The sequence below is a fragment of the Callithrix jacchus genome, chromosome 3 (assembly GCF_049354715.1).
Source record: "Callithrix jacchus isolate 240 chromosome 3, calJac240_pri, whole genome shotgun sequence".
NCBI classification, from domain to species: Eukaryota; Metazoa; Chordata; class Mammalia; order Primates; family Cebidae; genus Callithrix; species Callithrix jacchus.
The window spans coordinates 79,593,157-79,737,335 of NC_133504.1; the positions used below are offsets into that span (position 1 = coordinate 79,593,157).

The 144,179-nt window shown below is 34.6% G+C and overlaps 2 long non-coding RNA genes across 5 annotated transcripts; both read left to right on the forward strand.

Moving 5' to 3' along the window:
- Positions 1-14,688: 14,688 nt before the first annotated feature.
- On the forward strand, positions 14,689-95,657 carry LOC108590926 (uncharacterized). 4 transcript variants are annotated; one of them, XR_008480114.2, is made up of 6 exons: positions 14,689-14,902; positions 16,419-16,537; positions 26,309-26,361; positions 27,396-27,477; positions 74,050-74,199; positions 95,037-95,657. It is a non-coding gene; the product is annotated as an uncharacterized LOC108590926 (long non-coding RNA). The 4 variants fall into 4 exon arrangements; XR_004740712.3 differs by lacking the exon at positions 95,037-95,657 and adding an exon at positions 84,004-89,869; XR_004740711.3 differs by lacking the exon at positions 95,037-95,657 and adding an exon at positions 85,398-89,869.
- Positions 95,658-96,099: 442 nt separating this feature from the next.
- LOC118152216 (uncharacterized) lies at positions 96,100-113,275 on the forward strand. The gene is made up of 3 exons (XR_004740714.3): positions 96,100-96,569; positions 111,027-111,204; positions 112,806-113,275. It is a non-coding gene; the product is annotated as an uncharacterized LOC118152216 (long non-coding RNA).
- The last annotated feature ends 30,904 nt before the right edge of the window (positions 113,276-144,179 follow it).

The window sequence follows — 144,179 nt, forward strand, 5'->3', positions numbered from 1 at the left end:
ATAGCTGTGACTCATGTTTGGCCACTTTACACAATTACATAAGTCTTGTTTTGGAATGCTTTGTTCATTTTTTTTTTGTACTTTAAGTTCTGAGTTACGTGTGCAGATCTTGCAGAATTGTTGTATAGGTACACACATGCCATAGTGGTTTGCTGTCTCCATCCCGCCATCACCTATATCAGGCATTTCTCCCAGTGTTATCCTCCCCAACCTCTCCAACCCTGCTATCTCTCCCCTAGTCCCCTACCCCCCCAACATACTCCAGTGTGTGATGTTCCCCTCTTTGTGCCCATTGTTCATTTAAAAAATTTTTTTTCATTATTTTTTGTTGGCTAAGTAAATTAAAAAGACCTGTCTTCCAGCTGTAAAATTATTTCTTCTGCTTGGTGTAGTCTATTCTTAAAGCTTTGAACTATAATTTTAAATTACTTTCATAAATTTTTTTAAAGAAGTTGTATTTTTTTTTTTAAAAATAATTATCTCTTTAGTTAAATTTGTATGCATAAACTGGATTGTTTTTCTGATTTCTTTGTGTTGGCTTTTATCTTTCCCTTGGATCTCATTGAGCTTCCTTACAATTCATATTTTGAATTATTTATCTGCCATTTCAGGATTTTCATTTGGATTAGAGTTCATTGATAGAGAGCTAGTATTATCCTTTGGGGAATATCAAAACATCTGCTATGCTTTTTATGTTTGTTTATTTTTTTCACCTGGAGAAGGTGTCACTTCTTATTTTTGAATTGGCTTTTGCTCAAATGGAGCTCTTTTCTTCCTTTGCAGATGTGATTGTACATATATTGGATAGAATCTTTTGGCTTTGGCTTTTAGCTGGCTAAGGCTTTGTATAAATTCCTTGGTTATAGATAATCTTAGTGTGGCAGTTTTCTCAAGTTCTGAGGTTTTTTTGTAGGTTGTAGTAGCAGCGTGTCGAGTGTTGTGAGTAGGCTTACTGCCTCTTACAGATAAGGTGAGGTGGGGGTGCTGGGAAGATTATCTTGTTCTCCAGCACTGTGCACTTCTGTTAGCAATTTTATTAGGTTGTGCATTTTGACATCCAGGCCAGTAGGTGACACTGCAGGTAAGAACCAGCTAAGTGTTGTGTAATTGTGTCAGCTGAGGTTGTGATAGGCTGTGCAGATTCATCTTCCAGCCATGAGTTGGTAATTGCAAGAGAGAGAAAGCTGCAGTGATCCCAGTGGGATTTATGCCTGGCTTTTGTTAACCAGAAGTACTCAGATGTCAGGGCAGTGGGTGAGGCCACGGAACTCTCAGCAGTCCCCATTCCATGCTCTGACACCAAGACAGGTGGAGAGGGCACGGCTAGGCACAACTGGGTTGGGCAAGCCTGTGTCCAGGCTTTCCAATGTCAGGAGCAAGTGCTGACCCTGAATGGTTAGGAAACAACTTTCAGGTCTCTGGGGCAACTTTCCAGGGTGGGTAAGAGGCACTTTTATTGCACTCAAGAGGCTGCTTTGGGGGAGATGGCTTGCCAAGAAACCACAGCCCACCAGGTGAAAGTGGGACCCACACAAGCCTCCAACCCAGTGGGTTTCCCTTCAGTGTCTGGCTGCTGGCAGCAGACCAGAACAGCTAGCCCTGTCCCAAGCATTCTCCAATCAGAGCATGAAGCTATTCCAGACTGTTAGACTCCATGCCTGGGCAGAAAGTGCAGCTTTCAGGCTATATCTTTCCCAGCTTGGTCTTGTGAATGAAAGGGTGCCATGCTTCACTGTTGCATGAAAAAACCGTGCCACATTGTCTTCCCAGTTTTGATCATGGGAGATCCTCCCCTGGTTGAGATCAGATTGTAAATCTCATTCTCATATCCCAGGAAGCAGGGCCTGAATCCAGGATGAATGGGATTGGAGCAGTGAACTTATTGTCAGGCCCTCTTGACTCCAGCACTTGCTGTGACAGGGAGGGGCAGGCTGGTCCCAGGCCACTGGAGGAAGACTCAGGCAGGGCAACAACAGCTGCCTTGTGAATCTGCCACCAGAAAGGGTTGGCCCTTCTCCGTGGGAATGGCCAGATAGAAAGCTTTGGTGAGGCTGGCAGGCATGCAACACATGGTCCAAATATTCCTTGGTTCTGTAGCAGTCTGTGGCAGTGGCAGTGGAATTTGACCTTGGCATATATGAGAGTACCTGGCCTCTCCTCTCCCTCCCTGATTTGGCACCCAGCAATGGCAGCCTTAGGGCAGGATGCAGAGCCCTTGAGAATGTGCTACCAGAATGGCATTGCTGCAGCTTCCCATCACTCAGAAGCCTGTGAGACTCCACTTGAGTCTGAGCAGTGCTTCTGTGTCATCTCAAGGGAGCTCTCTATGCCTGCCTGGAGGCCAGCAAGGGTTGAAGAGCTCTCCTGTAGCTAGAATTGCAACAGTCCATGATGAGGATGTGGAGCCCCAAGGTTCTTTTACTTACCTCTTTCCTGGGTCAAGGAGCCGCTTCCAGCTCTCAGCAGTCCAGCTTAGCAGGCAGCCATGCTTCCCCTTTCCTCCCCTTTGGTGTCTCCTGTTGCTTCTCTGTTGAATTACAATGTTTTTTTCTCAGATGATCTATTTGTAGTGTGAATAACTACTCAATATTTTGGTTCCTCTGCATGAAAAAGATGTGTCTCAACTGCGTCAAGTCACCCATCTTGAACACTCATCCTTGAAGCATTTATTTTTAGATTGCATATCAATCTCACAAAACCTGTGATGATGATATCTATACACTGTGCAAAAAACATCAAATAGCAACAGATCAGGATGCCTAACTGTATAAAAATACATGCATTTACTAAAAATGGAGAAAGACTATGTACAGTCACAATTTATTTTTCAGGATTCTGAGTAATCTGAACTTTGATTCATGGGTAACATTGAATAACTTGTTTCTCCTTCAGGAAGAGAAGCAGAAACATGTACATGAGCTATGAGCTGACTATAGCCAACAATGCAGACATATTGTTCCCTTTTTCTGAGATCTAATGTTTTCCTGAAGTGCAACTTTCTGTTTTTTTCTTTTTTACCCAAAGACAAACATTTTCTCCAATGATTATGCTTCTCTGAAAGGAAAACCAGTTTATATCAGCAGTATGCTAGTAACTGGTAATAACAGAGCAAATATAACTTTAAGGAAAGAGACGGCCTTGATAATATTTATTTATTTTTGTTTACTTAGAAGAGTAATCATTTCTCATAAATTTGTCTCTTGCTTAGCCTAAACTCATAATTTACCTCCATGTGTTCTTACACATGGAGTGTGTACAAGAGTGTACTCCTCATATGGCTTGGAGAGAAACGTGTAGCAGAGCAAGGGCACCAGGCCAATACTAAAAACTCAATCAGTGGTCATGTGTGCTCCTTTTTCCTTTTACTTAGCGGCACAGTCAGTGTGATTTCTTCTTTGTAGCATATCAACATTGAAATGGATTCAGAAATAATTCTGTGGGTGATATTCGAAGGAAAATTTATTAGTATAATAATCAGGCAAAAATTAAAATCTAATGGATTTAGGTAGAGCCTGAGTTAACTATAAAGGAAAAAGGTAGATGATATAGTGTATATTTTTCAAAAACATATTTTTATCCTGCAAAATTAGAAGACTTTTTCTATTACTTTTTCCAAGATTGTGATTGAATTCTTATCAATAGTTGAATTAAATTCAGAAGAGAATGCTGAACTGAATTGGCTAAATTCAGTTTAGCTAATCTTGATGATTGAAACATTGTAAGTTCTGAAGCAATAAGCTGATGTAGATTTACTCATATAATCTAATGGAGTTTTATTTTGTTTTGTTTTGTTTTTTAAGACAGGGTCTTACTCTGCAGCGTAAGCTGAAGTTCAGGAGTTGAATTTTTGACAGACAGAATAGGTATATTGTGCCCATGGATTTAAAAAATGTCTTGATGAAAATGAGAGGTTCCGTTGACTGAAACTTAAATCTAATAATGGGAAGTAATTCCCATTATGAAATTTCCATTTCATTTTCAATTTAAATGATAAAGAGAAGTCAACTTAGTACAAAGTCAACAAGATGAGAAACCAACAAAGAAATGGATACTTGGGTCTACCTGCAAGCAAGGGGAATAATATGAACTCAACATATATCTGCCATTTTAAGATATACATGCAAAATTTTACATAATGTAAATTTACTAATAAATAGTTTCAAGACAAATACTCTAACAAAATATTAGTTAAGTTAGTATATATCTAGCTTTCAACTTTACCAGCTGCTATAAATTTATTTAAATATTCTTAAGTTTCATAACTTTAAAATGTTTTTGCTCTTATTTGTAACAATCAGCTCCTTACTGTGCTGTATATTTCAAATTATTATTTTGAAATTTTTTTATAATTATGCAACATGGTTTACCTTTTTATCTGTGAGGAAAAGAGAGAAAGGGACATAATTGTTATTATCTACAATCCTGGGAACTTGCGGCATTTAGATGGACCCTGTAGTGATGTAACTATTGAAGCTCTTTTTCCTGAAGCAGCACCTCAGGTGTGACCATGCTGCTACTGCCATGTCAGCTGTTGGATACTCTCCCCTAGTAATGAAGATGTGCTCTGTGGATATATGTTCAAAGCACAGAAAGGAGCTTGTCTTGTGAATCATTCTCCTGAACGTCTGCTCCTCTTGACAGACTCTCAGCCATATTTCAGCCTTCCAAATACATCTTAACCTATAACCTATAGTTTTGCTCTCTCTGAAGAAAAATCACAGTCCTGACATCTGATCAGTTTGGGGGGAGTTAGTTCTCATGGATAGCTTTTTCCAGGTGTCACTTTTACTCCTCAAAACACTGTGTTAAAGTTGCAAAGGTTTCTTGAAAATATAAAAAATATATGACGATGTGCTCAGAAGAATAACTAGGACATGAAAGTGCTTCAAAGGCACTATTAGTAGATCCCACCCCACCAGATTCAAAGGAAATGAAGGTTATAAAATGTTAAGTGATAAATTTGAGGGTCGGTCTGCAATGAGAAATTGTTTGTAAGTGAAATAATTATGTGGAAACTGGATGGAATCTTGTGCCACTGTGCCATATACTTTAATGTTATTAACTTAATTTGCATTTCTTAAAAGTTCACTGAAACTAACACAATCTCATTTTTATTAGTTTCTCTACTGTTTTTCTTGAGTCTTTCAAATACTTAATTTTTACTTGTTTTTTAATATTGCATTTTAAAGATGAGGAAATTGGGGCACAGAGATATAAAAGTACTTGAAATACAACTAGTCAGTAGAAGAGCTGGGATTTTAATACTAGCTGCAGCTCCAGAGACCATTCTTTTAATTACTGTGACAGTCTTTCCTGTTTGATATTTGACTGAACACCCTATGTAACTTTTATTTTATTGGTTTAATAATTTGCTGGCTGGGTGCTGTGGCTCATGCCTGTAATCCCAGCATTTTGGGAGGCAGAGGCGGGTGAATCACGAGGTCAGGATTTTTAGGACAGCCTGGTCAACATGGTGAAACCCCATCTCTACTGAAAATACAAAAAATTAGCTGGGTGTCATAGCAGGTGCCTGTAATCCCAGCTACCTGGGAGGCTGACGCAGGAGAATTGCTTGAACCTGGGAGGTGGCGGTTGCAGTGAGCTGAGACTGCAACTGCATTCCAGCCTGGGTGACAGAATGGGACTCTGTCTCAAAAAAAAAAAAAATTAGCTAATAGTAATTGCATATTTACTGTGCATTAGGCTATATTGTTGGTGATAAGGGTAAGCTGCCAATAAGGAGGATAAAGTCCTCAAGTGATTTTTCCCACATATGACTGTATAGTAAATATTATTTCTTTATAAACAAATTTTCTGTATTGTCTACAAGTCACAGCTAGAAGAAACAATTGAGACAATGGAACCAGCTATAACTGATAGAGAGAAATCTCTGCAAAGGGTTAGAAGGAGAGCTTCACAGTCCCTCTGGCATAAACCCTTCAGTACCCGTATTTCCAACTTAAATTGCTCTGACTGCATTTTGACTGTTTCATCTAGCTTTGTCTTTAGGTAGAGATGGGAATACTGTCTACCATTTCTTCTGTATGTATATTTTGTATATTTAAAGTTATTATATATTCTCATGTCTAATGTGCAAGTTGATTAAATTTAGTTACTTTGCTTTTTCTTATAAACTTTATTTCCTAACTCCTAAAATGTATTTTAACAACAGATATCTGTTTAATACTGATGTGGAAATATAATTTGTCTGACATAAAAATTCTTTTTAAAAATCAGTTGTTCACACTCAGAAATATATGAAACAAATTTATTATCTATTTTAATGTTGGATTCCTTCTGTATTAAAAATGTTTTGATATATTAGAGGAAGAAAATACTAGGATCATTTTATAAAAGGAACATGAATGAGTAACTAGATAGCTACAATACTGTAATTTTAAAGAAGCAGGGCAATGCTACATGGTACATTGAAGCATTTGTTTCATTCTTGTCCAATGTCAGGCAAAGTCATTGGCAACTGTAATTGTCAAGTTCTCAGTGGTAGCTCTGATGTCTTGCCAAGATGTTTCAGAAAAAACATCATATTTATTTAAATGTCCAAACCAAGGGCCTTAGTGTTACCTTAACTATGAAGATAAAGTTTAAAGCAAATCAAAACTTAAAAACCTCACAAAAATTAAAATTGTTTTATATATTTAATCAGAATTACTTATTATAGGAATGGGCAACTTATTTGGGGAGTGTGTTTATTACAATCATATTACTTCTTGTATAATAAATAGCCCATTTTAAAGTAATGCAGAACAAAGGCAACAACAAATAAAGTTTTACCTTTAAAAAAGACTATTGATTTTCTGAGAGCCCACTAGAAACAATGAAGTAAAAAGAGATCTTTGGCTGCCAGCTCTTCGGCGTCACTGCTAACAGAGTGACACAGTATTACAAGTGCCCTGAAAGAAAAGAAGTGATTAGAGACTTGATGGATGAGCCCCACAATTTATTTCTTAAAAGAAAAAGGTTCTCTCTCTTACAGCTAGAACCACATGAATTGCTCAAATCCAGATGTTCATATGAATTCTTTATTGAAATGACAATGAAAGTAATTGCAATGTTAAGATTGTCAACTTCTTTATATTTTTTTTAAATAACCCCTCTGGCAATCGAGACATACCGACATTAGTAACAAAGGGAAAGAAGAATTTTGTAAACAATATCCTTTAAAATTCTCCAAATGCAACATCATTGCATGGCAATTTTGCTGTGACTAATAAAGAATGGATTTTTTTGAGGTCCGTCAGGTAGTGTTTGAACAAATGTACCTTTCATACTCCTAAATTTGAAATAAGGAAAAAATCTCGATTGTTTTGCGGGGCTTTTCTCCTCATTTTCTACATTCTTTATTGCTATAAAAAAGGTATAGTTAAGCTTGGTTAGCTAATTTTATATGCATACAGTTGGAAAGGATGAGGATTATTATTAAGGCCTGTTTAGATATATATGGCTGTATAGGAATTTTAACTAAAATATAAATAAGATGTATGGAAAGGATGGTTAATATAAGAATGATATTGCCTAAAGAAATGATTGTTTTATAAAATCTTCTCTCTTTTTTTCTTTGTAATTTTACTTCAGGCATTAAAAAGGCAATTAAAGAGGAGATGGCCTATTAGAGTGACGACTGCAAATTATTCCTTGTGTTGAATACCTCTGTCAGTCTTTCAGGTTTGATAAATGTTTTTTTGAAATGCAAGTCTATAGCCTATGCTAAACCAAATAGCTCAAGAAGTAAGTTTTCTCTGGTGAGAGAGTAAGGTAACAGTATACTTGTTTTGTATTTTTTGGGGTATATATTAAGATTTTCTGTTTGAAGTTACGTCCTTCTTTGCTACATCTTGATTTGGCACATATAACTAGTATTAAATGTGTAGTTGTTTATGACCAAACTGTGGACTTCATTTATCTGAACTGTGGATAATTTCTAGGCTTGGAACACAGGTACTCTTAATTCACTATGAAAAACAAAATCTTATTTACAGAGAAAAAAATGAAAGGTTATGCTCTTTTTGTTGAATGAAAGGAAATAGAAACAATTTTATATGTAAAACCTGATTTGTGACAATTTTTAGTGTTTGAAAAGCTTTCTTATTGAAAATATAAAAATTTCCTCTATGTAATCTTCACATTAAAGAGCAAAAATTGGATGTGACACTGTCTTTATCTCCTTTTTCCATGCCCGTGACATAGAAAGTTAGGGGATTGACTTAGATTTCCTTTTCTTAACCTCTATCTTGATGGCCATAATCTTTATTCATATTTTCTTCCTTGTTTTGTCAAAAATCATTCTGTGTTATAAATTCAAAAATCTTTCTGTTTCCTTTGGGTAAGTTGTGCTAATTTACATCTTTATGAGAACTATAATTTGAAATTGTTCTTGACTCACTCTATGAAAAATATGCAATTTATTATAATATAATGAAATAAATGGTGATAAACTGTTTGACTCAGTAACATAGTTTCTGAAAAACTCAGTGGGTAAAAGATGCCTTCTGCTACCTTAAAGTACATCAGAATCAGGGCTGGGATTGAACTAAGCTAGTAAATCCTCTTGTTTTTTCCCTCACACACCCCATTCAATGTGTGATCAGGAAGGCCTCCATGTGTCGAGATAGATTTCGTTTCTCTCTTGGAAATTTTGGTTTGCTCTAATGATGCCCTAAACTCTTCTATTTTGATACCTATATCAGTCCATTGTCCCATTGCTAACAAAGACATATCTGAGTCTGGGAAATACAAAAAGAAAGTTGTTTAATGGACAAACAGTTCCACGTGGCTGGGGAGGCCTCACAATCATGGTGGAAGGTAAAAGGCATGACTCACATGGTGGCAGACAAGAGAAGAGAGCTTGTGCAGGGAAACTGCCCTTTATAAAACCATCAGATCTCCTGAGACTTAGTCACCATCATAAGAGTAGCATGGAAAAGACCCATCCCCATGATTCAGTTATTTCCCACCAAGTCACTTTCACAACATGTGGGAATTATGGGGGGTACAATTCAAGAAGCGATTTGGGAGAAGACACAGCCAAACCATATTATTCTGTCCCAACCTCTCCCAAATCTCATGGCCTCACATTTTAAAACCAATTATACCTTCCTCACAGTTCCCAAAATCTTAACTCATTTCAGCATTAACTCAAAAGTCCACAGTCCAAAGTCTCATCTGAGATAAGGCAAGTACCTTCCACCTATGAGCCTGTAAAATCAAAAGCAGATTAGTTACTTCCTAGATAGAATGAGGGTACAGGCATTGGGTAGAAAAAGCCATTCCAAATTGGAGAAACTGGCCAAAACAAAGGGACTAAAGGTCCCATGCAAATCCAAAATCCAGCAGGGCAGTCAAATCTTAAAGCTCCAAAATGATCTCCTTTGACTCCATGTCTCACATCCAGGTCACACTGATGCAAGAGATGGGATCCAATGGTCTTGGACAGCTCCATTCCTCTGACTTTGCAAGGTACAACTTCCTTCCCAGCTACTTTCATGGGCTGGCTTTACTAGGCACAGTCTGTTGGTGGATCTACCATTCTGGCATCTGGAGCTCTTCTCACAGCTCCACTAGGTAGTGCCCCAGTGGGGACTTTGTTGAGGGGCACCCATCCCAAATTTTCCTTCCACACTTCCCCAGCACAGGTTTCCATGAGCACCTCACTCCTGTAGCAAACTTCTGCCTGGACATCTAGGTGTTTCCATAAATCCTCTGAAGTCTAGGCAGAGGTTACCAAACATCAGTTCTTGACTTCTGTGCACTGCAGACTCAACAGCATGGGGAAGCTGCCAAGGCTAGGGGCTTGCACCCTCTGAAGCCAAGTCCTGAACTGCACCTTGGCCCCTTTTAGTCATGGCTGGAGTGGCTAGACTGCATACAACAGAGGGACTCTGAGTCTGGCCCATGAAACCATTTTTATTTTTCTTGTAGCCCTCTGGGACTGTGATGGGAGAGGCTGCCACACATTTCTCTGACATTCCCTGGAGACAGTCTCCCCACTGTGTTGGTGATTAACATACAACTCCTCATTACTTATGCAAATTTCTGTAGCTGGCTTGAATTTCTCCTCAAAAAATGAGATTTTCTTTTTTATCACATTGTCAGGCTGTAAGTTTTCCAAACTTTTAGGCTGTGTATCCCTTTTAAAACAATGCATTTAGCAGCACTCAAGTCACATCTTGAAAGCTCTGCTGCTTAGAAATTTCTTCTTTAGATACCCTAAATTATCTCTCTCATGTTGAAAGTTCCACAAATCCCTAGGGTAGGGGCAACATGCCACCAGTCTCTTTGCTAAAATATAATATGAGTCACCTTTGCTCCAGTTCCCAATAAGTTCCTCATCTCTATCTGAGACCACTTCAGCCTGGATTTCATTGTCCATATTATTAACAACATTTTGGTCAAAGTCATTTAACAAATCTCTAGGGAGTTCCAAACTTTTCCACATTTTCCTGTCTTCTGAGCCCTCCAAACTGTTCCAACTTCTGCCTGTTATCCAGTTCCAAAGTTGCTTCCACATTTTCAGGTATTTTTTAGAGCAGAACCCCACTCTTGGTACCAATTTACTGTGTTAGTCCATTTTCCTGCTGCTGATAAAGCCATATCTGAGACTGGGCAATTTATAAAAGAAAGAGGTTTAATGAACTCACAGTTCTACATGACTAGTGGGACCTCATAATCATGGTAGAAGGTGAAAGGCATGTCTCACATGGTGACAGAAAAGAGAAGAGACCTTGTGCAGAGAAACTTTCCTTAATAAAACCATCAGAACTCGTGATTCACTGTCATGAGAATAGAATAGTAAAGACCCCCATCATGATTCACTTATCTCCCACCAGGTCCCTCCCACCTGGGAATTATGGAACAACACCTAAGAATTATCAAGACAAGATTTAGGTGGGGACCCATCCAAACCATATCAATACTGAAGGAAAGGGCAGTAGGTATAGAGAGTTCTGTCACCTCTAGTGCTAGAAATTTGAGCAACCCTTCCAGTGTCTCCCCCTAGAGTCAATATTTGTGAAATGAGAGTGTTAGGCCCTTTAGGCATTTTTCCAGTTGAAAATGAAAAAATCTGTGACTCTGTGAGAGTCTTGTCTGCAACTCTATTAGTCATCATAAGAGAAAAATAAAATTATCACTGCAAGCACATGAGTTCTTCTGAATGGCTAGACCTAAAGTTGAATCTTTTTGATGATCCCTATGACTACAGTGAACTTAGCTTCATTAGATGGTCAGCTTCTAATATAACAAATGCCATAATAAACTCCAATTATGGCAAATTTCTGTAACTTGAAGAATATCATTCAAGTTTCTTTGAAACATTAAGCCCTTGTGTATTTGTTCTATTCATTGAATCGGTACTATTACTTCATCCAATGATTGAATTAAACTTGTTTTAAAATAGTGTTAATTGAAAGTTTGCAGAAAACGTATTTATGTATTTAAGTTCTACTTCTACATGTTCGTTAAATGACATTTGACATCCTCATCATGAAATATAATATTACTAATATTAAGTTTTAAAATATCACTTTGGTAGTATTATGGACGATAAAGTAAAAGACAGAACGTAGTGATTATATAACAGACAATTTTTATCACACAAGAAAGAAGCATTAGAATTCTGGAAGGAGGACTTGATGGGATTGACAAGAAAGGGAGATATGTGTGGAAATGTTAAGAGAGCAGAAGAGCCAAATTAGATCTGTCATGAGAGGAACATGACATATACAATGACTTTCTGATATTTGGCTTGATATACCAGATGAATTCTTATGCCCCAAATAAGATTTAAGATAGAAAGTATCTACTTTCGAGTTAGTTATACACTTGAAAAATACGTGTGCGTCTAATTGAATGTTTCATTAAAGAAAAATTGGTGTTTCTTATTTTTTTTTACTAGAAAATGAAATGCAGATATAGAAAACACACATATGTATAGCTCAATAAAATATTTTAGGGTGAACGCCCTTGTAACTACCATTCAAGTTGCTAAATAGAAATTTGCCAGCTACCCAGAGGTCTCCTCAGAATTCCTATACCATTTCCAACCTTCTTTCTCCTCCCCAAAGTAATCACTATCCTGACTATTTTAGTTACCACTTCACTACATTTCTTTTAATGTTACATATAAATGAGAATGCCTAGATAGCATAATTTAATAGTACTAAAATTTTGCTATTTTTAGACCTTTTATAGTCTGCCAAAAAACACTGAGTGTTTGACCTGTAGAGAATATCTCATAATCTGAATTTTATAGATAGCAAAATTATGTCTACATTATCTCTTTTTTGTGACATTGTCAGAAGTGGTTCTAATGCATCAATTCATTAACTCACTGGGGAATTTCCTCTATTATTATTAATTGAGGAATTAAATATCTCATATTTCTCTATTATTTATCTTAATTTGTTAATTAAATACTTTTATGAAGAGACACATCCCCTCTTGTACTTGGTTACTCAGTGGAAAATTCATATTGGAAAGGCATGATAAATGCTTGACTCTGTCCTTCTGTATATCTATATTCAAGAGAATTAATAGGTTTGTCTATTATCCTTCAACATTAACCAATAATGTTGTACTATTATGAAATAGTTTGTCTATCCCTGGATAATAAAAGCCTCTAGAAATTAGCTTTCGCATCATTTTGACATGATTATAATGGCCTTTAACGGCTTCCTTGATGTCTGATATGGTTTTTTACATTCCCTGCTCCAGTGCTGGAATCAGCCATATCCCCATATAGCCTCACCTTCTTTTAGTAATAGATGGTAATTTAAGACTACAGTCTGGGACTTAAGTATGCTAGGTAGTCAGCAAAATATAAAAATTAGCATTCCAATAGCATGATTCATATTGATAATTCTAGTTCATTGCAGGTTTTCTTTTTTTTTTCTTTTCATCTTAACCACTGTACATTCCATCTATATTTCTCCACCTTGGAAAACCCTTATTCTCTAGATCATAAGTGATGATAATTACTCACTTGTTTTATACAGCAGTAGACACACAATAATCTTATAACAATAATATAAATATTCTACTGCTAATATAATTAATAAAAACAGTGAAAGTAGTTTTTCATAAAAGATCTTACTTATTTCATCATTAAAAAATATCAGAACACATAGCTATTCAAACAATACCCTTTCCATGACAATCATCATTAATTTTATATCTATAAACGTCCATAAATTTAGTTCTCACCACTCATCCTTACAGTGATGTTTTCTAGTCATCTTAGTTGTCTGAAGTTCAGCCTTTAGTAAATTCCTTATGAATGGCTCAAGGGAACATACTTTTTAAATTCTTGCATATTGATAATAGTTTGAACTTTAAGTTCTTATGTATCGATAATACTTTGAACTCAGTTTTGCTGAGTTTAAAATCTTCATTTGTTTTCATTGCATATGTTGAATATATTACTCTGTTTTCTTTGAGGCTAAATGTCATTGTCAAAGAGACTAATGATAAACTAGTACTTTTTTCTTGATTAATTAATTAACTTAATATAAAAAAATCTCTGTTTCTTTGAAACTTCATATTTCGTGACATTGGTCAATGTGGAACCATATTCTTACATATGTGAAATAATTTTTTTTTGTTTGAGATGAAGTTTTTTTTTTTTTTTTTTTGCCCAGAATGGAGTGCAGTGGAATGATCTCAGCTCACTGCAACCTCTGCCTCTTGGGTTCAAGCAATTCTTTTGCCTCAGCCTCCCGAGTAGATGGGATTATAGGTGCGTGCCATCACACCCAGCTAATTTTGTATTTTTAGTTGAGATGGGGTGTCACCATGTTGGCCAGGCTAGTCTTGAACTCCTAGTCTCAGGTGATCCACTAGCCTCAGCCTCCCAAAGTGCTGGGATTAGAGGAGTGAGCCACCGCTCCCAACTGATATGCTCTTTTAATATGTAATTTATAACTCTTCTTTATATTAGGTAGTTTTTCTAAATTGAAATTTTTAGTGTCATTTTCTTTTTCTTTTATTCCTCTTTCATCCTTTGGGCTGTTACTGTCTATTGAAAATTCTTCTTTTGCCTATCTTCAATAGTTGTCACTTCCTAATTTTTTAAATCTCTTCTTTCATTTACTTCTGAATTTTAAAGCTTCTTCTTTTTTATCTTTTACCTTTTATTTATCTTAAGGTGTTTCCTATTGTGTTTATGTTTCTCTAATTTATTTCTGAAAAGTTGAATTTTTAAAAAAATTTCTCTTTCCTGAGTTCTCTTAATATACTTCTCGGGTTTTCTTTCATGTCATTCCTGAATTGTTTTTTTAATCTCTTAAGTAATTTTAATTTTACTTGAGTTCATTTTGAACTAGTAGATTATAGTTTGTCTATAAAATATCTTTTTTGTTATACTTTCATATAAAAACTTTGTATGGAATTTGACCTCAATGTTTTTATTTATTTTGATGTAAATTTTTTTTGTTTCTAAACTTCGTGAAGGTGGTGTGATTCTAGGAGATTTTCTAAATTTCTCTCAATTCCTTTTTTAGTTTTCATGTAATGTCAACACTGTAGTAGCTTGCTTTCTGATTTCCTGTTTTTTTCTCCACTTTTCTTTGAAACCCCACTTAACCTTTATCTCTATTGTAATTGCTTTGCTCAATTTTCATTTCACGTAGGGAGTTTATTTCACATAGTTTCTCTTATGCCTAGGAAACCTAACTCACTTGTTTTAAGATTTTCCACAGGCCAAACTGCACCAGCTTTTTCATGTTATCTTACGGTGGACTTCTCAACTCATTTCATACCAGATTTGGCAAAAACACTCTCAGTTCAGCTGCTGTCTTCAAATTGGAATGCTGTGACAAGACACCCTGTTGCTTTTTCTGGTTTCTCCTGCACAGAGGCTGCTGTCCTGTGGGTCTTGTGATTGTTGATGGTTGGTGCTCAATCATTTGTGTTTTGAAGTTTGTAGAAATATCTTGCCTTCTCAATTTGCTGTCAAAGTTGCTTATAATTTTGGGACATTTGATCTAGTTGTTTTGTGTGTTTCACTATCCAGTTGCTCTGTGTATGCTCATGAGATTCAAAAAGCATGTTGCCATAGCCATCCTCTCATAGTGTCCTCCCTCCCTTTCCTTTTTGATTGCATGAAACGGTGGGTAACAGAACTGACTCTGGAACTGGGGCTATCTGGGTTCAAATTCCAACTCTATTATTACATTATATGCAGTGTTACCTTGGCACACTTCTCAACATTAATATTGTGATTAGAATATAATTTATTGTTAAGATTAAATGAATTAATATTATTAAAGCACTTATAATTATGCCTGGTACATGGCCAGTGCAATAAATGTGTTTGCTAAATAAAGTGAGGTTTGATATATACTAGTCATTTAAAATTTGATTACTATACCATTGAAAAATATAGGAAAATACCATCAATAATATTCCGGTATTCTCTTGCTCAAAAAATTATAAAATTGGTTAGATACATAAGATTGTTTTGTATAAGGAAAAGACTATTGAATTAGTCAATGGACAGGTAAATAAACTAACTTACCAATAATTAAACACAAGAGGGTAAGATAGTATAATTATTTTAAAACAAAAAATTTACCATAATGTTATTGCAACAAAGAAACAAAGACCTAATTTTGTTACTTATGTTTTGAAGTATTAATCAGGAAGTAATTGTTAGTTTTCCTGATGTTAAGTAGATATTGACTTCCAGATAAGGCAATGAACTTTCAAGATGTTTTCTGTCTTCATGATTCCAGATGTCACATTTAATGTCTCCTTGACAGTTTCATCCTTAATATTCACTGTGCAGAAAATGTAATCAATAGTCGCCTATTTCCAGTGACCCACAGCAAATGGATGTAATTTTAAATAGGAACAGTTTAGGTTTGATGAAATGAAGAATTTTATGAATGTGAAAGAATTTTATGAATGTGAAAATTTGGAAATGAGCATATAGAATTGTTTTTCAGAGGCATTTAAAGAATAGGATGGTTATTCTAGAATATATTGATATCATTCTTTGATACTGATAATTTATAAGGAAAATAATAACAATCATATTTAGGAAAGAATTATTTGTTAAGAAAATAATATGATTAAATGTAATGATGATTATAATAATACATAAAGGTTAAATGATTATGAAGAACTAGGGGTAAACAAATATATACAATCCTATGGGAGATGTTAATGTAACACTTGAGAAAAAAGATATAAAACATTTTTTTAAAGGGACTTGCTTTATAAACATTCAAATTTGGAGCAAAGAGAACAAGTCAGATACATTAACAAGGAGTGTAAATGCCTTGTTAGAGAAAGCATATTGAGTCAATCCGAGTTAGTATGCTGGCTACTATGTTGTCTTTTGATTGGTTTCTCCATTATGGGCCTATCAAGGTTAATTTTGTGTGTGTTTTGACTTTCCACAGGTTATTGGTTTGCCTTTTCATCCACAGCAGAGCTCAAAATGAGCACAGCTTCCCCACAGAGCGAGTGCTATGAGCAATGTAGCAGTTCATCTGCTTCAAGGTCTTCTTCCCACTACCAGGTGTGTTACTCGACATGAGGCCAAGAGTGTGGGCTATTTTCACTGTGAAAAGACAGCAGCGAAATCTGAAATATTAGCATGTGGTATGAATATAAGTCACTTCTCACTGTGGTAGCATCCAGCTCTCCTCTGCATGATGTGCCTTTTTCAAGCTCAGAATAAATGGGTCATTTTTTAATTCTTCCTTTAAATCCCTTTCCTGGATTAAATTTTTCGAATGCAAAATTTGTTTAAGGCCAAAGTTAACCTACTAACTTCTGTTGCTTAGAATTCCAAAACATGGCCCATGGCATGGATAATAAAGAGTTATTAGAGTATGAATTAATCAAATAGAGCAGTTTAGTTCAGTTTACAAAATTGCTACTTTTAAATATTTATCCTAAATTTATCATGATGTTCAAAGGAATGGGATACCGCAGTACCAGGCTGTATCTATGAACTCTAATTTTACACTTTTATAATCTACTTGCTACCAACATGTAATATGATTGTGTGCTTCTAACAAATATTGATAAAATTGTGACATGAAAACTTTCCCTACATGAGGATTATATATTTGAGCAAATAATAAAAAATTAAATCAATCATTTGCCAGATATCAAAATATTTTACATTAATATTTTGAAACATTCCTTATTTTTAACATGTTGTTGGACACTTTATTATCAGTGGTTGACTTTAGTTTATTTTGCATGTGACTTAATTGAATAAATTACAGTGGACTCAAAGGCATTTGTTATTGTCCCTGCAAAGCCAGTCTAATTTCATTTTATGTTCTTCATTATTAGCATTACTGATCATTTCTCAATTTCTCCTTAGAATATTAACTAAGAAGATTTGCTGCTAATATTATGGCAATTGATTTTTAAAAGTGTTTCCTTTATAAAAAAATATAGCATTCATATTCTTTTTCTTTTGTCATTTAATTTTCATTGTTTGAACAAATGAATGTTATATCTTTTATGAGCACCAGGAAGTAAAGAATAATTTAATTTCTACTGAAGATAATTATTCAATTGGTTTCCTATCCTTTTATTTTTCACAATGAATTTTTCTCAATGGTAACTTTTCATAGCACTTTATAAAGTAAGCTTCAGCAAAAAATAGAGAATATATCAGAAAATTGTTTGGTTAAGAGAACATATATATTATTATATGAGTCTGTATATACACTTACATATACAATATACATATATAATATACACATTCACACATAATTTCAAAGGGAAAATTGTCATATATTTTATAGCAAGTTTCAGTTTATATGGTCTTAAATAATAATAAACCAAAAAGTATCGCAAACTTAAGATAATAGGTGTTTAAAATTCTTTACTGCATCAAAATAACTTTAGAAAAATTTTGGTATAAAATTGAGGTATGCAGGATAAGAAATTGATGGATAGGTGATTGGTTAATATAATTTATTAGTGTTTTCAAATAGACAAAAATTACATATAACTTTTAAGCTGAATTTCAAAGAAGGTAAAGATTTTTTTGTAATTCTCTAATACCAACATTCACTTACCCTTGTCCCTACCCTTTTTAGTATAACTTTTGGCATTTATTTTTTGATAATTTTTTTCCTCTGGGCACTTAACTAGGCCTCACTTCATCTGAACTACTCTTCCTGTTTCAGGACAGAGGTAAAATCTTCCTAAACAATGATCCAGTAAGTGAGAATTTCAAATCACTTCCCCCATTCCAGCTCACCTACCTGCATACTAAGACCACCACTTACCATTCAAAGTTTATTAGCATCTTCAGTTTTCCCTTTATTAAAATTGTATGTACTATAATAGCTGTGGGCAACATAAGTCAACATTCTTGGTGACTCATGCTGTATTAAGAGCAGTGCTACTAGTTTTATATACTGCATTTCTCAGATTCCTTTCAAATTCAAATTTGAAATTAACTTAGGTGATAAGAAAGGAAATTGATTGGCTTTCTGAGTAGAGCAGTCCACCTATGGATCAGGCACATCTGGATTCAGGGGTTCAAATCATGATATTGGTACTACCTTTTAATTTTCAATCTTTTTGTTGGGTTTCATTCCTCCAAAAGCTTTTTTCAGTATGTTGAAGAAATCAGATGCCAATAGTCACAGATTCAGATCCTCTCTGAAGTCACACTTAAAAATATTTAAATATAGAGATATAAAAATAAATATATATGAATTTTATAAATATAAATATAAGTGCAATTATACATATAAGCATAAACATAAAACTACCCATTTTAACTCTTTAAATACACGTAACAACCCAGTAAGAAAGGTGCTATATTTTTTTATCTCAATTTTAGATATGAGGAAACTGGAACACAAAGAAGTTTAAGTAATGTTCTCAAGGCTACTCTTTTCCATAGTGATGGAGCCAGGATCCCAATCTAAGGAGTCTGACATGAAGACCAATACTCTACATAGAAAGAAAGAGATGATCTGTGATTACTCAGCATTATTTACAATTATTTATGTCTCTGTGCCTGAACTGATCATTCGAGGCCCTGAAATAGAGCAATAAGTTACCAGAAAAGACCCATGGCAGATACACAAAAACAGCAGGTACTGTGAAATCACTGATCAAACTTTTACTTCCTCAGTGTCCAGTGGCCTCTCTAGGTTACCATGAGTCTGGGAGTGAGTGGAGCTGCTGCATTCATAGTCCCATCATATATAGGTGATAGATGAGTAATGTGTAATTTTTCCCAAGAAAAACAGTTTATTACTTTCAGCTGTTAAATACCCACAAACCTGTGGTGATTTTTAAATATGTCTACACATTCTTTGACATTACTCTCTTCAAAAGATTTTTCTCACCTAAATCATGAACTTCGTGATTCACATACAATAAGTAGAATGTGTTGAAAGTGAAAGTATATATGACTTTTGGATGGAGTTATACCAGGCATTGCAGTTTCTTCCTCACATACTCTGTCTTGGATCCCATGCTTTGAGGGAAACTAACAGCCAAGTTGTGAGAACACTCAAGCAACCTTGTAGAGATTCCTTGCCACAACCATGTGGCAAGGAATCGAGGCCTCCTGCCAACAATAACATGACTAGTCACTTATATTCTAAAGAGATTAAGGCAAGAAAAACTTTGTTTTACATCTCACCACATTCTTATAATTTTTGTTGTTCTTCAGTTCCTGGGTAGCTCTACATTTTTATCTGGTATCATTTTCCTTCTGCCTGAGGAACTTCCTTTAACATTTCTTACAGTTGAATTCTGATGGAAATGAAATCTTTACATTTGTGTTGATTTAAAAAGGCTTTCTGGCCAAGCATGGTGGCTCACGCCTGTAATACCACCACTTTGGTAGGCCAAGATGGGCACTTGAGGTCAGGAGTTCGAGACCAGCCTGGCCAACATGGCAAAACTCCTTCTCTACAAAAAATACAAAATTAGCCAGGCATGGTGATGCTTGCCGACAGACCCAGCTACTCAGGAGGCTGAGGCATGATAATTGCTTGAACCTGGGAGATAGAGTTCGCAGTGAGTGGAGATCATGCCACTGCAATCCAGCCTGGGTGACAAAGTGAGACTCTGTCTCAAAAATAAATAAATAAATAAATAAATAAATAAATAAATAAATAAAAGGCGTTCTTTTGCTTTCACTGTTCAAAAAGAGGCATTTTTTTTTTTTTTTTTTTTTGAGACAGACTTTCACTCTTGTTGCCCAGGCTGGAGTGCAATGGTGCTCTCTCAGCTCACTGCAACCTCCACTTCCTAGGTTCAAGTGGTTCTCCTGCCTTCGCCTCCAGAGTAGCTGGGATTATAGGCAGGCACCACCATGCCCAGCTAATTTTTTGTATTTTTAGTAGAGACGGGGTCTCTCCATGTTGGTCAGGCTGGTCTTGAACTACTAACCTCAGGCGATCCACCCACCTCAGCCACCCAAAGTGCTGGGATTATAAGTATGAGCCACTATACTTGGCGAAAGAAAGGCATTTTTAATTTTTATCCTGATTGGTGTTTGTTGAGCTTATAGGAGTTGTGGGCTTGTATTATTCATTGAATTTGGAAAATTTTTAGCTATTAAGTTTAAATATTTTCTTTTTACTCCTCTCACCTCTCCACCAACTGCATTCTTGGACCACAGTTATATGAACACTAGATCAGCATATTTCCATATATTATGTTAATTATTTTTGTAAATGGTTCAATATGGGTAATTTCAATTATTTTATCTTCAAATTCAGGGATCTTTTTTTTGCACTGCCTAATGTGTTGCTCATCCCATCTTGCATATTTTTCATTTATTACATTGTTATTCCATATCTAGTTCAATTTTGGGTCTTTCTTTTTAAAAAAAAATCTCATTTACCACTTCCTCATGATTGTTTTCCTCTACAATCCCTATCTTAAGGAGGAGCATATTTATATTAGATGTTTAACATCACTGTCTTCAGTTTTATCCAAGTATTTCTTGCTCCATTTTATTAATTGATTTGTCTCCTAATTGTAGATATAATCATTTTTTTAAGATGCTTGGTAATCTCTTACTATTGTTGGACACTGGGAATTTTCTGTTGTTGCATTTTGTTGATACTGACAATAAAATATTTTTGATATACATATTAGAACATATGTAAATATATGTATATGAATAGATATAGATCAAGAAAGAAATTCAAAAATTAGATCCATACTACATATATGGTCAATTGATTTACAATAAAGACAATAGGCAATTTAATGTGAAAGCCTAGTCTTCAACAAATTTTACTGGAACTGTAGGATATTCTTAAGGAAATAACAAATGTCAACCTTATTTCAAGTTGATCTACAAAAACAAAGTCAAAATAAATCACTTGCCCAAATATAAAGAGTAATGCTATAAAACTCCTGGAAGAAAATGTGAGAAAATATCTGTATGGCCTTGACCTGGACTTTCCCAAAAAGGAAACATTTTTCTCTTTGACAGATACCACCAACAAAATTAAAAAGCAAACCACAGATAAGAACAAGTATTAACAACATGCATATAGACAACTAGATGTTATCGAGAATATATACAAAATGTTTTTAAATTGCATTTTAGGTTTTGGGGTACATGTGAAGAACATGCAAGATTGTTGCATACGTATACAAATGGCAGTGTGATTTCCTGCCTTCCTCCCCATCACCTATATCTGGCATTTCTCCCCATGCTATCTCTCTCCAACTCTCTACCCACTACTGTCCCTCCCTTATCTCCCCTGGACAGACCCCAGTGTGTGATGCTCCCCTCCCTGTGTCATGTGTTCTCATTGTTCAACACCCGCCTATGAGTGAGAACATGTGGTGTTTGATTTTCTGTTCTTGTGTCAGTTTGCTGAGAATGATGGTTTCTAGGTTCATCCATGTCCCTACAAAGGACACAAACTCATCGTTTTTTATAGCTGCATATATTCCATGGTGTATATGTGCCACATTTTCCCTGTCCAATCTATCATTGATGGGCATTTTGGTTGGTTCCAGGTCTTTGCTATTGTAAACAGTGCTGCAACGAACATTCGTGTGCATGTGTCCTTATAGTAGAACAATTTATAATCCTTTGAATATATATCCAGTAATGGGATTGCTGGGTCAAATGGAATTTCTATTTCTAGATCCTTGAGGAATTGCCACACTGTCATCCACAATGATTGAACTAATTTACACTCCCACCAATAGTGTAAACGTGTTCCTATTTCTCCACATCCTCTCCAGCATCTGTTGTCTACAGATGTTTTAATGATTGTTATTCTAACTGGTGTGAGAGGATATCTCACTGTAGTTTTGATTTGCATTTCTCTAATGACCAGTTTTGCAGATGACATGATTGTATATTTAGAAGACCCCATCATCTCAGCCCCAAACCTCCTGAAACTGATAAGCAACTTCGGCAAAATCTCAGGATACAAAATCAATACAAAAATGACAAGCATTCCTATATACCAATTACAGATTAAAGAAAGCCAAATCAAGAATGAACTGTCATTCACAATTGCCACAAAGAGAATAAAATACCTAGGAATACAACTAACAAGGAATGTAAAGGACCTCTTCAAGGAGAACTATAAACCACTACTCAATGAAGTAAGAAAGGACAAAAACAGATGGAGAAACATTCCATGCTCATGGTTAGGAAGAATCAATATCATGAAAATGGCCATACTGCCCAAAGTAATTTACAGATTCAACGCTATCCCCATAAAGCTACCAATGACTTTCTTCACAGTACTGGAAAAAAACACCTTAAACTTCGTATGGAACCAATAGAGAGCCCGCATAGCCAAGTCTTTTTGCTTAGAATTCTAAGCAAAAAGAACAAAGCTGGAGGCATCAAACTACTGGACTTCAAACTATACTACAAGGCTACAGTAATCCAAACAGCATGGTACTGGTACTAAAACAGAGATATAGACCAATGGAACAGAATGGAGGCCTCAGAGGCAGCACCACACATCTACAACCATCTGATCTTTGACAAACCTGACAATAACAAGCAATAGAGAAAGGATTCCCTGTTTAATAAATAGTGTTGAGAAAACTGGCTAGCCATGTGCAGAAAGCAGAAACTGGACCCCTTCCTGACACCTTACACTAAAATTAACTCCAGATGGATTAAAGACTTAAATGTAAGACCCAACACCATTAATACCCTAGAAGGGAATCTAGGCAACACCATTCAGGACATAGGCATAGGCAAGGACTTCATGACCAAAACACCAAAAGCATTGGCAACAAAAGCCAAAATAGACAAATGGGACCTAATCAAACTCCACAGTGTCTGCACAGTAAAAGAAACAGTCACTAGAGTGAATCAGCAACCAACAGAATGAAAAATTTTTTTGCAGTTTACCCATCTGACAAAGGGCTGATATCCAGAATCTACAACAAACTGAAACAGATTTACAAGAAAAACAAACAAACAAGCCCATTCAAAAGTGGGCGAAGGATATGAACAGACACTTTACAAAAGAAGACATACATGAGGCCAAAAAACATATGAAAAAAATACAAAACTTTCACAACTTAAAAATAAGACAAATCCAATAAAATGAGCAAAGGATTTGAAAATACACTTTCTAAAGGAAAATATACTTTATAAATGATGAAAATGGTCAAATTATTAATCATCATGGAAATTCAAAATAAGTCACAATTAGATACATACATAATATAGTGGCAAAAATTAAAAAGTGATTAAAGTCAAAGGTAGCGAAAATGTAGAAATTTAAAAATCTACTACATTATGAATGATGATATAAATGGTCCAACCAAATGAAACAGTTTAACAGTTTCTAATAAAAGTAAACATATACCTACCATATAACCCATATGTGACAAATCTGTAGACACTATTCTACTCAAAGACATTTACCCCTAAAAAAAAATATGTCTACACAACTATTTGTTTACAAATGTTCACAGCAGCTTTTTTTTTAAACAATAGTCAAAAGTGGGAACAACCCAAATGTTCCTCAGCTGGTAAATAGCTAAAACTATTGTGATGTATTGCGATATATCCATACAATGAAATACCTCTCAGCAATAAAATGGAATAAACTACTCATACATAGGCCATCTATGATAATGGATCTTAAAATCATGTAAAATTGAAGTTGAAGACATCAAATAAAAATAAATTATGTTGTATAAACTTTATGTAAAATTTTAGAAATGAAAATTGATCTAGAGTGAAAAACTAGTTCATGGTTGTCTGGGAATAAATGGCATGAGGAATAGAAAGCCGAACTTCTTGGAGGAGATTTCTGTGTCTAGAATTTGGTGGTGATTTTAAAGGAATGTATGTCTGTTGCATTTGTCAAGGTTTAATGTTTAAGTATATAGAATTTATTATATAACATTTACTCTTTATTATATTTATTTAAAAAGAGATATATCTATGTAATAAATCAACAAAACTATGAACAATGGAAAATTACAAGAATAGTGGTGAAAAAAAATACCAAAAAAGAAAACAAGAAAATTACTTTGATCATCTATCAAAAATTATTTTTGAAAATAGAAACCATTCTGCTTTATACATAATGTAGATTTGCAAATTTACACAGAGATCTTCCATTGTCAATAATTTATAGGTATCTTTTCATTTTATATCAGCTTAGATATTAATTTTCTTTTTTCAACAAAGTAATAAGATAATTTGAAAAATTTCTAACCTCTGTTTAATGTGCCAACATGATAATGGGGTACTGCAGTTGGTTCACAGTAGATAATCATATTTTGTTGGCCTAGTCTAATCATTTTCTAGTTCGTATTGAAAGAAATAAATTTGCAGCATATATAAAACTGTGAATCTAGAAGAGAACACAGTGTATCCAGTTCATAAATTTGTGCACATATACGATAGCATTAAAGATGTAAAATACTATCGTGGATCCACCTTTTCTTAGATTATGACATATTTACAAATGGTAATTGTTTCTAAAGATGCCCTGTGAATAAATTACAGTCTGCATTTGCTCCACTGCCTAGAGGAAAAGATGCATCTAATTTATCTTGGTTTAGACTTAATTTTTTCTCTGTGAATTTCATTCTCTATGAACACCAAAGCAAATATGGAGAATTGATTTTCAACAGGATAGAATACATAGTCTGCAAACTTGGAAGTGATGTGAAGTACAAAACTGAATATTTTAGGAAAATCTTTGCGATGAAGTCACATTATCCATATGTCAGTAAATAAGATTTAGAAAAAAATCATGTAAATTCATGTAAATACTAAAGCATACTGTTGTAGTATTGAAATTGCTACAACAGGAATTCACAAATATATAATTATAGCTATAACTCTCTTCTTATCTACTGAGGCTTATGGTAGCATGCACATTTAGCCACTCCATTAAATTGCAAGTTGGATACAGATTTGCCACATATGGAATGGGAGTTTATGGGAAAAGAACATACTTGGTTTAGGAGAGAATATCTGTATGACTTCTACAAAGCAGTGATTCACAGAATTTTACAAAGGAACTCAGATGTTTGCTTTTTCAAAATTTCTACTATTCTCTCACTCCTTGCATTTCTAGAATGTTTTCTACATGACAAATATATTAATGCATCATCTGAATTAACACTCCATGTTGGAGAGTTTATGCAGCTAATATTTATTGAGTGTCTTCCATGTACAGACAATAAAAGATTTTTACATTCATTAACACTGATAGAGCTCTCACAGAAAATTACTTTACAACATAATAACTCATTTATTCTTCAAAAAGCCCTGTGGAATAGGTAGCATTAAAATCATTTCTCACATGATGAAATAGCTTGTAATTGGGCCGGTGGGGATTTAAGGTGAGGCGATCTGTTTTCAGTGACTTTGCTTTTTCACTTTACTTCCTCATGATAGGCTATGTGTTTATACATGTTTCTTTGTTTTTTATTTTTATTTTATCTAAGTTGAAAAACAAAAATTGTATAGATTTATGGTGTACAATGAAATGTTTCATCCTATGTATATATTATGGAATGACTAAATCAAACTAATTAACATATTTATCACCTCAGGTACTTTTTTTTTTTTTTGCCTGTGTTGAGAACATTTAAAATCTATTCTTAGCAATCAATTATGTAATGTGTCATTATTAACTATAGGCATCCTGCTGTATAGCAGACCCCAAAAACTTATTTCTCCTAAATGAAAATTCGCATCATTTGAATGACATCTCCCCATTCTGAGCCCCCACCAGCCCTTGATAACCACCATTCAATTATCTGCATTCCATTTTACATATTGTATATCATTAAATACTGACACTAATATTACATTTCCCAGAGACTACTGTGATACAATGACTAGAACACAGACAGAATATCAGCATTTGAGAGGTGAGTCTCCCCCTTATTGTGTGATATTATGCAAATTAATTCTAGTCTTAATCTCTTCCAGCTTATTTTCCTTATATATAACATGAGGAAAATAAATGCCTTGTCTTCCTTTGGGGGAAGTAAGAAAAGTTAAAGGAAATTGATTATTAAAATGCATTTGAAGTATCAGTTATATCTTACACATATCAGTTGTGCTAAATACATGCTTCTGTTAATGCGGGACAAAGTTCTTAAAATTGTAGGAATCTTATCTCAGAGATAATAGATTTTAAACTTGTTGCCAATGGAAAAATAAAGTTTTCTTTAAAATGAACTGTTGATATTAAGCTAGGCACAGTTTTACACCACTCACAGATAATTGTTTGAGTGGGAGGTAAGTGTCATTTTGGGAAGGGTGTGTGCAAATTCTAGATTTCATTTTGGAATTAATTGCTTAATTTGCCAGAGGACTATTCGACTCCAGCAATGTGAATTGGAGAAATCTAAATTATCCCAAATAGTCTTAGCATCAACGATAAGTAGAACAACTTCTTCTTATTTGGTTTTCCTCCTCCCTAATAGAAACAATAATATTGCCTTCCAAGCAGTGAACCATGAAGAACAGTAAAACACCTTAATTTGATAGCTCTGTCCCTTGTGTACGCTTTCATGTAAAATGCTTGAATGAGATAGAGTCAAGGGATTAATAGAGGAGGTAGATTCCATTTCTTTTAAGGATAGTGATAAAAATCTCAACATGTTAAATGTCTTATCTATAAAAACTGTGCTTAGTGATCAACCATTTTGCTTTTTCCTTCTCCTGAAATAAAAGATACATTCTCTTTTATATTTTATGTTTGCAGCTCTAACAGGAAAATGTTCATTACATCATCATATATCTGAATTGAAAAACACGTCTCCAAATTCTACATTTAATTTTTTGGTTAAGTTTTAAAAGAATCATGATGCAATGCATAGAATGCCTTTAACCAAACTGAATTTTCTGTGACGTTTTAATAGTTAAAAGTAACTCTTCATTTTTTATGCTATTAAAGGTGGGGTTCCAATGTTAAGAAGAGGGCATCTGAAATGGAGGCTAAGTTGTGATTTGGCTGCAAACAATAAGAAAAATCTGAGGTGAGTTAACTAAGGTTTCTTCCCTTGAAAAAAGTAGTAATTTACAAAAATTGATACATTGTTATTAAAACACAATAAAAATGGTACACAGTTAAAATGTTTGAAGTCATATATTAACTTAAAATAGCTACTATCTTTGCTATCAATGGAATATCTGTTACATATTTACTGAAATAATCAGAAGAAAAAAACTGAAAAAATACAGTCAAGATAGTAAAAATAATTTGAAATATGACAGTATGTTTAATAGAATAATTAAAGAGATTAATCCTTTTTTTAAAAAAAATATGATGCTCTTATCAAAAGTAAAATAAAATTCACTTTTATCTATATGGTATGCAGAATGATAGCCTTCCTTCCCAAAATACCATGCCTCTATTATCAGAATTTGAGATTATGTTACCTTAGGTGGCAAAGGGCATTTTGCAGATGTGAATAAATTAAGCATTTTGAGATGGGGAGGTTATGCTGGATTATTTCAATAGTTCCAAAGTCATTACAAGATTCCTTACAAGGGGAGGAGGAAGACAGGAGAGTGAGAAGAAGTATGGTAGCAGAGGCTGGAGTGATGCAACTGCTGACTTCAAAAAACACAGGAGCCTAGGTGATAAGAAAGCTAGAAAAGTCAAGGGACAGCTTTTCCCCTGGAGCCTACAGAAGGAACCAACCTTACCAACACTTTCATCGTAGTCCTGTAAGACTCATTTTGATATTCTGAACTCCAGAGCTACAAGAAAATAAATTTGTATTGTGTTAAACCGCTAAGTTTGTGGTAATTTGTTATAGCAGCAATTTAACAAAACACCTAGTATAATGCAAGAGGAGAGTGTAAGTTTATTCCTAGGCTATAAATTCATTGAATACTAAAATGATCTCAACATTAATTCTTCTATGAATCATAAAGATACTAATTTTCAACACTTATTGAAAGCAGATGACTTTAGGGGTTCAGTGATGAGTCTTAGCTCTCTTAGAATTATATAAACTGTTCCATTAAAATTCTTTGTTATTGGAAAAATGTGCCAATATAGCTAGCTTATAAGCAGCTAGTGTGCACCACTCTCATAGAGAGGAAACAGATCTTCCAGTGGATTGTTCAGGAGGCCATGTTGGGATTCATGAAGGGAGCAACAGAAACCCATGGAGTGCAGAAAGGAGCAAGGTGGGACAGCTGCCCAACCAGGATTGGCGCAGAACTAGAGAAGACTCCCTACTGTGGGGAAGGGGTGAGTGAGAGCTCATGGGAATCCACACTTCTGCCACAGATCTTTGCAATCCTGGACACAGGAGATCCTCCTTCATGCCCTTGACCTCTAGATGGACACAGACATCTGCCTGGAGCTTGGGCAAACCCACTGCTTAAGCTGAGGTGGGGCCCCATGGTTCTTGGATCCCTGGGCACCTGAGCAGCTGCTATGGTAACCCTGCCAACAAGAGAGGTCAGGCTCTCTCACAGGCCCCTAGGATAGAGGCTGCATTTGTGGCGTGAGAAGTAGATGGACTAAATGCCTCACCTCTGCTGCACACCAGGAAAGGCCCACTGGCCTGAGACCCCACTGCAGCTACTCTACCTCTGCCTAAGTACTCTTGCTGGTGGCAGCTCTGCATTTCTCTTGGATGGTGCTCTACATCCAAGTGGCCCCTGCCACCTGGCCTCTGCTGCTACTGCCCTCAGGCTGGGAAGAGAGCAAAGAGCCCTTGAACTGTCACAGGTCTCCAGCATACTGCAGTTGCCATACAGAAAGGTGGCCAGACTGTTTTCCACATGAATCCTGAGTCCCTGCCCCTGCTTCTCTTCATGAGGCAAGGCCTTCCGGCTTGGGCCCCAGTGCAGCTGGGTGGAGCTCCCAGAGACAACTAACAAACACTCTGTCACTGCCACAGCTGCACTACAGGCTCTGTATCCTCTAAGTCTAGGGAAGGAACAAAGAGCTGATTGTTTTGCTTGCACCTCCAGCACACTGCAGCTACCCTAAGGAGAGGAGACCAGACTGTGTTTTTGTGAGCCCCTGTGCCCTCACTCTTCACCAAGCAGAGCTCTGGCTTGGGCCCATAGAGCAGTCTCTGGACCCTTGGTTGATTAATTCAATTAGCCATGATTCCCATGTTCCTCTAGGCTGGAGACCCCAGAAGAAACTGACAAATATTCTGACATTGCCTCCTCAGTGGTCCCTACTCCTGCTGCCCCCAAGCTGGGGAGGCAACAAAAAGTTTGAGCTCCCCCCAAGGCTGTGGTGGTAGCTTGCAATTGCCAAGCTGAGGTTCGTGAACAGCAATTGAGCAGAAAATGAGCCAGCACTGTAAGAGCACTGGAAAAGTTGAGTCTCAGGCTTGTGTGGTCTGCTACGGGAGTGGAGCATGCCTTCCTCTCAGGGCTGGCCCTGAAAGTGCCTCTGCCTGAGGAAGCACCATGGCCCAAACACTTGACAAAATAAATGAATGTATAGTGCAAGTGATTGGAGGGGCTCCCTCAATGCCCAGGAGCTGACTTGGTAAGGGGATCTCCTCTCTTTCCACTGCACTGCAGAGCATGAATGCAAATGCTAGGAAATACAAAAAAGTCACGTGGCTTAATAAAAGGTGATCGACTGTCCATGACTCTTAAGCATCATCTACTGTATTGTAGCACAAACTACTACAACCAAAATACATTGCTAATATCTCTCACTATGAAGCAAATGGCAAGAATCAGCCAACAAGACCCTGCACAGTTCCTGGGCCATCTGAAAACACGCAGAAATGAAGCCAATTTTCTATTCTCAGCTTACATCTTACTTAAAGGAACACGAACCCTCCTATATGAGAAAAAATCAACCCAAGAACTCTGACAATTCAAAAAGCCAAAGTGGCCCAGGTGCAGTGGCTCACGCCTGTAATCCCAACGCTTAGGGAGACCAAGGCGGATGGATCATGAGGTCAGGAGATCGAGACCATGCTGGACAACATGGTGAAACCCTGTCTCTACTAAAAATACAAAAAAAAAAAATAGCTCGGCGTGGTGGCGCCCGCCTTTAGTCCCAGCTACTCAGGAGGCTGAGGCAGGAGAATTGCTTGAATGAAGGAGGTGGAGATTGCAGCGAGCAAAGATAGTGCCACTGCACTACAGCCTGGGTGACAGTGTGAGACTCCATCTCAAAAAAAAAAAAAAACAGCAAATGAGCCCACTAGCTCCCCAGAAATGGCTCTTAACCGGTCACAACGACTGAAATGACAGACGTAGAATTCAGGATCTGAATGATGAGGAAGCTCATTGAGATTCAGGAGGAAGGTGAAAACCAATCCAAGGAATCCAGTAAAATAATCCAAGAGTTGAAAGACAAAATAGTCATTTTTAGAAAGAATCAAAGTGAACGTCTAGGGCTGAAAAGTTCACTACAAGAATTTAATGATGCAATGGAAAATATTAACAGCAGAAAAGGCTACGCTGGGGAAAGGATCTCAGAACTTGAACACTAGATGTTTGAATCAAGTAAGTCAGAATTTTTTTTTTTTTAAAAAGAGAATTAAGAAAAATGAACAAACCTTTGAGAAATGTGGGACTATGTAAACAGATAAAATGTATGATTCATTGGCATTCTTGGGAGAGAATAGAGAATAAATAACTCAGGAAATATATTTATGGATATAGTTCAGAAAAATTTCCCTAAATATGGTAAATATGTTGACATGCAAATTTGAGAAATACAGAGAACCCTGGCTAGATACTAAGCAAGATGACCATGCTCAAGCACACAGTCATCAGATTCACAAAGCTCAACATAAAAAAGTAATTTTTAAAAAATTTCCATCTATTAAGTTCAGGCGTACACATGTAAAGGATGTGCAGGTTTATTACACAGGTAAACGTGTGCCATGGTGGTTTGCTGGACAGGTCACCCCATCACCTAGATATTAAGCCAAGTATCCATTAACTATTCTTCCTGATTCTTTCCCTAATCCCACCCCTGCCCTCTGAAAATCCCTAGTGTGTGTGTTTTTCCCCTCATGTGTCTATGCATTTTCATCATTTAGCTCCCATTTATCAGGGAGAACATGTGATATTCGGTTTTCTGTTTCTGTTTTAGTGTGCTAAGCATAATGGCCTCCAGCTCCGTTCATGTCCTTGCAAAGGACCATCTCATTTCCTTTTATGGCTACATAGTATTCTGCGAGGAATAAAAATAAAATTTAAAGGCAACTGGAGAGAAAGGTCAAGTCATGTATAGAGGGAATCCCATCATGTTAGCAGCAGACCTCTCAGCAGAAATATTACAAACCAGAGAGATTGAGAGCCTATTTTTAGCTTTCTTAAAGAAAAAAAATTCCAGCCAAGAATTTTGTATCTCACCAAACAAAACTTAGTAAGTGAAGGAGAAATAAAGTTATTCTCAGACAAGGAAACACAGAATTTCTTTTAAGATGAGCCTTACAAAAGATAGGTCCTTAGGAACTAACTACTAAACATGGAATTGAAAGAATAATACCTGCTATGACAGAAACACACCTAAGCGCATATTCCATAGGCACTATAAAGCAATTACACAATCAAGTCTACATAACAACACGAGGAAAGGATTAAAATCCCACATTTCAATACTAACCCTGAATGACATGGGTTAAATGTCCCAGTTTAAAGGCATGGTATGCCAAGTTGGATAAAAAGACTAGACCCAACCATACGCTGTCTTCAAGAGACTTTCTCACATGTAACAACATCCACAGACAGGTTAACAGTAAAGGGAAGGAGAAAGGTATACCATAAAAATAGAAAACAAAAGAGCAGGAGTAGCTATTCTTATATCAGGTAAAACAGATTTTAAGCCAATACAAACTAAGAAGAGCAAAGAAGGCCATTACATAATTATAAAGGGCACAATTCAACAAAAAGATTTAAAATACATGTACCCAACATTAGCATACCCACAATCATAAAACAAGTTCTTCTTGACCTATGAAGCGATTTAGACAACAAGATAATAATAGTGGGAGACTTCAACACCTGCTGACAGTATTAGATGGATCATCAGTGCAGAAGACTAAAAAGAAACTCCGACTTAAACACTACACTTGACCAATTGGATCTAATAGATACCTACAGAACACTCCACCCAACAATCACAGAATATACATTTTTCTCATCTGTGCATGGAACATATTCTAAGATCAACCACATGTTCAGTTATAATGCAAGACTAAATGAATTTTTAAAAAATGAAATTATACCAAGAGCACCTTTGGACCACAATGTATTAAAAATAAAAATCAATATGAAGACCATCTCTCAAAATGACACAAATACATGTTAATTAAAAAAAACCCCTGCTCCTGATAACTCCTGGGTGAATATTGAAATTAAGGCAGAAATTTAAAAAAAAAACTTTAAAATTAAAGTTTTTAAAATTAGAATTAAACTCAGATGAAGCTGAATGTCATAATCCTACATGACCTAATTCAGGAACATAAAACCAAATACCACATATTCTTACAAGCAGGAGCTAAACCTTGAGCACAGATGGATATAAACATAGGAACAATAGATACTGTGAATTACTAGAGTTGGGAGAGAAGGAGGAAGGTAAGGGTTGAAAAACTATCTATTGGGTATTTTGCTCCCTATCTGGGTTCGATGTATTCATATAACACATCTGTACATGTAACCTGTTTATTTAAAATAGAAGAAAAAATGCTTTATTACTAAATTAGATGTTAAGTTTGTATAAAACAAACCCAATTCAACTTCTACAGTAATGGAGATGTTAATAGTGCTTCATATGATCTAAACAACTGTGTTAACAGTTTTTTGGTAGGGAATATGTAGTCGTAATAAAGTCAAGAATTCTGTACATATAAGTTGTTTGTTCTTTAAAAAATATTTTTCCATTAAACTGGTCAAAAGCCAGAACATCTGGGCATCATACAGTGAGTTTTTGTTGGAAATTCTGAATTAGCAATGTGTAACTCAGTGAGATTTTACCATAATTGCCAATATTTTACTCATGTTATGTAGACTCACAGCTCTTAAATATTTTAAGTCTATTACTATATTCTAGTAGTGGCATGAAGCTTATGAGATATTTAATAAACATCTTGAAATCCATTTATACTAGCACATTTCAATGAAACTATTTCCAGTATAGTAGAACTTGATAGAATTGATTACATTGCTGGATGTAAATATCATTTCAGGTTGAAGTTAAACTTTGTATAAAGGATGAAAAACAAGTCTCTTGTCAAACTTTGCTCTTAAGGGTCATATTTTAAGATATAGTGTGTGTAATTTATTTTACAGGAAAATGAAAGCATATTATAGAACTACAATTGATATATGTTTGTGCACACAGTTAAAAAATTCATGACTATAAAGCCTCTTGGATTATTGGAATATGCATCTGAATCATTTTCTTATTAATACATTTTGACATATACAATTTCATATTAACTTGACATCTTGTTTATTGATTTATCTTTAAAGTTTTTGTGAGGTAAGAAACATACAAAACTTTATAATCCTTTAGTGCTATGGGTCTGAAAGTTTGTGTCCCTCTGCAAATTTATGTGTTAACACTTAATCCCCAAAACGATCATATTAAGAGTGACACCTTTGGGAAATGTTTAGCTTGTGAAGGTAGAGCTCCAGAGTGATGCCTTGCCCCTTCTGCCTTGTGAAGACACAGCAAGAAGGCACCATTTATGGAGCAGAACATACCTTCTTACCAGACACCAAATCTGCTGGCATCTTAATCTTGGACTTTACAGCCTCCAGAGCTGTGAGAAATAAATGTTTGTTGTTTAAAAATTACCCAGTCTAAGACATTTTGTTATAGTGGTCCAAATGGACTAAGATATTGAGTGACCATATTTGTATTTTTAAATAAAATAATTGCCTTAAATATAACTATATTTAGGTTTTTTTTAGAAGAAAATGTAGTTATATAGTTTTTAGAAACAAAATTGCTTTTCAGGCCAATTATCCTCAAATCAAGTTTGTTGTTTATTTTGTTTACCTGCCATATTTGGATCTAAGACACTGAGTAGATGGATGGCACCTAACATGTAAAGACGTATTATTTTCGTTTCTTTACCAAATAGAACCCAGAAATTTTTGGTATATCCTTTAATTTATTAAGTTGTCAGATTAAAGCCTATTTATATCATAAGTTATTTATCTTTCTGATGCACAGTTGAACTCATGGAGATAGAGAGTAGAATTATGGTTATCAGAGTCTGGGAAGCGTATGGGGGTGGGGTAAGAGGGGATGATTAATTTGTATGAATATATAGTTACAATGAATAAGGCACAATATTTGATAGCAAACAGGGTGACTATAGTCAACAATAATTTATTAGATGTTTTTAAATAACAAAAAGAGTGGAATTGGAATATTCTTAACAGAAAGAAATGACAAAATGCTTGTGATAATGAATATCCCCAATTATCCAAATGTGATTATTACACATGGTATTTCTTCATTAAAAAATCACATGTATCCCCATATAAATTCACCTACTCTGTGCCCATAATAATGAAAATAAAAAATACAGCAGCATAGAATGTCATGGGTATGCACCTTGGAAAGAAAGTGACCATTTACTGTTATAACTATGAATACAAATAACTCCCCAATTTCAGCTTTATTAGACATGTGGGAGCCAACTTAAAAACCTTAGGAAAGGTGCCTGATGCTGAATCTGTGTGTTAGATACTAACATAGGGCTTCCCAGCTTGTATGGCAGATCCACAATGCAGGAGAAGTATTAATTGTTATGTAACATATTTTTCAATAAATACTTTTTTTCATGGTTTTGTCATTTTCTGTGTATAATTTCTAGGGGGCACTACACAAAAGCTACTCTTTGACAAGGTAAAAATTAAGGCTGACAGGAGCAATTTGAAATTATTAATATTTTTACTGTTTTAGCAGCATTGAGTCAGAAAGTAACTAGATGACATGGTCTGGCTCTTTGTCCCAACCAAACCTCATCTCGAATTGTAATCCCACTTATCAAAAAAAGACCTGCTGGGAAGTGATTGAATCATGGGGTCAATTTCCCCCATGCTGTTTTCATGATATTGAGGAAATTCTCATGAGATCTGATGGTTTATAAGCAGCAGTTTCCCCTGCACTGGCCCCTCCCTCCTGCCACCTAGTGCAGAAGGTACTTGCTTTTCCCTCACCTTCTGCAATGATTGCAGGTTTCTTGAGTCCTTCTAGCCATGGGAAATTATGAGGAAATTAAACCTCCTTTCTTTATAAATTACTCAGTCTTGATTAATATCTTTATAAAGTATGAAAACTGATTAATACACTAGACTACATAAGAACTTCTGCTAGTCATGGTAGATATATTTATAAAATAACCTTCAAAGTTTCTTATACATTTTAAAAAATATTTCTTCAACAAATATTTATAAAACAGGGACGGTTTGAGGAGATGATAGTGCCATCTTCTCAATAAATATAAGTAAGAAACCTGACCTTTAGAGGATTATCCTCTAAGAAGAGAAATACACAATAAACACATAAGTCCAATATTATGTTAGAATGTGATAGGTGCTGCAGAAGGAAATGTTGGCCGATACCTGGTTTATAACAGTGCGTGGCTTTGATTGCCCAAGCCAATATTGTTAGGCTTTTTATGAGCTGATACCTGAGAAGGAGAGGTACAACAATCACTTTTGTATGTTTATTTATAAATATAATTATATATGTATGAATTTAATAAAAGAGAAAACTTATTTTCATTTGTTTTTTTGAAATAATTCATTTCATTAAGTAGTGCACTTTGTCTTTTCATTCATAAAAGGAGGATGATTTATTTTATTTTTATTTTTCCTTTTTTTTAATTGAACTTTAGGTTCTGATGTACATGTGCAGATCATGCAGTATTGTTGCATAGATAAATACATAGCAAGGTGGTTTGCTGCCTCCATCCCCCATCACCTATATCTTGCATTTATCCCCATGTTATCCCTCCCCAACCTCCCCCCACCTGCTGTCCCTCCTCTAGCCCTCCCCAACAGACCCCAGTGTATGATGCTTCACTCCCTGTGTTCATGTGTTCTCATTGTTCAACACCCGCCTATGAGTGAGAACATGTGGTGTTTCATTTTCTGTTCTTGTGTCAGTTTGCTGAGAATGATGGTTTCCAGATTCATCCATGTCCCTACAAAGGAACTCATCATTTTTTCTGACTGCATAGTATTCCATAGTGTATATGTGCTACATTTTCCTTGTCCAGTCTGTCGTCTATGGGCACTTGGGTTGGTTCCAGGTCTATGCTAACATTGTAAACAGTGACACAATGAACATACATGTGCATGTGTCTTTAAAATAGAATGATTTATAATCCTTTGGGAATATACCCAGTAATGGGATTGCTGGGTCAAATGGAATTTCTATTTCTAGATCCTTGCCACACTGTCTTGCACAATGGTTGAACTAATTTACACTCCCACCAACAGTGCTAAAGTGTTCCTATATCTTTACATCCTCTCCAGCATCTGTTGTCACCAGATTTTTTTTTTTTTTTTTTTTTTGAGACGGAGTTTCGCTCTTGCTACCTGGGCTGGAGTGCAATGGCACGATCTCAGCTTACCACAACCTCCGCCTCCTGCGTTCAGGCAATTCTCCTGCCTCAGCCTCCCGAGTAGCTGGGATTACAGGCACGCACCACCGTGCCCAGCTAATTTTCATATTTTTAGTAGAGACTGGGTTTCACCATGTTGACCAGGATGGTCTCGATCTTTTGACCTTGTGATCCACCCGCCTCGACCTCCCAAAGTGCTGGGATTACAGGCATGAGCCACCGCACCCGCACCAGATTTTTTAATGATGGCCATTCTGACTGGTGTGAGGTGGTATCTCAATGTGGTTTTGATTTGCATTTTTCTAATGATCAGTGATGATGAGCATTTTTTCATGTTTATTGGCCTCATATATGTCTATATATGTCTTCTTTTGAAAAGTGTCTGTTCATATCTTTTCCCACGTTTGAATGTTTTTTTTTTTTCTTGTAAATCTGCTTTAGTTCTTTGTAGATTCTGAATACTAGCCCTTTGTCCGATGGGTAGACTACAAACATTTTTTCACTTGTTAAAGCAAAAAATGGTCTAGAAGAAAAGAGATAGCTCCCTTAAACTGTGTTTACATGTAAAATTGACTTTTTTTGGTTTAAGAAAAGCTCTGTAAGTTGGCATTTGTGCACAACTTGTAAGCACTGTAGTCATATTATATCAAAAGATAATTTATTTTGAAACTGGTAAATATTAATTTATTTATATACTACTTTACACTAATCAATTAGCATACTGTGTAGCTGTAAGAATAATTTTCAGTTACATACAGATGCATAGGTGCCACTGTCCCTGAATGAATAATACTTGCAAGCTGGAGTTCATCATTAGCCATTCATTCCTACATGGGCTGTTGCATTACTCAGTGCTATTTTGCTCTGTTCACTTGTCTCTATTATTGATGAAGCGCTTCCTGATGCAGGGTTTAGAAAGTTCGCTGCTAGTTTAGTTCAGCGTATTTTACATATTAAGTGGCAGTTTCCCTTTCCCTTGCCCCTCTCTCCTGCCACCTAGTGAAGAAGGTACTTGATTTTCCCTCACTTGCCTCAATACTGATCAGAAAACAGAAAGTGTTTTTCTTTCATTACAACCTACAGCAAAAATAAAAACAAAACCCCCAAAATTCCAAAACTCCAAAACTCAAAATCAACACCAAAACAAACAGAAAATGGATAAAATGTCAGATAAAATTTTCAATTTTCTCAATTTCTTTAGTGACCTTTTTTTCTGTCATGATTTTGATGTCCCTTGGTTTTAATATGCCAGAAGCAAGTCACATTAAAGTATGATTTTGTCTTGTGGATTTAAGCCTTTGAAATAATTACTTTCTTATTCTTCTATTTCTTCTACTTTCTTATTCTTTGCCTTTCTACCATTTCAGAAATTAGATTTAAAATTAATTAACTTCTTTTCTAGGGCTGACAAACGAGGAATTTTAATAAGTACTATACATTCAGTTCTTATAATATCAAGACAAAAAGAAAAAGGATTACGTGAGTGACCAATTGTAAGATACATTTCCAACTTGAAGATAAAATATTTTTATAATTAAAAAAGTTATAGATAGCAATTTGGCTGCATCAGTACTTTTTTTCTAATACTTAGAAAAAATAAATGGAAATATGCTTCTTTTCTGTTGAAGAAATTACTTTTGTTCAGGAAGGAAACTTAGGTGGCAGCTTCCTAAGTAGGGCTGAATTATACAGAACTGAAATAATTGATTCAGTGTTTTTATTGTACAAGGCCACCCATGAGACATGTACATGCACTGCTAAATGAACTTCTGGCTGCAGGGATTTCAAAATCTTTAGGACCAAGCCGATTTTGTTGTTGTTGTTGCCGTGATCACATAGATCTCCTTAATACCAAGAAGGGAGTATTTGGCTTCATAATTGATTTTTAAATTGTTAATTCGTGTGTTGTTTTTCTCTGCAGACCTGTCATATTTATCATTTGGATAAGCCTCTTATATTGATGAGTCTCTGTTTTTTGGGGGGAACTGAATTGATTTAGAAAAATGCTAACCAGCATGTTGCTGGCTAAAAGTATGCTTTGGCTATTTAAAAAACTTTCATTGAGCTCCCACCTCTTGAGGCACAGTTTGGTACTGTGGGACAGATACAACATAATTTTAAATTATAGTCTTTGTTTTTTTAATGACCATATTAACATGCGTCCTTGAATAATATACAAAAACTCATAAAACAACAAATCTAGAATTTTCAGCAATTTATAATAAGATGAAAATCTGAGAGTAAAACTGGTCTGTGTATTAGGTGATGAGTACTTTAGGATCCAGAGGTTGAGTATTATGCTACTCTGAAGGAAGCGTTTGAAAGTGAGGAAAAGGGAGTAGTGTTGGAGCTGACCATAATGCCAAAATACCAATGATGCAGTAATATTTCCATAAGCATTAGTTCTTTGTTAAATATTAAAATGGTATTTTAAAAGTTTATACTAAACAGATAAAGATCATCTATATAATCTTATACCTTATGAAATTTATAAGAACTAAAAACCAATTTATAATCTATTTTTTTCTGTTAATCATCCAGGATGTTTATGGAAAGAATGTAAATACTGGTTAATAACTATATCCTAGAAAATTAATTTCACGACTAACAAGGGAACTTTTTAAAGATTGTTTATAAATACGTATTTCTTTTTAAATATTTGGACTTTGAAAGGAGAAATGCTCAATGGAAACTATATTAGAAAATAATACACAAATTAGAAAAAATCAACCAAAGAATATTCTGAAGAAATTCTGGAGAAACACATTTTACAATGTCCTATTATCAATTAATTAATTGCAATATCACTGCTTAACTATTTGATGTCAAGAGTTCATTTCATTTCATTTAGTAATACTACAAAGACTCATTTTAGTGCATACCAGTGTTTCCATCAGGACAGGACATAAAACCCTTCCCTGACATGTTACACATTTTTGTAAATTAAAAACACACACACACACAAACTGGCACATCTAAATGAAAATCATTTTCAGGGAATATAAATGTGGGTTCATTGACCAAGCCTTGAAACAACATCTACCCCTGCTAAGACTACCATTACTCTTACTGCTTAAGAAATAATTAGTCTCTCTTGGACAGTGTATTAGAAACCTGAGACTTTTAGGTCACTGTATTTCTACCAGATATGCCATTGTCACTGTGTGTTCATAAGGAAGGTCTATTTTATTTCTGTATGATAGTAATACAGAAATAGTAATACAATAATTTAAACAGTAATTCAAACTTTATGTTCCCAATCATGCAAAAGCTGAGGTAGAGAATGTAACTCTTTAATACACAATAGCCCCATGCTTATAAAGGAGAGTATCATATTTTACCCTTTTTTCTTTACTGCAAATCAAATGTAGTTCTTAAGATCTTCCTTCCATGAAGGATTATTTATGGCTGTTTTGTTTTCTCCCCTCCCTCTGTAGAGACACTGTGGAACTCTCTCTTCCTCCTTGTTTTACTTTCTCTTAAACCCCATACTCAGCTTCTCTTCTGCAATGAATTCCTTAGTTTTTCTGAGGACATTCAGAAGAAGACTGTGAAGCAGCAAACTCCGAGTATGTGCTTGAGACCAGGAATGTAAAATGAACACTTTAACAAGTGCATTTGCTATAAACCAAGCTCCTAGTTTCAACTTCAACAATCTCCAAGAGCTTCAGTAATGAAGGAATAGCTTGACATTTTCTTCGTGGGTATTTAGTGATTTCCAGAGCTGGAAAGTACAGGCTGTAGTGCTCTGCCTGCGAAACAACATCTCAGATAAAGAAACTAAAGATCAAGTAGAGTCAAGCAGAAATGAGATTCTTTTGTAAAAGTTTAGAAAAATAAGCCAAGATAGGTTGAGTAGGAGTCTATGAAGATGAACTTTGTAAACAATAACATTGAAATTTATAAAAGTTCAAAGGACTCAAATAAATAACATTGAAATTTATAAAAGTTCAAAGGACTCAAATAAATTACTCAAGAGATTTCAGCATCTGATGGGAATTATAGAACATTATCTGTAATTTAGCGAATAAATTCACATAATTTGAGAATGAAACATTAAATATAAAAGGTGGAATTTAAGTTTATTTGATTATTTAATCTTCAAAGCACCTGTGTCCAGAAGGACCCTATTTTCATAACATACTGGTTACGGTGAATTGGTCAAATATTTTTAGCCTTTTGGATCCTAATTTTAATATTTATAGACTAGGAGTTTTCTTAGTTTGGGCTACTAAAGCAAAATGCTATGGACTAAGTGGCTTATGAACAACAGGAATTTATTTCTTACAGCCCTGGAGGCTGGAATTCTGAGATCAGAGTGCCAGTATGGTTGACTTCCAGCGAGAGCCCTCTTTTGGGTCTCAGACTAATTTCTCATTGTATCTCACAAAGCGAAAAAATAAAAGAGTTGTCTGGAGTATCTTTTATGAGAGTGCTAATCCCATTCATGAGGGCTACACCCTCACGATCTAATTATCTCCCTAAGGCCCCACCTCCTAATACTATCACAGTGGGGGCTAGGACATTTAAAATGTAAATTTGGGGGAGACAAAAACATTTGATATTTAGTCCATAACATTCCACTCCTGTTTCCCCAAATGTTGTTTATCTTGCAGGCAATATATGTTTATTTCATCCCAACAAACTCAGAAGTCTTAACTTTCCCTGCATGAACTCTGGAGTCTAAAGTCTAAAGTGTCGTCTAAATATCACTGAAAGCAGATGTGGATGAGATTCAGGGTATAATTTATTTTGAGGCAAACATTATCTATAGCTGTGAACCGAAACAGTTATGTGCTTTCAAAATACAATGGTGGGACCTGTATTTTGATAGATATTCCCATTCCCAAGGGAAAAACAAGAAAATAAGCAAGGGGTGATCAGTCCCAAGTAGTCTACAACTTAACAGGGAAAACTCCATTAAACGTTAAGGCTTGAGAATACTTTTTGGCTCTATCCTTTGGACTGAATGGGGCAGTGGTTCCTTCTCTGAAGCTTTCTCTGACTTGGATTGTGGCTCTGTGACGCAGCCTCACTCCCTCATGAGTTTAGTACATGTTGTAGCTCTCTGTAGGTACCCATTCATGATGCATGAGCTGGAGACATCCTAGCCCACCTGAACCAGAGAGGAACTAGTTTGGCACCCCCTCCACTGACACAAGCTTTTACACTCTGAGCCTGTGGTGTGAACAGCAGCCTGGATGATATCCGAATCATCTTGGTCAAAGAGTCACTGTTCCCTTTTCTTTCTTGAAGAAGAGAGTGTCTTTCATTGTGATGGCTGTTTAGGTCATACTAATTTCCTTTTCAAATGGTCACTTGGCCACACTGTTAGTGTGAACACACTTTCTTATTTTTTTGCAATATAAATAGGCCAAGAAGTTTTCAAATCATTAACTTTTGTTTGTGTTTTGTGTGTGTGGTGTGTGTGTTTTGCTAAATAATTCTCACTTCAAATAATTTCACTTTGCTTGCATTTTACTATAAGCATCAGGAAGAACCAAGCCAGACCTTCAACACTTTGCTTAAAAATCTCCTCAACTATGTATTGTTTCATCACTTGCAAGTTCTAGCTCCCACAAAACATGATAACACAAACACAATTTACCAAGTTCTTGGCAAATTTATAAGAAGGATCACCTGTCTTCTAGTTTCCAATAACATGTTCCTGATTTCCATCTGAGACCTCATAAGAATAGTATTTATTGCCCAAATTTCTGCCAATAGTCTGCAATAGCCTGTTCATGATTACTTAGGATTATTTTTTTTGTCACCCAGGTTGGAGTGCAATGATTTACTTCGGCTTCAACCTCCTGATGAGATCCTCCTGTTTCCGCCTCCCAAGTAGCTGTGACTATAAGCACTACCACACCTAATATTTAAAAAAATTTTTTTTTGTAGAGATGAGGTCTCCCTATGGTACCTAGCCTAGTCTCAAGCTCCTGGGCTGAAGTGATCCTCCCACTTCAGCCTCCTAAATTGCTGTAATTACAGGTATGGGCCACTGCTTCCAGCTTACTTAGGTATTCTTTAGGAAGACAGAATTTCTCATGATAGCTCTTCTTTTCCCTCTCTGAGCTCTCAGAAAATCACCTTGAATAGTTTATTCAGGGTAGTCTAGGCTTTTTCTAGCATGCTTCTCAAAACTTTTCTAGCCTCTATGCACTACCTATTTCCAAAATTGCTTCTACATTTTTATGTATTTGCAACAGCAGCACCTTCACTTCTCAGTAAGAATTTCAGTGTGTGTCATTTAAGGCTGCTATTACAAAGCACTATAGACTGGGTGCTTATAAATAGCAAATGAAAATGTATTTCTCATTGTTCTGGAGGCTGGATGTCTGAGCTCAGGATGCCAGTCAGCGTGGTCAAGTCTGGTGAGGGCCCTCTACCAGGATGCAGACAGCTAACTTTTTGCAATACTCTCACATGGTGGAAAGTGGGCAAGAGAGCTCTCTGGGGTCTTATATAAAAGCACTAATCCCACTCACAAGGCCTCCATCTTCATGATCTAATTATACAAAGGACTTGCCTCCTAATGCCATCACATTAGGGGTTAGAAATTCAACATATAAATTTTGGGGTAACATTTAGTCCAAAAAGATGGTAATTACGGTACTAGTCTCAAATTACTTTCACAATGAATGACATTATTTTCATCAAAGGCTTAGAAAGTGCCTTGTGCGTAAGTGTTTTATATACATAACAAATAGTTTTATTATAACCCAAAACATGTTACATAGTAGCCATGATCTAAATAATTTTTACATATTTCATATTTGCAAATCAGTGATTGGCAGGAACTCATATAGTGCATTTATTTGTTTGATTTTGAGTGTTATGGTTATTTGAATAGATTTTCGACCTAAGCTTCCTAAATACATAGATTTTAGAGATTCATAGTCCTATGAAGTAAAATATATAAAATGTGGGCTGACAGTAGTTTCTCCAACCCCTATATGCCCTTCAAAATATTTTATGTCCTAGTTTGGTTTTCAGCATGAGATACATTTTTAAGAATTCAAGAAGAGTTGAAGGGAGACAAAGTATGTTATGATTTTGGCATCCTGTTTTTTAATTATGTCAAAGATGAGGGACAAGATCATAGAAATGGAAGGTCAAAGCAGGTTCTGTCATTAATTTCATTGCCTTTAAAACTAAAAAATTAAAGTTTAAAAAAAAATCAAAATTCCTGGAGGAACTCTATTTCCTAGGGGAACACTTTTACCATAAGCTTGGTTATTTACAAGATGGATATTTATAAGTCATAAAAGAATAGGGCTAAAATCTACAAGCCTCATATGAAGTCACAGGCTAAAATATAATAAATAAAACATCTCTCATTTCTGTTACTAGAAAGAATGCCTGAGTGAAGTACAGACCTGACAGTTGAGGATGCAAGAGATCCATTGGGTGCTACTTGAGAAAACAGTTGGGCTACATTCTGGTTCTCTCTGAAGTTTGCTTTTAGGCAAGTACCAGATGGATTGTGTTTTAGAAAAGATTTGTCTGGTACATTTCCTGATATTGTCCAGAGACAATGAGGCAACTAACTCATTTGCTTATGAGGTTTTTACTAAGGCAATCTAGAGATGGATTTTCTGATGGAAATAAAAAAGGGTTTTTATAATTTCTATATGGATGCTGGCAGCTCTGCCTTTTAAGAAATTAGTTCATTTTAATGACTGTATTTGGGGAGTAGATTATAGTGTATTTAATAAATTGGCATTGTGTTTAGAATGTGAAAATAAAAGAATGAAACAACAGCATCAGTTACAACCACATATTTATTGCCTGGAAAGTGATGGAGTCAAATGGCATTGATTTCTGGCATGATGTACTATGACCCTCATCCATCTGTTCAGGGACTGATGCAGTAATCAATGTAATCTTTTCCTGGGGAAGCCCAAGGCTTTTCCTGCATTTAGACATAGGGCTTCCAGATTGCTAATGTGATTAAAGAGTAATCAAGGTCTTTTCAGAAGCTTTATTTGCCAGCATACTTTAAAAAAGTTTTTCTCTTAAAAAGAGTTTTTTTGGTCAAATTTTGTTATTCAGCCTTTTCTTTATCTTTTGCAATTCAATTATGTGCAGTTCTATTGATTATATCCCTTAAAACTCTTAGCTGAGGTCAAGTAAAAACACATTTGCAGGCTGATTTAAAATCTACTACTAATACAATATGACTCTTCTTGAAATATCAATAAATATTTATGATACAATATCTCACAATTGTTAGAAAGTGTGTTTTGACCTCAGCTTTGGGCAACAGGGGCAATTGTATAGCCCTAAGAATAGTCCAGAATCGTATAGATTTTGTTATTGTTTCAAATGAATCTAAATCTATTGATTTTTTTTCTTGAAAATTAATAGAAAACTATTAATTTTCTAAAACACTGAAAAAGTTGCAACTGTTTTATTGTGCAAAAGTAATTTTATGTTTGCTAATGCAAAAGACCAAGAATGTGAAATGAAATTTGTACTTCAGTAGTGAAAGTAAATTAAAATACCTGTTTTTCACATAAACCTGAAAGAACTTTACTGGACTGAATAAAAAAAATTAAAGTCTGATTAAATATGGGAGAAAGTGGTGCTCACTTTCTCATATGGTAAGGTTGTAATACATTTTATTTTTAAGACCTAAGTCTTTATTAGGAACATGATTTTTGTTAATGCTGGGAGCAATAATTTCCCCAATGCCTATTGTTTCAGCTTTATTGAGGTATGATTGACCTAAAAATTATATACGGTATACAATGTGATATTTTAACATACATACACATTATGAAATGATTATCACCATCAATCTAATATATCCAGCTATCTTATTTTCTTAATTGTGAGACATTTAAGATTATTTAATAAAACAACAGAATCAGTTACAACCACATATTTTTTGTCTAGACAGTGATGGAGTCAAATGGCATTGATTTCTGGCATGATGTAAAAATTTCAAGTACACAATACTGTATTATTAACTGCTTCTACGAGTTCAACTTTCAACTATTTTAAATTCCACATAAGAGGGAAATCATGCTGTGTCTATTTTTGTACCCATCTTATTTCACTTAGCATAATGACTTTCAGGTTCATCCATTTTGTCAAAAATGACAAGATTTTATTCTTTATTAAGGCTGAATAGTATTCCATTGTGTATAATACCATATTTTCTTTACATATTAATCCATCCATAGATGCTTAGATTGATTTCATATCTTATCGCTTGTGTGTAATGCTGCAATAATGCGAGTGCTTGACATATTGGTTTTACATACATAAGTACTCAGTAGTGGGACTGCTGAATCAAATGATAGTTCCATTTTTATTTTGTTGAGGACTTTTCATACTACAGATGGCTATACCTGTTTCCATTTCCACCAACAGTGTAAAGGATTCCCTTTTCTCTATACCTTTGCCAAAACCTATGTTTTCTCTTTTTGATTACAGTCATTCCAACAGGTGTGAGATGATACCTCATTGTGGTTTTGATTTGCATTTCTCTGATGATTATTGATATTGAGCACTTTCTGTATACCTGTTGATCATTTGTATGTTTTCTTTTAAGAACTGTCTACTCAGGTCTTTAGCCTATTTTTAAATTGGGGTACTTATTTTCTTGTCATGTAGTTATTTGAGGTTTTATATCTTTTAAAGATCTTATCAGATGACGATTTGTAGATGTGTTCTCCCATGTTATAGGTTGTATACTCACTTCACTGATTATTTCTTTACTATGAAGAAGATTATTAGTTTCATTTAATCCCACTTGTTTATTTTTGGTCTTGTTGCCTGTGGTTTTGAGATCATATCCAAAACATTTCTGACTACATGAATGCCAAGAAGGTTATTGCTGTTTTCTTCTAGTACTTCTACAGTTTCAAGTCCAACATTTAAGTCCTTAATGCATTTTGAGTGGATTTTTGTATAGAGTGTAAAATAAGAATCCCAATTTATTGATATGAATGTGGATATTCAGTTTCCTCAGTATCATTTATTAAACAGACTGTTCATTCATCACTGTGAGTTTTTGGCAACTTCGTTGAAGATTCATAGAGCATAAACACATAAACTGTTTCTGGGCTTTCTATTCTATTCCATTGGTCTGTATGTCTATTTTATGTTAATACTTTAGGTCATACTGCTTTGATTACTATAATTTTGTCATATATTTTGAAATTAGTTTATGTGATGCCTCCATCTTTGTTCTTCTTGCTCAAGATTACTGTAGCTATTATGGGCTTTTTGTGGGTCTATATAAATTTTAGAATTTTGTCTATATATGTGAAGAAGATATTAAATATTGGTAGATATTTAAGCAAATCTATAGAACATTTTGGATGGTATGGATATTATTAGTTCTTCCCATATTTATATGTTAGATGTAATTTTACTACTTCCAATAAGTTTTGGTATGTTGCATTTTCATTTCATTTATCTCAAGATATTTTTAATTTCTCTTTTTTTTGATGCATTATTTGTCCAGGAGCACATTTTTAATTTCCACATATTTATGAGTTTTCCATATATCCTCTTGTTATTTATTTCTAGTTTCATACCACTGTGGTCAGAAAAGGTACTTGATATAATTTCAATATTTTTGAATTACTTACAACTTTTTGTAAATAAGTTTTGTGGCCTAACATATCATGTAAGTGTGCAGCATTCTGTGTGTACTTGAAAAGAATATGTGCTGCTGAAAGGAGGAATGTTCTGAATACATCTGTTGGGTCCATTTGTCTACAGTGCAGTTTAAGTATACTATTTTCATATTAGTTTTCTGTCTGGAGGATTTTTCTATGGTTAAAAGTATGGGAGTTAAGTCTTATATTATTATTGTGGTGCTATTTCTCCCTTTAGTTTTCTTAGTATTTGCTTTATATATATAGGTATTGTAAAGTTGGGTGCATGTACATTTACAAATTTTGTATGATTTTGATAAACTCACCACTTATCATTACATAGTGACCATCTTCATTTTAAGATAATTACACTACAACTCTATATGTTCCTTTGCAGAATGCTAGAACTTTGTGAAAATGTACTTTGTACTTAGCCATCTCTCTACAATGCTTCACTGAACTAACTAGGGTAATTAAAGACAAAACTTTTGGAATAGTTACTAACTCAAATCCATAGTTTGAACAAATTGAACACTTAAAAAAGGCTCTTAAGACAGAGGTAGGAACACCAACAAAAGTGGAGGATTTGAAACTTCCAGTTTCATCTCTGACATGTGAAGAGCTTGGAAGTAATTACTTTTATCCTTTCAACAAGAAAAGAAAGTAATACAAACTGAAAATTAACACATTTCTTAGATCCACAAGAGAGCTGAGATCACAATAGAAACTTCCCACACTGAAACACGAAAAGAATGAATCATCGTTATCATCATCATCATCATAAAACTGAACAGTACATCCAAAAACTGTGAGACAATATCTAAAGGTACAACATATGCATAGTTAGAATGCCAGAAGAAAAAAGAAGACAGAATAAGAATAAATATTTGAGATAATAATGGTCAAGAATACTCCCAAATTAATGAAGGACATCAAGCCATAGACCTAAAAGGCTCAGAAATCACCAGATAAGAAAAATAAAACAACAAAGGTTATTATACCAAAACCCAATTTTCCCAATCTCTCATTCCTTTTCTCAAAATAGGGTAAAATCTTTCTGTTTTCTTTTGGTACACAATTTTTCTGAGTGAATACGATGCTAGTGACTCGTCTCAAAACATGACTTGTGAAATTTTTTGCTTATGTTATAGGGCAGTTATAACCACTGTACTAATTCTGAAGGTACCATCTGCAAAAGTGGGATATTCATCACAGTAGTCTCACCAAAGCCATTAGAACAATGGCTGTTGCTGACTGGTCCTTTTCTCCTAAATTTTATCCAATGGGTGCTTGATTATTATTAGTCTTTTGAATCTAAGATCCCACTTTTTTGTAACATCCTTTCAGGGAAGTATGGGTTAAATTACTGTTTTATACTCTTTATGGGCAAGAAGCTTAGCAATGAAAAGGGATTAAAATATTTTGTGGCCAAGTATCATTTATCAATGCAAATTATGTCTGACTTATTTCTTTTAAAACACCACATTCAATAGCTAACAATATACAAAGTACAATCTTGACTTATTTTTCAAGGTGAGGATGTCATAAATCATATTCTGAAAGACTGTCTCTGTTTACTCTGCTTACACTTTCCTTTCCTTACCTTCTAAAACGGGATAATTAAAAATAGCTTTAAAACATATTTGAAACATTATAACATGATTTGTGAATATCTCCGCTTTTATACAGTGTTTCAGTAAAATAATGTATATCCATAAATCAAGCACTCCTATGAAGCATATCTGGCATATGAAAATCTTGCAGTTTTATATTCTTATGTAGCAAATCATCATGCTTATCATGAACAGTAGTTCATGACTAGTTTTTACTGAAATATGGGTTCTTAAGAAGAGGCATGTTCCAGAGATACTGAACATTTGTGGAATATAAACTTTACTTGGCAATTTTGGGGAATTGTATTTCCAAATGAATGACAATGCCCTCAAAATAGTTATTTCAGTAAGTTACAAAATTAAAATTATTCAGATAATAACAAAACTCTTAAAATACATATGTTATTTGAATTTTAAAATGTTTACATATTAAGAAATGCATTTATGAGATTTTCTCTGATAGCTGCATATAGTAATTTTTGGAGATTTTTCTATTATTTTCTTTTTGTTCCACTCTCCACCAGGGAATGTAAGATTTTATTAAGTATTTTTTAATTGGTTCATGGAACCATCAAATGTCAGTGTTGACAGAGACTTCAAAAGCAATCTTATCTGAAGTCCTCATTTCCTCATTTCAATGCTGAGAAAAGGAGGTTCACACTGATGAAAGTAGGTTCTGAGATTTTTACATTATTAAATTAACATTTATTTAAAATTAAGTTGATTTCTGAATTATTAGCAATAAGCCAAATGAAAAATTTCAGAGCATTTGTTGGCTATGAAAAACACTGAGATATCAAAAGGGAGAATGAGGTATGGGATTGCATTTTTCATTTTAAAAAGAACATAAGGAGAGATATGTAATAATAATTATTAAAAGATAAATTAAGATGGTGTATATTCTAGTCTGTTGATAGAAAACAACAGAAGAGCTAAAACTTCACCCTACTGGACTTCAAATTATCTCGCAGATCTCACATAGATCTCATGATTCCTTTGCTTCCTGTTAATACACATTTTATATTTCATTAATATGTTCTCAAAATAGTATAGTCTTCTATCTCTAAAGAACCATTCAGAGTTCATTTACTTTATCATTTTAAAATAAAAACTCACATAAGTAAGTTGAAACTCATATTAAGAGTGATACCACTTTAGGGCATATTAATGATCTTGCTTTTTCCATCTGTACACGTTGTGCTTTTTCTTTAAAACTCAATATCTATCTTTTGTGTGTGTGTGTGTGTGTGTGTGTGTAATTTTCATATTACTACACACTAAACATATCAAGATTATTTTCAACACCTAAATAACTTTAAGATTATACTAATAAATTCTAAAGTTCTTTTGAAGTAAATCTTGAATGAGCAACTGGAGTGGCACAGGTAGTTCTTAGAAGTTAAGGTCACAATTTTAGAATTTATAACTAAGATTTGCTTTGCTTATGCAGATATATTTTAAAGACAAATATCATAAATAAAAGTCAATTTTTAAAAAGTCAAGTGGTAGAAATGAACAGAAGGGGCAGAGAGAAAAACAGTGAGAACAAGCAATAGAGGAGAACAAAATCTGGTGGTTTAACTGGTTTACCTAAATACAAAGTGCCCTTGACTTTAATAGTGCCTCTGCGTTTGGAGTTGAGGTGTGTTAACAGGAGACCACTGTAGTGTGTTTCCTTAGAATTTCTGCCTTTTGAATCAATTGCCTGACGTGATTTTACATGAGTCACAATAAGTTAGATACAGGATGTAGTAAACAAGATATTACCAGCAATTTTTAAGTATATATTTAAATAACAGATACTAATGATTAAAAGAGAAACTGCTATTTATCACTGGAGCAAGCCAGGGAAATCATGTGGAGAGCCCAGCCTCCATTTTGGGTCACGGAGGTTTCACATCCTCTTTCAATGTACTCCTCCATCCTCCACAGAGGAAACACAAAACCAGAAAGACCACTGGCCTGGGATTGTCACTGTGCGAGCCTGGTAAGAAAGCTCAGGGAGTGATCATTCTCCTGTCTTGGAATGCAGAGATGTCAGTTAGACAGGAAGAATAATTATTAGTGATCTATTACACAGCATGCTGACTATAGTTAGTAATAATGGATTGTATAATTCAAAATTGCTAAAAGAGTAGATTTTAACCATTCTCATCACAAAAATATAAGGTGATAAATATGACTGTTTATTGTATTCATTTAATCTTTTCACAATGTATACATATATCAAAATATCATATTGTATTCCATGAATAGATATAGTATTTATAGACACATTAAAATTTTTAAAATGCTAACAAGATAATGTACAAGTCACATTCTTTTTTTTTGTTTTGAGAGAGAGAAAAAAAAGAATAAAAGAGAGAAAGAGGAAGAGAAAGGGGGATAGAGAACGGGAGTGTTGCTTTATTGCCCAGGCTAGAATGCAGTCTAAAAATGGGTATTGAAAACCTCTTTTATGCCAATAATTGTGCTTAACAATGGAGACAGGAAGGAATAAGGGAGGAAAATAGCAAACAAGCAGCCAAACAATATTTCATTTAAACCTGTGAAATGCTATGTAATTACCGAGGAGTGATTTACTTCCAATTATGTGGTCACTTTTAGAGTAGGTGTGATGTAGTACTGATAAGAATGTATGTTTTGTGTATTTGGGATGGAGAGTTATATAAATGTTTATTTAATTTACTTGTTCCGGGTCTGAGTTCAAGTCCTGGATATCTTTCTAATTTTCTGTCTCGTTGATCTGTCTAATATTGCCAATGTGATGTTAAAGTCTCTCACTATTATTGTGTGAGAGTCTAAGTCTCTTTATAAGTCATTAAGAACTTGTCTTATGTATCTTGGTGCTCCTGTATTGGGTGCATATATATTTAGGATCATTAGCTCTTCTTGTTGCATTGATCCTTTTACCATTATGTAATGTCCTTCTTTGCCTCTTTTGATCTTTGTTGCTTTAAAATCCATTTTATCAGAGCCAAAAATTGCAACTCCTGCTTTTTATTTATTTATTTTTGCTCTCCTTTTGCTTGGTAAATCTTCCTCCATCCCTTTGTTTTGAGTCTTTGTGTATCCTTGCATGTGAAATGGGTCTGGATGCAGCATACTGGTGGGTTTTGACTTTCCATCCAATCTGTCTGTGTCTTTTGATTGGGAGATTTAGTTGATTTAAATTTAGGATTAATAATAATATATGTGAGTTTAATACTGTCATTTGATCCTGGCTGGCTATTTTGCCCATTAGTTAATGTAAATTCTTCATTATGTTGATGCTCTTTACTTTTTGGTATATTTTTGGAAAGTCTGGTACTGGTTGTTCCTTTCTATGTATAATGCTTCTTTCAGAAGCTCTTGTAAAGCAGACCTGGTGGTGATGAAATCTCTAAGTACTTGCTTGTTTACAAAAGATTTTATTTTTCCTTTGCTTATGAAGCTTAGTTGGGCTGGATATGAAATTCTGGGCTGAAAGTTCTTTTCTTTAAGGATGTTGAATATTGGCCCCCACTCTCTTCTGGCTTGTAGGGTTTCTGCTGAGAGATCTGCTGTGAGTCTGATAGGCTTCCCTTTATGGGTAACGTGACCTTTCTCTCTGGCTGCCCTTAGCATTTTCTCCTTCATTTCAACCCTGTTGAATCTGATAATTATGTGCCTTGGGGTTGCTCTTCTTGAGGAATAGTTTTGTGGTGTTCTCTGTATTACCTGGAGTTGAATATTGTCCTGCCTTGCTAGGTTGGGAAAGTTTTCCTGAATAATATCCTGAAAAGTATTTTCCAGCTTGGATTCATTCTCTTTATCACATTCAGGTACACCTATCAAATGTAGATTAGCTCTTTTCACATAGTCCCATATTTCTTGGAGACTTTGCTCATTCCTTTTTATCCTTTTGTTTTCTCATCTTGTCTTCTCATTTTATTTCATTGAGTTGGTCTTCAACCTCTAATATCCTTTCTTCTGCTTGATCAATTTGACTATTAAAACTTGTGCCTACTTCATGAAGTTCTTGTATTGTGTTTTTCAGCTCCATTGATTCACTTATATTCCTCTCTAAATTGTCTATTCTTGTTAGCATTTCATCAAACCTTTTTTCAAGGTTCTTAGTTTCTTTGCATTGGGTTAGAACATATTCTTTTAGCTCACAGAAGTTTCTTATTATCCACTTTCTGAAGCCTGATTCTGACAATTCATCATACTCGTTCTCCATCAGGCCTTGTTTCCTTGCTGATGAGGAGCTATGATCCCCTGAAGGAGGAGAAGCATTCTGATTTTGGATGTTTTCAGCCTTTTTGCACTGGTTTCTTCCCATCTTGCGGATTTATCCACCTGTTGTCTTTGTAATTGCTGACTTTCAGATTGGGTCTCTGAGTGGACATCCAGATTGTTGGTGGTGATGTTATTTCTGATTCTTTGTTTTCCTTCAGCAGACACCCCTCCCCCACAGAGCTGGTCCTTCCTGGGTTCAGCTATGCTTGCTATGAAACTCTCAACCATCAGCGTTTCCAATTGCTGTTTTTTCGTGGGGGTGGGACCAGCCAAACCCAATCACCTGGCTCCCCACCTCGGAGCCCCCCTTTTTTCTTTTCCTAATTGAATGGTGGATTCTCTCCCAGCTGCCCCAGTCACCCACTGAAAGGGCGCCAGGATCTATGCAATTTCCCGTGTGGTAACTGCGCAGGCAGAAAGAACGGTGCTAAGATTCATGGCACTTTTCTGCCTGGGAATCTCCCAGTCTGGCTCCCTTCTTCAGTCCCCCTGCGAATCAGCTAAATGGGTGACTCTGCCTTCTTAGAGCTCCAAACACCAACTAAAAGGGCACCCAGTCCCACATACTCCACACTGAGAACCACCGCACAGGGACGTCAGCAAAACAGCTGCGCTGGCCAAAAGAGATGCTCTGGTGATCCGTGTGGCTCCTCCGCTGGGAATCTCCTGGTCCATAAGCAACAAAAATTCATCTGGAAGTCTGGCATCCACTCAGTCCCTTCACCTTCACTGGGAGCTGCAACCCTGAGCTGCTGCTAGATGGCCATCTTGGATCTCAGGATTTTGTATTCACAAGTCACATTCTTAGAAATATCTTTTAAACATGCATCAACAAACACTTCACTACATACATAACATCTATTCAATAAAATAACAACAAAGATAAAGTATTATAAGATAAAGAAGCATTTCAGATATGACACATATACACCATGGAATACTATGCAGCCATAAAAAACGATGAGTTCCTGTCCTTTGTAGGGACATGGATAAACCTGGAAACCAACATTCTCAGCAAACTGACACAAGGACAGAAAATCAAACACTGTGTATTCTCACTCTTAGGTGGGTGTTGAAAAATGAGAATACATGGACACAGGGAGGGGAACATCACACACTGGGGTCTGTCAGGGAGAAATAGGGGAGGGACAGTAGAGGATGGGGAGTTGGGGAGAGATAGCATGGGAAGAAATGCCAGATATACGTGATGGGAAGGAAGGCAGGAAATCACACTGCCATGTGTAAACCTATGCAACAATCTTGCATGTTCTTTACATGTACCCCAAAACCTAAAATGCAATTAAAAAAAAAGCATTTCAGAAAACAAATATCATTATTAGTGCCCTGAAATCTTCTAAGTAATTTTCTTTTACTCATTTTCTCTTTTTCTTTCTCTTTTCTTCTTTCTTTTTTTACTTTGTTGGAAAAGTCAAACTTTTAAAAAAATAATTAGGCATTTCAATTATATATTTTTTTCCAAAATTCTTTGTACAATTATATTAGTCTTTTTTCACACTGCTGATAAAGACATACCTGAGACTCAGTAATTTACGTAAGAGGTATAATGGACTTACAGGTCCACATGGCTGGGGGAGACCTCACAATTATGGCACAGGGCATCAAGACCCTAGATTGCACACAAAACAGAGACCATGGTCCTGGCCCATGAAACCATTTTTTTCTCCTAGGCTCTAGGCCTGTGATGGGTGGTGCTGCCATGAAGACCTCTGACATTCACTGGAGACATTTTCCCATTGTTTTGGTAATTAACATTTGACTCCTGATTACTTATGCAAATTTCTGCAGCCAGCTTGAATTTATCTTCCGAAGATGGGGTTTTCTTTTCTATTGCATTGTCAGGTTGCATTTTTTTTTTGAACTGTTATGCTCTGCTTTCCTTATAAAACTAATGCCTTTAACAGCACCCAAGTCACTTCTTGAATATTTTGCTACTTAGAAACTTCTTCCACCAAATACCTAAACCATCTTTCACAAGTTCAATGTTCCAGAAATCTCTAGGGCAGGGGCAAAATGCTAACAGCTTCCTTGCTAAAACATAGCAAGAGTCACCCTGGCTTCAGTTCCCAACAAATTCCTAATCTTCATCTAGGTTTGCTTCAGCCTGAATTTTATTGTCCATATCATTATCAGCATTTTGGTTAAAGCTGTTCAACAAGTCTCTAGTGAGTTCCAAACTTTCCCACATTTTCCTGTTTTCTTCTGAGCCATCCAAACTGCCTATTACCCATTTCCAAAGTTGCTTCCATATTTATGGGTATCTTTTCAGCAGCGCCGCACTCTACTGGTACCAATTTACTGTATTAGTCTGTTTTCATGCTGCTGATAAAGACATACCTGAGACTAGACAATTAACAAAAGAAAAAGGATTTCAGCCCAGAATTTCATATCCAGCCAAACTAAGCTTCACAACTGAAGGAAAAATACATTTTTTATGAACAAGCAGGTACTCAGAGATTTTATTACCACCAGGCCTGCTTTACAAGAGCTTCTGAAAGAAGCATTACACATAGAAAGGAACAACCAGTATTAGCCTTTCTAAAAATAAACCAAAAAGTAAAGAGCATCAACATAATGAATAATTTACATTAACAAATGGACAAAACAGCCAGCTAACATCAAATGGTAGTAATACTAAATTTAAATCGACTAATTCCCTTAATCAGCACAGCCAAAATCCAATGGTATGCTACATCCAGACCCATTTCACATGCAGGGATACACAAAGACTCAAAACAAAGGGATGGAGAAAGATTTACCAACCAAATGGAGAGCAAAAATAAATAAATTAATTAAAAAGCAGGAGTTGCAATTCTCGCCTCTAGTAAAATAGATTTTTTATTATCTATTTGGTAAAAGGATCAATGCAACAAGAAGAGCTAACAATCCTAAATATATATGCACCCAATAGAGAAACACCCAGATAAATAAGACCTATAAAGAGACTTAGACTCCCTAGACTCCCACACAATAATAGTGGGGGACTTCAACACCAATATTGGATAGATCAATGAGACAGAAAATTAATAAGGATATCCAAGACTTGAACTCAGATCCAGAACAAATAAACTTAATAAACATTTATAGAACTCTCCACTTTAAATACACAAAATATACATTCTTATCAGTATCACACCATACCTACTCATAGCCTTAAATGAAATATTGATTGGCCATTATTAAGCACAATTATTGGCATAAAAGAAGTTTTCAATACCCATTTTTAGAATAAAACAACATTCCTGTTCTCTCTCCCTCTTTTTCTTCCTCTGTCTTCCTCTCCTTCATTCCTTTTTTTATGCTTTCTTTCTCTGCTTCTTTCAAAAAATAAAGAAAGAAAGAAAGAAAAAGAAAAAAGAAAAAAAACACAAAACAAAAGAAAAAGGATTAATGGACTTACAGTTCCACATGGCTGGGGAGACCTCACAATCATTGTGGAAGGTGAAAGGCACATCTCACATGGCAGCAGGCAAGAGAAGAGAGCTTGTACAGAAAAACTCCATTTTTAAAACCATCAGATCTCTTGAGACTTATTCACTATCATAAAAACAACATGGAAAAGACCTGCTCCCATGATTCAATTATTTCCCCTACAACATATGGGAATTCAAGATGAGATTTGGGTGGGGACACAGCCAAACAGTATCAACAATGCCTTCTAGAATGAGTTCTGCCAAGTTTTATATATTGCAAATTAGTTGCACAGAGAAGTATTTTCAGAGGTAACATTTTTGTCATGCCTTTTAGCGAGCAATGTAAATAAAAATTATAAGAGTACTATCATTATATGATAATCATTTTCTTTTAACAAATTTGTTCTATACTAGACAGGAGGGTTTGAAGACTATTGTGAGTAATAAATTGATCTTTTATGTTGGTGTGTATCAGGTGGGATGCTTCTGGATCCAAATGATAAAATATCTGATACAAACTGCCTTAAAAATTAGGAAATATAAAAAGTTCAGATGTTATTTGGGCTTCAAGTTTGTTAGAGTCAGCAGTTCAGTTATCTCATTAAACACCCAGATTCCTCCATCCCTTCAGTTTACATTGTACAATATTAATTGCTTTTGTAAGATTCATCTCCATGCTTATAAAATGGCTATCCTAAGTCAAATGACTATATGTCTTCTCATGCACACATCTCATCTTTCACATCTATAGAATAAGATCCCCTTGTCTCCATATTCTAACTTAGCACAAGTCATTTGTCCATTGTTGGTAAAAACACTCAATGATAGATATGGGTTCTTAGTTACCAGCAAGGGTAATGGGTACTGTGACTGGCTTTACTAATTAGAAACCATTCTTGAATCTGGGGTCAATTCCCAGTCATATGATTGAATCCATGAAAAAAGGGTGTAACAAATATTAGAAACTTAAGTATGATAGATTTATTATTCTTATTCAGTAGCCTCCTTGCACAGATTAACACAAATAAGAGAATTTGAGAAAAACCTATTTTAAAAAGTAGGAATATGAATAAATGTGAAAACAAAAAGATTTGAAACCTCCATTATAAATAAATAAACACATAAACTTCTATTTCTTTAGTATGAAAAAAGAATAATGAGAATGAAATCTGTCCTTAAATTTCAGTTTAGGATTTTTTTTCTCAGCCTAAATAATTCCTTTTGGGGTAACTTTTTCAATCTCTTCAAACTTCATTGTTACAGAACCAATAGGTTCACATGTCTGCTATGCAGTAACAGACCAATACACAGAGAGAGTAGGGTTTGCAGAGGAGAAAGAGTTTAATGATTGCAGGATGGTTGAGTGAGGAGATGGGAGGGGCCCTCAAATCTGTCTCTCTGAAGAGTTCTCAGCTGGATCATGGAGTGCAAGGAACTGGATAATTGAGGCTGCTGATTGATCAGGGTAGGATGGATGAAGTCAATAGAATGTGGAAACTGCATTCTTTGGTGTGTCAGCTTCTTATGGGGTCCCTCAGACCAGCTGATGTCAGTAGTTTCACTGGTATGCAGGACCTAAAGATATGTCAAGTGTAAAACTTAATGTTTTACAATGTTCAAGTTGTTATCTATAAAGCAGTTAAGGGAAACTACAATCTTGTGAAGAGTTTATGTGATTCTGGGGGAATAGGAAGCAAACAACTATGAAGAAGCAGGTCGGAGAGCAAGCAGACCTAATGATTAATGCTGAATGTGCTGCAAACTTGATTATTTTTGTTTCTCCCTTTCCATCTTTCCCTGATGAATTTTAAAAGTGCATAAGGATGGTTTCAATTATATCTGTCTCTCTAATCTCCTGAAGTCCTAGCTTCCCTTCCTCCTCTCCTGAATAGTATCTGAGTGCAAGAGGTATGACATTTCCTCAAGTTGTTAGTAGGGACCATGGGTCATACGAAGTCATTTAGACAATTTAGTTGTGTTTCATCACTGCTAGGTTCATGGTTAGACTCTGTCCTCACTGCTTCAGAGCTGGAGATGGTAGCCAGTGCACAACTTAATCTGTGTTTTGATTGACTCAATTACTTCTAGAAACCTTGTCCATTGCTCTTTGTTGACCAGGCACCATCCATAGCCTACATTGGTTGAAGATTGTTAGCCAGTTGTAAAATTTATTTGTTGCCTGGCTTTTTTGATTCCCCCCTATAGCTTCAATTATAATATCCCATAGCCTCTTCCTGTTGGAACTTCCCCTTTGCTGTGGTCTGAATATCCCCTGGAAAACGCTTGTTGAAATTTAATTGCCATTGTCGTTTTATTAAGAGGTGGAAATTTTAAGAGGTGATGAAAGCTCTGCTCTCATGAATGGATTAATGCTGTTATTTCAGGAGCAGCTCAGTTATCACGGGGGTTCTGCCCCCTTTTCTCTGTTTCTTGTGCTCATTTGCCTTTCTGCCAGGGAATAACATAGCACAGAGACCTTTGCCAGATGCTGATGTCATGTTTTTGAACTTCCTGGCTTCCAGAACATGAGCCAAATCCATGTATTTTCTTTATAAATAAATTTATGGTCTCATCTGTGGTATTCTGCTATGGCAGCAGTAAATGGGCCTAAGACTTCTAATATCTCAACAGGCACTTGCCTATCATTTTGAATGTTTAGGTAACCACCATAGAGCACTTGGGAACTTCTGCAGCCCTTTGACATTTCTTAGTGGAGGACCAATGGGCTTAGCGTGGGGTTGGACAAGGATAGATAGTTTACTTGAGTGACCTCTTGTGGTGACGTTCACCTGCTGACATGAACCCAAGGGGATTATGCAAACTTAACTGATTTGATGGCCTTGGAAGTCAGAGGAAATGAATAGCCTACAGTTAGTGAAATTTTAGTGCCTGAATTAGCGTGGAAGATTTTAAGGGAAGGGATTTAAGGGCTCACAGAGGTGGACATGTTGGAATGTGCATAATGTGTGAAGACACAAGACCCACTGGAGGAGTTTACTTCTGGTAGGGCCCACATTATATATTGTTCATGAGGTATACCAGGAATGCACTGCTTGAGAGGACCATCAGCATCACTAAGAAATTCAGTAGTAGTTTTCCTCTGCAGACTAAATACCTATACTAGGATAAGTAGTAACAGAGCTTGGGAAAGGTGCTAAGGAGGACCTGAAACAATAGTGGCCAAGGAGTGACACTTAAACGCCAGAAGTCAAGGGCTGTAATTGTTGTAACAGCAAAATTTCTTTTTGATCATTAAAATCTTCCTCCATGTTTTTCATAGCAACTAGCATTCCTTTAGCACAGAAATTTGAGTCTTAAACAAGGATGTTGCATTCTCTTAACACAGAAACTAGCATGTCTCTAACATAGAAATTTGAGCTTTACAGGAAGATGTTGCCATAAAAGAAACCTAACATGTGTGGCATTAACTTAGATATTGGGTGCCAGGTGGTGAGGAAATGTGAGAACTCCCATTTAGATGGTAAGCTATTTCTGAAAAATCAGATGTTTTGTACAAAAAAGCTCACCAAGCTAGCCTATATCTTATTTTATTAAAAGGAAAAAATTGGGCTGGGTATGGTGTCTCATGCCTGTAATCCCAGTGCTTTAAGAAACTGAGGTGGAAGGATAACTTGAGCCTAAGAGTTTGAGACTAGCCTGAGCAACATAGCAAGACCCTGTCTCCAAACTAAATGAAAAAATAAAACAAAATGAAAAATTATAAACAATTATATGTCAACCCTAAAACTGCAACCAGTTTTCTAAAATGTAATTAGCCCAGTGAACAAATTATCTTGTTATCTATCTTATCCATAATTAACTCTTGCTTGTTAAATTTGCGTATCATTTATATATAAACTGATTTTGAATGTAATTACATATAATTTTAACATTCTATCAATTATATTTGAAATGCATCTTGAGATTTGTCTGAACATATTTTGTTGTCGTTTAAAATGTACTGAGTTTTGGGAATGTAAGTATATATTTTTCCATTAAAAATGAACTAAAAATTAGTTTACTAAGAGATATACCTACTAAGTTTGTGTATTGCAAACAAGATGTATTGTGCTTATAAACATTTACCTGGGAGGTATTTTTCAGGGTATGGACTGGATAAAAAGCTATAGGCACTAAATATGCATTGAAAAGATAGAACCAATGGATTTAAGTCCCATTCAGTTTGGATAATTTTTCAGTCAGGGTATTAGAGGAAGTTACCTAGAAAAAGAAGAGATAATGGTCATGAATTATTAAACTTGAAAAGGTTTTGGCATCTCCAAACCTAGGAGCAACCAATATCAGATGGTTACTAGTCAAATAAGACTTTTCTTGTCCTGTTATTACTTCTCACTCACTGAGAGGCTTGACCAAAGTGGAAGGGTGGAATGACAGACTACCAGCTTCTTGAACTCAATCTCTAAAAGTGGAGAAGCTTCAATTTTGAACAAAAAGTCTTTTCCACATTTTCAGAGATCACCCTTCCTTTATTATATGACCCCTGCTTGTCACATTTTTGTGGTTTTTCAGAGATCCCTTGCTTTCATGTCTGTGTGTCTTCCACCCGTAGTTGGCATGGGATAGAGCTTCTTTTAGACATTCCTTCTCTGTAATCCACCTCTAAGACTGCTTCTTGGTTTTCAGTGCCCTCCAGGAAGGCTTTATGTGCAAAATAAGAATGTTTCCTCCTTTTTCACTTTTTCTTATATCTTTTCATTTGATCAAGATGGTATCAATTCCCACTTCATCCCCTTTAGATGCTCTCCTGTGTCTCTCCACTATACATGTAGTTACTTACTCTATCCTGGTTCCTTTTAGACATATATGAAAGATTTATTCAAAAATAAGATGCCTACAATTTTTACCACTGAAAAACACTATTTCCCCTCTACAGCTCCATTTCATAGTCCCACAACCCAATGTGTTGAAATATTCAAAATATACTAACACCTTTTATCTCCTTTCACATTCTCCTCTATCTGAAGAAGAATTTGGAAACTTTTATCTCCATCATCTTCTGCCCCAAGTCTTAGGTTTTAGGAAATTTGAAGTACCTATTTGAATTTTCCTTACAGGGTGTTCTGTTTTGCTCTAGGTTTTACATTTTATGTTCCCAGACAAATGATCAGCCCATTAAAATATGGTTTTATGTAGAGAGATATACATATCCTCTCTCTGTTTGTATGTTCATTTGTTACTATTGTGCTTTCCATTTTTCAAATTCCCCATGAAGTCTCAGTATAGTTTTTGTTTTTGTTGTTGTGGTTGTTGTTTAGATAGTATTTTCTTTTGAATGAATTGGATATCATTCTTATTCACTGAGAAGTATATATAGTATTTTATATTCCAGAGTAACAGAGAGGATAGACAGGATGTACTTCATTTTATTATCTTATTTTGAAGATTAATTATTCTTTCTGCCAGGAAGCCTGAAGGTTTTTTTTTTGTTTGTTTGTTTGTTTTTTTTTTTTTTTTTTTTTTTTTTTTTTACTGTGGGGTCTGTGGTACATGTGCACGATTGTTGCATAGGTATATACATGCCATGGTGGTTTGCTGTCTCCACCCCGATTCTGTCATATACATCAGGTGTTTCTCCCAGTGTTATTCTGCCCCATTCTCCCTCCCCTCACTGTCCCTCCCATCCCCTCCCCCCTGCCACCTAGCCTGGTGAGTGTTGTTCTCTTCCCTGTGCCCAAGTGTTCTCATTGTTCATCACCTACCTTTGAGTGAAAACATACAGTGCTTGGTGTTCTGTTCTTGTGTCAGTCTGCTGAGAATGATGGTTTCCAGATTCATCCATGTCTCTACAAAGGACACAAACTCATCGTTTTTTATGGCTGTATAGTATTCCATGTTGTAGGTGTGTCACATTTGCTTTGTCCAGTCTGTCATTGATGGGCATTGGGGTAGTTTCCAGGTCTTTTCTATCATAAACAACACTGCAATGAACATAGAATAATTTATAATCCTTTGAATATATACCCAGTAATGAGATTGCTGGGTCAAATGGAATTTCTATTTCTAGACCCTTGAGGAATCGCCACACTGTCTTCCACAATGGTTGAACTAATTTACACTCCCACCAACAATGTAAAAGTGTTCCTATTTCTCCACATCCTCTCCAGCATCTGTTGTCTCCAGATTTTTTAGTGATCACCATTCTAACTGTTGTGAGGTGGTATCTCAATGTGGTTTTGATTTGCATTTCTCTAATGGAAATGATGGGCATTTTTTCATGTTTGTTGGCTGCATATATGTCTTCTTTTGAAAAGCATCTGTTCATGTCCTTTGCCCACTTTTAAATGGGTTTGTTTTTTTCTTCAAAATCTGCTTTATTCTTTGTAGATTCTGGATATTAGCCATCTGTCAAATGGGTAGGTTGCAAAAAATTTTTCCCATTCTGTTGGTTGTCGATTCACTCTAATAATTGTTTCTTTTGCTGTGCAGAGCTCTTAAGTTTAATTAGATCCCATTTGTCTGTTTTGGCTTTTGTTGCCATTGCTTTTGGTGTTTTAGTCATGAAGTCCTTGCCTGTGCCTATGTCCTGAATGGTGTTGCCTAGGTTTTCTTTTTTTTTTTTTTTGAGACGGAGTTTTGCTCTTGTTACCCAGGCTGGAGTGCAATGGTGCGATCTCGGCTCACCGCAACTTCCGCCTCCTGGGTTCAGGCAATTCTCCTGCCTCAGCCTCTTGAGTAGCTGGGATTACAGGCACGTGCCACCGTGCCCAGCTAATTTTTTGTATTTTTAGTAGGGATGGGGTTTCACCATGTTGACCAGGATGGTCTCGATCTCTTGACCTCGTGATCCACCCGCCTCAGCCTCCCAAAGTGCCATTACAGGCGTGAGCCATCACGCCTGGCCTTGTTGCCTAGGTTTTCTTCTAGGGTTTTTATGATGAGTTCTTATGTTCGTATCTTTAATCCATCTGGAGTAAATTTATGTATAAGGTGTAAGGAAGGGGTCCAATTTCTGCTTTCTGCACATAGCTAGCCAGTTTTCCCAACACCATTTATTAAATAGGGAATCCTTTCCCCATTGCTTGTTTTTGTACAGTTTGTCAAAGATCAGATGGTTGTAGATGTGTAGCATTGCTTCTGAGGCATCCGTTGTGTTCCATTGGTCTATATCTCTGTTTTGGTACCAGTTCCATGATGTTTCGATTACTGTAGCCTTGTAGTACAGTTTGAAGTCTGGTAGCATAATGCCTCCAGCTTTGTTCTTTTTGCTTAGGATTGTCTTTGCTACGCGGCTCTCTTTTGCTTCCATATGAAGTTTAGAGTGGTTTTCTCCAGTTCTGCAAAGAAGGTCAATGGTAGCTTGATGGAGATAGCACTGAATCTATAAATTACTTTGGGCAATATGGCCATTTTCACAATATTGATTCTTCCTAACTGTAAGCATGGAATGTTTTCCCACCTGTTTGTGTCCTCTTTTATCTCCTTGAAGAGATCTTTTATATCCTTTGTTAGTTGTATTCTTAGGTATTTTACCTCTTTGTAGCAATTATAAAAGGGAGTTGGTTCATGATTTGGCTCTCTGTTTGTCTGTTGTTGGTGTATAGAAATGCTTGTGATATCTGCAGATTGATTTTTTATACTGAGACTTTGCCAGAATTGCTTATCAGCTTAAGGAGGTTTTGGGCTGAGACAATGGGGTCTTCTATATATTTGATCATATTGTCTGCAAATAGGGACAATTTAATTTCTTCTTTTCCTAATTAAAGGCCTTTATTTCTATTTCTTGCCTAATTGCTCTGGCTAGAACTTCCAGTACCATATTTAATAGGAGTGGCGAGAGAGGGCATCCTTGTCTAGTGCCAGATTTCAAAGGGAATGCTTCTAGATTTTGCTTGTTCAATATGATATTGGCTGTGGGTTTGTTTTAAATAGCTTTTATTATTTTGAGATACGTTCCATCAATACCTTGTTTAGTGAGCGATGTTAGCATAAAGGGCTGTTGAATTTTGTCAAAGGCCTTCTCTGCATCTATTGAGATGACCATGTGGTTTTTGTCTTTGGTTCAATTTATGTGGTGGATTATATTTATAGATTTGTGTATGTTGAACCAGCGTTGCATCCTCAGGATGAAGCCAACTTGATCATGATGGCTTTTTGATGTGCTGTTGGATTCAGTTGCCAATATTTTATTGAAGATTTTTGCATCAATGTTCATCATGGATATTGGCCTGTAGTTTTCTTTTTTAGTTGTATCTCTCCCAGGTTTTGGTATCAGGATGATGTTGGTCTCATAGAAAGAGTTAGGGAGGATTCCTCTTTTTGTATTGTTTGGAATAGTTTCAACAGGAATTGTACCAGCTGCTCTTCTTACATTTGGTGGAAATCGGTTGTGAACCCTTATGGAACTGGACTTTTTTTGGTTGGTAGTATATTAATTGCTGCCTCAACTTTAGCCTTCATTATTGATCTATTCAGGGTTTCAACTTCTTCCTGGCTTAGTCTTGGCAGTGTGCAAGTGTCCAGGAATTTATCTGTTTCTTCCAGATTTACTGGTTTATGTGCCTAGAGCTGTTTGTAGTAATGGCTGATGGTAGTTTGTATTTCTGAGGAATCAGTGGTTCTCTCCCCTTTATCATTTTTTTTATTGCATCTATTTGATTCTTCTCTCTTTTCTATTAGTCTAGCTAGTGGTCTATTTTGTTTACCTTTTCAAAAAACCAGCTCCTGGATTTATTGATTTTTTGAAGGGTTTTTGTGTCTCTGTCTCCTTCAGTTCTGCTTTGTTCTTAGTTATTTCTTGTCTTCTGCTTGCTTTTGAAATTTTTTGATCTTGCTCTTTCAATTTTGACAATAGGGTGTTGACTTTAGATCTTTCCTTGTTTCTCATGTGGGCATTTATTGCTATAAATTTCCCTCTAAACACTGTTTTAAATGTGCAGAAATTTGCCATAATATGACTTAAGCATATATAATTTTCACCAGTTCACACAGGAAATCGGTGAGCCATTTTAGTCTTCACACTCACGTTTTTCTTTTACTAAGAAATTATTATTATTTACTTATTTTACTCCTCCGTATCTTCATTTTGTCACTAATTTGGACATATGCTCTTGTATTATTGGCATATTAGGTTTATAGTTTTTTCTTTTCCTGTAAGATTTCTTGCTCTATTTGTTTTTTTCCTGTGCTGTGATGTATTTTTGAACTTAGACTTTTAGACCTATCAGATCATTTTAAATGAAATATTTTCCTGAAATCATGTATCAATTTCTTTAGTTTAATAAGATAAATTTGCTTCTAGACTTTCATATATTTATATTTATTTACTTTTAATTGGGCAAATAAAAATTGTGTATATTTATGGTATACAGCATGATGTTTTGATACACATTACAGATTGGCTAAATCAAGCTAATTAACATATTCATTACCTCACATACTATTTTGTGTGTGGAGAGAATGCTTAAAATTTTCATGTGTGCAATGTATTGTTAAATCTCTTGAACTTAATCCTAACTAAAATTTTGCATCTTTTGACCAACATCTCCCCACTCTTCCAACTCCTCCCCATTCCCCACCCTGGTAACTATCATTCTACTCTAAACTCATATGAGTTCAGTTTTTCTGAATTTCACATGTAAGTGAGATGGTGCTATTTTTGTCTTTCAATGTCTTGGTTTTTGCTTATTTTATTTAACCTAATGTCCTCTAGGTTTAACATTTGTGCCACAAATGACAGGATATTTTTCTTTTATGACTTAATAGTATTCCTTTATGTTTATGTACCACAACTTCTTTATCCATTCATCTATTGATGGGCATTTAGGTTGGTTACATATCCAGGTTGTTGTGAATAATGCGTCAATGAACATGGGAATGCAGATATCTGACATGCTGGTTTCATATACTTTGTATGTATATCAGAAAGAGGGTAATTGAATCGCATAATAGTTATATTTTTAATTTTTTGAGAAATTGCCATATTGTTTTTCAAAATGGCTGTAATAATTTGTATTACTACTAGTAGTGTGCAAGAGTTTCCTTTACCCTACATCTGTGCCAAATAGGTGATCTGTTGTCTTTTTATTAATAGCCATTTTAATAGATAATATCTCATTGTTTTTTGATTTGCATTTCCCTGATGATTAGTGATGCTGCTCATGTGTTTATATACCTGTGAACATTTGTATGTTTTCTTTGAGAAGTGTCTATTCAAGTTATTTGCCCTTAATATAAGGTTGTTTTCTTGCTACTAGGTTATTTAATTTCGTTATATATTTTGGTATCAGATGCATAGTTTTGAGGTATTTTCTCCCATTCCATAGGCTGTCTCTTCACTCTATTGTTTCATTTTCTGTATAAAATATTTTTTAGCTGGATGTAATCTCATTTGTTTATTTTTTCTATGGTTGTCTATGCTTTTGGGGTCCAAAAAATTATTGTCCAGACCAATGTCGTAGGGCTTTCTTTCTATTTTTTTCTAGTATTTTTACAGTTTCAGGGCTTACAGTCAAGTACTTAATCCATTTTGCATTAATTTTTGTATATACTGTAAAATGAGGGTCAAATTTCATTTTTCTGCATGTGCAAATCAGTTTAGCAACATTAATTATAATGTTTTGATTAATATAGCTTTGTATCATATTCTGAAGTCAGGTAGAATTATGTCTCAATTTTCATTCTTGTTCTTTCTGCTCAGTTCCATTGGCTATTAGGAGTCTTTTCCTTTCCATATGAATGTGAGTATTATTTCATTTTCTATGAAAAATGTCATTTGACATTTGATAGGGATTGCATTGAATCTGTAGACCACTTTGAGTAGTATGAATTTTTTTTTAACAGAATTAATTATTTCAATCCCTGAACATGGGATATCTTTTCATTTATTTTCATCTTCTTCAATTTCATTTATCAGTATTTTATAGTTTGTCATGTATAATCTCCTTGGTTAAGTGTATCCGTAAGTATTTTGTTTGTTGTAAATGGGATTGCTTTCTTAATTATTGATAATTATTATTCTTAATTATTATTTCTTAATTATTGTTAAGATAGTGCATTGCTACTATATAGAAATACTACTGAGTTTTGTATGTTGACGTTGTAATATACAACTTTAGTGAATTTGTTTTTCAGTTCCAACAGTTTTTTGGTGTAGCTTTTAGAGTTCTCTACATGTAAAATCATATCTTCTGCAGACAAGTTAGCTTATTTCTTTCCTATTTAAATATCTTATTTTTCTCTTTTACCTAATTGCTCTGTCTAGAATGCCATATACTGTGTTGAATAGAATAGATGAAGGTGAGCATCCATTTTTTTTCTGATCTTAGAGAGAAAGCTTTTAACTTTTCAACATTGAGCATGATGTTAGCTGTAGGTGTGTTATATATGGCCGTTATTGTGTTGAGCTTCATTTCTACTATTTTGCTGAGAATTTTTATAATAAATGAACTGAATTTTGTCAAATGCCATCTGTGTCCCTGCAAAAAATATGATCTCTTTCTTTATTTTATATCTGCGTAGTATTCGGTGGTGCATATGTACTACATTTCTTTATCCAGTTTATCACTGTTAAATTTTTAGGTCTACTTCATGCATTTGCTATTGTGAATAGTGCTGCAACAAACATATGTATACATGTGTCTTTTTAATAGAATGATGTATATTCCTTTAGGTATATACACACTAATGGGATTGCCAAGTTGAATGGTATTTCTGTCTTTAGGTCTTTGAGGAATTGCCATACTGTCTTCCACAATGGTTGAACTAATTTACACTACCACCAATAGGGTATAAGCATTCCGTTTTCTCTACAACCTAGTCATCATTTGTTATTTTTTGACTTATTATTAATATTCTGACTGGTGTCGGATACTATCTTACTGGTTTTGATTTGCATTGCTGTGATGGTCAGCTATGTTGAGTTTTGTTTTAAAATATGATTGTTGGCTGCACGTATGTCTTCTTTTGAAAAGTGTTCACGTCCTTTGCCTAATTTTTATTTTTTTCATGTAAATTTGATTATTTAGATGCTGGATATTAGACTTTTGTCAGATGCATAGTTTGCAAAAATTTTCTCCCATTTTGTAGGTTTTCTATTTACTCTTACTCTGCTAATAGGTTTTTTTTTTCTGTGCAGAACTTTTTTTTAGTTTAATTAGACCCCATTTGTCAATTTTTGCTTTTCTTGAAAACATTTTGGTGTCTTCATTATGAAGTCTGTTTATACATTTTCTGTGCTTATTAAGATGATCGTCTTGTTTAGATTCTACATTCTGGTAATGTAGGACATGACATTTATACATTTCTGTATCCGTGATTCCTAGGGATAAATCCTGTGTTATCATGGTGACTAATTGTTTTATTGTGCTCTTAAATCCCAGGGATAAATCCTATGTCATTGTGGTGAATGATTATTTGATTATGCTCTTGAATTTGGTATGCTCTTGGGCTAGTTTTGTGGAAGGTTTTTGAATCTATGTTAATCTGGGATACAGGCCTACACTTTTCTTTTCCTGTTGTATTCGTTTCTGGCTTCGGTATCAGGTAATGCTGGCCTCACAAAATAAGTATGAAAATACTTCTACTCACTCTTTTGAAGAATTTGAAAAGAATTGGTATTACTTTTTCTTTAAATATTTTATACAGGTTAGTAGTAAAATATCAGCTCTTGAATGTTTTCTTTTTTAAATGGGAGACTTTTTATCCTTGATTCAACCTCTTCAGCTGTTATTGATCTGTTTAGGTATTCTGTTTCTTTATGATTCCATTTTGGTAGGTTTCATGCTTCTACAAAAATTTCTGCTTCTACTACGTTATCCAATTCATTGAGGCATAATTGTTCATAATGGGTTTTTTTTAATGATTCTGTGTATTTCTGTGATCTTAACTGTAATGTGTCTTTCTCTATTCTTGGTTATATTTATTTGAGTGTTCTATTATTTTTCTTAGTCTAGCTAAAGATTTATAGATTTTGTTTATCTCTTAAAAATTGATTAATTTGTTATTCTAGTCCGTATTTTATTCATTTCTGTGCTGATCTTTATTATTTTCTTTCTTCTACTAACTTTGAGCTTAGCTGTTCTTTCTCTAGTTTTTAAAGATGCAACAGCAGGTTGCTAACTTGAGATTTTCTTTTTTTGATGTAGGTATTTATTGCTTAAACTTTTTCCCTAGTGCCACTTTTTCTGCATCCTATAGAAATCCCACAACAAATTGGTATGTTGTGCTTCCATATTCATTTGTGTCAAGATATTTTTAAAATTTGCTTTTAATTTTTCCTTTGACCCATTAGTTGTACATGATCATGTGGATTGACTTCCTCATTTGTTAATTTTCTTAATCTTTTTTATTTCTGACTTCTAGTTTCATGCTCTTGTGGTCAGAAAAATGATATTTGAAATGATCCTAATTGTCTTGAATTGCTAAGACTTATTTTGTGGATATTTTTATATCATCTAAGTGTATAATCTTCTGTATGTGCTTGAAAAAGTACATATTTTTCTGCTGTTAGATGAGATTTTCTGGATAGGTCAGTAAGTTACATTTGGTTTAAAGTATAGTCCAAGATCTATGTTTCTTTACTGATATTCTGTCTGGATAACCAGTTCATTGTTAAAAGTGGAGTACTGAAATACTCTGCTCTTACAGTATTCTGGTCTACCTGTCCCTTGACATCTATTAATATTTGCATATTACATTTAGGTGCTCTGATTGTTGGGGAAAATACACACACACACACACACACTATATATATATATATACACACACACACACACACACACACCCACCTATATTTTGCATATTTCTCTCTTCTTGACTTCCTTTGTGATTAGATAATTTTCTATAGTGGTATGCTTAAGTCTTTTACTGTTTATCTTTTGTGTATCTACTATATATTATTGCTTTATGGTTACCTTGAGGCTTACCTAGGACATCTTATTGTTTAATAGGCTATTTGAGGCTGATATCAACTTAACTTTGATTGCATAAAAAACCCTATGGTTTTACTACACCCTTTCCCTACATTTCATGTTTTTGATGACACAAATTACATCTTTTTATATTATGTATCCCTTAACAACTTACTTTAGCTAGTATTCCAATAATTTTGTTTTTGAACCTTCATACTAAAGATATTAGTTATTTGCCACCCACCATTATCATGTTAGACTATTCTGATTTTGACTATATACTTTTATCAATGAGATTTCTGCCTTCATATGTTTTCATGCTTCTAATTATAGTCATTTGCTTTCAACTTGAAGAACTTCCTTTAGGATTTCTTATAAGGTAGATAGAGTGGTGATGGCCTCCTTCAACTTTAGTTTGTCTTGGAAAGCCTTTTTCTCTTTTCCTTTTCTGGACAACATTTTCAAGTAAGGTATTATCGTTTAGAAATTATTTTCTTTTTAGCTCTTTGGATATATTATTCCAGTGTCTCCCAGTCTGTGAGGTTTCTGCTGAGAATCTACTGATAACCTTCTTAAAATGTACTAGTATGTCATATGCTTCTTTCCTCTTGTAGCTTTCAGATTCCTTTCCTTTTCTTTAATTTTTTGGATAATTAATTATAATATGTCTTGGTGTAGTTTAGATTGAATACTACTGGAGACCTTTTGGAGACCTTTGACCTGATTGGCTAATTATGTCTTTTTTCAGGTTTTGAAAGTTTACAGCCTATATTTTCTAAAATAATCTTTCTATCTCTTTCCCTTCTTAAACTTCTATAATTTGAAAATGATCTCTCTTGAGACAGTTCCATAAGTCCTGTATGTTTCTTTCATTCCTTTTTATTTATTTATTCTCATTTGACTCAATTATTTTCAAATAACTTGCTTTCAAGTTTAGAGAATCTTTATTCTCCTTGATCAAGCAGCTATTAATACTCTATATTTTATTTCATTCATTATATTCCTTAGTTCAAAATTTTCTTTTTATAAATAATTTTAATCTGTGTGAAATTTGTTTGTTCATTTATAATTTTCCTGATTTTTGAATTGTTTCTGTGTTTTATTGAAACTCACTGAGTTTCCTTGAACAATTATTTTGATTATTATTTTTTTTGAAGCAGAGTTTCACTTTTGTCACCCAGGCTGGAGTGCAGTGGTGCAATCTCAGCTCACTGCAACCTCTACCTCCAAGGTTCAAGTGATTTTTCTGCTACAGCCTCCCAATTAGCTGATATTTATTATAGGCATGCACTACCATGCCTGGCTAATTTTTGTATTTTTAGTAGAGATTGGGTTTTACCATGTTGGCCAGGCTGGTCTCAAACTCCTTACCTCAGGTGATCCACTCACCTCAGCCTCTCAAAGTGTTGGGATTACAGGCATAATTCATGAAGCCTGGCTTATTTGATTCTTTGTAACATAGTTCTTAGATTTTTATTTCTTTGGTTTCAGCTACTGGGAAATTGTGTTTTTATTGTGGTAATTCGTATTCCTGTTTTTTCATCTTTTTTGTTGTTTTTATTGTTGCCTTATGTTAATGTCTGCCCATTTAGTAGAACAATTACTGTTTTTAGGCTTTTATGGAAGGATTTTGGTGAAGAAAGACCTTCTCATAGAGGAATCCAAACACACTAGCTGGTGATGTGCAGCAGTTCTGACACTTAATGAGGGCATAGCAACGTAGTCTTCATTCAGCTCTGTCAGCTGAGTTCAGTGTAGACAACACTGTAAGTATCCTCATTGGCTAATATTATGGATGTTCACAGTGGCAGTGAGGACTTTTGGGGTCTTTGGTGATAATGGCTGCTAGATCCTCCTGATCTCTCTTCTTCCCACCAGGAAAACTATGGCTGATGAGCTCCATCTTGGCATTGGGTGCAACTTGTGGTCCTTCCTGCAATGGTGGTGGCTCAGGTATCTGATGAGGGGCAACAGAGCTGGGGTCTAAAGCACTGGCACACATGACTCTAGGTTCCAGGGCCATAATAGCACTTGTGCCAGGGATACAGACACTTGTATATGAGGTATGTGAAGCAGCTAAAAAAATAAGGGTGGGAGCATAAGTATGTGCAAAACTACAGGCCTGGATGGGGCCTAGCTCTCTATGAGGGCTGAGTTGGTGCCTGAGTGTGGGCATATGCAGAAAGAACTTAGGTCCAGGGCTTGAGTTACATGCCAGCTTACTCTGGAAATGGCAGTGGTATCTGAGGCATCAGTGGGCACAGTGCATCCTTGCAGCTGGGGTCTGGAACATGAGTGTGTGTATAGCTGCAGCAGCTCTTGAGTTCAGCATGTGGGTGAAATCTCTAGTAGCTGAGTTGGTGACTAGAGCTCAGGCACAGAAAGGCCTTGTGTACAGGGTTTGGTGTACAAAGTAGTTCACTATGATGATGGCTGTGGTGTCTGATGTGTGGGCAAACATAGGGCTGTCACATAGAATGGGCATTTGCAGAGCATCTGTGACTCTGGGATCAGGGGCAGAGTTGAGAAAGGTGGAAGCTCCAGTCTCAAAATAGTACAATAGCATGTGCTTCTGGTAGGGGAAGTGTGCAGCTGCATGTCTCCCTCTGGGATTTTCTAGAGAAAATTTCTCTTGGTTGTTTTAATGGCTAAAGCTACCAGAGTCCTCTGAGCAGCAGTATGCTGGGGACTATGGTAGTTCCCACTGTATGGCAGATACCAATAATGTTTGCTTTTCTTCTTTCTTTATATCCGTCATGGCTCTTAGACATGCCAACCTCATCAGCAAAGTTTTCTTATATGGATAGTCTCTGTGTTTTTTTTCTCCATTGTGTTGCTGCAAATTCTTAAATGGGCCCTTAGCCATCCCAGCTCTGTTTGCTTTGTGGATAGTTATCTATCTACATTTGTGTTTTGTGTGTGTGAGGAATGAAGTTATTTTTGTTTGTGGTATCTTCTGCTCGGCCATCTTGGTGATGCCATTTCTGAGTGTCTTATTTTTGTGGAATGCATCTGAATCTTCTTAAGTACTATATTATTTTGTTATATTTTTGTTTGTACAACTGATTATTCAAATTTCTCAATTTTTGACTTTTGTATTCTAGTTTTAACCTCTATTTGTCTCTAGGAGTAATAGATGCCCTTAAATAGTATGTTATTATATATATATAACTGCATTGTGTCTCATATCTGGTTATTGCAGTATTCTTATCAGGATCCTTTGTGTTGTGAAAAGCAGAGGAATCTTGACTTTGTGGAGTGAAGACTTAAAGAAATTATCAAGATGATCTTCATTTTCTCCTCAGTTTGACTGAAATTTAGACAGTTTTTCCTGAACACAGACTCTTTTCATCTCTTTTCCAAGGTAAGTATTTACTTCAGCAAACTCAAATTACAAATGTTTACAGTGTCCCTTTTAAAATAATCTTGCCAGCTTTATAATTTAAGAATGTCTGTGTTAGAAATGTAGGTTGGATACCTTTGAAATGTACCCATCAAGGATGACAGTCCTCTAAGTTTGTGAGAAAATAGAAGCCTGACTTTAATGGACACCAAATTCACAAACACCAAATGCTTAATGACAGAGGGAAAAAATTGCAAACTTAAGAATAACTACCCTATCCCGATGATCATACTCCCTAGCACTCTCCAGTTTGTTCCCAGTAGCTCACCCCAGCACTTACAATCTCTCCTGACTTTTCCTTTAGTAGACTTGGGTTCAGTCTTTCTCCTTTATTGTAGTAGCCTTGATTGAAATCTTTCTTGCTTATTTAAATTTCTGGAGGTTTCTTTTGCCTACTTATGCAACCTTTTGCTTAATACTCTAGGCTCTGATGCTCTTCTTCAGACGTGATCCCAAACCTATCTGTATGATTGGCCAAATTGTTGCCTAGTCACACAAACCTTATAATTCTTTAAAATCACCAAACTACTAAATGCATATAAAAAATTAAATAACATGAAAAACTACCAAGTAAAAAAGGGAGTCCCATCTTACAACTCTTTTCCTCCAATCTCATTAGTTCAGTGATTTGCTAGAAACATGCAGCATTTTGTGTAAAATTGATACTTTTGAAGTAATTCTGTGCCACACTCCCACATTAAATGCTGGTCAAAAGCAAAGCACTTATCCAATTAAAATGTTACACACATCATCATAACATTCTCTGAAAGGAATGCTACCAAGGGTCACCAAAAAAATGTAATTCCTTGTTTTATGAACATTCACTTTGACTAGAGTTTTCTCTCAGGGCTTTTAAATTTCAGGTAACTGTAGTAGAAATAGAAAGATTTTACTAAACTATAGATGAACTAGTTGAAAATGGGCTCATTTCACATATTGATCATAATGACAGTTGTTCAACATGATAGTCAAAAATGAGTATTTCTTTCTAGTCATTGATTTTCAGCTATTTTGTGCATCATAAGGATGCATTTGTAACTTTTATGCACCTTGAAGTATTTTAAACCTTTCATTATTTGTGAAAGTGATGGTGGGGGGACTAACATTTCTTTTTATGAACTCTGGAAATGTTTGGAAATTTTTCCATTTTTAGTATTTGGAAACAATTTTTTTTAAAAAGTCACTAAATGTGCATTGAGATTACACATACTTCCTTCTGTAACTTCAATCTTGAAAGCAGAAATTGTTTGAAATTGTAATAATTTAATCATATTAAGCATAAATGTTATGCATAAAATATTACTGAAAAAGTCTGCATAAGATCAAAATATATATGCAGTGGGAAAAGATGAACACATGATTAAAATAAATTAAGTGGACATCATTGACAGAACATGAATCAATTTTAACTTTAGAAAATAGAAAATGTTAGTCAAATTGTTTTTAAAATTTAGAAATTTGCATTGAAACAGTCACCTGGAGCTAGAAATAAAATAAAAATTCATAAACACAAAACAATCATATGTTTAATAGACAAAATAAAAAACAGAAAGGTAGAAAGATATAGAAATGATATACATAATTTGAAACACCTCTATATTCACAAAGTTAGTAATATGTGCATTAACACATATTACTATGTGAAAATACATTTGCCATTTTAGGTTATTCATTTATGAACCTATCAAATAGTTGAAATTTATTTTGTATAAATCACTTAGCAATTAGTATGCATGATGCCTAATTGTCTAAAATTAATCCTAACTATATTTGTTATTTCTGTGGAACCAATGAGATCATCTCAAACATTCATGACAAGAAAGAGGTATACATTAGGATCTCCACAGGAGAAACTTTGCCTATATTTGAAATATTATTTGAAGTAATAAAATGGATTTAATTTTGGTCTATAAGTTGAATTGTATCTTCATAGACAGCATTACATATCCAATAAGATTAATTCAAATTAAGTTTCTTGGAAATACTGTTTTCAGATGCTAATGGACATTTTAAACTCACGTTTATTATTTGGTATTTGTCAGCAATAGCAGTAGTTCCTATTACTTATGTCTGTTCTCTTGTTTTCTTCTGCTGGAACTGGCAGCACATCACAGAGCAGACTAACAATGGAACTATTTTGGGCAACAATGTCATTAGGAGACACGTTATAGTTTCCGAAGAGTGTTCCTTTTAATTAAAGAGCTAAATATAAGAGATAAACTTATAAAACTCTTAGAAGAAAATATGGGGACAAAGTTTGTGACCTTGAGTTAGGCAATGGTTTCTTAGATATGGCACCAAAATAAAGTAGAAAATAGAATAGATAAATTGAATTTTAGTCCAATTAAAGATGTGTGTACATCACAAAACAGTATCAAGAAAATGAAAAGGCAATGTATTGAATGGGATAAAGTATTGACAAATCATATATTGAATAAGGGTCATGTACATAGAATATATATTGAACTTTTCCAACTCAATAATAAAAAAATATTTTTTTTTAAAATGGGAAAGGATCCAAATAGATATTTCTTCAAAGAAAATAGAGATACAGGTGGCCAATAAGCACTTGAAAAATGTTCAATATTGTTTTTCAGTAGAGAAATGCAAATCAAAATGACAATGAGACATCATTTTACATCTACTAGAATGGCTGTAATTTAAAAAGATAATAAGAAGTGTTTGAAGAAATTTTAACCCTCATTCATTGCTAGTAGAAACATAAAATGATGGAACGGTTTGGAAAACAGTCTGTCAGTTCTTAAAATTTGAACATAGAGTTGGTATAAAATCCAGCAGTTTCATTCTTAGGTATGAACCAAAAAGAAATGAAATCATGAAAAACTTGTACATCAATGTTTATATAATCATTGTCCATCATGTCAAAAACTTTCAACTGTTCATCTACTGATGACTGAATGAAATGAAATGAAATAAAGTATATGTTATTATCCCCCTACCCCTAAAAAAGAATACTCCTTTTAGAAACAAACAAACAAAAAACTGTTCAATTTTAGAGAAATGAAGTTACTCCTTAAAATTAAATTCAAGACGGAATTAAGGTAAGCCCTCTATCCTTAAATGTAAAAACTACTTTGATAAATCTTCAACTATTAAATGAGATTCAATATCTAAGAAGTCATGATGAGAAATATTTTCTTTTAAAAAGGTTTTGCTTCAAACCAGCTAGACACAACATAAAAATGCTTTTATTCTTATAAGAATTATGTATTTTATTTAAGTAATCTAATACATTCAAACTTGTCACTCTATGTAAGAAAAATGTAGAAAGACCAGATTGCTTTTTATGTGGGCCTGTTGTAATAAGTTCAGATGACAAAGAAAACATTTAAGAAAATGTTAATCTAAGGAAAATTTAAAGGAAAACAAAATGTATTTTGCCAGTGAATATTGAAATCACCCTCCTATATTATCATTATTATTATTTTTGAGACTCAGTTTCACTCTGTCATCCAGGTTGGAGTGCAGAGGCACAATCTTGGCTCACTGCAACCTCCACCTCCTGAGTTCAAGCAATTATCTTTCCTCAGCCTCCCACATAACTGGGATTACAGACCTGTGCCACCATGACCTGCTATTTTTTTTTTTTTTATTACTAATAGAGATGGGGTTTCACCATGTTGACCAGGCTGGTGTTGAACTCCTGACCTAAAGTGATCTGCCCGTCTCAGCCTCCCCAAAGTCTGGGATTATAGGTGTGAGCCATCATGCCCAGCTCCCCTATATTATTAATAAAGTATGTTTGTATACTACCTAAGAATGTATTTGTTTCCATTTTCATTCTAGTGTTATTATATACTCAGTTCTCAAGTGCTATTATATCATGTACTCAATCTATTGTAGAAAACATTTTAAGGAAGATAATTTATAACTTTGACTTTCTTGAGAAAACAAACAAGGAGAGTCTAACATAGAATAGACCGTCCCTAAATAAGAAGAAAATGGAAAAACTTAAAATGACATAACTTGATAACTCTCCGGGCTCTATGGCCTGTAATCCATTGGAATGGTTTCTCTAGCAAATATCAGCCTGAGAAAAGCAATTCTTTCAATTTGAAAAGAAGAAATATCAATTAAATTTAAATTTATCATTAAGAATTTTTCATTTAGAATATATATGTATTATGCTCTAATTTCTATTTATTTATCTAGGTATAACAGTTTAATACTGTTCAGACTGTGCTCAAATAAGGCAAATGCTGAGCTGTAACTAATCCAGCTGTTTCTGCAACCCACTTCCGTTTTCTTTACCTCACTGTCCTTTTTCTGCCCATAAATCTTCCATCATGTGGCTGCACTGGAGTCTCCCAGCCGACTATGGCTGGAAAGGCTGCCAGATTTGCAAATTGTTCATTGTTCAATTAAACTTTTTGTAATTGAATTTGGTTGAAGCTTTACTTTCATCAGATGGTGTTAGAGGTGGGATCCGAAGTAGAGTTTCCAATGTCCTCGAGGAGGACTGAGTGATGAGGTAGCCATAGGACCCATTTGTGTCTGTTGGTCTCTTAGAGCAGCAGGGGTTCCTCGTAGATTGTCCGTTGGATTTCAGGGCTTCACAGATTTGCATTTTGAGCTCTCTGGGTTTCTTTGAGCAAATTTCTGTTCCAAACTGGGTTTGGAAGTCATGACAGAAACTGGACTGGGTCTGGGATCAGATCTAATACAGTAATTAACTGGCTTGGATCTAGTTAGAGGCCTCTTACACCTGACTGGGTCAGAAGGAAACTGATAGTAAATGCCAATATTGCAGGGGGTGTAAAATTTGGCTTTTGGCAACTCTCTGGAATTTTTATGTTCTACCCCTTTGTCTCATTTTTCTTGTGCACTTAGGTAGGAAAAAATTAATCAAATGAACCTGAGAGCAAAGCCAATATCTTAGGTAAAAATGGAATGTTAGTTTCTGAAGAACTGAATTACTTCTGGCTTATACATGCTAAGGGTTAGGCCTCAGATATAGCAAAGTCTTACAGAAGTGGTGAAATCTTACTAAAGATAACTTAAAGTGGAATGTTTCAAATGAACAAAACTGCACTGAAATGTATTTAAAAATGAGGTTTCCCAAATTATTCTCATCTAGGGATGTCTATTGATAAGCAGAAACTTCTAAAAAGATTTTGGTATTTTTATTTGAAGACTTTATGAAAGGCAAATACAAAGTTAAAGTGACTAATTGATAAAAAAGAAATTTACACCTGTTAATATTTTAGCTTAGTTTCTATCCAGATCCAAAGGAAATAGACTGCAGCACTAGTTGACTGACATGGAGTAAGTAATGGGTACATTTTACCTAGGTAAAGGATGGGATTGGGTTAGAGGTCCTCCTCAAGCCTGTAATCCCAGCACTTTGGGAGGCCGAGGCGGGTGGACCACAAGGTCAAGAGATTGAGACCATCCTGATCAACAAGGTGAAACTCTGTCACTACTAAAAATACAAAAAATTAGCTGGGCATGGTGGCACGTACCTGTAATCCCAGCTACTCAGGAGGCTGAGGCAGGAGAATTGCCTGAACCCAGGAGGCGGAGGTTGCGGTGAGCCGAGATTGCGCCATTGCACTCCAGCTTGGGTAACAAGAGTGAAACTCTATCTCAAAAAAAAAAAAAAAAAAAAAAAAAAAATGGATTTGGCACCTTTTGCTAATGTCTGTGAGTGACAGGATTAGGCATGTACAGGATCATTAAACATGGGGGGATTTTTCTCCCCAAAAGGGGAAACATGAGAGCTAATGGGACTGCTGGAAAAGATCTCTTTGCCACTGACAAATGACTACCACTCACCCTCTCTCTCCCTCTCTCTCTCTCTGTCTCTCTCTCTGTCTCCCTTTCTCACTCCATCTCTTTGCAAACTGGTTAGAGAATGGTAAAAATCACTATCTCTTACAAAATTTTAATTAATGAGAAAAAGTATTTGAGAGGCTAATCTTAAGCTCTAGTGAATCTAGTGTATGTTGTGCTGTGAATTTGTCTTTCTATATCATTCTGTCACAGAGAGGGGTGCCTTAAGATAGATAGAATATGGGCTTAGGACTTCACAGGCTTGCTGTTCAAGATGGCCCAGCAACTGGTCAGTAACAAACTATGCTGCAGTTCCCTGAAATAAACACAAAAACTGGATGAAGTCCTTATCTTGTTTTATGTCCTTGGAAGCTTGGCTTTCTAGCCACATGGCAGTATTCTTCCTTGGTCTTTGCCATCTAGGGAACAAGAATTTCAGGGTTCATGTTATGGTAAACTCTAAAAATTATCTTGAGTAGTTAAAAGCCATTGCAGGCTCCAAATTGACTGCCCTAGTCTTTTTCTGGGAAAGGCAATGGAGACTGTCCAGTGCTATAATTCAGCAGCTGAGGCTTTGCCATTTTACAATGGTGGCTTGGGTTAAATCCTGGCTTAGGGAAAGAATCCTTTCTGGTTGGATATCTCTGTGACCTTTGTTTTGAATCTTTTCCCCTCCACAAACCATCTGGAATTTTTCTTTTCCTAAGCTACCTTTGGAGATTCTAAATCTTATAAAAAAACTGTTAACCACCCCCTTGAAAATACCTCATGCACTCATGGTTAAGTCATAACCTTAGTTGAGACTTGTTGGCTTGTTGCTTTCACCTGTGAGGTTACATTTGGTAAACTTTGAAAGCAGATATTGGCCATTTGGCCAGGCTGGAGTTGGGTAATAAAAATTTAAAAGGACTTTTTTAAAAGAGCACTGTTGTTTAAAAGTCAGCTTAATTAAAAGTGGATATTCAAGTTATGTATATTTTTAAAAGGATTTTATGCTTTTTTTCTCTTCTAAATATTGTTTTCTGGGAAAAAGTTTCTTTCTTCTCAGTTGACTGAATTGTTTTTCGCCATTTTGTCTTGCTACTCTTAATGCACATGAAAGGACCTAAGATCATTTCTAATAGCCTCAGACTCTTGGGAAAAAAAAGAAGAGGCACCACAGGCCCCGCTTTTGGAAAAACCTCTTTTCCTCATAAAACCCCAGCAATTGAAAGCAGATAGATCCCTTTCATAAACGAATAGGAAATATACTTTAGGGATGGCTAATGGCAGTTATAGGAGAACATTTAGCTCTTTGCACCTTAGATCAAAGAAGCATGCTTCTGGCCACCTAGAAAGTATGGAAATGTCCCCAGTCCCACTGAAATAAGACTGCCATGGGTGATGGGATAATCACAGAATGGGCTGATAAGTTTTGAGTTGCTTTGCAATAAAATGCCTGGTAAAAGCATTGCACTGTCTTCTTCCATGGAACTTCCCTCTTTTGAGAATCCAGGATGAGATATATAAATGGGAACCTTAATTTGGGGGATCTGTATTTTCCTTCCAGCTGTGCTTGCTTATTAGGCCTTGGAAACTTTATGTTTTCCTAGCCATGTTCCTCCAGGGACCCCACCCTACAGCGAGTAATCCAATTAAGAAACTTATAAACTGGCAAATGAAACATCCTCCAGCTACTGGATCTTCTTCTGTCTTTCTGTGTAGTAATATATGTATTGTGTGTGTGATGCTTATATGAAAGAGTTCTACTTAATTGGCTTAAAGAAAAATAAGTGCTTTAATATTTTGTTAGAAAAATAAAAACTAATACCTTTTGTTTCATGTCACCTTAGTAAGCTTTTGAAAATAAAGAGTTTTAAAGATTATTGGTCAAATAAAGACATTGGTCTAAATTAGGCAGGCAAGATATTAGGTTTACTAATTGCTTTAAGGTCATAAACTGGTTTGAATTTTGAAAATTGTTCAACTTAAATGCTTCAGAGCATTAGATTCCAAATAAGACCTGGGGACATGTGGCATTACCTATGCCCCCAGCTATGCTGGAAAGAGTCAGACCTCATCTGCACTTCTGTATGGTGTCTTGGGCTCCCAGCTTGTACATAATAAAAAGACTTACCAGGTTATTAACCAAAATTAAAATTGCTAAGAGTTACCATTATAACATGTAATTGAAACTGCTGAAGAAACCTTCTTACATGCAAGGTGTGTGAGGAGAGTTAAAGGTGTTTTTGGTAAAATATTATAAGAGGGCAAAGGAATGCACATTTTGGCCTAATTTAGAGGGCTAAAGGATAGTTTTAAATTAGGTAAGATAAAGCTAAAGGTTCGAGCAGGTTGTGGAAGGTTTGTACAAAAACTAATCTTATAATAAATCACATGAATGAACATGTTGGTTAAATTTAAAGGGTTTTTTCTGTAAATTGAACACTGAAAAAAAGCTCAACATGGTCTTCTTAGAGCACTGATCAATTCTTTAACAAAAGCTTGTAAGAGTTTATAAAAGGCTTATCAGAATCTCACCTTAAGGTCAACTGATTAAGAGTGAATCAATTTGTCTGTAAGGTTTTATCAAAGACTGGCATTGGTATTAATAGTACACTAATGAAAGGATGAAATTTGGCTTTCTCTCTTGAACAAAATTTTTATGTAATATTAAATGATAATGAAAGATTTTTGTGTGCTATTTGAATAAACTCACAAAAAAGGTGAAAGACAAAAGACTAATTGTTTGAAAAGCTAAGTCTTCACTCTATCAATGAGCAAAGGTTTTTGCGTTTTTAAAAAATTTTTTTATGATAATTTTGGTTAAATGAATGACTTATGGTGACCTGGAATTTTATTTTGTGATGTCAAGTGTTTTAAACCTTTAACATATTTGATAGGCTTCCTAAAATTTAATTTCAGCTTCTAAATGGTCTTTCCTGACCTCTAACTTTGGGATACTACAGAGGGCCCCTGAAACATCCAAAAGAGAGGTAACAGGATTATCTGACATGTTAAGTTACATGGAAACCACTGTCAAAATAAAAAAAATGATTAACCTTCTTCAGTTTATATTTTAGTGATTGATATTAATATATGTTCCAAAATTATATGGAATTTCTGAAATTCTAATTTCTGAGTATATGCTATCAATTGTAATTATAGTTATTATGTTAAGTTACTATATACCACAGAAATAACATTTCCTTGTCAATTGTGTTTTTAACTATGATTTAAAACATTTATTTAAGGACATTTCCACAGTTAATTTTTAATGCTGATACAGATTCTGAAAACTTCACAAGCACACCAAATGCTAGAAAATAGCATTTTTAGGAGGTTCATTAAAGAACATAATGGACCCTGAAAAGCACTCTTGAATACAGGTTCCTAGCAGCTTTAGAATCATATCACTCAGACTGGGTAAAACTTCCTGGGACTTTAATGAAAAGACTGACTGGTTTATAAACTGCTAACCCAAGCAGAACAAAAATTAACTGAATATCAAGAAAATACTCTGCCAGATGTTCATACTAAATCAGCCAATATCAAAATTATTTAGATATACAATGTAAATAAACTCCATGGTCTAAGTCAAATTGCCAATGATAACCCATCACATAAGTTAATGTTAATTAAGCATGGGCCAGGACAACCACCTTCTCTTTCCTGAGTCCTTACATCTTTTGTTATTAAAGTTTATGAATTCCATGGCTCATCATGAAAAAGATAAAGTGATCCAAATTAAAAATATATTGGTTGGATGACTTCTAAATTGCTAAAACAGTTTATGACTAATGTTCAGTTTGTCAAACCCATATTCCTAGGAAGACAATCAAAGCTGTAGGTACATTTGACTACCTGATAAACCATTTAAACACTTATAGAGGAATTTTATTTAATTATGATTTTCAATGCATGTTTCTGGTTGTATAAAAGATTTCCCACGCAAGCAGGGTGATGTTATAATAGAATATTATTATCCCACAGTGTATTTTCACCAGATAAAGCTTTTTATAGTTCCCCGAGGACAGTCATCATCTTTGCTGTCTAGATCACAAAGATTGAATTTTCTGAGAACATCAGAAGACTGCCCTTGCCATCTACACTGTAGCAAAACCTCAAGACCTTGAACCTTAGGTTCATAATCTCACAACTGAAAAGGTTCCTCTGCACTCTTGGAACTATACACCTATTGGTGTACATCATTTTAAAGTGAAACTAACCAGGGAAGTTTCTCCCCAGAAGATGATGGCATCCTTGATGTGAAAAGCATTTTCCAAGATCAAGGATCAAGACTTCTCAACAATCATGAGACATTTATCTTGAATATTTTCCCCTTGTTTATGACTCTATGAACAAAAGAAGTGAAAAGGTGGTCTGTTGTGTGCACTTATGGGGTACATTTTTATTTGTAAAGGATTTTGCAGCCAGCCTTATACATGGATATCTTAATTCCTTGATAGATGAAAGAGGAAGGTCCAATGTAGGTGAGAAACTTCAATGGTGCATACATTGCCTTAAAATCAGTTAGAAACAGAACATTTATTCACTCCTTTTTTAGGTCCTTTTGTTAGGTCCTTTTTTAATGGGTTGGAGTAAAAGAAGCAATGATTAGAAATGTATCCTTCATGATAGGCTTTATAGCAGATTCTACTGTAAAGGCTACGGTTATATAACAGACTTTAAATTCTCTTGTGAAAGCTCTGCTAAATAACAGAATTACTCTAGATTACTTACTGGCTAAACAAATCTGTGTGATACTTGTGGCCTATGAAAAATATCTCAAATGTAAATTATAGATTTATTTGTAGGTGATTAATAAAGAGACTACTTAGTTAAGTAAGTCTTAAAGACTCCCTTAGAGTCTTTAAGCTAGACAAAGAGCTTCATCTTTGGCTGGGTGTGGTGGCTCATGCCTGTAATCCCAGCGCTTTGGTAGGCCAAGGTGGGTGGGTCTCGAGGTCAGGATATCAAGAGCATCCTGCCAACATGATGAAACCCCATCTCACTCTTCTAAAGTACAAAACACCAAAAACACAAAATACTAAAATACAAAAATTACCCAGGTGTCGTGGTGTGTGCACCTGTAATTCTAGCACTTGGGAGGCTGAGGCAGGGGAATCACTTGGACTCAGGAGGCAGAGATTACAGTGAGCTGAGGTCATGCCATTACACTCCAACCTGGCAACAGAGCAAGACTGTCAAAAAAAAAAAAAAACTTTTTCTAGCTCATCCTTTGATCTATTTGACTTTAGATGGGTTGGTTTATGGGGATTCTGGATAAGGAGCATACTTCAAACTCTTGGCATTATCCTCCCAAGAGTCAGAATAGTAGTCTACCTGTGTGCTGCATTCTGTCAGTTTTAACTATTTGCTTGCAGTGATCTTTAGAATGTCAAGTGGTCTCTCTTCAACCAGAATGACAAGAGCTGAAGAAATGTGTGATCATGAGGATGCCATAATCTATGCTGATAATGGAAACCCAAAATGATGGTAACTGAGAGTGGTGCTAAGGCCCTAAGTTTTGGTCATACTGTCACCTACCTGCTGAAAAAGGGGGAATTTTTGCTACAAAATTGCAGGAGTCCATTGTTTTTGGACTGAGCTCATGCACTAGGCTCCAACAGACCAGCACAAACTAAAATGAGTTGATCATGTTAAATGTGACATAATGAAATGAATACTTTAAGGTAAAACATAAGTCCTAGGACAGACAAGAATTTACTTTCCTCCTGTAAACAGGATACACTAGCATAAGGAAGTACCCTTTACTCAGTCCTTGTTCCCACCTTGCAAAACCTGCTATTGTACTGTTTCCCAGTAGTTTTAAGACTAGTGGTGATAGTGACATCAGTGACTAAAGTTTTGGTCAATCTCTCAAAGGTAAAAAAAATTACCAAAAGGGGGAAATTGGTAAATGAAGTTTAACCTAAAGCCACCTTCTTGCATAACTTAGGTTCAGCCTAAAGGTTTTCTGTACATCATGAACTATAACAAGTGCAAGTGTAAACAGACCATAGCCTACACTTGTGCCAATCACTAAGTTTTGACCAATGAGAAGTACCCAACTGTTCCAACTCTTCAAATAAGGCAAATGCCAAGCTGTAACCAACCGAGCTGTTTTTGTACCTCACTCTCATTTTCTATAGGTCATTTTCTTTTCCTGACCATAAATCTTCCATCATGTGGCTGCACTGGAGTCTCCGAGCCTTCTCTGGCTCAGATGGCTGCCTGACTCGTTGATCATTCATTGCTCAATTAAACTCCTTTAAATTTAATTAGGCTGAAGTTTTTCTTTTATTACTATCAATACCACACTCTGGAGATTAAAAACAAGATAATATTAAAATCCAGATTTGATAACAATTTTAAGTAGAAACTCCTTTTTAAACAGGACGCATTGTTTAAAGCAGTATGTTCTTTACTGTGGATGTTAAGTAACCTTTTCTCTTAAAAATGTCTCTTGGACAAATTTAGTATCTGATATATTTTTTTCTGAGATTGAGATACATTAATTCAAAAACTTAATCTAATGAGAAGTAAACAAAAGAAATAGCTAGGAATAGATGATGTATGCTGCATGTTAAACTATAAAAACTCATGTGTATCACAATATGATCTTTCACTAAGAAATAATGAAACTGTGGACATCATATATGTATTTATTTTTTTTTCAGCAGACAAAAATAAAATTCCCAAATAGAATAAGCTGCTTGGTTTGGGGCATTGTTGCTATTTATGCTGCAAAATTGCTTCTTCTTAAAATTGTAATTGTGAAATTCCCTAAATGATGTAGTATATTATTAACTTTTATAATAGTTTTAAAATAAGGTTCTTCAATGGTACAACTTCTCTGAAACAAATCAATTTGGCCTCTATAATAGTCTATGAAAAGGTTCTATATTCTATATTGCAAAAATTCAAAGATCAGCTGCTAACATAAATGAGTTCTGTAAATCATTCAGAAAACTTTTGCTAGTAAGATTAACAGAGGACTGGAAATACGCCCATTTCGGGATATACAAAGATTAGACCAAACTCTCAGTCTCAGGAAGGTGACAGTAAAACTCTGCTCATAGTTAGAAGTTTAAAGACTACTAATCCTGATATGTGAGGTGTCATCCTAGTGAATAAAAAGTTCCAGACTGAATAGGACAAAGCCCAATAAATAACTTAGCACTTCACATGAAGGGGCATCAGATGTTAGCAAAATTATTGATCTTTACAGAGTTGGGTGGGTAAAGACAAACAGAATACCTCGAGGGAAGTGACTGTGTTACGTTTTAAGGAAAGAGAGAAAAGAATGTGTCATAGATAGAAAAAGGCATATGTATATATTGCACTGTGCATGAAAGAGAAGCTTGGATGTGTTGCGGGATCATGTGTTTTAACAAGACAAGTTGGGTGAGCTTGTCTGTGAAGATGTCTGTGCACATCAAATAGGAAGACTAGAAGCATCAATGGCCACAATTTCAATAAAATAATAAAAATCACCAGATCATTAGCTGAGTTTGCCTGCTGGCTACAGAGTAGGTAGCTTCTATTTCATTGGAACTGATTTAGGGAAATCAAAGGTTTTCAAGTACTACTGTTGTACTTAAATGTGTGCCCTTATAAGTTTCCTTTATAAGCACCCATGCAAATTACAAACAAAAGCTATTCAATGAGTATTCTAAGGTATCCAGAATTTAAAAAAATGTATTCTACAATTAATAGAAAGTAAATGGCACAGATGAATAGCCCATCAATCTTGGAACTTACTCCAAATAATGTGTAAATTTGAAACTATTAAAATGCATGAGTTAGAAGCAGATTGTATTTATACAAATAAAGAAGATTCTGGAAATTCAATTAAGTTCCCTTTAAAAAATAAATATATATTTTTCAAACTGTAACTACAATAAAATTCTGGTTAATAGGATGAACTAACCTGATGTAGAAGGACAAGCCTACCCATCACATATATATACACCCCCCCACCATGTACATATATGACAGGCATAATGTAATCCTTTTAAATTCTACAGTTGCCTTTTCAAATAAAAAAAAGATGAACCATTTTTAGAAACTGAAAAAAAGGAAAGTATAAGAATATTTGGTGAAGTGAGCCAAAGCAGAAAACATACAAGGCTATAAGAACCAATAAAAACTCTTAGAGATAGAGGTTTTAATGATCAAACAGAAAGAAAGAATAATGCCTTGTACAATATTGGAAACAGATACAATCCCTGGATAAGTTAGGGTTCTACTGATTATCTCATCTAGGAAGAGCAACCAGAGCAACTGTGCCTACAGGCGTTGGGAAGCTGCAGAAGGGTAGCTATCTAAGCAGGGCTGGCAAGGAAGAAATGCCATCAAGGAGGTATCTGAACCTCAAGCTTGACTCATTTTGCTGAAGGGCCTAACTAATACAATGCTAGCCCTGCAGTCCTGAAACACTGAGCCAAGAAATTGACATAAAGCTGATTCTGAACAGTTGAAACTCAGAGGGCTCTCACAAAAGCAGCTTGAAATACAGCCTAGGTTTGGGGAATGCTTATAGAAAATAATTCTCACTGAAAATGAATTTACAATCAGAAGTTATAAAATACATAAGATTAAAACTAGAGAACTGACATGCCATGAGCATGAAACAAGAGGAAAATATGAAGTAATTTCTTGAAAATTCAGTGAGATTTAAAATCATTCTGGCAAGCTGGTACACTCAGTGTCTGGATAAACTATTCCTGGACAGAACATCTAACAATCTGGATAGTGTATTTGACATGTCTTTTTAAATGTATAATTGAACTGATAGGAGGAAGTAAGACAGAAACTTCAAGGTCAAGAAATTATGACAAATGTAACCTGAAAGGTTGAGAAAGGCCTGAAACTGACATTCACCCTGACTCATCTGCTCATCCATGGTAATGAGGAGTTTTCATATTAAATAACTAAATCACATCATTTAAGTACAAGAAGAGTGACTTTTTGATGTCACAATAAATATTATATAATAAAAGAAAAGACAAACCTCTTAATAATTTTACCTTGGTGAAGAAGCATCAGAGTTTGATCCTGTTGAGGGAGATTTTACAGATTTGAGATTCAGTTCTGCCACTTAAAAATAGTCAAAGCATAACATAATTTAAGTGTATGGTTTAAGGAAATGCTTACATCTCTAAACCTAATACTCACATTAATAGTATTTTAGAGCACACCAAGATGGCTGTTACATATATACCCACTATTCAATAACCAACCAGGAAAACTGTTCTCATGACTTGTATCATCCTATATTTACATTTCCTGTTATTTTACTTTGTAAAAATAAAATCTTTTTTATCTGACTTCAATTAACACAATGTTTGTGAGATGCATCATTAGGTGTGGCAGTGCTTTGCTCTTTTGCTCTGTAATATTTCACTATATGATTACACCACAATTTGTTTGTACTATCCGCTCCTTAAGTATATTTGGGTTGCTGCCACTTTTTGACAATTAAAAACAGGGCTGCTATAAAAATTCTTGCACATGTAGCTCAGTGAATGAGTGTGCACATTTTATTAGTTATATGCCTAAGAATTAAATGGACATGTCATAGGGTATAATATATTAAGCTTTAGCAGACACTGATAAATAATATTTCAAAATCATTTCTTCTCATCAGCAGTGTATGGAGTTCCAGTTTCTCCACACCTTGGCCAATATTTGATAATGTAAGGCTCTTTAATTTTACCGTTCTAGTGGGTATGAAGTGCATTGTGGTTTTAACTTTTCCTAATGAAGGATATAGTACAACACATTTCAAATTCTTATTGACCATTTGTATATTCTCTTTTGGGAACAACCTTATTAAAATGTTTTAACTGGTTTTTCTTTTTTCCTCCTTAGTGTCTGATTTATTGATTGCATTGTAGAAGGAAATTACATATTTTGGATACAAATTTTTTTGGTTACATGTATAAATTTTCTTCCACTCATGAATGGCATTTTTACATTCTTCATGGAATATTTTGATAAACAGAAGTATTTTATTCTAATGAAGTTCATACTTATTAATATTTTCTTTATAGTTAGGGCTTTCTTTGCCTATTTAAGAAAAAGTTTATGGTGTAACAAGATAAAAGCTGAATACGTTACAAAAACTACGATGCTTTATTTTTTAAACCCATCAGAGAACTTACAATGAATAGAAATCTAGATGAATTATATTTCAATGAGGCAGGAGCCTGTCCTTGGAGAGAAGAAACCACAGTTGCTTTTATTTTTCCACATACAGTTAAAAGAGAGTGAACCTGTCATAGAGTAGCTTAAGAGAAACCCAGAATAACTTTTAAAGATTTGTAATGGCTGTGTATGCTCTGGCGTAACTAATAGTTTTTCAATGAATCTCAGTATCTGCCTTTCCTCCGGTTGTTTCACACAAAGCCTTAGCTGAGTGCATTTTAGTAGTGCATTTTATAATGTGAAAAGAACAATGTGACTGACAGAGTACTCCTCAGAAGCATGGGACCTTCAGTTACTCAGCCGACTAAAAAGAGAACATAGGAAATGAAAAAGTATTCTCTCAGGTACACAAGGTTAGTTAGTACATGGAAGTAGTGACCTCAAGATTGCAGGCAGGGCAAGAGGGTTGGAGAAAATCCTCTAGATAACAGAGCCTTCACTGAGCATGTTGTCACCACACTGTTGCTGAAGGACAGGAGCAGGTAAAAGGGTTATGAAAGATTCCCTAGAGGCACAGAAGAGTTTCACCAAATGCATACAAATGCATGGAGGCTGATAGGAGGGTAGGGCAGTGAAGAGAAAGTTCTACATTGCACGGCAGATCTTTATTTAGTTCAAAGTAGCGGCTCTCTGTGGGCTAGGATTAATGCAGTAGGGTGGAGAAAGACCCCTCAAAGGTGAAAAGCCAAGGGCAGGGCTGAAAAGAAAAGAGAACTTCATAGTCATTTGGAAGTCTGGATATCAGACTATAAGGCAGAAGTAGATCTCCCACAGTTCAGAAATTTACCTATTGAACTGTAAAGCAAAGAGATTTCTGGAGTGTGACCAAGACTCAGATCCCAAGCAATTCTGAAATAAATATTCCTATCTCAAAGGCAAAAATTTTAAGCAAGTGGTAAAATGAGGGTCCTGTCAGACATGCATGTAACTAAATCTGCAACAAAGCCTGAAACCAACTTAACCATAAATTATATTGATTCTTTCCACCACCCTTATAGCAGTCTGATAGCTGAAGAAATATTTCCTTTTTAGGGTGCAAACGTTATTTATTTTAATACTTATATTTCTTAAACATGTAATGTTAATATGTGGTAAAAAATATAAGATATGTAGTAAAGCAAGAGCTAATGAGCCATAAGCAATGGCAGTAAAACAATGAATCATAGCTGATCCATGTTTATCTCATTTATTAGAATTAGAAAACCTAGACTTTAAAATAACTATGGTTAATATGTTAAATTGATCTAGTAGAAAGGTAGACAAATTGCATTAACAAATTGGGAATTTTAACAGAAAAACATAAAGTAAGAAAATAATCAAATTAACATAAGAGAAAAAGAGTATTAACAATGAAAAATGTATTGTATGGACTTAACAACAAATCAAACACAGTGAGAGAACATGAACACAGGTCAAAATAAGTTACCAAAACTAAAGGTCAAAGAGAAAATATCTATATCTATATGTATGTATGTATGTATGTATGTATCTATCCATCTATCATCCATCTATCTACATAATGTCAAATGTTCTAGGTAGATAACAATATGAGTTAATATCAAATGTTCTAATATATTTGTAACTGAATTTCTAGAAATAGGTAAAGAATAGGAGGAGTGGGAAGAAATTTTTGAAGAGATATTGGCTGAAAAGTTTTCAGAATTAATGACAGATGGAAATCGACAGCATAAGGAGCTTAGTAAACTGCAAGCAAGGTTAAACACATAAACACACACACACACACACACACACACACACCCCTAAACTCCTCATTATAACCAAACATCTGCAAACTAAAGATAAGAAAAAAAGGTCTTAAAAGTGGCCAGAGGAAAATTACAATTACATTCATGTAACAACCACAATCACAACATGTGGGGATTCACTCAGGGTGGTGGCAAAAATATTAAGGAAAAAGTATTACAGACAGATATAAAATATATTCTTAAACCCTTTTGGGAAGCCTAAGGGTTTTTTCTATAGTTCTTGGCTGAAGACAGCCCAAAGTTTCTTTGCAGGAGCCAGACAGATTAGGGCACAAATACAAAGGAATTTGAGTAGCTTACCTAGCTAGCTTTTGTACTCATGTGGTCTTAAAACTAAACTTTGACCTGGATGGCCCTGTTGAGGAGGGTATCGACCAAGGAGATTACCCTCTACTGGTTGTTTGCTTTGGGCATGGGAACCTGTCCTTTAATCTTCAATCTCTAGTGGTTTGACTCAGGCCTTTGTCAATTAAACTTTACTAAATAAATGCCAGTCTCACTGGCTGGTGGTGGCCTCTAGTCACAACTGTTTACAACACTCTCCAGGGTGACTGTAAGCCACGCTGACACACTCAGTCAAACTGGAGAAGCATAATATCTGTGTGTCAATGTACTTCATTTATCCATTGCTGAGTCAAGGTCTACAAGACAGACACCCATAGATGGTGACCCCAACAGTGATGCCCAACATGGGGTGATCCCAACAACAAAATATGACTGACAGTGAAGGCTGGAAGATAGGTAGCACCTTTAAAGTCACCTTAAAGTCACTCAAGAAAGAAATTAACTCAGAATTTTATACTAAATTATCCTATTATGAAGGTAAACTAAAAATATTTTCAAAAGCAAAGGCTGAAAAATTTGAGCAATAGCTTTGAACTTTAAAATGCATTATAAAAATGATTTTTCAAGCTTAAGTAAAAATATTTATTTCCTTTAAGACCATTGACTGTTTAAAGCAAATATAATAAATGTGTATTGTGGAATTAAATTTATGATAAGAGCAAAAATGTTTGGTGATGAAATAAATAAAATTACTTATTTGTGAATATTATTATAATATGATATAATATAATATTTAATGTTATTCTGTTATGTATTATTCTAATGATATTCCTGTGCAGTTTTGACGTTAAGCTTGTGAGATTCTCATAAAAACATTGAGACTGTAAGACTTCTTTTTCTTTTATTGGGAACAGTTTGTATGATTGAAATATTTTTTTCTTCCTTAAATATTTGGAAAAATGTATTGTGAGTTTAACTCTGCTAGGAGATTTAATTGTGTCAAAGATTTTAGTTAACAGATTCAATTTATTTAATACGTATCAAACTTCAATGATTTATTTCTTCATTTGTCAGCTTCAGTAAGCTATGGATTTTATTACTGTTTTTGAGAAATTATCGAATTTATTTTTCTAAAAGTTATTCATCACATTTTATATTATCTTTATGATGTCAAATCTGCAGTATTGCCCTATTTTCTATTGTCTTTTGATTTTTTTCTGTGTGTGTATCCTGTGTTTTTTTTATTTACTTTTTTATATTTTTGGATCTTATATTTCTGTTTTTATATTTGTTTCTTCTCCCTACTATATTTCTTAGATTTTATTTGCTGTTCTTTTTCTTGTTTCTTGAAGTGGAAGCTTTAATGGATAATAAAAGTTACATAGCTTGCCCTATCTTCTCTATGTAAGAACACCTATGTTTTGTGTGTTTCTTATTGGAATCATTTGCTCTTTTAGTGTAATGCAATTGGGATATGCTGTCTCATGGCTAATTTAAAAAATTTAATGGTGATGTTAAAAAATTATGCAAGTATATTTTAAACATAATTTTTGTCTTAAAATGTATAAATGTAAATATAATTATTAGCTGTACTGTGTTGAGTAGTGTCTCCTCATAACTCAGGCAGACCTGAAACCTGTGACTGTGACCTTATTTGTAAATAAGATCTTTGTAGATGTCATCTTATTAAGATAAGGTCATATGAATATCCTTATAAGAAGATGGAAATTCAGACACACACAAAAAAAGGAGGACATGAAAAGATGGAGGCAGAGAATGAAGCGATGCGTTTACCAGCCAAGGAACACAAAAGACTGTGTAACCACTAGAAGCTACAAGAGAGATATGGAGCAGATGTTTCCTCAGAGCCTCCAAAAGGGAATCAATTCTGCCTGTTCATTACCTTGATATCAGACTTTGAAACTCTGAAACTGTGCGAGCATACTTTTATTGTTTTAAGCTACCCAGTTTGTGGCAACTCTCAGAAACTAAAAAAACTAGATAATCCCTTAATATGGAAGGAATGAATCTTTTGTTCAATTTGGGTTCACTGTTTAGAATTTCAGAGTCTTTTGTCTGTTTTTTTCTTTCTTAAATTGCAGTTTCCAGTTTCAAAAGGAAACATTTCAAAAGGTGTAACATTTGTGAAGCAATCTGGATGCAGGATTTATGAAATGTTTACAGTTGATCCACCTAATCCTCTATTGTTATCTTGTTCACAACTATTTTTAAAGCAATTTTAAATGACATACTTACATTTATCTAATATTAAATACTTCAACATCATTTTTATAAAAACAACCATCTTTGTTTTGCATTAATTTTTTTTGATCTTCACAATAGTTACTCAAGCAAATTAAGGCTTGAAGTAAATACAACTGAGTTTTGCTAAACATTCTATAGAGAGAGCTGGGTGGTTGCCAGCATCTCCCTGCTGTGAGTATCCCTCATTGCAACTCACAGCAGAATGGGGAGGAATTATGAACCCAGAAATCGCTTGTTGAGAAAAGATAAATCTATTTTGGTTTACTTGGACTTTATCATTTTACTTTATTGTTCTTCCTTTTTTTCAACAATCAATCTTTTAGCAAACTGCCTATGGGACAGTTAGGGTAGAAAGAAAGAAGGGAGGTTAGTGAAAGTAGGACAGAGAAGGAAAAACATGCCGATAGGTGATCTCCTATGCCATTTATTAATGTCAAATTTTAAATTCCAGCCTATCTCTCTCAAGCCATTTATCTTCTGATCTACTTTCCTCAGTTGCTGGGTGATATCAAGCAAGAAACACAAGCTACATTTTATTGATATAACAGAAACAAAAAAGCAAGGATGGTGAATTGCTTCCATGAGATCATAAACTCCAAATATGTACCAGATAAGTTGGGAATATTCTGCATTATACCTTTTATTTTCTCTAATATAGATTTGATGAGGTAAAAGTTTCCTAAGATCAGTGGATATGCCTTTTGTTAAACAAGTTAATAAATAATAACTAAAATACATTTAGAGATTAATATGTGCTGGCAAATTATTATTATTATTATTTAACTGACTAATGTTTGATGTAAATAATAACAGGCATCCCAGCTAATCTGGTATGGCTGTGTCCCCACCCAAATCTCATCTTGAATTGTAGGTCCCATAATCCCCATGTGTTGTGGGAGGGACTTAGTGGGAGGTAATTGAATCATGAGGGTTGTTTCCTCCAGGCTAGTCTCCTGACAGTGAGTGAGTTCTCAGGAGATCTGATGGGCTTATAAGGGTCTTACCCCTTTGTTTGGCTCTCATTCATCCCCTTCCTGCTGCCCTATGAAGAAAGACATGCTTGCTTCGCCTTTTGCCATGATTGTAAGTTTGTGAGGCCTCCCAGCCTGCTAAACTGTAAGTCAATTGCACCTCTTTCCTTTATAAAATACCCAGTCTTGGGGGTATGTCCTTATAGTAGCATGAGAACAGACTAACACACCAGTTTTACAGATAATTGAAAGGTGTTAGTCATTTACCTGTTCTCACTCAGTTTAAGATATTGAGCTATAATATAAATCAATAATGTGTGCATATGACCATTATTCTATATGTCTTCTCATGCAGATTCAAATGGTGCTAAGCACAAGGCAATGCTCATTGAATATTAATTAACATATGTAGTAGATTCAATAGTAGCCCTCCAAAAGATATGTTTCTGTCTTAATCCACAGAACCTGTGAATGTTATCTTATATCAAAAACAAACAAACGAACAAGCAAAAGGTAATTAAATAGAGGAGTTTGAAATGAGGAGATTATTTTAGATTATCTGTGTGGGTCCTGAATCCAATGACAAGTATTCTCCCTCTCTTTTTTTTTTTTTTTTTGCATTTTAGGTTTTGGGGTACATGTGAAGAACATGCAAGATTGTTGCATAGGTACACACGTGCCAGTGTGATTTGCTGCCTTCCTCCCCTTCACCTATAGCTGGCATTTCTCCCTGTGCTATCTGTCCCCAACTCCCCACCCTGCACTGCCCCTCCCCTATTTCCCCCTAACAGACCCCAGTGTGTAGTGCTCCCCTCCCTTTGCCCATGTGTTCTCATTGTTCATGATAAGTATTCTTTAAGAGAATTCCTTAAGACTCATAGAGGAGAAGACAGACAGAAGAGGAGGAGGCAGTGTGACCACAGAGGCTAAGACTGAAATGATGTGGCACAAGTCAAGAAATACCTGTAGTGACAGAAGCTGGAAGAAGTAAAGTATGGATTCTCTCCTAGAGCCTCCAAAGAAAGTGTGGTCCTGAGGACATCTGTTCTCCATAACTGTAAGAAAATAAATTTCTGTTTTTCTAAGCCACCCAGCTAGACTTAATTAGTTACAACAGAAAATTAATGGAATATAGGAGATTAAGAATTTTTTAAAAAAAGAATGGAAGAAGTAGATTGAGAAGTAGGAGAGAAATCTATAACTATTATAATTAAAATATTGCATAAAAATTTCAAACCTCTGGTTTCTAATTAATAAATTTATCTTTCTACATTTGAGATATTCACTGATAATAAATTTACAGGTATTTAAAAAAATCTTGTTTATTTTAAATCAATAATTTCCTGAAAGACACATGCAAAATGTTCTAAATCAAAGTGAATTAATAATAATCACCTGAGTGAAATCTTACATAAGAATGCTATTCCTTGAGCAAGTTTGCTTTTTAACACTGAGTTAAAAGATTTAAAGTCTGTATTGTTCCTCTGAGGTATTTTGTTTGGATTTTTATCCTGAAATTTTGGAGTAAAAGAGAAGTGTCTAATGGGAGAAGACTGTAAATCCCCTTCATCTGACAGGCAAACCCAAAACAAATGTTATTTTTAAAAGCAAAATTTATTTCTGCATCCTATTGGTAAAGCAGATAAGAAATTAGAATTAAACATGAATCTTTTTGGAAGACGTAAGCGCATTTTTACGTAAATTTTAGCTTTTCAAAACTGATGAGAGTAGGAAATGAGAACACATTTGTCTGAAGCATGCTTTCAAAATATAAATCAACACATTATAGTACTGCTTAAAAGCCCTCAACATCTTCTAATTATTTTTTAAAATAAAATCTATTACTTATGTTTGCTGAAAGTAGCCTACATGATCAAATCCTTGAATAACTCATTTTTATTTGTTCATTTGTTTTTGTGATAAATTTTACATACTGTGAAGTATAGTGTATAAATTTGTAAAGCTGACAAATGAAACCAACAATATAAAGAATGTATAAAAGATGATTATAATTCCAGAAAATTCCTTTGCTCCTGTATCCCTTATAATACCAGTGCCCACAAAACAATGCTGTTCTTGTTCTAATCATAATAAGTTAGAGTTTCCTCTTGTTGATATTCATGTAAAGGAATCCTACAGTTGTTTTTTGGCTTTGGTTTCCTCTATTAAGTATGATACTTTTCAGATTCATCTATGCTGTTTCACATGAAATTAGTTTATTTTAAAAATCATATTTAACCGCAAGAATGTACCACATGCACTTATTCATTATTATGTTGAGGATGACTGGTTGTTTCAGTGTTTAGGTATACAATTTAGTTACCCAAATTTTGAGTATTTGGCTCTTAAATTTGGAATACTAATTCCTTAGAAAGATATATGTACACAAATATTGTTTTTTCTAAGCCAGCCTTTTCATTCTTAAATATTGTCTTTTGATGAGCTAAAGTTTTAATTTGATGAAATACAGGTAATCAGCTACTTTTAACAGTACATTTTTTGGTTTCACTCAGGTGTGCTTGACTACTGCAAGGCCTTTCAAATATTCTTCTATGTTTTTTTCTAGGACATTTATAGTTTTAGTTTTTATGTGTATCACTCATTGTAAAATAACTATGGTGTGTGATGGGAGGTAGGGGTTGAAGTCTACTTTTACTTTTTTTCCATAAATTTGTTCTGTTGTTTCAGATCATCTATTTAAAACGTATTTTATTTTCCTCCATTGAATTTATTTGGCACTTTATTTGTAAAACAATGAACTGTGTACATGTGGGTGTTACTTCTGGTCTTTTTATTCATTGTCATTAACTTTTTAAAAATTTAATCCAATACCATAGTGTCCTGATTAGTATAACTTTTTAATAAGTATTGACATCTGATAATGCCAATCTTATAAACTTGCTCTCTTTTTCTGAAGATTAGTCTGCCTATTCTAAGTCCTTTGCACTTTCCCTATGTATGTTAGAATCAGATAGCAAAATTCCACCAACAAAAATGCCTGTTGAGAATTTAATTAAACCTGCATTGGCTTTAAAGCTCAATTTAGTTAGAATTGGTGATACATTTTTGTAATTTTAACTGTAAAAGTCTTGCATATCTTTTGTTAAATTTACTTTCTTCAGCTAATAATGGCCCTTTGTGTTGGGAGACTAGTGCAATAAAATAGGGACAAAATGGAAGGAATTGTCAGTAAGTACATTTTTAAATTAACATTTATCACTGTTAATTATGTAAAAGTCATGTGACTCCCAATCAAGAAACAAAGTTATAAACATGCATTATCTTCAGAACTTGTAACCAGCTTAATATATTTAGTTCTACGTAAACAATATTCCCATTAGGTAAACTTTTGTGTAATAAAACAATGCTTTTATGTTAACTCTCTGAAATAACTGAGAGAATATTTTCTATTCAAATTATTTTTCATGAATCATAAAGTTACTCTAATTGAACAACTATACCGTAAAATGCTGTGGTTTGGATCAAGCAAGGGTTTCCTTTTGAATCCCAGCCTGTCTGTTGTCATCTGAGTTTAAATCCTCTCACTTGCAGTAATACATGGAAAAGTGGATATTTTTAAATTGCATATTGAGAGATTAGATGCAGAATTTTAGAACACCAAGAATCAATCAAGTTTCATTGTAGATGCTCCTTTGTAAACTGCCTTCATCAATTAGGTCAATAAACAATTTACCTATAAGTCTTAGTCCATTCTGTACTGCACAACAGAATACTACAGACTGGGAAATTCATAAACAATAATTCATTTGGCCTAACAGTTGTGGAAGCTGGAAGTCCAAAATTGAGGAATGGCACCTTGTGAGATCCTTCTTGTTGTGTCAAAACATGGTAGAAGATATCACATGATCATCTACCCCAAAAGCTAAAATGAAATTAAAAAATGTGTAGGGAAAAAAATAATAAAATAAAATAAAATATTGGAAAAGAAATGAATAAAAATATGCCTCCCTTGTGTTAAAAAAATAGATATCACATGACGAGAAAACAAGAGAAGGCTGAATTGACTCTCATAACAAACCCAGTCTGAAGATAACAAAACCACTCCTGTAATAAGGGCATTAATCCACTCATTATGGCAGAGTCATTACATCCTAATCACCTATTAAATGTTCCACCTCTCAACATTGTTGCATTTGGGATTAAGTTACCAACACATGATCTTTGAGACACATTCAAATCATCCACCATATAAATTTTTACTGCTTAATTTATTCACAATTCTCTCTAACTAAAGATGTTCCTCAGCATTTGAAAATTGTAAATGCAATATAAACATAAATTTTCAATTGCTACAGAACAGCAGTATTATCCACTTTAATCTGCATCTGAACATTTATAGATGATGATACAGTTAGAGAAAATGATAGTAGCTTCATTCAAGTGATGATCTTTTTAAAGTCTCTCGAAAGCTTTGGAATGCTTTAAGACGCTTTGGAAATTCAGCCAATGATAGAAATTGCCTTTATATCCTTTATGTTTCTTCTGAATTAACAGTAGGAGTTCCCTGTCAGACTCATCTCATGCAAATGGTGGCATATATAATTTCAACCATTTATTCAAAAAGCATGTATGACTTACTTACTTTGTGTCAGGCTACAAATGCCACTTGCCCTCTAGTTGCTTGGAAATTAGTAAGAACATACATAAAACAACTTAGCAAACCACAGATTAAACAAAAGGATAGTAGTGACAGGAGGAAAATAAAGTTCTAAGATTGATTTTCTGACAGAACAGCAATTCTTTAGATGCTTATCCCACGTATGTCTGAGATAAGAACTGAGTAACAGGAAGGAGCTGAAATATTTAGGTCTGAGTAACTGTAATTTTGGCAGAAGAGATAGCTGTTACAAAGGTTCTGAGCTTGAAACACACATGATATATTGTTTTTCAGGTACAGAAAGGTGGTTAATGAGGACGAAGCATAGTACCAGTGGGAAATAGTTTTACCATATGGCATGGCAGAGATAGGCCAGGAACATAATCATGTTAGATGTACTATCTCAGTTAAGGGATTTAAAGTATATTCTAATTTTTTTAGAAAACACTGGAGGGCTTTAAATCAAACTACTTTTAAATAAAGAGCTAGGTGTTGGTTGACAAAGATTAGTGAGTTTGAGAAATCCTGAAATTTAAACATAATAATTTTATTTTTTAATGTTATTTGATTGAGACAGAGTCTTACTCTGTCACCCAGGCTGGAGCACAGTGGCGTGAGCTCTGCTTACTGCAACCTCTGCCTCCTTGGTTCAAGCAATTCTCTTGCCTCAGCCTCTTGAGTACCTGGGATTACAGGTGCAGGCCACCATGCATGGCTAATTTATGTACGTATTTATTTTTTTTTAGTAGAGTCAGGGTTTCACCATGTTGGTCAGGCTGATCTGGAATGCCTGACCTCAGGATCCACCCTCCTTGGCCTCCCAAAGTGCTGGGTTTATGGGTGTGAGCCACCACATCCAGATAACATAATAATTATTTAAGTCAGAATAGGCCAGATGATGGTTCAGTAAAAAAAAACTATCCTCTAATATCTCTGGCCAAATGAATTTATTGTCTTTGCTTTGGACCTAGGTATGTTGATTCACCTCCATCTGGGCAATGCTTGTACTCAGGCAAAATAAAAAAAAAAGAAATTGGTGAATTATGTACTGGCTCCTGGAGTTTCTGCTCAGAAGTGATATATGTCATTTCCACTCACTTTTTTTTCATGAAAGGAAATTCCATAACCAAGCTGGGGGTTTATGCAACACAGAAGTAATAATCTTTCACCAAGATAGGACAAAAAGTATTTTTAAACAATATAGTGTACCAAATAATACATCATGTCACCAATGTGCTTCAATAACTAATCATACTGCAATTCTCAAGCTGATACTCTTTATGGTATCATATATTGAAAACAACATATTTTAGTAGCTTTACTGAAGTTATATTTCTACAACTAATACAAATACACAAACAGAAACATTATAGGCAATATCATAATTCTAAAAAATCTGTCACACAAAAATACTAATATTATAGAATTTTAAAAAATGATGAGGATTACCTACTTTATACTCTCCAGGAATCTTGGTTGAGATAATTAAAGATGAGATTTGAGAAAATGGGAAATAAAAATAAAAATAATGTTAATATAGAACAAAAATAAAGTGAGAAAGAAAATATGGCAGAGAAATATCAATGTCTTCAACATCTATTATTTGTTTTCCAGTGTGATAGAGCTGTTGATCTGGGGCTAGGCACATGGCAACCCAGAATGGTAAATGTATTTCTCAGAACTTTTAGCAAGGAATTGTGGATGTATGACAGAATTTTAGTCAATGAGAAGTAAGTGGCAGTATCTCACAGTGGCTTTTATAAGCCTTTCTTAAAAAACCAACAAATCAACCAAACAAACAAACAAAAAAACAAAGAAATGAACAAACCAAAAAAACCCCACAAAACTATTCCATTTACAGTTTTTAATTTTTATTTTTTATTCCTTGATTCTACTACCTTCCACCTTCCATAGAGGTGCTTTCCTGAACCCTGAGAGTAAGAGACACAAAATTAGGAATGATAGGGCAGTGAGCTAGGGATAGCATGGTCCTTGCAGATAAAAGTTTTGGAGGATTTTCTTCTGAACTCATGCTTATTTGAGAGCAAAATAAGCAACTATCTTTTATTTTGGAACTTCATTGCTCTCTTCAGAAAGAAAGCAAAGAAACAACTTGATGTCAGCAATATATATTACTGCTTCATGGGGAAAAAAATGGTGTCAAAAACTGGTCTCAATCCTCAACTGTTTTCCTTACTCAAGGATGAAAGGTACAGACTATGAGGTTAGAGGTTCTTTTAGTTTTAACTGCTGAGATAAACACCCAATTTAAGAAAGTTTTTTTTTTTTAATGGTAGGTTCTGAGGTACATGTGCAGGTCATGCAGGGTTGTTGCATAGGTGCATAAATAACCAGGTGGTTTGCTGCCTCTATTACCCCTATGACTGTATCCAGCATTTTTCCCCATGTTATCCCTCCCCACTTCTCACTGTCCCTCCCCTAGCCTCCCCAACTGCCCCAGTGTGTGATGCTCCTCTCTGTGAGTCCATATGTTCTCATTGTTCAACAGCCACCTATGAATGAGAACATGTGGTGTTTGGTTTTCTGTTCTTGTGTCAGTTTGCTGAGAATGATGGTTTCCAGATTCATCCAAGTCCCTACAAAGGACACAAACTCATCATTTTTTATGGCTGTGTAGTATTCCACAGTGTATATGTGCCACATTTTCTTTATCCAGTCTATCATTGATGGGCATTTGTGTTGATTCCAGGTCTTTGCTATTGTACACAAGGCTGCAATGAACATATGTGTGCATGTGTCTTTACAGTAGAACTATTTATGGTTCTTTGGGTATATACCCCATAATGAATTGCTGGGTCAAATGGAATTTCTATTTCTAGATCCTTGAGATATTGCCACACTGTCTTCCACAATGGTTGAAGTAATGTACACACCCACCAACTGTGTAAGAGTGTTCCTATTTCTCCACATCCTCTCCAGCATCTGTTGTCTACATATTTTTTTAATAATTGTCATTTTAACTGGAGTGAGATGGTATCTCAATGTGGTTTTGATTTGCATTTCTATAATGACCAGTGATGAGCATTTTTTTTCAAATATTTGTTGGTCTCCTATATGTCTTCTTTTGAAAAGTGTCTGTTCATATTCTTCGCCCACTTTTGAATGGGGTTGTGTGTTTTTTTCTTGTATTTCTGTTTTCATTCTTTTAGATTCTGGATATTAGCCTTTTGTCTGATGGGTAGACTGCAAAATTTTTTTCCCATTCTGTTGGTTGCTGGTTTGCTCTAATGATGGTTTCTTTTGCTGTACAGAAGCTCTGGAGTTTAATTAAATCCCATTTGTTTATCTTGTTTTTTGTTGCCATTGCTTTTGGTGATTTAGTCATGAAGTCCTTGCCTATGCCCATGTCCTGGATGGTTTTGCCTATGTTTTCTTCTAGTGTTTTTATGGTGTTAGGTTTTGTGTTTAAATATTTAATCCATCTGAAGTTAATTTTAGTGTAAGGTGACAGGAAGGGCTCCAGTTTCTGCTTTCTGCACTTTGCTAGCCAGTTTTCCCAACACCATTTATTAAACATGGAGCCTTTTCCCATTGCTTGTTTTTGTCAGGTTTGTCAAAGATCAGATGGTTGTAGATGTATGGGGTTGCTTCTGAGGCCTCTGTTCTGTTCCATTGGTCTATGTCTCTGTTTGGGTTCCAGTACTATGCTGTTTTGATTATTGTAACCTTGTAGTATAGTTTGAAGTTTGGCAGCATGATGGCTCTGGCTTTGTTTTTTTGTTTGTTTGTTTGTTTGTTTGTTTAGGATTGTCTTGGCAATGCAGGCTCTCTTGTGATTCCATGTGAAGTTTAATGTGTTTTTTTTCTAGTTCTGTGAAGAAGGTCATTGGTAGCTTGATTGGGATAGCATTGAATCTATAAATTACTTTGGGCAGTATGGCCATTCTCATGATAATTGATTCTTCCTAATCATGAGCATGGAATGTTTTTCCATCTGTTTGTGTCCTTTCTTATTTCGTTGAGTAGTGTTTTGTAGTTCTTTTTGAAGAGGTCCTTCACATCCTTTGTTTGTTGTATTCCTAGGTATTTTATTCTCTTTGTAGCAATTGTGCTACAAAAAAATGACAGTTTTGCTCTTGATTTGGCTCTCTTTAAGTCTGTTATTGGTGTATAGAAATGCTTGTGATTTCTGCACATTGATTTTGTATACTGAGACTTTGCTGAAGTTGCTTATTAGTTTCAGAAGATTTTGGGCTGAGACAATGGGGTCTTCTAAATATACAATAATGTCATCTGTAAATAGAGACAGTTTGGCTTCCTCATTTACTAATTGAATACTCTTTATTTCTTTTTCTTGCCTGATTGCTCTGGCTAGAACTTCCAATAGTATATTGAATTTGAGTGGTAAGAGAGGGCATCCTTCTCTGGTGCCTGATTTCGAAGGGAATTCTTCCAGCTTTTGCCCATTCAGTATGATATTGGCTGTAGGTTTTTCATAAATAGCTTTTATATTTTATGATGAGTTCATTGATACCTAGTTTATTGAGAGTTTTTAGCATGAAGGGCTGTTGAATTTTGTCAAAGGCCTTCTCTGCATCTATTGAAATAATCATGTGGTTTTTGTCTTTGGTTCCTTTTATGTGATGGATTATGTTTATGGACCTGACAGTTTTATCTTGACACAGAATTAAAATGAAATACTTTGTCATTTAAAATAGTCATAGCAATCATTGGCTTTTTAAATGTAAGTTTTTATGTATTTGAAATATAAATGACAGATTAGAGAAATACCAAATTTACTTCATGATTTACAATTCTATGATTCAGACTTCATGATTGACAGTTCTCTGCTTCAGAGTCATGAATCACCAGTCTTTTATTAATCTTATTCAATTCATCAGGGCCTGAAAATGGAAGGAAAAAAAGGAACTAGCAAATGCCTACGAATAGCCTATCTGGTTGATTATAAATAGAATATATTGAGAGGTAATATTATTCTCATTTTGGTTCTCAGTGGACATATTTTTATTTGTACCAGTAGAATGAAATAATAGGGCTTGTGTGAAGCAGTATAGTCCCCTGACAATAAGATGTGACATTTTGTCAAAGTAATGGGAGAACTGAAAAGAAATGGAAAGATTCCATAGAAAGCGACTAGCTTTAGCTCTTAGTTATTCTGGATTTCTTAACATTTATTTGGAAAGTTGGTATAGCTAAAATGTACATTTCTCAGTTTTTTTTCTTCTGACCATAATTGCAGTGACTAGAGGTTGGTTAACTCCAACTTTAGCCAACTTATTACCTCTGATATAGGAACCAAATAGTAAACCTCGTCCCTTTTAAATGTATCCCTAGTGCCTTCTTGAATATTGTTCAACAATTTTTTGAGTTGCAGGTCAGCTTATTGATAACAAAAGATAAAAATTTCAAAATTCAAGATTAAAATGTTTTATTTTGGTGTTTTACACACACACGCACACAAACACACCATATTTTCAGAGTTTTTCCAAGTATACATACTTTTATTGTGTACTTCTACGCAATCAGGAGGAATAAATTTAGAAAAAACAAAACAAAATTTAAAATATATATTTTTTCTATTGTATCTAGGAGAAATTTAGTCCCTGGAAAGAAAAGGGAGAATACCTTGTGACAATTCACTTCATTTGGGGTACCAATGTATGATGAGGTTATTGCTGCCATTGTTTCTCTTCAATCTCCAGTCTCCTATTGGTCTTCTTCCTTCCTGTTAATTCCTTCTCCTTTACATTTTCTTTCTCTCCATCTTTTCTTTTCTAACCCTGTCCTTCTCCTCTTGCTTCTTCTTTTTCTCCTTTTGCCCTTTTCCCTTCTCTTTTCCTGTCTCACTCTGCTCCCAGTAGATTCTCTTTCCCTGCCACTTCCATTTCCTTCTCCCTGCTGTTTTATCATTTCTATCACTCCTTCTTTTCCAGTTCTCTCCTAATCTCTTCTTTCTTTATTTATAAGAAGGGTAAAAGCATTCTAAGATTATGACAATCTGATTAATGACATGCTGGCCTTGATATTTTCTGTGAATCTACAGTGCATAATTCTGACAACTGGCTTTGTGCCTTATTTTTTATCTCCTTAGAAATAAACTTTGAATGATTATTGGTATAACATATTTCCCAGACAGAGCACTAAGAGATGGAAATTAGAAAATTAAAAAAAAATAGGGATATAGGTTTGTCCCAACACCCACATCTGTTCATAGTGTTTTCTACAATATTTTTATTATTTTGTTCTTAAATATATATTTTGGCACACAATCTTTGTGTATGAAGTTAATGATTTTATAAGGCTTGTCCCTTGGGTCCCCCATAGCTTCAGGCAACTGCTTCATTTTCTGAGGTCTAACAAAACTTTCTCTTTCCTGCTTTTTTCCTTTTAGATTTTTATGGGTTTATAAGTCTAGTGTTTGTTCTACTCTTACTGAATCTTAATAAATTTAACACTTCCTTATTAATATGCACACATATTCTCTAATCTTCCTCTATGGGCTAAAACAAATCTATTGTAAAAAACAGAAAACCTCTCAATCCCAGAACACTTTTTTTTCAACAGTTGTTCTAAAATAATAGAATATGTGAAAATACATGTTAGAAACTTTAAAAGATGCCTTATCTAAATTGTGAATGTTACATACGAAAACAAAGCAATGGATTAAAAAGAGGATGGGACAAATTATTAGTGTGCAGAAATGCCAAGCCTTAAACACAAATTTTAGAACTCATGATTGATACTCATCATCATTCAATTTTCAGCATTTTTGTCCTATTAAATGACAGGGTCTTGTCCTCAGCTGAATCTTAGAATACTGATGATTGTGGTAGGTTTAGCAGACTGGCTTACTGAAAATATGGGACAAGAGTCTGCTGGCGTATCTTCCTTTAACATCAACGCTGGGAAACTAAACACTTCATGTTTCTAGCTTATAGCAAAGATTCTGGTTATAATTTTAGTTTTAAGATTCAGATTTACCACATACTTGGTTTTGAAGATGGATTAAGTGTGGGAACACACAGTACTTCATGAGATCCATTTTGCCAGTTCAGATCTTGCAGCAAACTGGAGCTGACCATTCTGATAGTAACCTTCTGATCTTGCCTGATAGTAACCTTCACAGCTTGCCTATTCTGGGAGCCCAACCTTTGATAATGTCTTGATGAAACTCCCATTTACTGGCCTTGAAAAAAATTAGTTTCTTTTTAAGCAAAGTTCAATAATGTTATCCTTGGAGGTATTCTAGAGGCAGAAGCTATTATATATTTTTCCAGTCCTTATAACAACTTTGTAGGCAGCTCATTCTTCTTAAAGTAACTTGAAATATTTTTTATCTCTGTAACTTAGATCCAATCTTGAGGATTCATAGCTTACAACAAATTCTAATACCAAACATTGTCAAGTGTATCTAAGAAAATCAAGATCCACTTGACAATTGGAATCTGGAAAATCAAGATATTAATTGGGCTTCAATGAGTTAAAGATTAATTACCATTGAAAAGTGGAATGCAGTAGTCTGTGATTTGCTGTGTCAAAAGTTACTGTATTTATCACCTGTGGTCATTTGACATAAATTGAATATTGAATGCATGACGTTGGTACAACAAGTGGCAGTTGCCACAGGACAATAAATATTTCTGGGCAAAGTGTCTTTTTCTCATCACACTGGAGTACTGGAGAAAGTAATAAATTTGGAGTTAACTTGACTCAGGACATATCAGAGAATGAGAATTTCCATGACTTATTTAATAACATTTTGTTGAGCCTGTTGACTCAATGTACCTTAAAACAGATGTGTGACTTTGTTGATTCCTAAAACAATTCATAGCAATGTAAAGTTTTAAAATAAGGATTAAGGGATTGATTAGCAAAGATTAGAAAGGTTTGAAAAATTTCAAAAGCTCTGAACTCTCGAATGCTCCTTTGTATCTCCAATGCTAGCAGAAACAGAATCCTGCCCATTATATAAGGAAAGTCCTGCTTTCTCTAGAGATACTGCTATAGTCATTACCTTGCAAGAAAATTCCAATTGCCATGGTACACCTTCCTCTCAATCATTTCCTTGACTTATTACTAGAGACAGAATGTTGCATGCCCCATGGAGTTAATAAAAAATTAAACCCAGGAGACAAAAGGGTTACAATGTCAATAAAATTTCAAGATTTGATTAATGTGTATTAATGATCCTGATCTTGGGAAATATGTATGGCAAGTAAGTTTTGTGGTACTAAATGAGGAAGGGAGAATATAATTTAGGTGGAAATTATTTTTAATGCAATAGACTTGCCAATGATTCTGGGTTAAATGTGCAAAGTTGAAAATCTCGGATTCATATCATTTGTGTGATTACTAAACAGAATCTTGGACTCAGTGATGGCTTACGGAGAATGAGTAAAAAGACAAATAATTCTTAGGTAAAATGAATATTAAATGATTCAATAAGTTAGATAAAGTTGGTACAGTAGATTTGTCAAGATCTACTTGCACAACCATTTCCTAAATACATCTACTAGGAAAGTTCTCAAAAAAGACTTTTACCAAGGCATTGAGAACACATGAGAAAGGAAGCAATTGTGTCCTTTAAAAAGGATAACAAAAAGGGAAGGTATCAATAAAGATTGGATATATCCCTGTGGATAAAATAGGGTCCCTAAATTTAATAGTGGTCCCTAAATTTAACAGTGGTCCCTATACCACTGTGGATAAAATAGGGTCTCTAAATTTAATACAGATATTAGAATATTTGTGAAGAAAAATTCAGGCAATAGTACTTAATTTTTCTTTTAATAGAGACAGGGTCTCACTACTCACAAAAGCAATCATATTTAATTGGTCACAGAAAAGCAGAAATGATTGCCATTCAATGTAGCAGAGCAAAATAGGAATTAAAAATGATTGGAGCTCCTGGATCATGAATTGTTGGGCCATCTTCTAAGGTCTTTTTGTTCTGTATAACATCATATCTCTAAATCTTGTGAACCCAGCCTGATAGGAGTCACAGTGACGGAAAGTCTCTGCCTCTCGCTTAATCCTCAACTTCAGCCAGGTTATACATTCCAAGTCTTTTGGTGAGACAAGATGTTTTGAAGGAGGACCCTGAAATTATCTGACAAGTACACATCATAACTATTTTTTTGATAGTTACTATAAGCACCAGAGTGTTCTTCAGAAAATGATTGCTTACTTGGGAAGGGAAAATATGTAGAACTTTTTGGGAGAATAATGTAGACACGGGCTTAAGTTAATAGTTCTTGGTAAGTTAGAAGACCAATGAGGATCAATTGCATAAATAGGCTTTGGGGTTTAGGTAATAAATAAAGTTCTGTCTAAAATGATTTAAAAATTAGTATGGCATTTATACGAATCCATTTATTTTTCAAATTTTCCAAGCTCATGGGTATGGTGTGATTTTTCAGAAATTGGTAGACTCTCGTTTTTTTTTTCTTTTGACTTTCACATGTCTGGGACTTGGCTTATATAAGAAAGGAAGTAATTTCCTGAATTAATACTCTGACAAAATTTAAACTAGATTCATCAGGATCTACTTGCACAACCATTTCCTAAATACGTTTACTAGGACAGTTATCAAAGAACTTTGGGACATCCTTTGGGAATAGCAGGAATTAATGTCACCTTCTAAAACTTGGCAGATGAAATGTTGGTGATTTCAATTGTGTTTATATTTTACTTGTCTGTTTTCTTGAGACAGAACATGATCAATGGCAAATATTTATTTTAAGTTTAATCAGCTGATATTTCATTGCTTGCTACTAACTCATATATGTTCTTTGTATTGAGATAAATCAATATAACCCCTGCCATCTGGCATCTGGCAATAATATTTAAATTATTCATACAGAAATATTAGAAGCAGTTTGTTTCACCTACTAAGTGCAGAAGTACAAATTCAGCATCTTTCTTTAACTCTTAGGCTTGACATCCTACTTTGGTCTTCTGGAATCTAGATTATCTCTCCATCTCATAATATTTTACCGCCAGTTCATGGCAGTGAATATAGCATAATGTCAGAATCTGGGGGCAGGAAGTAGCAGAGTCAGAAAGACACATGCAAGAGCATAAGAGATAAATCCCATAAATAGGTAAGGTTCTGTCCACTAAGTGAATGTTCTGAGTGCAGTGGTTTGCATGTTTGGAATATCCTCTAAATGTGTAAAAGTTTTTGTACCTCTCATTTCTTTTCAATTTTAAGAAAGAACAAGCCTCATATATGTCATTTCCAATACCTGCAACTCCTCTTCACTTTCTCCTCCTTTTCTTCTTACTTTCCTTTTTGTTTTGGAGGCATTGTATGTCATATTTGGCTACACTGCTCTTATGAATTTACTCTAGTTTTTTAATGATGTCAGACTAAGCAAAGTATCTCAGCTCCTTTAAGATGGACAGCAATAGAATGTTGTCCAGCTGGTCTAGACTGGGGAGGAAGAGAAGACTTCCCAGCTGATTTAACCAGGAAAGCAAGTACACCTGGTACTAAGCACATAGAATCTGGTATACTGGATAGCGGTGCTACAAAGTGTTTGTGATACATTGAAATGCAGTGTAAACTTTAGGCAATCCTGAAGAGGGGGATTGCATCTTAGAACTTTTGAGTAAAGCAATTGTGTTGTATTTTCGTGTGGCAAATAAGAATGTCTTCGAGACTGCAAACCAGGCACTGGTATGTCCAGTGACCATGTGGTCTGCAATGTTCGTCATAAACAATGGGGAAGCTTATCCACTTAGTGGGTAGATCGTGCTCAGAAATACTCCATCATCTGAAGATCTATTTATACAATATTGAACTCAAGCTAGTCTTAAAAACACAAGAACATTTTTTACTGAGAATTCCGATGTACTGTCAATTCTCTCTCATTCCACATCTGTGGCCTAACAGGATATTCACTTTGGCAGGTTGGCTCATTTGTGATTGCTTCTTCATGACATGCTGGAAGCTGCATGCATTTTCTAAAGCAATACTGTGTCTCTAAGGGTATCCTCAAAAGACAACTGCAAGAGGAGCGCATCTGTGGCACAACTTTGATTGGTTCACATGATCGTTCGCTCTGCCTGAAAGTAGATATGACATGAGGTAAAATCCTATACCATTAACCTGATGGGTTGACCACATACTCAGGGATTTGAAAGAACAGATTGTGGAATGACTGAGAAGAAATATAGGGATGTACCTTTGCTACAATACAACATATTTGTTCTTCATGTGAATGCTTACTGATCAGTTAACACTATAGATCTGGCTCTAAGTAAACAAATGAATGCTTATCAGTTGGTTCACACTATAGATCTAGCTCTAAATAATCAGATAAAGTGGTGATCTATGTTTAGGATCAGGTTAACCTCTATTCCCACTATTTATTTAATGGCTCATAATTACAATGGCCATGATAGTAAACATGGAGATTATGTATGAGTTCAGAAACACATAATGTGACATATCTTTGCTTAGTGACCAGTCTGCTGGAGAAAAATGATTAATCCCTAATGTCACATTATAGGCTAGAGAGAACAGTCAGCTACTGGTGGTATATCAATTACACTGTACAATTTTTACCATGATGGAGGCAGTTATTTTTTCCCACTGGGACAGGTACTTATTCTTTCAGTAGATTTGCCTTACTGCATGTTATGGTTCTGCTTGCACTTACTGTCATCACTGCATTTATCTGTATGCTTTATGAATTGACATTGGATCAGACAATACTATCCACTTTTTATTCAAAGACTGGAGGCAATGAAATTATTTTAGGAAATCTTGACAAGTCTTATCATAACCTTCATTATTTAGAAGTGGCTGGGGTTTTTGGAAAATAATATAACCTCTTGAAAACTCAATGACAATTTTGGTCATGAGGCAACAATTTGTGAGAACAGCTTGCTGACTTACAAGGTGCAAACTACTCAACTGTTTTTCACATAGCCATGAGTCCTAGAAAAAGGATAGAAGTGGAAATGACCACTCTTAGTACTGTATCTAGTGACTCTCAAGCCACGAAACAATTACTGAGGGAGAGAGTCATTGTTTTGGCTGTTGCCAGCCCTGATCATAAAAGAAAACAGCTGCTATACAGGAGGACAGGGAAGGTATGTCTGGAACCCAGGAACTCTGGAGTTTTCCAAGAATTGTCATATCCAGTAATAAAAGTTAGTGAAAGATTTCAAAAACATAATCCAAAGAAGGCCACAAAGGACTCACATCTTTCAGGAATAAATGTTTTGTTCTTCTCACCAAGTAAAGGCATCTGAGAATGAAGGAACATGTAATTATAATGGTGAACATAAGTTATAAGTACCAGCTATGATAAGCTTTTGTGATAGGATGCAGAAACAAGGTGTACAGGAGTGTCGTGACCACCCATATTTCTTTATTTTTCTCTCAGAATTTCACAAGAGAAAGAGAAAGGAAAGGGGAAAAGGATAATATGTATTGTATAATATAATTAAACAATTACTGTGTTGTGTAATTGTGTAATGAGATCACAAATTGTGGGATAACAAGAACAGACTGTGACTGAAGTAGGTGTGGGCAGGTTTAATATTCTTCAGAGATGAATGTAGTAACAGGGAAATTGGGTCTTTCTTTCTAGAAAGAGTATGAGAGTGTTATTTTATAAGGTATGGTTGCAGTATATTAAGCTGGAACATGTTGTTATTACTTTTGTTGTCACTGTACAGATTAAGTGTGGAAGAAGTGTGTGGGTCCACATTGAACATCTATAGATTTTCACAGTGGCACGTGGGTCAGATGGGCTCTCCTCTGTTACGACCTACTTTTGATGTGTCATCTTTCACCACAAAGCCCAGAAAGGTAAAAGCTTCCCATATATTTTTGGATCTTGAATTGCACATGTATGGTGTGTATTCCTTCAATCATATGCACTTAGACAACACGTGAGTTTGGAAGCTAGTGATAAGAGGAGATAAGCATCTGCATATGGGTCATTTCGTTTGCTGGAGGATGTAGGCTGGCCAGTGTGATTCTGAGACCAGTAGTTTTGGTATTACCTTCCTTAACTCTGAATTATAGTTTAGATGGTGTGTTCCTGGAGCCAACAGTAGTTGCTTCTCCACCTTCCTAATTGTTAAAATCTGGAATTACTTTTAAATGTGAACATATTGAATAAAATTAAGTGCAAGAACTCAAATGACTGGATCTTTTTTGCATGTTGCTTTAACACTTTGCTTTTCAGTGGGTGGCACGAGATGAGTTTCTTATGTTCCCACTCTTTGTATTTTTCCTGAAATTTTATTTGCCTCATATTTATTTGTTTAGGTAACATTTTACCAAGTGTTGATGCAGCTAAGAGATTTACCAATAGTATACCCTGATCAAAACTTCTGAATATTATACTATAATTATCGCAAATGTCCATTGCTTTAGAAAATTGTTACTTTTATGAGAAAAAACACATTCACTTTTAAAATTATGCTTTAAAAATCCAACTTTAGCTGGCTTATTTCCACAATAATTGTATTAAAATAAAAAGACAGTTTGTCCTCTGTATGGTATGATACCTATATTTAAATATAATTGTGTGATATAACAGTGGTTTTACATGTTTCAGCTTTAATTTTCTTGTGGATTACGGACCCGTGAAGTTTACAGCATATAAAAATATAACGTGTATTCTACAAAAGAAAATTACTGTCATTTCAAGAATTTTTGTTCAACATTCAGGTCATAAACTTAGACTGAGAGTCTTAAAAATGTTTTTTATTACTTTAACAAACATTCTCACATTCTTATTAAGCAACAATCCCTGTTTCTCCTAATTTAGAAATCCATAAAAATGTCTTGTATATATGTAGTAAACAGAATTGATTAAAAGTTCATGATTTATTTTTCTGAAGTTGTGTGATAGGAAGTGTTCTTATTTTAAATAAAATTATTTTTATATTCAATATTTAGGTAGGTAATAACATTTTCAATTTGACTCTAAGTGTGGAGTAAAAAATGATTTTGCTTTGCTGTAGACTATTGAAAATTAAATGACTTTTTAATGTCATTTTTATGACTATCTGTAAATGATCTAATCTTTAGATTTTTATTGAAATACTCAGAAACTGCCCAATTAGATGGATCACTGACCTATTCTGGTTTGAAACTTTTATACATTTTTGTCCTTACTGTTAATTTTGGTACTTCCTCTAGAGCTCTTTTTGTAGGTAGGGGGCAGTCATGGTCTCTGTCAATGAAGTGAATCTAGACAAGTTACCGGTACTCAGATTTCTCACATATATGTGTTTAAAATATATTACACTGAAAACTTAACTTATGCGATAAACGTTTTCACCTATCAAGAAAACATATTAGAATAGAACCTAACCCCAACACTGTGCTAAAATAGAGCAATAGAACAACACTGAGATGGAAAATACTTATGCCCCTGTAATGTCTTCATAAGGCCTGTCACAAAGTATATGTTCAATAATTATGTACTGAAAGTTTATAAGAGCTATCTTTGCAAATTATAGTCCCTTCCTTAATGCTTATGATCACCATATGAATAAAGTAAACCACTGATGAGTATGATTATTTCTTGAGTCTATCAAGTAGTTCCTTTCATGAAGTAAGTGCCCAGTGATTTATTGTTGACAACAAATAGCAAAAATACATACAACTTTCACTTATCTTTGTCTCATATCAACAGAATATTTTAGTTTTTGATATAATCCAATTAATTTTCTAAAATAGCCATATGAACATCACTTAAGCCTTTGCAGAATCTAAAGATACAAGAAAATGTAAAAATACACTAGCCTAAAATAGCAATCTTATATTTACAAAACGATACTTATGCCATGTGTCATTTACATATATATGTAGACAAACACATACATACACATCTGTGTGTTATAGATACTTGTGTTAGTAAACACATGCACATTCACAGATTCATACATATAAAACAATACACACAAGTTATGAAAATATGTTAATTCTATATTCCAAAAATTAGCAACTCTCGTGAAATAATTTAATAATATGAAAAGCAAAAGTATTTACACTGGCTTTCCTGTCATATGTCAAAAAGCATAAAATGTTATATATAACATTTAATTTATATATCTGTATACTATACGTAAGTCGCAGATTAAAATTATTATATGTAAATGGACATAAAACATTAAGGCAGAAAAATATGAGTAAAAGAGGACATTAGAAAATAATGTTGGCTTAAAAAGTCACATGCCTGTAATCCCAGCACATTAGAAGCCCAAGGCAGGTGGATCAGTTGAGGTCAGGAGTTCAAGACTAGCCTGGCCAACATGGCAAAACCTCATCTCTACAAAAAATGCAAATATTAACCAGTCATGGTGGCAGGCACCTTTAGTTCCAGCTACTCGGGAGGCTGAGGCAGGAGAATTGCTTGAACTCAGGAGGCAGAGGTTGCAGTGAGCTGAGATCATGCTAATGCACTCCAGCCTGGGCAACAGAACAACACTATCTCAAAATAAATAAAGAAATAATAAAAAATTACAATGAAAGACATTAGTAATGTCATATTCAGAACAAATGTTACCTATGTGTTATTATTTGCTTTCTATACATTGAAAAACTTAATCATGCATAATTATTAGTGTGGAGTTGAAGTTAACAATGTTTATGTTGATGTAAAACTGGAAATAATGAGGATTTACACTATTAAAATTAAAAGGTACCATGAAATTTCTGTTTGTTTGGTTTTACTTTTTGGGAATTGGCTTTGGAGAATACATAATTTCTGATAATTTTTTTTTTATAAAATAAAAGTATGTAAGTCTTGGCAAATATTGTGAGCTGATAAACAGTTTGGTGAATCATTTTTGGTTTTGGTTATATCAGAAAGTTGAAATATTACATATCAGATGCTAAAAGGACTTTTTTGGAGACAGGTCTTAAGGGATTAAATTGTTTTAATTATGGTATTCAATCAATGGAATATTTCTTCTTTCTAAAACATTTCTGCAATGAGAGAACAAATTGTCTCATCAGTAAACTCAGTCTGTAAAGAACTCTTTAGTTGAGTATGTATTTAAATCACATAATCGATGGAAGTGGGCAATTATCTGCATTCTTCATTGATCAATTTATACTTGAATTGTGAAAAATCAAAATAAATTAGGCAAATATTCTAATAAATTAAAATATTGTCTCTGTTTACAATTGTTTTTTGTTTCAGAGGAAATATTCCTGCCACCTGTCACCTTTTGGCAAATTCCTCATTTTAGACAAATCGTCATTCTTAAATTTAAAATAAATAAACCAAGGATGAAGAAGAAATTCACAACTGATAATGAGTTTGAATTTTCTTTTGAACTAATAAAAACTACATTTTAATGTTTTTTTAATTTATTAAAAAGAAGAACATCCTCTCATATATGACAATATAGAGGAACCTAGGACATTAAGTGAAATAAGCCAGTCACAAAAGGAAAAATACTGCAAGACTCTACTTATTAGAAATATCTAAGGTAGTTAAACTTAAAGAAACAGAGGGTAGAATGCTGGTTGTCAGGGGCCAGTGGGAGGGGGAAATGGAGAAGTGCTGATCAATGGGTATAAAGATTTAGTTATGCCAGAGGAGTAAGTTCTAGAGATCTGCTGTTCATCATTGTGTCTGACATTAACAGTCCTGTATTGTGCAATTTAAAAATGATTAAGAAGGTTATCTTGTTTGTTTTGCCACAATAAAATAAAGTAAAATAATTTAAAAGTGTGAAGTAACCTGGCACATATGATGTTAAAGGCTTAAATGAAAGAAAAAATATATATCATTAAACAGGGTAACTAGCAATTGATCAAGCTGCTTTTTATTTTTTCATTTTATTTATATTTTTTTGAGACAGAGTCTTACTCTGTCACTCAGGCTGGAGTGCAATGGTGTGATCTCAGCTCACTGCAACCTCCACCTCCAGAGTTCAGCCAGTCCTTGTGCCTTAGCCTCCCAAGTAGCTGGATTAGAGGCTCCCACTACCACGCCCAGATAATTTTTGTATTTTTAGTAATGACAGGGCTTTACCATTGTCCAGGCTGGTCTCAAACTCCTAACCTCAACTGATTCACCTACCTTGGCCTCCCAAAGTCCTAGGATTACAGGCATGAGCCAGGTCTTGCTTATTTTGCTCTTCTTCCCATAATACTTTTGTATGAGACTCCTATCTGAACTTTAAAATGTACAGGCAATGACTTTTTAAAATCTTTGTGTTTACAGCATTTAGCAAGGGAGCTATTATATGATTATGAAAATAAAAGTTTATTTTCAGAATCCTTATTGGTAAAGAATTGGAACAAAGAAGTAAAAGATAATAGTGATGTGAGCTATAGTATTTAATTATGTAGATGATAACAGATAACACTGAAAAGCTATCTGTAAATAGTTTTTTCTTTGTTGTATCTGAAGGTATTCATTATGAGGCATAAGGTTTACAACATACAGAATTTTTTCTCATAAAGCCGATACTAATTATAGCGATGATTTCCATCAATCTTCTATTTTTCTCTTACTTTCAGTCCATATTTAATATCATCCCTCGGTAATTTTACTGACAATGTCAATTTCATATGTTATTTTTCTGCTTTAAAACTTTAAATGTCTCATTTTCTGAGAGATTGAGTGTAAATTTTTATTAAAATTTTTAAAATCTTGGGCAACCTATTTCCTCCAGTCTTCGTCAATTGTCTGTAGTAATCCTATATGCAAATTAAGATCCTTACTTTCCCTGACCATTGTCTACACATTGCCATCCCTGAGGCTTAGTTTCTGCCATTTTTCCTTCAGGAAACTGTTCTTGATTACCAAGGATCTACATAAGCCCTTTGACTTTCTACAGAACTTCTTGTTTGCACACTACTTTGTCACTCATCATATAATGATGGAAGTGGTTTTCTTTCTAATTCCATGACATATTTCTTGATTGTATTTCAAATAGAAGGGAGAGAGAGTTTTTTTTTTAATGCCCACTAACTTACTGTATCTTTTGTATAGTCAGTATCGGTAAATATAAATGTTTTCCCTAAGAACCTCCTTTACTTCCTCTTTGTAATTTTTTTCCAAAATTATTCTTTCCATGTGGAAGTTTGGGTGTGCACCATTAGATTTCTTCTAAAATCAAGTTGAATTAAATCTCAGCCACGGATTAAATTAGAACCTCTGCCACTTTCACTGTTTTGAAAAAATGTGTGCAAGCCCTTTTGGGAGGAATTTGAAAAAAAAGTTTAAGATTGAGTGTCATTTAGGGAAGATTCAAAATATAAGTGAAATAATCATATGAGGGTTTTTTTTTTTTTTTTTTTTTTTTAAAGAATATCTTGGCCAGGTGCGGTGGCTCAAGCCTGTAATCCCAACACTTTGGGAGGCCGAGGCGGGTGGATCACGAGGTCAAGAAATCGAGACCATCCTGGTCAACATGGTGAAACCCCGTCTCTACTAAAAAAATACAAAAAATTAGCTGGGCATGGTGGTGCGTGCCTGTAATCCCAGCTACTTGGGAGGCTGAGGCAGGAGAATTGCCTGAACCCAGGAGGCGGAGGTTGCAGTGAGCCGAGATCGAGCGATTGCACTCCAGCCTGGGTAACAAGAGCGAAACTCCGTCTCAAAAAAAAAAAAAAAAAAAAAAAAAAAAGAATATCTTGTAATTGGTGGGATAAGTGAAAAATCTGTAGGGCAAGCTGGCAGGCTGGAGAAGCAGGTAGGAGCTGATGTGTAGTCTTGAGTCTGAAGGCTAAAAATTCAGGCAGAATTTCTATGTTGCAGTTGAGAGGCAGAATTATTCTTCTTTGAGAACCTTTCATTTTTTTTCTCGAATGGCTTTCAAGTGATTGGATGAGCCATTCACATTATGGAAGCTCATCTGCTTTTCTTAAATTCAACTGATTCTAAATATTAATGACGTCTAACAAATACACTAACATTTAGACTAGTGTTTGACCAAACAACTGGTGATCGCAGACTAGTCCAACTCACACATAAAATTAACCATCACAACTAGGGAATCAAGAAAAATATGCAGAGAAGTTGACAACTTAGAAGATCCTTAAAAGGGTGGTTAAAATATGGGAGTGGAAGAACATGGGCTGGCATTTCATTGAAAATTAATGGCAGAAACAAAAATATGGCAAACACCAAAATATCCAGTCACATAATGAAATTCCTTTGTGCTAATGATTATAAATCAATACCACTCCTTTTCAAGGCAAGCTACCCAGATAACTGAAGAAAGACAAGGCAAAATAATATACATAATAAAATCATAAAACCTTGAAAATTAAAAATACATTCGTAATCATTTATTTTAAAATGTCATTTAGTCCTGAATTTCTAAATTATCCACCTGTCATTTTGATATTTAGTTTCTTCTTATTTTCAGTTTAGACATAGTTCTCTTGTGGGGAGAATAATTTGGGATTTGTATATGCTCTCTAGAACATTCTACACTTCTCAGGATAGCAATGTTATTGTAATTAGAGTAGGTTTCCACATTTCTTGACTACGATCCAGGTTCTATCACTTATTGAAACTGTGAGAATGTGTGCAGTAGATAACCTGTCTATGTCTCCAGGAATGGCATGTGTAACATGGGAATAAGAATCCCTACCTGCCAACAATGTATTAGAAATGCCTGAGACAGTCCAGGCAAAGCACTAGCATCTTGCCTATATAATAATCTAGGCCAGTTATTATTATAAAAATATAACAACGTTATGAAAAATATGGCAATTATCCAAAAATAGTAGTATAACAATATTATGATGTTCACCCAGTGGGGTAGAAGATTAGATACAGCTAATTTTGCTATCACAAGACAAACCTTTTGATAATTATTCCCTTAAGTATTTTCTTTTCTTCTCTAAAGAATTTTAACTCATTCAATTATTATTCACAAGGTAGTATGTAAATTTTTATAATTCTGGTCACTAATTTAGGACACCCTACATTTGCTAATGTCCTTTTTGGAACATGTTGCCTAGAAATTGGTGTTTTCGAGATATGCTGATCAGAGCACAGAATTCAAAAGAACTCTATTTTCTTGAAAAAAATATCTTATTTCTACTCATGTCTCCTAAATTTGCTTTAGATATTTTTTACAGTAAATTGATGGGTCCATTGAATTTATAATCAACTTCAACTCGCAGGTCCTTTTCAATTTATCAGTAGTTGCTGTGTACTTAATGTATTGAAACCAAAACAGAAATTTTTTTTATCCGTATACAGCTCTACTATACTTATTACCTATTAGAGACCATGGTTACTGAATGTCCATGTCATTACCAATTCTGATTCTATTAACTTATTAAACTTTAATCCACTTGGTGGCAGTCACAGTTTGATAAATAAAAGCCTTCTATATCTTTGGGCATTTTAAACCTTTCCATTAGTAGAGGATCACATTTAAGTCCCTCAGAACGCCATTACAGACACCCTCTCTAGACAGATGCTGATATATTTAGGCCAATTCTTGGTCAGATTGTTAGAGTAGGTATTAACTTATCTAAATCTATTGTAATGTACTTCTCAACTATCTTTCTCGAACAGCAGAATATCACAAAATGTGTTTTCCAGGTCTCTGCCAAATAGGATTTCTAATTTAGGGAACTCCAAAGAAAGGAACTGTGTTAGTTTTATGATGATTAGTTCGTAGTGATTTTGTATGTACCACCCAATGATATTCACTGCCTTCAATGTTTTCTCAATCATGTGATGAAATACAGAGTAGGCTTATAGAGTAGAAGGCAATATCTATGATAACTTAGGGAATGAAACATTAACGGCTAATCAGAAGAGGTTGCTAGATACTCAAGAAAACAATTGCTTTTTCTTTTTTCTGAATGACAGCTAGCAAGTAGTTTCATTTAAATTATGGAATTTGAGTGGACGTAATGTCTTCTCTTGAAGGACCAAGATTTTTGTTTGTTAGTTTGAGACAGAGTTCTTGCTGTGTTGCCCATACTGGTCTTGAACTGTGGGGCTCAAGAAATTCTCCTGCTTCAGCCTCCCAAATACCTGGGTTATATGTGCACACCATAATGCTTGGCCAGAACCAAGAGTTTTAAGTGTCTCCTCCAAGTTCTCTCATTCTCTTTCTATCTATTCTTAATGTGGAGAATTGCAATGTTTTAGAGAATGGCAGAGACTGAAGCTGTATGAACACTTTTCTGAATCAGGACTAGCTAAAAGCAGCTGGTTCTTCAGGAATACCTACTATAAACTGCTACGTGAAGGAGAATTAAACTTATTCTATGTTTTGTCCTTTGTATATTTTTGAGTTTATTTGATTTAGCAGTTAAGCCAACCAAATTAACTCAGCTTGAATTCCTTCTGTAATTTACATACAGAAAGATTTTTAGCCCATGCTGAAAGAGCTTTAATAATGAAAAAAATTAAATAACACACTTAGCCAATGCAGAACTCTGTAAGAAAGTTCATCTTTGCTTAGCTAGAATGTTTCCCTGAAGAGACTTCATTAAATCCTGTCCTTTCACAGAATCACTCTTTAAATCTTTGCATAATAAATAAGAGTATTGTTTTCTTTATCAATGATGTGTGGGTGCCTCACTTAAATACCTGCAAAATTAAAGCATCTCTGTCTTCTAGGAGAAGCAAGCCAGGAAGTGTTTTTATATTACAATTACCACGTTTCAGATATGGTAATTGTGATTTTGCATCTCAATGAAGTGACAATCTACTCAAAATAATCTGCAGCAACCTTACTGGAATACCATGAAGCAGAAAAGGGCATGTGCTGGCCATCTTTGGGGACTGTTTCGGCCAACAGTGAGGGAATAGCCGATGTCTGTATATCACAGTGGTAGACACGATCTGCTTCCCTTCCACCCATCAGCTCCACACCCACCTGATGAACCACACTGTTTTTTTTTTTTTAATTCAAAGTTATACAAACTATTAATCATTATCTTTCTACTTAGAACATCTCAGAAGCTCTCCCATTGTTAATCAAGAGGATCCCAAACTAAAATACCCTGCTAAAGCTAAAGTCTGGGGAAGGGTATACTTATTTGGTCGCCTAACCTTTTAGTTGAATGACCAACTCATTAAACATACCTCCATTTCTTTATTAAAGAAGATCCAAACACTATTATGTTTTCTTAGATATTATTCTAAACTTTTCCTCGTGTCCTTATATTACTCCTAATAATACTCTGACATTTTCCCCTAACTTTCTGGCCCAAGATTACTGGTCATTTTTTCCTTCATACTTGAGAGGTTCAGGAGGCATTAAGATCACCTTCACTTCTGAAAGAAATTGCAAGTTTGGGGGATCCCCAAGAATATCTGCAAGTTTGATAAATCAGTAGAAAAATTTACAGAACTCACTAAAAACTGCTTTACTTGTGGTTATGGTTTAATTACAGAAAATAACTCAGATTGAAATTAGCAGAAGAAGAAATGCATAGGAAAACATGAGTTGTTTTCTCCCAGGGGAGTTGTAAACAGTGGTAACTTCTCACAGCAGTCACATGTGACAGAGTTTTAATAAGTCCTGATCACGTAGATGTGATTGCCCAGGTGGCTGCCCTTAGTATGCAATACCTTTGGTGGTTGACCTGATATCAAGTGGCCCAAAGACCCCATAACAAATAATAATGTTAGCCTAGACTATCTTGTGCATCCAAAGTCCTCATCAAATATCACGTTGTTAGAGTAGTTGAAGGCTCCCACTAAACAAAGCCTCCAAGGGAAGACATTTTAAGGATCACCTCACAGAATAGATAGCCTCCCAGAAGCAAAGGGTAAAAGCCGAAACTCTCTTTGGGTAAGTTTATTACCACAATAATTAACTCTGAACTTCGGATATGATTTAGTAAGAGCACATAAGAAAACATTATAGAAGTACATTTATCATTTAGTTATTAATTCAACTGACAACTCTTCAACACTTACTAAGTACTCTGACTTTCTGTTTTTTCTATAAGCTGTTCTGTACCCTGCATGACCTTTTGACCTCAGTTTTCCTTATTTTTCTTTCCTGGTTTATTATCTCGGGTATAAAGTTTTCCATTGCCTTAAGTGAGAATACATGACCCGTGATCCTATTAGAAGGACGTCTATCCCAGTTGTCAATGCCTAACTTATGGAATTCTATTGGCGTTAATTTGCCTGGCACATGACTGACACTATTTTCAATGCAATATTGCCTAATGCTACCCTTCTTATCTGCTATTACGTTCCACCTCTTTACTCCCCACCCAATCCAATTTCCACCATTTTCACTTCCAAACACTCCTGCAATATTTTACAGACACTGCTGCCTAAGGGATTTTTGCAGGAGTTACTCTTTTTGAAGTTTTATTCCACATGTATCTGTTTGGCACCTTTTCTCAACTTTTTCATGTCTTTACTGAAAAGTCATCTTCTCCAGGAGACCTATATAATGCTCTACCTGGAACTGAAAAACTCTTCTTTCAATCTTCCTATCTCTTTCCCCTGCCTTATTATTATTACTTTTTTACTTAACATAAAATTCATCATGTAATTATAATGTTTGTTAACTCTCTCTTCTTTCTTGGTGTAGGTATCAAATGTCAGGATATTTTGTATATTTTGTTCACCATTTTATCCTGAACAGTTAGAATAAAACTTGATTTGATAGTAGATGCTCAATAGGTATCTGTTCAATAAGCATATAAATAAATGGACAAAATTTAATGTATTTTCACATAAAATGTGCTGCTCTTAAACAATATATTTCTTCTTTTTATTCAGTTGGATACTTCAATGTGTGTCATAAAGTTAATGTCTTTTCATTCATCCCCTTTAGCCACAACTTTGAAAGTTTTAGTTTTGTGAACTGTACTTGAGGCAGAGCAATCTAGCTCAGGTTTTGAAGTCAGCAAGATGTAGATTTGTATTTTAGTTTTTCCACTACCAGCTGAATGATCCAGTACAGTTAAAAAATTTCCTCTAAGACTCAATTTAATTAGCTTTAAGTATATATAATATCTACTTCACAGAGTTGTTGTTAGAGTTAAGTGCCACACAATATTTTCATAATAAACTTGTTCTTTTTATTTGCTTTCCTCTGGTATATTTTTAGACATCGATTTCATTATTTAGCTGTGTCCTCAATACCTTGGCTACATTTTTTCAACAAACTTAAATCTTGCTTTTAATCTCTCTCTCCAGATGATTGCTACAGTTTCTCAACTTGACAACAGTGAGTATATTGAATAAAATATATTATTAATGTTTTCCTCATAAGTCCATTTGGCTTCTAGTTGCCAGTTCTTCTTTTTCAAACTATTAATCTTATATGTCTCATCAGGATTCTTTTCCCCTTTCAGAAAAACATGTAATCAAATTTTCCCATTTTCATTGTTTTGATGTATATTCATTTTCTCATAATTACTCAAAGATTTATCATCATATTCAAACAATCCCATCTACAGTTACTTATAGTCTCTTCTAATAACATTCTTCCCAGCCAGGAGACTTGACCTCATATAGAGCAGTGAGAAACATTTTAATAATCATTTTTCTAAGCTTAGTTTTCAATTTACTTACTAATTTTCCCTTCTACCCTTTCTGGAAAACAGAAACAATATGGTGTCATATATTTTTGCAATGTTATCCATTAACTTCACACCATCAACCCCAGGCAGTGAGCCTATCCATTTGTTGTTAACTTTGTTCTCAAGTATTTAACAAAAGCAATCTTCGAATTTTTAAAAATTATTGTAAACCTCAGCTAATGCTATTCTTATAATTCTCTGATACTAATTTTCATATTGATTTTTGTTTTATTTCATCTTATTAAATGTTATTTTCACATCAATGTAAATATTCTCCTAGAATTTAATTTGCACAAAGTTTAGTGGCAAATGAAATAAATTTTTAAGATAAATCTTAATTTTGTTCCTCACAAATAACTACCTAGCCAGAAATACTTTCTCTGAGAGCATTCCAGATGGCTTGAATAATGGTCCACTCTGAGATGTGAATTAGTACATTGTTTCTACCCTAAGTTTTAGAAGTCTGTCTTCTAAAGTCTAGAATAAATTATTCACTATACTCAATCTTCAATTTTGTGGCTATCAAAAATCTGTGATGACAAAATTACTTTCTCTCTCAGTTGCCACTTCTTCCTCACCAAGTTATTTCTTCTTGTTCATCACTGTGAAGTCATGAGAAATGAATTAGTAAATAATTCTTCATTGTACCACAGAAGACCTTTTCTCATTGTTTCCCCACTAAAATACATTGCTCAAAATACTTTATTTCCAAACTAAAATAGTAGGTTATATGTAGTTATTCTTAAGTATTCAGTTGGTTTCAAGCATTTTTAAATGATGGAATTATACCAGGGACCCCCATAATGACTTGTAGATGATTCTGGTGGTAACGTTTGAAATTGGTTGCATTTCCTAAGCTTGGAAAAATAAAACTTTCAACAAAATGGGAATTTTTCAACAAATATCTGGAGAGATGGGCTATCATAATAACTATAGTAGCTTGCCTCTAAATCTGTATTAGGAAAACATTACGGATACATTCTTGATAGCTGAATTTTTAAATATATTTCCTTAGTAATAACACTGTTTGTCTCTTTGAATCTTTCTTAAACCTTGTATTAAGTATGGCAAAGAACATTGTAACAGATGACATAATAAGATTGCTCTCAATTTCAATCAAAACACTCTCAATTTCACTCTCTGGTTCCACAATTTTATATTCTTCTCCAAATTGATTTTTTTATGGAATCAATTTATTTCAAAGTGCTTTTTGTATCAGTGATTACATTCATGATGTTCTGAAATAAACATGTTTAATAACCATGTTTAATTTTATTTTTACTGAGATGTATGTGTGATCAAAACATTTGGAATTCGCTGATTTAGTTATTGCTGCATTGGTGCGAGTTCTGTGGAAAGAGTACAAAGCAAGTGTTCTTCCTCAAAATTAATCACTCAGCCCTCTATCTACCTCTTTTCTTTGTGTCACAACCATGTTGGTTTCGCTGAGCTGCCTTGTAAAGTTTATTAAGTGCATGCATTCCTCTGTACTACATTGAAGTTTCAGCAAAATTTAAAACACCGGAACACTCCCTTCTTGAAAATTTATCTTCCTTTGCTTTTTTTGTCATCACAATCTCTTGATTTTCATTTTAGATTCATATTCTCTCTCTTCTTTATACACATATCCCTTATGTTTTATTTTCCTGTGATTTGCTTAGGTTCTGATGCTCTTGCCATTGTATGTACTCTTTCTGGTGGTTTTGTAAGCACTACAGGAGTTTCAAATACCTTGTAAATTCCACTAACCCTCAAGTCATCTTTTCAATAACATTTTCTCTTCATACTTTTCTCTCTGATTCTGTGAGTTAAACAACCAGTGATTACCCAAGCCTTACATCTGAGAGTCACAGCTAACCATCTTGTTCTCATTGGATTCTATGTTCAATTTGCCATAAATTGTTATATATTCTACACTCTGAATACCTCTCGCATTCATTTTCTTACCTAATTTTCAACTGACATCACATTAATTCAAAATTCATCCATTTTTACCTGAATCACTGATTTAACCTTCTAATGAATTTCATCCTCATTGTGTCCTGTGGAGCAGATTTATGCTTTCCAATTTCAGCTGGGCCCTCAAAATTGTTTGGCAATCCTTTTACTTCTCAGTCAAGTGAATCTTGATTTTATAGCCCTGACCTATGCACTAGTATGAACATTGCTCTCTTTCTTACCCTGTCAAGTCATGATTTTTAGGCATCTGAAAATGACACTATGCAAGTAACCATATGGAAATTCATAAGCTTCTTTCTCTATGCCAAATTGATCTGTTGTCTTGCTCCTGCTACCATTTGCTCATGCCTGTGAGCAGCTTGCAAGAAGCCTCACCATTGTTCCATCCTAAAATGCCAACACCCCTACTAAGTTGTTTTTAGAAAATCTGAGAAATTCTCATCTTTGGGTTATTGGAATGATTCTGATCTTGCTGGAGGAAGAGAGAAGGCCTTCTCCCAACCTAATGCTACGCTTCATTGTGCCAGCTCCCAAGTGTAATATCCAACATCCCTCTAACAGAACCTTGAAAGTTTCTGACCCTCACTCCTTAACCAGTGATGCCTTCATTCAGTCATGCTACCACAAATGAAGTGGACTTCTATGAACTCTTTATTAGAGTTCATTCTTTATTATTTTTTTCTAGTATTTTACCCTCCCCATTCTATTACTTTAGAAAAAAATCTCTTCTTTAACAGATATAAAATAAAGAGTGGCCTTCATTTTAACGAAATCAGTAGATAGTGGGACACGTAGGGAGGGATGGAAGGAGGAAGCATACTGTCAACTTTTGAACAGAAGTAGGGAGCAAAAATATTCTTTGTCACCATTATCTGAATTTGTCTTCTTTGTGGGCTTTCCTTGGCTTGTACTCTGAATGTGAAATGTTCTATTCTAAGTCTACTTGTCTTTCTTTGATGCCTATGCCTATTCATCTTTTTTTTTGTAACTGTAAGTTGATGCTATTGCTTCCAACTTCTCAGAGAAAAACTAGTTCCTCATTTATTCATTTGTTCAATAAGCCTCCCTTTGGAGCTAGAAATACCCTTTTCTCCAAGAAGCTTACAGTGTAATAGAGGAAACAGGAAAAAAATAATAACATTAAGTGATTATATTGCTGCTGTCAAAATCCACAGAGAACACAGGGAGCTCAGCGAAGGGAGAGCAAAATTCTATTAGAGATGGAAATGGAGGTTTCATAAAGAAATTGAAATTTCAGAAGTCTGTATTTATTTCTCCCACCCATATCATAAGATTGTTTTGAGAATTAAAGGTTACAAAATATGTGGTGCCAGTTTGTAACATTTAAACCTTAAGTGGTTTTATAAGTGTGTGTGTGTGTGTGTGTGTGTGTGTGTGTGTGTGTGTGAGAGAGAGAGAGAGAGAGAGAGACAGACAGACAGAAGAGAGAGAGAGCCTTAAAACTCGTTTTAATGGTGTGGTCATGACTGAGGTTCTGGTCCAAGATTTTTAATTTACACTAACAAGTACATGATTGATAGGTTAGAGAAATATCACTTCAGACATTGATAAGCAATAGGAAGTAAAGTATTACCCTCAAAGGCCATCAACATCTCTTATTGAAGTCATTAACCTTTAAAAAGAGAGACAATTTTAGATGTTTGTTTATTGTTTTCAGAATGTTGTGCCCATCCTGCCTCAAGATCACACTACTGAAATGTTCTGATACATAGCATCTATTATCTTTTTGAGTGAAGGTGTATTAGCCTCAGTTTGGTTAGGAAACCAGAACTGCTCTAAGGATTGTAAAAATAAAGTAGTTAATATAGAAGCTGAGGATATGGGAATGTGAGAAGGAAGTGGGGCGTGGTTTAATTAGTGAGTAGAGGGATGGTCATGTAGGAGAGGAGTGTCAAGAACCAGTCACTGCTGACATTAGCTTGAAGCACTGGACAAGAAGACTCCAGTGTTGGCTGAGAAATCACTGCAAGTGTCAGTCTTTAACAGAGAAGCAGGGACATCAGGGAGATAGCTGAGAAGCCCTGGTGTGTGGCCATGATGACCTCCTGAGGGAACTATACCTTCTAAATATGCCCTGGTTCCTTTTACTGTTAAAGGCTAACCTGGAATTATATTTAGGAAAGAGTATTCTTGAAAACATAGTTCCTGACTTCTCTGCAATCTAGAGGAGTCCTTAAAAGTGGGTACCAATGGTGAAAAGCAGAAAACTGGACAACTAGTAATCCAGCAAGTGTGAACAATGTGTTGTAGGCCAGACACGAGATTTGTTACTTCATACTGTTTAATAAAAAGATGATAAAATTAATTTTATAGTTAAAAGGTAAAATTTTCAACTATAAAATGTTTAAAAGTGAAAAGTTTAACTACATTTAAATTTGACATAGTGTTTCATTGTAGCCTAAGAATTTTGAAATGGAATGGTAAATAAAGAATATTATGTTTTCTTCACCCTGCAAAAAATCAAACACAAACAAATAAGGCAAACTGCTTTTATTTATAGCAGTTCCACTTGTTTAATAAGCAGTTACTATATGTAGTGCTAAGCCAAGTCCAATGCCATAAACTAGTCAAAATACATTATTTTTAATACGCTCTGTATTTCCACTGGTAGATCAGTAATACTTTTCTTATAAAAATTCTGCCTTTGGGGCATCAAGCTTTTCCAGCTTTAAATAAGACAAAATTGATTTTGTTACAGCAGCCTACATTTTTGTGTAGACCTATGTTAAGATACTTTTTTAATTAAATGTCAAATCCAGCTTGGCACTGGAAACATAGTGCATGCTTGATGTTTGAGGAAACGCTGTCAGCTTGTCTCTCCCTGTCAAATTGCCAGCTGCCTCATAGTGATTAGTTTAGGCTAAGGGATCACTGTTGGGCAAAACTTTGTGTCACAAATGGCGCAATGCTGTGTGACTTGGGGGAAGATGTGAGACAACCTATTTGTCTTTGAGAGATTGAATTTTATGCTTTTAATTATTTAAGGTTATTTTAGGTGCTTTTCTTGTAGATGTAACAATAAATCAGAAATCCTATTCAGAGAAAGACATAAAAAGGAAAGTCAAAATCCTTCTAAGTAGTAATTTCTATGAATCTTAGCATCAGGTGCTATAGTTGGAGTAGAAGATTGATATTATATTTGCCATAGCAATATTTTATACTACTCCTTTTTACATCTTGAGAAATTCAAACCATAAAGTAATTGGTAGTCAAGACACTGGGACTCTGCCTCTGTTCTTTAGAGCGACTCACTCCTTGGGGTAATGTTTTTTGCAAGATTGTGCAGTCCTGTAACAAATTAGAAACCAGAAGCAATTACGCAGGTAATTAAAACTTCCCACTTTCCCCCAAATAAATAAACTAAAAGAAAAAGAGAAGAAACATGGTTGGCATTTTTCCTACTTCCAGAGGAGAAGTCACTGCAGTCACTATTAATATAGCCAGAAAAAACACAGGGTGGTTTTTGAAACTAACACTAGCAACATAAAGATGAGAGGGGAATTCGTTCACGAAGGCAATTTCCAGTAGCAGTTTGAAGCCTTTCTTGGGTAACAGCAGCCAAGCCATTTCCAGGACGGATTTGAAGAACTACTGTTGTCTTAGAGACTTATTTTTTCTAGATACTAACATGGGTACATCAAGTTTCTTTTGATTATAATTTGCTTTGTTTCTTTTTTTCATCATTGTGCTTTCAACCTTTCTATATTCTTATGCATCTCTACTGAACAGAATACTATTACCCAATAGTATTAAATCTCATGTGATAATACTTGGGTTTTACTGACACATTCAGTTCATTTACATTTACATTTAATTTAATTACTAGTATATTTGTATTTTTCTTTATTATCTAATTTTGAGTTTTGTAATTGTTTTATTTGGCCCATATTATTTCTTTACTGTTTTACCGCCTTCGGGATTGATTCTTTTTATTCTTTCTATTATTTTTTTTTCCTTCTACTTTGGAATATATTTATCTGCTTTAGAATGTTCCAAAGATTACAATGTAAATATTAAACTTACCTAATTCTAAAGTGAATGAATACCTTTATCCTGCTCCCAGAAAATATAAAATGTGTACTCATTCATCTTTGTAAGTGTTATGAAATCATATTTTTTTGCTCTGCAATATACTATAATTATTGTATATAGTCAGTATTTGTTTAGATTTACTCACATTTTTACCCTTTTCTATGGTTTTCCTTTCTTCTGTTCTCACACATCTTTTACTTAGACTAATTTGCTTCTTTTCATGCTTAGGGATTTTATACTTTTGCATAGTGCTAGAATTTCTTTGCAAGAATCTGCTGCTGGTAAACAGCTGGATTTTGTTTGTCAGTGAAAGGTCTTTATTTGTACATGTGCCACCCATAATACTTCTCTGAAAGTCTTTGTTAATTCCACCAATAACATTTATTGAAATCATAGCATAAGACAAAATGAAAGATTCTACTTCATACCCTACCCCATATTCTTTTCCTATCCCCAGCCTCATCTTTCACCATAAGGATACTGTGTAGACACCCCAGCTTGCAGGTCTAAGTTCTGTTTACAAAATAAATCTTCATTTGAGGGGTGAGGCCAAAGCAAGGCCAGCAAGGAGCCTGTAACAATGCTGGGCCCAGGGCAAGGATCCTGATTACCTGGGTCTGAGGTTACAGCTATTTATTTTGTAATATCTCTTGAAAAATGCTTTTACAGTGTGGATTTATAAGTTCACAAGTTCTGCTCCTCCGTCTTCAGGAGTCTATCATGGCTGTCCAGAAGCCAGCTCTTAGACTCATGTAACTTACTTGAAGATAATCTAGTCCTTTTATCTGACAATTTTAAAGACTTTCCATTTGTCTTTGACTTTCTGAAGTTTCGCTCTGTTGTGTCTAGTATGAACCTCTTTTTATTTATTTTATGTGAAGTTTATTGGGCTTTCTGAATCTGAGAATTAGTGACATTCATTAGTTCTGCAATATCCTCAGCCATTGTTTCTATAAATTTTACCTCTAACCCATTTTATGTATTCCACAACTGTGCATTTGTTGAGTGCTTAACATGTGCCAAGCACAGTTCTAGGTGCTAGGTACTAGGGATATATATCATCAATACAGTCAAAAAATCTCTATTCTAGTGGTTCTAGACAATGCAAGTACCAAAGTAAGCAAAACCCATAGCATTTACAAGACTGTTAGTAGTTATTAAGAAAAAAAATAATGAAAGAGGGAAGAGGGCGGAGCGTGTCAAAGGCATAGTTGAGAAGGCCTCAATGACAAAGTGATGCTTGTGCAAATACATGGAGGAAGAAAGGAAGTGAGCTTCGTGTACATTTGGGAAAAGAGATCTCAGAAACAGGATTCACAAGCATCCTGATGTGAGAAGCTTGATACGTTCACAGATATGTAAGGAAGCTTAACAGGCTTGTGCAGGATACTATTTGCATTTCTTTAATCCTTCTAAGAATAGCAAATTAAGGTCATCATACATAGGAGAAAACAATGGGTTTCTTCATTTTTAATTAAGAGGTACATTAAACACAGCATACCCTATTGTAATAGATATGTGCTGCAATTGCTGATACATATGCTATGCACACTTAATGATTATATTCATTTTGGTTGTATAAATGAAACTTCATTGCTTCAGAATAGCTAGTGGTTTAACCATATGAACACAGAACAATGTGTTTTATTTCTCAATGATTTTGAATAATCTTAAGAGATTTAATACCATCAAGTAAAAGTCCTATTGTCTAAAAAAATACTTTTAACATTCAATTAACACAATTAGAAAACTATTTTGAAGTGAAAATTTGAGAATAATTTTTCCTCCCTTGGGTAGAAATGCATATTCTTTTTTGAAATTTAGTTTCTATTTTTCAATAAAATCTAATGCTGAGGTAACTTACAAGCTGTATAGAATCTGCATCAAATCTTGCACGGCTGTTCATAAGTAGTGTTTCATTAGCTTACTCATCGTAAATGTAGTTGGTGCCAATGAAAATAAAAATGAACTGCATTCATGGAAAAATATTATCTTAAGAATTGTCAACTACAATTACATTTGTTTCAGATCATTTGTGCAAATAATTTATGAGATCTTTAGATAAGTGAGATAAAAGAGGATTCTTCAGGTTAAGACTATTTAATCAAATGGATACCCCTTTTCTCACCTGGGGACATGCTTTTCCTAGAATCATAATAGAGGATGCAAGAAGTTTCTGTTCTTATTGCTTTACTAAAGACTTGCCTTTGCAAAGACACCATCTTGCCAGCTCTGGTCATGCTCCTAGAATTTTCTGCACTTTTTTTATTGGCCTTTTCGTGGACATATTCATGTTTAGGGATTTCATACTGCACCAGCACTTTTCCTTATGGTAACAGCCCTCTAATAACTATCTGTATTCAAGATTTTTCTCCTCTTCCTAGGACCTATATAAATAACTGCTTACAGGTCATCTCAATTTTGGTGGTTCAAAGTTGTCTCATATTTAGCCCATCAAATTTATTTTATTGAAAAAAATCCCTTTTCTTTTTCTGTGTTCTTTATTTCAGTGAATGCCATTACCAGCTGCCATGAAACTTGACTGTAATATATCTTGAAGCCTGTTTTATCTACCTATCTATATTAATATGCACACATCTTTTTCAGAGAATCACTTTCTATTTCACTTTAATGGCTTTAAGATAGAATGAATATACCATACAATTCACCCACTTAGAGTTTATAATTTAATCACTTTTATCATGTTCACAGTTGTGTATCCCTCACCACAATAAATTTAGACACCTTTATTACCCCCCAAATACTGAAATGTCACCTACCAATCCATCCTTGCACAACTGCCCTAGATAACCATAAGTCTAGGTTTTTCTCTATAGATTCATCTTATAAATAGAGTAAGAAAATATTGACCATTTGTGACTAACTTCTTTCACTTCACATGTTTTCAGTGTTCATTCATATTGCAGCATGTATCAGTACTTCATACTTGTTTTATGGTCAAATAATTTATCATTGTATAGATATACCATTTCTTGTTTATCTATTTGTTGATTTATAGACATTTGGTTTACTTCTACTTTTTGACTATTTTGAATAATGTTGCTAAAAGCATTTATGTACAAGTTTTTTGTGTGGACATATGTTTCATTTCTCTTGAGTAGATACCTGTGAGTGGAATTGTGAAATCATATGGTAGTTCTATGTCAAACCATTTGAGGTACTGCCAGAAGGTTTTCCAAAGTGGCCGCAACATTTTACATTCTTACTAGCAATGCATGAGTGTTTCATTTCTCCATATCCTTCTAACACTTGTTACTTTTTACCTTTTATAGTATAGTCATTATAGTGACTGTGCAGCGTTTTCTCATTGTGGTTTTGATTTGCATTTGCATAATGACTGATGATATTGAACACATTTTTCTGTACTTGTCATTTGTACATCTCATTTGTAGTAATTTGTATTCAGATCCTTTGCCCATTTAAAGAATCATCTTTATATATCTTTTTATTAGTAAGTTGTAACAGTTCTTTATATATTCCAGAGGCAAGAATCTTCTACAAAAACCAGTCTGAGATGGCCTCTTTCTATTGGCCCTGAGGATGTTTATTTCTTCATTTAGGCTGAGACTTGTTAACTCAAAAGTCCACTCGTGCCAAACTCAAAGTTTTGCACATCAGTTATTTTAAAAATTGCCCAAACAAGCTGATTTTTAGCCATTTACAGACTGTCTGCTTTGCATATCCCATAAAACCTTGCCTCACATCTGCTAGCAATAGATAAGCTCAGCCCTATAAAAATACCATGCTGCTGTTGCTTTTTGGAGCTCTGTAACCTAGAGTTTTCCTTCCTAGTGACCAGAAAGTTTCCTTGCCTTTTTCTGCTTCTGTGTAGGAACCATCACTTCTTAGTCAGCATAGCCCAACATAGTTGTGTGTGTCATTGCCACCTCATGGTCATATATTTCTCCTTGATCAGCCTCCCAAGTCCCTTTAAACCACTGTAGTATCTTATCAGATATGTGATTTGCAAAATTTCCCCATGATGTGGGTTGTCTCTTTATTTTTTGGATAGTGTCCCTTGAAATGCAAAATTTTTAGTTTTGGTAATATTCAGTTTACCTTTTTGTTGTTGTTGATTTTGTTTTTGGTGTCATTTCTAATAATCCATTGCCTGATCCAAGGTCAATAATATTTATATCTATGTTTTCCTCTAAGGGTTCTACAGTTTTAGCTCTTACATTTAGACATTTATCCACTTTGAGTTAAATTTTACACATGGTGTAAGTTCAGCAAACTTCATTCTTTGCATGTGAATATCTAGTTGTCCCAGGGCCACTTGCTGAATTTTTTATAGATATCTTATAGTGGCATCTTTTTATCTACTCTTATTACAGTTATTCTAGTTCATTTTACCATTTTTTTCTGAATTATATGAATCAGTCCCCCAATTCACTAATTTTTTTTTTCATTTATTTTCTGTACTATGGCCTGATCCTTTTCAAATAAGAATTTAATTCTGTCCTTCTCTTATTTAAAGCTTAAAACATTAAGTTTTATGATTTCAAGTAAAGTATAAATATCTTAACATGGCACACACATTTTGTCTTTTTTATCACACTTGCCCTTTGTGCTACAACCATATTTTTAGTATGCCATGTGTACCCTTCTCAATTCCATGCCTTTTCAGATACTGCTTCTTCCTGGAAAACTCTCAGTGTCCCAGTGTTCTAGATTACCCATCAAAGCTCTGAGAAAATCTTCCTTAAGCAGTGTAAGACTATAATTTTTTCTCACAGATATAGAACTTGCTCCTATCATGGTGTTTATGATAGTATACTGTAATCACCTGATGATTGTCTTTCTTCCTCTAGTTTGTAAATTCACTGAATTCAAAGGTTACCTTCTTCACTATGGGCTGAGTACAGTATTAGGTAAAAAGTAAACATTAAATTAATAATTACCATGTTTAATTACTTACATTAAAAAATCAATAAGAAAATATTATTGAGTATTTTAGTCCAATTTTGAAAAGGCATGACAGTGAGTTACTGTAGGTATACGATTATAGGTTATTTAATGAAGAATAAGATTTCTACCTTTAAGCAGTTTATTGGCCATGCTAGAGGTAATCCTATGAAGTACAATAATCCATTTACATATATCCAAGTAAACATTAGAGAAAAAAAATTCTAAAGAAGTTCTCCAGAGAAGTTTACTTTTAAACTTCTCAGAAACTCATTACTAGTCTCTCTTTTAAAATTTTAAACATGTTTGCTTTCTTGGGTGTATATTGTGTTATTTCCATGAAAATAAAATCTAGCTTATTTAGTATGTAAAACAGACAAACTGTATGCAAAACACATTTAGTTCTATTCAATTCTGCAAAGTTTTGCTATTTCCTTCATAACTAATTACCATTCTAAGTGGTGCAGATATACAGTTTTTGCTCCTGCATAAGCTTAGATTATTGGGAGGCAGCAAGACATGGAATTAGATAATTTCAGTGAAATATAGTAATTGAAATTATTTCATTTGTAGGCAAAATAGTGGGGCCCAGGCTTGCTTAAATATCTATGAATCTATGATATATTTGAACAAATGAAAAGCAAAATAATTATTTTCAGCAGTTGCATAGTAATAAATAAATAAATAAAACAAAATATGACTATAATGATTATAACTATTTTTTTATGATTAGTAACAGACAAATGTCGCACCTCCAAAAAGTCTCTCATAGTAGATTAAGCGTAGTACCTCAAAAGCGATAGTGGTAACAAAGGTCATAGTAAATCCTTATTGCCATGTTCAGTAATTAAATCTCATAATTCTTTATTGTGTGGATTAACATTAGGCAATATCATACATTATGGACTGGCCGTTTGCCATTTACTTTAGTTATTTTATACCATAAAGTGGAAATTAACCAGAAATTGAATGATGGCAAAACCTTAATAGCTTTAGTAGTTTAATGTTATTCAAGTAATTATATAAAAGAAGTCTCTGAAAAAAAATCTATAGTTTACAAAATTTAATTGTTTCAAGACATTTATTTTTTGGGTGGTCTCCAATATTGCAAAGGCATTTTTACAAGAATGTATGTTTGGGAAATTCCAAAAGAGCCAGGGTAATTTCCTTTTCTTTTAGTATCCTTGAACTTAGAACAATCAATTTAAGTTGCTTTTGGATTAATATTGAAGCTGCTATTTTCTGTGGAAAATTCACAACTGTATTGTAACTATCATTTACCTTTACAGGAATAATTCATTTAAAAAACAGTATAACTTTAGAGAGGCAGTAATGTCATATTTAGGGAACAGGCATAAGTAATGTCATTCCCTATGCCTGTGTGTAGGCTTTGGGACAGCAAATGTTTTCCTTCATTACAACCTGAACAATGATTTAAATAAATAGTATTGCCCCAGGAAATAAAACTAACATGTAGGAACTTTACACAATGCATGTTGCCAGCCAACAGCAGTGCACGTATAAAAGGATGCAGAATCAACTGGATATCATCTTGATACTAGTACCCCAGCAGAGAGCTAATTGGAGAGCTAGTTGGTGCACTGATACAGATTTCCCTGCCACAGCCTATTACTGCTTTACACTTTTCCTTAGCCAAATGACTATTTCCTATTTCCAAAGACTACAGCTTGTGATTAGCAGCATCTTTTATCATGTCACATTCTAAAGACTGACTTGAGGAAACTATTAAAAAATTTAGATATTTATATAAAAATAATGCTGCAGGAAGTTAATAAGAAATAGGATAAGGTGATAGCCCCATCAAGGTTATTCCACAAATTAATTCCACAAAGAAATAATTTCAATACATTTTAGGATGTTTCAGATAAAAAATAGAGTTATAAAGATAATAAAATAATAGAGATATAAAGAAATAAAGATAGAGACAGATATCTAGTAATTCATAATTTTCAAATAATCTCATGCTAAAAGCGGTTCCCATAGTTTAAAAAATAATTTCTTTATAAAAAAATAAAAATACAAACCACACTAAGAGAGAAAAATACTCTCATTTACATATCCATTAAAGGACTTGTATCCAGAATATATAAATAACTTCCAACATTCAATAATAAAGAACAACCTAATATAAAATCAATGAATTATATGCATATACATTTCATCACAGAAGATAAACAGAAGTACATAAAAAGATGCTCAATCATTAAAGAAATGAAAATTTTGAATAATGAGATACTACTCTACTTAGAATGTCTAAAATTTTAAAAAGACAAACTACACCAAGTGTTTGTAAACATGTAAAAAAGTGTTAACTCTCATACACTATTGGTGAAAATACAAAATGCCAAAACTACTTGGGAGAATACTTTGGCAATTCTGTAAAAAATTAAGTGGATATATACTATATGACCTGTCATTTCACTCTTAGGTGCTTACCTCAAAAAAATGAATACATGTGTACATATAAAGATTTCTATGTAAATATTCATAGCAGCTCTATTTGTAACAGTCAAAAACAAGTGAATGGATAAACAAGTTTTAGTATATCCGTACAATGCAATATAAAGACGTAAACTATTCATGCATGCAAATTAATGGATATCAAAATAACTAAGTTATTTTGTTATATACAATTAGAGAAAATTAAAAAAAATTATTATAGTTACACAAAGATGATCACTGGTTGTCTGGAAATGGAATTAAGTTGGAGAGGAAGATGAGAAAAGGAGAAAGGAAGATTATAAGAGAACTTGAGGAAATTTTGAGAGTAGTAATGGATATGCATATATATCTCAACTTTGATGAAGTGTCTATACATATCGTTGGTCTATTTTATATGAGGTAGTTATATATATCTTATATTTATTCATATTTATATTTAATCTTGATTGTGTTGAGAGTTTCAACAACTTATCAAGTTCTGTGCATTAAGTATATGCTTTTTAATTTTTATCAGACATATAGTTCTACCTACATTTAGACTAAATATTCTTTTTCATAATTTTCAAAATGGTTTCTATGTGACATATTTTTAATGGATGTTTTGTCTTTATTTGTGGGTTCAATTATGTCTTGGTAACAAAAAACTTATCTCCACATGATAAACTCAAAAAATACATTATTCTTGCAGGAATTTTATTAGTGATTTAGTTCCTCAGTAGTTTAACTTCAGAAACCTGTTAGGTCTTTGGAGTTTTCTTCCTCTCTCTAGAGCACGGATTGTCAAAATTTTTCTATAAAGGGAAAGATTTCCATAAAGATAAATATTTTAGGCTTTGCAGGTTGTATAAGATCTTGATTCCTTTTTTCTTCTCCTTCCTTTTCCTCTTATCTTCCACCTTTCTTTTTTCCTTCACAATCATTTAAAAATGTACAGACCATTCATTCTTAGTTTCTTGGGAATTCAAAAGTAAGCCACAAGCTAGATTTCCTTTTCAGGCCATAGAATGCTCACCCCTATCCTTTGGGATCATGGCTCACACATGGACATGTTTGGTGAAATCTTTTTTCCTGCTACCACTCCATGCTTACTTTATGTCACCACCTGATGGTTCTCTGGGGTCCTGACTTGAGCCTTTTCTACCACTGTTCTTTTCTCCTGCAGAGCAGCTTCCCCTAGATAGCTGGTGAGCTCTGCTTATCCCTTTGTTCTCTGTTTTATTCCTTGTTTCTCACCTTGCTATAATGAAATGCCTGAGAGTGTGTAATTTCAAAGAAAAGAGGTTTCACTGGTTCAGGGTTCTCCAGACTGTATAGGAAGCATGGCAGCATCTGCTTCTTGGGAGGCCTCGGGGAGCTTTTATTCATAGTGGAAAGCAAAGTAAGAGCAGGAGCCTTACATGGCGGGAGCAGGAGCAAGAAAAAGAATGGGGAGGTGCCACACACTTTCAAACAACCAGACCTCATGGAAACTCACTCACTATAAAGTACCAAGGGGGGATGGTGCTGAACCATTCATGAGAACTCTGCCATCATGAACCAGCCACCTCTCACCAGGTCTTTCTTCCAACACTGGGGATTACAGTTTTACATGAGATTTGGGTGAGGACATAGAGCCAAACCATATTATCTGCCCAGTTAATTCTTTTCACACTTCAGCTAGGGACTCACAATAGTGTAAGCAGAATGAACTAGTCTTAATTCTGAACTAGTCTTTTAATACTGAACTAGTCAAATCTTTAATGAAGCCCCCTATTCAACGTTACATGAACAAGAGTTGTTTACCTCTGCACACTCAAATGCTATCTTACACTCTATTTGCTTTCTAGTTCACTTAAATATACATTTCTAGATGTTTTCCAGACCTTGTGCTGAATCTGATTCCGTAGCTGCTATAGTAATGCAATTATCACACTCCACATGGCATTTTATTTACCCCATATTTATCTTAGAATTTGCCATTTATGACACTAAAGTTCATCTTTCATCTGAAGGTAGGAAACTCACTGTCTTCAGCTTTAGACTTTTTCATCTGAATATTGACATAATAGAAGTACTTAGATGCTGACAGTTTAGTAACTTTTTTTCCCAGTTTTTCTAGGTCCTCTTGTCTCTCCAAGCAGAGAATACACTTGCCAAAAGGGTAAATAGATGAAAACAGATTCATGTAACAATCAATATAATTGGAGACACCATTCCCTGAGACCCTCATGTGCTATTGCTGAAACCTTAACGTTATCCAAGAAACTTCCTCTTTGATGTTCTGAGGTCCTCATTCTCTACTTCTTTCTTTATTTTGGACCTTTCTCCTTTCTCCTTTCTTCCCCCCCCACACATAATGTAACAGGTATGTCATATGAAGCTGAATCCCTGTTACTGATGGCAGTTGCTGTTTTACCTGGAGCTTCCACATGTTCTTGAAAACAGCAGAAACTGCAAATCTTGGACTGAGCAGAGAATACACATTTTATAGCACATTACAATATCAGCATGACCTTTGTTACGCAACTTAATTCCACGAAACTTAAAAAGATGATTAATAAGTGTCATATTGTAGGCATACATACACATCCTCAATATTAAAGAGATAAGCACAAAACCCTCATGGTCATCATATATCTCTCTGTTGTTATACTCTCCTAGGCCAAAGTTTGAATTTTCTTGGACTGAGCAGAGAATACACACTTTACATAGCACATCACAACATCAGCATGACCTTTGTTACATTTATAATTCCACATAACTTAAAAAGATGATTAATAAGTGAATTTTCTTACATTATAATTATTCAACCCCAAATGCAATGAATCCCCTGGATATGAAAGGAAATCATTGGGGCTATTCAAGTACAATACATTATTAATCACTTCAATGCTAGTGATCAATTTCTTTCTTTTTAAAATAACTGCAGGAACATGGTACATGCCACACTTAATTTGACTATAATTCTTGTTTCTGTGGGGAAGACCTGTCTTCTATAATGGGTATCTGTCAAAACTTAAGCTGGTGGTAAGTTTCAAAGAATCCCTTTAGCATGATGTCATGGAGGCAATCACCAATTACATGAAAACTGAACATGTTCATGTATAACGAATACTACTGGGTAAAAAAACAAGTACATGAAATTCTAAAAACATATCTGGATTCTATTTAAAAGCGTTACCCATTTTCAGTGTAAAAATGTCTGAACCCTATGTAAACGTTATTACTCTTGATTGGAGATATGCTGATGAAATATTAGAAGAAAGCACAAACAGCCTAAAATGAAACTATGCTGTTAATGAAAGAAATTACTGAAGAAAGTAAGCAATTTGGAAATTTTAAAAAATGCTACAGAACTAATCAAATAGAATACAAGTAATCAATAATTATAATGAACTGGACAGAGACCAGTAGTTAGACTTACATGTTTTCCTTATACCCACACATTCCTCCAATTCTACTAAATTTAAAAAATGGTTGTCGGGTTACAGATAGGACATTTAAACATAGGTATAATATGCCTATAATCTCTGAAACTCATGTTTAGTTATAATCAACTTCATATTTGTTACTTTTTCAGGAGTTTTATAATTAGACTCATTAAGTGTTTTACATTTCAAGTAGAGGTTATAATTGTGTTTCAATAAAACAACTATGTAAGTAAAATAGCTGATATTGCTACATATGTGCTATAGATTGTTTTTCTGTGTGATGTATATAAATATATATACATATATAAATACACTGTTATATATATATATATATATATCATATCCATGTTCATTTTAGTATTCTCGTATGAGTATAAATGGAAGTGAAGATCACTTCTCATGTTTTCAGGTGAGAAAAAATATATTCAAAATAATTTTGAGTCATCAATCTGCAATAATACTTAGAAACTGAGACTGTAGAATGTAGTTCAATGAGAATTTTAAAACAGTGCTATCAAATTCATTATTCATTTGGAATTTTTAGTGTTGTCATGTATTATACACATGGAAATTCAAATAGATTGGGAGCAATGAACTGGTTTTTGGCTTCTTGGTATAGTTTTCAACAAATACACACATACATCAACACTTTCCCTCCATACACACACACACACACACACACACACACACACAAACTTTTTTCAGAGTCACAAATTGTGTTTAATGTCAGTAGTGATAATAATTAGAGTAGAAGAGTAGACACTTCAGTTTTGAAACTAAGGTCTAAAGTTATCTGAGAATCGAATGGTTCAATTGAAAACTTGGTACTTTTGAAATTCATTACATTATCAGACCACTGAAAGTAAGAAAAGAGTAAAGCATTAGTCCAAGAGGCGCAGTAAAGCAACAGAAGACAACTTGGTATTATAGCTAGTGGGCTGATGGTTATTTTTATTAATAAATGTTTAAAGTACCCATTACAGATATTACTGAATATAGCATTCACTGAAACTCAACTTCTTGCCATTCTCATAAATATGTGTCTGATTTTTCTTTAGAAGATAGTTTAAATATACCTAGATTTTGGTACTATGATGGCGAGGTAGAAGATAACACTTAATATTTCCTTTATTGTTTTAGTAGTTTTCAAGACAGAATAAGAAGTCAAAATAAATTGTTTTTTAGATGTACTTCTTACATTGTAATAGATTTTAACTTAGTTTTAGAAGGGATGTGAAATTGGAGAGATTTACACAGATGATTTATTCAAACTTTAATATTAGATTTACAAATCAATTTAGAATGATCTGACAGCATAAACTGCTCCAGAAAAACTTATGTATTTAAAGGCTTTCATTGGGTCATGCATTTTTGTTTCCATGTAGTTATGCCATTTGCTGTTGAGGAAAAGGAATCCAGTTATTCCTCTTCATATTTGTCCTGAATAAATATTCAAACTACCCAAAAAACCAGGTGACATGGATGAACCTATATAGCCAAAGTTTACCATTTTTATTAGTATAACTTGCAAAAATAATAATATTTATATGTTTGTACTGATATTCAGAATTATCATTGTGCTGCATGATCAGAAAGATTTAGGAGGGAATCTCTACTCATCTAAATACTCTTAGGGGAGGTTTTGAGCACTGAGAAAAATCAGGAGTAAGTTATAAGTATTTCTTTCTTTCTTTCTTTCTTTCTTTCTTTCTTTCTTTCTTTCTTTCTTTCTCTCTCTCTCTCTCTCTCTCTCTCTCTCTCTCTCTCTCTCTCTCTCTCTCTCTCTTTCTTTCTTTCTTTCTTTCGAGACGGAGTTTTGCTCTTGTTACCCAGGTTGGAGTGCAATGGCACGATCTTGGCTCACCGCAACCTCTGCCTACTGGGTTCAGGCAATTCTCCTGCCTCAGCCTCCCGAGTAGCTGGGACTACAGGCACGCGCCACCATGCCCAGCTAATTTTTTGTATTTTTAGAAGAGACGGGGTTTAAAGTATTTCTTTTTAAAACAAGTCATATAAATGTTTGCAAGCATTTTTCCAATTCCTTTGATAGCGACTTGCAGTTCCTTCAGTTGATATATCCTCACTTGGAGCTGACAAATTCTGCTCACGGATTGGCTAGGACAGATGTGTTCCTAGTTTCTACAGACAAATTTGCATTTCTGTTAACATGTTCATCAAAGAAAGAAGTCAACTGGTAATGTTAAGTTCTATGTTGTTCCAGTGAAATGAATGGTAAGAAAACATAATAATTTGCTTAAGTTAAATCGATGTAGCACACTGGTAGTAATGACCAACAGGTTACTAATGCCTCACTTCTGAGTTTTAATTGATTTACTTGGCTGGAATTTTAATCGTAATCATGACAACTTTAATAAAACATGCTTGAATTGCAATGACACAGACAAACATACAAAGATTTATATCTCTTAAAATGTACAGTACTTAATGTTCCAGATCTTGTCCAAAAAAAAAAAAAATGCAACTGCAACAGTGAAACAGCCAAAGCACTAACATAAATAACTCCATTTTTGTTTAAGGGGCCTCCTACAAGTAGACTAGGATAATTTTAGAGCACTGAGATAATCTGAAAAAACAATCATGTAGTTTTTGAAACTAACTCTGAAGTTAAAAGAGATGTATGTAAACAACTGACTACATTTTGTTAAAAATTTATAGGAGTACTGTGACCTGACCAAGAACAAAGAAGTTCCCAACCTCCTTCAACCA